Source organism: Nothobranchius furzeri, chromosome 5 (assembly GCF_043380555.1).
Source record: "Nothobranchius furzeri strain GRZ-AD chromosome 5, NfurGRZ-RIMD1, whole genome shotgun sequence".
In the NCBI taxonomy this organism is placed as follows: domain Eukaryota; kingdom Metazoa; phylum Chordata; class Actinopteri; order Cyprinodontiformes; family Nothobranchiidae; genus Nothobranchius; species Nothobranchius furzeri.
This window is the reverse complement of record NC_091745.1, coordinates 65,029,803-65,173,981: the sequence shown is the minus strand read 5'-3', so window position 1 is coordinate 65,173,981 and position 144,179 is coordinate 65,029,803. Positions and strand designations below refer to the sequence as shown.

The following is a 144,179-nucleotide window of genomic DNA, read 5'->3' as shown; positions in this document are numbered from 1 at the left end:
CGCTCAAGGAGCATTAAAAGGTTCGCTGTCGCATCCAGACAAGATGTCAAGGGCGCAGCAAAAATCAATAAAAATGTCACCCATGAGCGGTTCCAGGCGTGGGCGGCCCCTGGCGGACTTTCCCGCCAGCCACGGGTCGTCCCCGTAAGCCTGGGCCGTCAAAGCACAAAGCCCCCGCGCATGCGCAGTGGCTGCCACGAGCACCGCTGCCCCACAACCTCTGGAGGGAGCTGCTGCTCCGTGTGTCACGGCTGTGTCACCGCTCTCCACTCACATGGAGGAATGGACAGCGGTTTCTGCTTCACGTTGGGTGCTGAGAACTATTTCGAGGGGTTACAGGCTCCAATTCGCTTCTGTTCCTCCTCGATTCTCCGGCGTAGTGTTCTCCCACGCCCAGGGGACGTCAGCTCACATCCTTCAGGGAGAAATCTCCTCCCTGCTGGAGAAGGGAGCGATATGCATTGTGCCTCCCGATCGGTCTCAGAGCGGTTTCTACTCCAGGTACTTCCTGGTCCCGAAGCGGGGAGGGACCGGGATTTGCCCGATCCTGGATCTGAGGGCCCTGAACCGATGCCTCAGAAAGTACAGATTCAAAATGCTCACGCTCTCATCCCTTTTGCGTCTGATTCACCAGAGCAACTGGTTCACCTCAATCGACCTGAGGGACGCATACTTTCATGTTCCCGTGTACCCTCCACACAGGAAATTTCTGAGGTTTGCCTTTCAGGGAGTGTGTTACGAATACACCGTGCTCCCATTCGGCCTCTCGCTGAGCCCGAGGGTGTTTGTCAGGTGTACGGAGGCAGCGATCGCCCCTCTGAGAGGGAGGGGCATTCGGCTGGCCACGTATTTAGACGACTGGCTCCTGCTGGCACGGTCCAGAGAGGAGACAGCGTCAAACACGCTGGTTGTGATCCATCACTTGTGTGGTCTGGGTTTCAGAATAAACTGGCAGAAAAGCGCTTTACTCCCCTCCCAGAAAATAACCTTTCTAGGTCTGAATCTGGACTCAGGGGCGTTCATGGCCCGTCTCTCGGCACCGCGCGTAAACGCGCTCTCGTTCTGCCTGGCGCGCTTCCGCCTACACAGTTCGGTGCGGTTTGCGTTATGCCTCAGGCTTTTGGGTCTCATGGCGTCGGCTATTTCAGTGGTACCACTCGGCCGTCTACACATGAGAGATTTTCAACGCTGGGTGGCTTCTCTGGGTCTCTCTCCAGTGCGCCATAGAGCGCGCAGGGTGACGGTCTCTGCAGCGTGCGTCGCGGCGCTCCGCTGTTGGCGTCACCCCTCCCTCTTGGCACAGGGGGTGCCTTTGGGGTTGGTTCTCGTGAGGAAAGTGGTCACGACAGATGCGAGCCTGTCAGGTTGGGGGGGGGGCTCCTGGAGGGTCGCTCTGTCAGGGGTGTGTGGAGCAGAGAGCTCTGGGGGACACACATAAATTATCTGGAACTCCTCACGGTCTTTCTAGCCCTGAGGCGCTTCCTGCCTTTTCTCTCCGGCCATCATGTCCTAGTGAGAACAGACAACACCACGACTGTGGCTTATATAAACCACCAGGAGGGGCTGCGCTCCATGCGGTTACACACGCTGGCACGCAGACTGATCCTATGGTGCAGCAGGCATCTCCTCTCAATCAGAGCCACCCATGTCCTGGGTGTTCTGAATCGGGGGGCGTATCTGTTGTCCAGAAAGACACCCCTGTACGGGGATTGGAGCCTGCATCCAGCAGTGTTGGAACAGATTTGGATCCGGTTCGGCACAGCCGTAGTGGATCTTTTTGCCTCCAAGGAGAATGCTCACTGTCCTCTGCGCGACCGAGACGCTCCACTCGGCGTGGACGCGCTGGCGCACGACTGGCCACGGGGACTGCTTTACGCTTTTCCCCCAGTGGCCCTGATACCACCCACCTTGCTGAGGGTACGAACCCAGCTCCACACTCTCATTCTGGTGGCCCCATACTGGCCAGCCATGCATTGGGTGGCGGACATTTTCCAGCTCCTGGAGGGCCAACCTTTGAAACTGCCGCTTCGCAGGGACCTGATGTACCAAGCGGGAGGCTCGATCTTCCACCCTCATCCAGAACGGCTGGCCCTGTGGGCCTGGCCCCTGAGGGGTGTGGGCTAGTGTCAGCAGAGCTGCCCCAGGCAGTCATTCGAACCATTCAGAATGCTAGGGCCCCCTCCACTAGGTCCCCATATGACTGTAAATGGAGGGTGTTTGAAGCCTGGTGTCAGGGCAGGGAGGTCTCACCCTTCCAATGCCCGGTGAACGTCATTCTGTCTTTCCTGCAAGACTTGTTGGATGGGAAGAAGGCTTTCTCCACCATTAAAGTGTACCTAGCAGCCATTTCCGCCCGACACTTGGGTTTTGGGAAGAAACTGGCAGGTCAACACCCCCTGGTGTGTAGCTTCATGAGGGGCGCGCGCAGGCTTCTCCCTGTGTCCCGACCCCTGGTGCCCTCATGGGATCTGTCCTTGGTGCTGTCGGCCCTCTCCGGGCCTCCATTTGAATCTATGGACGGCCTGGACCTTAAGATCCTGTCTCTTAAGGTGGTGCTACTCCTGGCTTTGGTATCTGCAAAGCGAATTAGTGACTTACAGGCACTCTCTGTGCACCCATCCTGCACCCAGTTTGCACCAGGTGACATGAAGGTATCCCTGAAGCCCAACCCTGCCTTTGTGCCTAAGGTGGTGGGCTCCTTTTCTCCTATTATCCTCACAGCTTTCTACCCGCCACCCTTCTCCTCTCCTGAGGAGGCGCGGTGGCACAAGCTGTGTCCGATTCGCGCGCTCAAGGAGTATGTGAATCGGACGGAGAACCTTCGCAGGGGGACCAGCTTTTTGTGTCATGGGGTGGGCCTCGTAAGGGGAAACCCGTCACAAAGCAGCGGCTTTCCCACTGGATTGTGGAGGCTATTTCTATGGCTTACTCCTGTCAGGGCATTCAGGCTCCTGTTGGGCTCAGGGCCCATTCTACTAGGGGCCTGTCTGCTTCTTGGGCCCTTTTTCGGGGGCTGTCAATCCAGGAGATTTGTGCTGCAGCAAGTTGGGCTTCTCCACTTGCATTTGCACGCTTCTATAAGCTTGATGTTTCGATCCCTGCAATGACTCACACGATTCTGGGTGTGGGGTCTTTGGCGGGCCAAGACGTATCCCTGTAGGTTGGTGATCGCTGGATAAGCTGTCTGGCAATACGGGAGTCTCCATATCCCATAGTGAGACATCGAAACGAATGTTAAGAAAGAGAACTTTAGGTTACTGTCGTAACCCCGGTTCTCTGAGTAACATGAGTGAGATGTCTCACCAGACAACCCTTCTTGCTGGGCGAAGCGAGAAGAGGTGTTTATCTTGAATAGTGCGTGCGTGGGGACGCTTGCTACTTATAGTAGCAGGTGACGCGTACGTCACGGTCACTGGCCAATCAGGATTGGCGTATTGAGATAAGTGCTTCTGAGGAATCCGCGGAGGGGCGTATCCCATAGTGAGACATCTCACTCATGTTACTCAGAGAACCGGGGTTACGACAGTAACCTAAAGTTTTCACATGGCTGGGTGCATGAACCTCACCTCTGTGCAGGAGTCCTAAAGGTTTGTTGATCTCCACGTTGAAGAAATCTAGAGACCCGTTAAGCCGGGCCGCCACGATTCTAAGGAGAAAAACACTCAAGTTCAGAGGCTGACGTCTTATTCTTAATAAAAGATGTCAAGGGAATTAGTTAAAATGTATGAGAACTATTTAAAAATAACAATTTATCAAGAAAAACATGAACATAAAATCTAAGACAAATGAACCTGAAGACAAGAAAAGCTGGTTTTAGATTTTTCTTTAACCTGTTGCTGAGGAAGGCCAGAGCGGTGATCCCAGAGACGCTGTCCTCGTTGCTGCAGCGCAGGGATCCTTCTACTGCATCCCACAGCTGCACAGGTGGAATATCAGCATTATCTTCACCATTATTTTAGCTTTTATTTTACCATTAGGTCAAAGTCTCATTTAGGTGGACGTGACACACCTCCAGTTTGCCGCTGCTCCTCCCAGCAGCTATCAGGTTTCCTCTCAGCTCCAAGGCCCAGACGGAGCTCACGTCTCCGGACCCTTGTGTCCCTACTGCAGAGTCTTGGGTTGAGGGCCCAGTCGAGTCTCCTAAACTTGGACTCCTCTGGAGCAGAGTGCAGGAATGAGGTGAAGAGGAGGCAGAGGAAGGAGAGGGGTAGGTGGAGGGGGGCTCGTGCTCGGTGTAGGCACGCTCCACCAGGCCTCCGAAGTCAAACCCCACCCTGGGTGGAGTGGAGACGTTGGAGGGTGGCAGTGAGGCGAAGTTGGTGTCAATGAGCGGAGTCAGATCGGGCTGATTGGTGAAAAGTGGCGGCCGGCTGGGTGCGCTGCGGCGTCTGAGAGGATAACACTCATCCTCCAGGGCGCCGTCGCAGCCGTTGGAGGGGTCTGCACATTCCGACTCCGCAGCTCCACTCAGGCTGTCCCAGGCGTCCCTCTGCTCCCAGCAGCCACTGCTGCTGATGCTCCGTCCAAGTCTGGAGGCAAAGAGGAGCGTGCGTAAAACAGATTAATTATGTTCCTTTTCTCTACACGTTTTCATTCCAGTCGGGCGATCTTTATATATCCGTCGGTTATTTATCCAAAGAGTTGCTTCTGAGTGTGATTAGAATATTCTAGGAGATTTTTTTTTTTGCAGCTCTTAAATACTTTGGGTGCTTTCAGCAACAACTGTGATTTTTCTGGCAGAAATTGCAATTTCTATTTGATCCATGATTTATTTCAAATCAAATGACACTGTACCATTAAGACATCTAAAGCTAATACTCAAATGATGCAAAGATAAAATTTAATAGTAAGAACGGTTTGTGAATGTATACATTAACATGCAGGCTGGGTTTCCGCTGCATTGTCTAATTTCTCACAAACACACAGATGCATCTTACATGCTTGCTTTGATTACCAAAACGCTGCAACGGTTTGTGTGCCACTGGAAAATTTTGAACTGTTTATAAAGAAAAGAAGTTGTGCTTGAGTCCACTTAGTGTTATTACGGTAAATCTCTTTCCGCTGTTGCACGTGGGAGAATCTGACTCAAATGGTGCTGAGTGATGGACAGAAAATGAGCGACAGACGACTAAAGCAGATCGTAAAAGCGCCACGAAAACAAACAAAAAACTCCTGGAATCACTGCGAAGTGCACCAACGTGCTGCTCCATCAACTCAAGCACAAACCCGGGAAAATCCCAGATGTGTAAAATAGTTAACACAACAGATCCTAGGTCAGCCGGAGCGCTGCAAAAAAATAACTAATAAATAAATATATATATATATATATATATATATATATATATATATATATATATATATATATATATATATATATATGTATATATAACTTTCATCAGAGTAACTAAAAATATGTTTGACAATAGAAGAGATAATAATAATAATAATAATTATATATATATATATATATATATATATATATATATATATATATAAAACGCAGTTTGGACGAACATGTGACCACACTTTTGAAATCGTAATTTCCATCAGAAAACAACAGATCGATTAGCCCTACCATAAAATATAAGCAATATTAATAATAATAATTAAAGCTGCTAGCAGTCGTTCGGCCCTCACTCTGCGCCACTTCGGCAAAGTGCCACAACCGCTGCCAGTGAGTCGGATTAGGGACACTCACATGAATATTTTTGCTGATAAGAATTGAGAAAATGAGAGGCAAACGTAATTCCATGGCAGGTCATCATTTTGCCATGCCCCCAAAGCCCCGCCCTTCTTGTGACGCTGCCATTGACCCCAACATGTCTACTACTATTAGCAAGACATTCACGCTGATAAAGTGAAAGGGGTCAAATTGGGACAGTAGAGCATGGTGTGGCGACAGGTTTGAGGCTTAGGCACACCCACACCGTCCAACGTTTGAATAATTTGGAGGTTGAAATTTTCCCCTACGTCTTATATACAGTGGACATTTTAGGTCGATAGGTGAAAAGGTCAAGGGGACTTAGCCCCCCTATGACGTGTGATAAAAAAAATGTTGTACTTTGACCAAAACGGTTGCCTTCCTGTGGCATATTTTTGTAGGTACTGAGACACGACATAAGTCTACAAAATTTCTAAATCCTCAGTCAAAGCATGGCTTGGGGCTGACATAACTTTTTTAAATCTCCCAGAAAGCAACCCCAACTCATCTTCAGTTACTTGCTAGTGGATTGTGCTGATTGCATAAATTGGGAATAATTGGGACCTTTCAGAATAAAACATGACCTTTTCAGTCCTGAGGGGGCGGAACTTGAGTGACGTCATCATCCGACATTTTTCTTCGAAGGCGGATGAGGAATGACCATAGAAAATTAGTAATTTTGTAAGGAAATTAAAGCCTTTTTTTTTAAATATTTTTTGGTGAGTAGTTGAACTTCGAGGCCTGGCTCCGCCCCTTCAACATATAGGAAAAGTCAGTTTTTTTCTTATCTCGTTTCGATCGCCCGTCTCTTCTGAGCAATCGCACACATTTTTAAGGCGATCGTGCAAAACATGACCGAGTAGTTCAATCATATGCGGACCCTACAAACAACCAAAACGGGGTCAAAATCTCCACTTCAATCCACAATGGCCGACTTCCCATTTGATATTGACCATGGAGGCTTTTCTGTGTGGCTTGGTGAGTTCTACAAGTGTGCATCATTTCATAACTCTACTATAAAAATAAAGTCAACAGCGGGGCTGATTTTCCCACTTACTAGGGGGCGCTATCAAGCCTATTTTACTGCATTTTTTAAAATCCTTTAATATACGAAATTTTCCACCATGACTGACATGCGTGCAATAAACTGAGTTTTTGTGTATGTTAAGGCTTCCAAAGAGCCAATTCATTTGCAAGAAGGAGAATAAACAAAGCCATTACAATGGGCCTTCGCAGTGCTTTTGCTGCTAGGGGCTAATAATAATAATAATAATAATAATAATAATAATAATAATAATAATACAAAAAGAACAATAATGGAATGAAAAAGTAATTTTTCCTTAAAAATCTCGACTAAAACGAGCTCTACTGAACAGCTGATCTGGCACTTCAAAGGTTAAGAAATACTTATGAGCATAACTTTCATCAGAGTAACTAATAATACGTGTGACAATAGAAGAGATAATAATAATAATAATAATAATAATAATAAAAGTTTAACGTGACCCCACCCTGGCTTTGGAATGACGGTCAAACAGTCACCCGTCTGGGCGTCCCAAACACGAATTTGTCCAGCCAGACAACAGCTAGCCAGCAGCATCCCATCACTGGCCAAACACTCGATGTCCTGCAGGACAGAAGAAAACACCACAACCTCAGGTTTGTGTTTTCTGGATTTTTACGTGTTCTAATGCCTCTTCTAGAATCTACCCTCACCATACTGTGGCCTCTGAGCAGCAGCGGTGAGATCTCACTGACAGGTGGCGAGTAACCATAATCATCGCAGGGCAGGTCACCTCGTCGCCGGCGCCCGTGAGCGACGCCGTTCTGGCCGTAGTTCCGAGGACACAGAACCCGGTAAAGACAGAAGAGGAGAAGGACCAGCAGAACACCTGCAGCCAGGCCAAGAGCAGCGACTCTGGAAGGAAACAAGTGAAGAAGGTGAGCAGGGCTCTGGTTTTTATTACAGCAACTGGTCTGGATTCTCATTTTGACAGGAAAAATACAGGAAATACTAGAAATCTGTAAAGAGGACACAACAGCGGAGGCTAGTTTCCAACGACTGGCAATGTAATCGCTCAAAGTTTTGTGTTTGTCTTGAAAATATTCTGTCTGCTGTCGACCATCTGAGGAATGTCGAGTTAATGTGACGAAGAAACCCTCTGGAGGACTGCAAAAGACTCAATAATAGCTCTGGACTCATGGGACTCTAACCCTAAACTTAACAAAATAAAACATTTTTTATTATTAGATTTTAAGACAGAAAAGATGAAGGCGAGTTTCTCCCCTTTATACCAACATGGTGAATATTTATAGAAACATTTAGTTTTCCTTACCTGGAGTCTGTGTTTGTGCTTTAGTTTGATTATGTGCTTTCAGCCAAAAACAACCTGATGACATGTGTCAAAAGACATTAGAAAGGTTTTAAACCCAACGTTGTCTCAGCTAACGTTAAGGTACTGTACACGCAGCCATCCACCAATCACAATCATTCCTACTCCGCTTGAGGAAGCAAACATGAGGGGTTGGTTATGTGAAATGTTGTTAATACATAATACAACAGTAAACAAGGCCACATTTAGTTCAAGCTACGCATGTGAGAATTGAGGGAATGACCTTTGACCTATTAGCCAATAACTTTGCCTCAGTGGGGCGTGGGATCGATCAAAGGTCTGAAGCTAACATAATGCAAACGGAGGTCACGTTGATGCATTTGATCAGCGGTTTACTTTGTTGGATTGTGGACATGAGACTTGTGGATTATTTTATTGGTGGACATTAATTAGATCCACGAGGATGTAAAAAGGCTATCTTTGTTCTAGAGAGCTGTAACCCTTATTGCCCAATCAGGAAGATCCCACTGAGATTCTGGGCAAGAATGGCATGATCAAGTTTCAAAACCGGATTACACAAAAACAGAGATTACATAAAAAATAAATAGCTTTCAACAGTTTACACAAAACAGCAGCGCAGGCTTTTAGTTTAGATTTAAAAGCAGTCGGTGACACTTTTCCTGTCATTCTTCAGTTATTCTGCAGCTTGATACACACAAACACACACGGTTTGAAAGCCACAATGCAGATTTTTTTCCAATATCCAGGAGCCCTAGAACGGCAGCATCAAGATATTGTTAAAAAAAAACACTTTTGTCTTAACGTTTAAAAATCTAGATAGACTCAAAGGAAAAAAGCTATTCATAAAGAATTACTGACAATTCAAACACAGCAAATCATGATAAACTTTAACCACACACCAACTGTGTGGAAAACAAGTCTTTAACACACCATCTTAGCACCAGCATGCTAACAAATCCAGTTCAGGTTCATCTAAACCCAGTTACCTCCTCCCAACTGTGAAGGTCACGACCTCGACCCAATTACATTAAAATCCCTCCCATCCAAAACTGAAAGGAAGAACTTCCACTTGAGTGGGTTGGAGTCACGGGAACAGGAATAACACACGTCCTTATATAACACAAGTTTAGCCTCATCTCCAGTTGGTGGGATGTTAATGTTACTGTTTAAGTTCATACAGATTATCAAAACATGCGGATCATAAAAAAGATTTCTTTAAAATTCTGGTTAAAATGTGACTTGATACCAGTCAGAAAAGAAGCTTCATTCCTCTGTACAGTGAAGGTTTCTCAGGAGGATTAGTCACCTTTACCCACACCTAAAGTTCTCAGCTGGAGAGCTTGTGATCCACCAGCTTGATGGACTTGTCCAGTCAGGGAGGAAAAACTGGTTTAAGGCAGAGATAAAGACTGACCTCACTTTTAATTGTTTTGTTTTCAGTAAAAGCACGATAAGATAAGAAAATCTGCAAAACAGGACTAAGTAAAGTCAAAGAAAAGGCAATACTTCCTTCCTAAAGTTGTCCCTACATCTGAAGGACATGAATGTAAAAGCTGTAAATGGCCTTGATGAAACGTGACCTTGGACTCTATCCCAGGTCAAGGCCACACGAGGGCTGCTTACGCTTTTATCTCGACAGGAATCATTCCAACGAGTAGTTTTGCATAACAAATCCCCTACAAGAGAAAAGTAACAGCTAAAAACGAAAGCAGCACCATGTTTATGTAGCAAACCAATAAAGAGAAGCCTCAGAGAGGTCAAATGGGGTAAAATAAGGGAATGATGTTACAGTTGTATTACACATGATAGTCATGTTAATTAAAATACTTTTTGATGCCATAAAAATAAAAAATTCCTGGAGTTGCCTAGCCAGTCTCCAGACCTCAACCTCATAGAAAATCTGTGGAGGGAGTTGAAAGTCTGTGTTGTTCGGCGACAGCCCCAAAACATCACTGCTCTCGAGAAGATCTGCATGGAGGAATGGGCCAAAATACCAGCTACTGTGTGTGCAAACCTGGTAAAGACCTATAGTAATCATTTGACCTCTGTTATTGCCAACAAAGGTTATGTTACAAAGTATTGAGTTGAATTTTTGTTATTGACCAAATACTTATTGTCCACCCTGATTTACAAATAAATTCTTTAAAAATCCTGCCATGTGAATTCATGGATTTTTTTACACATTCTCTCTCTCACAGTTGAAGTGTACCTATGATGAAAATTACTGACCTCTGTCATTATTTTAAGTGGGAGAACTTGCACAATCGGTGGCTGACTAAATACTTTTTTGCCCCACTGTATATACATACATACACATATATATATATACATACATACATACATACATACATACATATATATATATACATACATACATACATACATACATATATATATATATATATATATATATATATATATATATATATGTATATATATATATATATATATACACATACATACATATATACATATATATATATACACATACATACATATATACATATATATATATTATATATATATATATATACACACACATACATACATATATATATATATATACACACATATGTGTATATATATATATATATATACACACATATGTGTATATATATATACACACATATGTGTATATATATATATATATATATATGTATATATATATATATATATATGTATATATATATATATATATATACACACATATGTGTATATATATATATATATATATATATATATATATATATATATATATATATGTGTATATATATATATATGTGTATATATATATATATATATGTGTATATATATATATATATATATATATATATATATATATATATATATATATATATATACATACACATATATATATATATATACACATATGTGTATATATATATATATATATATATATATATACACATATGTGTATATATATATATATATATATATATATATATATATATATATATATATATATATATATATATATATATAGCCATGCCCTGATGTGGGGCTGGGGGGTGCGTCGACATGTTTGGGACATAGAAGGGGGTGCGCGGCTAAATAAGTTTGGGAACCACTGTGATAGAACATCAAGACCTCACAATAAACTTGGGTGTGTCTTAAAAGTGTCTGGCCTGAGTTCTCCGATTTAATTCATTCTTAAAAGTGGCAATTATCATCTGGCTTTTCGTATCGCAATATAACGTATCGTTCTTCCTGTGTTGTGATATATATCGTATCGCCAGATTCATGCCAATACACACCACTAATACATATTACAATACACGGAAGGTGGCACAGTACATTATGATACCAAAAGCCAGACGATGTTTGAAATGTTTTATTTAATCGGAAAACTCTGGTCAAACGATTTCAAGAAACATGGTGTTATTGTATCTCATTCCATCAGAATGAAGGCGGGACAAAAACGCTGACACCAGATGAAGTTTGAACTGCATCACACAAAAGAAATACAGAAAATGTTTGCACATAAAGTGTTAATAGAAAATAATCAATACACTGCTTTAAAGCATGGATTTAGTGTCATAACACAAAACATTGCGATATTTAGCGTACGGGTGACCTGACCAGAGCAGACTCCAGAGATCAGTCAGCTGTAGGTGTGTCTAATGGTTACTCTGGTAGTTTATAAAAACCCACCCATGAGATATTTTCAGATTAATAATCTTTAACGGTCATTAAAATCAGGTTTTCACGTGTAGAACAGGCATGAAGATGCAATGGTGTCGTTTCTTTGCAAGTGTAAAAACTTCAACTGTTTGATTATGTAATAAAATTAAGGTTACTTTATAACAGCGGGACTCAATGGGGAGCCTGTCGGGCCAGGTCCTTCTATGTGGCCCCCGAACCGCACGCACCCCCGTACATTTTGTTAAACGGCCCTCGCACCGTTACATCTGAGTACCGCTTGCTTTAGATAGAGAGTTTTGTTTTTCATTTAGACGTTTAGGGATTTGTGTGCTTCAGGGAACTCACTTGTAGAGCGTCAGGTCCGTCTGGAAATCTGCAGAAACTTTGGGAATGGAGGGTGGGGGGTGTCTGGTGTCCTGAGGGTGCCGCATGTCGATAGCCTCCTGGGGGTTCAGGTGAATGGTGACGGGAATGACGGGTAAGATGCTGATGTACCTAAAACACAACAGATGAACTTTACACGAATGACACAAAAACACCCAGTCGACTGATGTTGCGACTGGGCGGAAGCAAAACGGTCAAAAGTGCAACAAAAACCTCATTTTGCATTCATAAAACAAACTTTTGGATATTTCTTTTATTCTGACATTACAGAATCATCAAGCTTAAAACATAACTAAAAGATAAAAGTGTATTATTATTGCTAGAGTTGATTCTGATTTCTCCTTCAGAATGAAATAAATTAGAGAGATAAATTTAGTTCTCTGTTGTTTTCTAAGGCACAAAAAAAATAAATGCAAATAAATAAATAAAGGAACTTGAGGCTACTTCAGCCATCTTTTTGACTCCAAATTTGCTATAAAATCTAAAATCCAGGCGTGACACTCACTTCTTAGCTAAAGTGATGTTATAATAGCTGAAGAGTGACGGCCAGTGCCTGAAAGACAACCTCCTCCATCCCTCCTCATCATCCGCACCCCAGGTGATCTGAGGCCCTGCGGGTGGAGCGTGAGGAAGGCGTCCTGCCCTGGCTGGGCCAAGGTGGCCCTGTGATTGGTTCTCAGGTAAGGTGGTTGGATCGGGGGCAGGGTGGATACTCAGAGTGCTGGTAGGATCCCCGCCACGAAAAACAGGCGCTACCGGCAGGTGAGGAGGCAGGACGCCTCCTCCGTGATCACCCAGAGGGCTTTGCTCAGACACCTGAGCGGCCAGGTAGGTGCGGATTCCGGCTGGGTCGGTGTAGACAAGGATCCCAATCCAGATCACAGTGCCCACCTGGGGATGGAGGGAGAAAGGAGGAATTTATCAAACGTTACAGAAAAGAGTAAAGAAGATCTGCAGCCCCGGGGCCCAGTTCACAAAGCAGGATTTTAAATTTGTCAGAATTTTCAAATACAAGAAACTTCCCAAGTGGTGACAAAAAACCCTCAAATTTAACATATTTGGTTCCACAGTCTGTGGCGCGCAGCTGCATGGCAAAAACCACACACTAAATCATTTCACACACAGACATTACCTCTCGCGCTCATGAAGTTGAAGTAAAAAAAAAACATGGCGGAGGCAGAGTATACAGCGTGCTTCCGTCACCTCGCTTTCTGATTGGCTTCATGTCACATTCAACAGGCAGCACATTAATTTGTCAGAGGAAATCGGAAAAAGACAATCCAATACGTTTGAAAGCCCAGATTTATGACTAGAGCATTCTCAACATGCTTCCGAGCAGTCCAGAGCGTTCCTAACACACCCACACATGGTAAGAATATCTGATAAGATTGTCTTTAGAGCCGTTAAGAGTAATCTGGGGCATCCTTATGATCATCCTGCCGTGTGAGCCAGGCCTTACCATGATGATACGCTGAGCCAGGCGAGTGCGGGCCAGGAAGTACACGACACGCAGTCTTTTGGGGAGCCTCAGGTTCCTGAAGGCTGGGGTCTGTAGGGTGATGGTGTGTGGGGAGGGTCGTGGTGGAGGGGGGACCTCACGGGTTCTCAAGGGGACCGGCTTTTGTGGAAGGAGACCAGCTTCAGCTGGAAGGCGACGGTTCAGGTCGGCCAGCTGGACAGAGAAAGTAAAGTTTTATTCATCTTTTTAGTAATTAACTTAAAGAAATACACAAGAAGTACTTTTACTGTTTCCTGTCATTTTATAATCAAACGCCAGTTAATTATACTTTATACTGTTCTGGTTAATAAAAGTTTATTAGAGCGTTATCTTTTAATGGTTAAAACAAGAAGATTATCTAGAAGAAGCTTAATATGACCTAAATGCTTTAGTGAGAAAGATTTAGGAAAAGTGACCTCCATCTGAACTCTGCCACATCTAGGGTTGGGCATCGCTTGATTTTGAACTATTCCGATTCCAGTTTCTCATTTCGATTCCGGTTCCTATCAATATCTGATTCCGATTCTTTCAAGACATGACGTGCTTTACATGAGCCAGCTAACATCAGGTCCTACTTGATGGAATAATCTTAACTTCAACATGAATTTTAATTCTATGAGCAATAACATCACCTTCATTTAGACAAAAACATGTTTTGGAGAAAAAAAAAAAGACTTGCAGTACAACCAGTGTGTTTGTTTCTGACCACAACCAAAGTCTGGAAGAAGCCTCTGGGCTGAGAGGCTAAATGTCTCCAACATATCCAGAAACGTCCAGCTGTTTTCAGCTAAAACTCTCAGGATGATCATGTCCAGATGACTGAGAAGTACACCTCCATGCTGCAGCAGCATTCAGTCAGAACAGAAACTTAAACGTAGCTGCTGTCAGTAACAATCTAACAGATTTTAAACATTAAAACTCTCAACAGAAATAGTTCAGAAAGGAAATTTAAATGTTCACAACTTTGTGTGATTTATTATTATTATTATTATTATTATTTATTGTGGCAGAAGCTGGTGTTGTCCACCACAGAGAAGCTTCTCTAGCATGATGACTTTAATTATTCTACAGGTTATTGTTCAGCCTTCTGACGCTTATGCTCACACACACACACACACACACACACACACACACACACACACACACACACACACACACACACACACACACACACACACACACACACACACACACACACACACACACACACACACACACACACACACACACACACACACACACACACACACACACACACACACACACACACACACACGAGTGTTGGTGAGCGGCTGCGTCTGACTGCTGATGCTCCGCGTGTTTTTATTTCTGCAGTGAGACAAACTCACCTCACATCGTCCAGAGTTTGTTCTTTAACCCTCCCACTGTCCTAATGGGTGTGACCCGGTGAGGAAAGTTGACCATTGAGCAGGATTGATGGTTTATCCCTTGAGGTCCGCGTGGCAGGGGTGAGGTGGTGCTCACTCCTCACCCCTGCCACGCGGACCTCAAGGGATGAACCATCAATCCTGCTCAATGGTCAACTTTCCTCACCGGGTCACACCCATTAGGACAGTGGGAGGGTTATAGCTTCTATTAAATCCACCGTGTTGACGTATTTTAACAAGTTTCCTCTATGCTGCAGGAGTTAAAGTTTACATTAGAGTAAAAGTTCGGCAGACGCATTTGTTTATATGTGGCAGCTGCGCGCCCGGTGTGGGTAGGGGGGGACTCGGTGCTGCACACACAGATGGTGTGATCAGCTCTGAAAAGCGTTGATCACAATTTGCAGATCACGTTTATTTTTCAAGGAGATCGGCCTCGGATTCGTCTTCCGGTTGGCATACTAGGAATCGAAACTAAGAATCGAAATAAAAATCTTTGAACGATTACAGAAAAAACTAACAGTTGGTCCCGGTTCTGATCGATGCTCGATGCCCAACCCGAGCCACATTCTAATGCTTTTTAGCAAGAAGGAAGTTGTAATAAACCTCATGAGTTTCATATCAATAGTGAGTTTTTAAGCTAACGACTTCTCCGCCTCACATCAACAAACTGTTACAGCTCAGGCCGTACAACCTCAGAAATCTCATCTTTTGAAAAGAGGACTGTTTATTCCATTGCAGAGTACAGCCGTAGTTTAAAAGCTTCACCTCCATGCGGCGGATGTCTATAGACAGAACCGTAGTAAAGAAGAACATCTGCAGGAAGAAGTCAGAAACGAGACCCACAACAGCAAAAAGACAGAATTCCTGCAAAACACAGAAACCACATTAAATCAGCTTCTAACCAACACTTCCTGCTGCACATCTAAACATACGGGTTTACCTGGATAGCTGGAACCAGGGTGAAATATCCAATCAGGATGATGCAAAGCTCAGTGGCCATGTTCTTCATGATAGACCAGCTCTCATTACTAAGGCCTGGTGAAGCCAGGAGGGGGGGGGGGGGGGGGGGAGGAGACAAATGTTCATTATGAACTTTAACTTGGAGAAAATTCCTTGAAAAGAAAGGAACGCTCACCCTGAGCGATGCGGAGCTTGACCTCCAGGTCAACCGGAGTGGAAACGACTGACTTGGTGAGAACCAACACGTTTTCGAGGCCGATCACCACCACCAGGTAAGGGAAGATTTCACTGTGGAGAGAAGACAATAAAACCTGTTAAATCTCCTTACAGTGGTGATCCTTTACACCGGTAAATGCACAGAACAATTACTTTTGTTAATCTATTTCAGTTTCAAGTAGAGATTGACAGATGTAGGTTTTTCAACTGATGATGCAGATATGTGCTAGCCTAGAAACCTAGTCCAAATGTAGCTAAAGATTTTGCTCAGCAGGTCAGTCTAGCCACGATCCATTGTAGCCCCAGCAGGTCGACCATCGCACTGCTCTCTGTTTGATTGGCGGGCTAAGCACCAGGGGTCTCATTTATCAAACATTGCATAGAATCCTTACTAAAACCGAAATCAAGCTCAGCAAAAAAATGCACTTACGCCAAGTAGGTTTGTGATCTATCAAACATGGAGTACACACAGCTGCACTCAATCTCCGCTTCATAAATCAGAAACTATCTAGAAAGGTTGTCAGCTGCATTTTAGTCACATACCGCCCTCACCACGCCCACTTACTGCCATAAATAGTCAAAGCAAAGTGCCTTGTGGATCTCATGCATACACATAAGCCGGCTTGTTGCAGCGCTTCGCCAATGACGATGGCGACCGTAGATCAAGGCAGATCAAAGAAGCTCAATTTCACAACCAGAAGTTGAGGTAATGTTGAGTTCTTCAGAGAGATCTGTGGCAGATATAAAAAAAAAATGGCTCGATCAGGATTCGATCCCCAGACTCCCGGGTGAAAGTCACGCGCACTAACCAGTCAGCCAAACGGAGATCTCCCTTGTCCAAGTAGCCAGGGCGCTTGATCAATCGAGTCATAGTGACAGGACACACACACTGTCACAGACGCATGACATTCTGTCTCGATCTGTCCCCCTGCTGATATTCTGCATTCCATATTCTGCGCTTCGGTGTGTGTGTGTGCGTGCGTGCGTGCATGAACGAGGTGGCTTGTTCTGTGTGCACACGAAGCGGTACAAGTGATAATGCTGCTGATTTCATAATTTTACCCTTCTCAGCAGCAGCACTGCAGGTGCTCTCCATGTCCAAAATGTGCATAAGACAGGTCCCTAGTCAACTTAAAGTTGCGCACATTTTCCCGCTAAGTTTTCTTTCATAAATCCCAAAATTTGCGTGGAAAGTTGCTTACGCAGTTTTCCGACTCCGTTTTGTGTGTAAGCAAGCTTGATAAATGAAGAAAAATAGCTAAGATAGCGTCGACATAGAACAGTGCTTGTTTGAAACAGATTTGGCCTCGGGCTTTTCTTTGAGACATGAGCAGATAGAGGTACTCAAAGAGACAATGTGTTGTTTTTACCATTAATGTCTGGAAACATCCATCGAAATGTTGTTGAAAATGATTTAAATCGTGTCCAGTTCTTTAAAAATATTGGCGGCTTCGTAACATACAACCATAAAAATCGGGTATAAAATACATGGGAGTGGGTCTAAGTCTTTGGGCGATGTTTTCTTCTACATGAGCCCCTGAGGACAAAAAGCATTTACTGATTTGGCAAATGGTTACAAAACTTTCACCATTTGTAAACATCGTTTTACACACTTACCTCTTGGCTTGTTGCCAGTGATGAAAGAGTCTGATGTGCTTGTCATTTTACTGATGGTTGAATGATCTGACAAAGCACTCGTTTGAAAAATGCACTCCCAGGGATTTTTGACCTTAACTCATTCACTGCCAATGACGACTAAAGTCGTCATTTGCATTTTTTTACTGTTTGAGCATCGGAACGAGCCCCTGCGCTGAGAGAACAAACATCTCAGCCCTGAAGTCGATCTTCATCCGTATACGTCACATGTCATGTGATCAGGAAGCAGACCATCCATGTGTTAGGAGATCGTTTTGGGCCGTTCCTGTAAAGAAAGTGAGGCGCGAACCGGAAAAGCGTCTGCCAATCACAATTCAACTACGGATTATGAAAGAACGGATACCGCTCGAAACACGCGGATTATTCCTGATGTAAGAGGTGAGTCTCCGCTTTGTTTTGGTTGTTTTGGCAACGACATCATCCTAGCGCGCAACGTTCTGTGACTCTTAAAAAAACAGTAAAAACGGTGAGAAACGCTGGCAGCGAAGGCCGTTAGCTATCAGGAAATGGCTGGCAGTGAACGAGTTAACGGCCATACATTGGTACGGTCTTACTCAAACACAAAAATACCACTTGCTTGCATTGATTTAGGCATGTACTGCCCCCTATCGCCAGGGAAAATACACATCATCACTTTTAGTAATTTATTTCGGAAAAAAATGCTATTTGCTTCTTCTTCTTCTACGACGGCGTATGGCGGAATGCCCCGCTGATTGACCTCCGTAGAAGTGAGTATGTCGCCTTGTTCGTTGTCCAATGGCATATGGAGACAGTTTAAAAGACAACTGTAGATTCTGCCCCATGACTAAACTCCGTCTAGGGGTTGTGGACAAACCAGGCTAGATAAGCGCTCATAACGGCTGATATCTAGACGTTTTCTGCCTCATCTGCATAGTAAAATATTACCAATAACAGCTGATGCACAACATTACTGAACCTAAATCCATTTTAGAACATTGCTTGATCTTAGCTCAGTATTGAAACCATTTAACCAAAGTGAATCAAACAAACTACCAAGTACTAAATCTACAAAACAGGTAAATAACAATAAAATTCAGTTAGCAATGTTAACTGGTGTTTTTCTGGAACATAAGTAAATAAAAACAAATGCAAGTGAAAATGAAAAAATCAAAAAACATAAAACTAAAGAAGTGCTGAAAAAAAATCCTGTTTTTACAGATAATTAAGAAAATCTTAATATAAACTATTTAGTGCTCTTGACTTAGCAGCAGCATCATTGCAAAAAACTCCTCGTTCTAGACTTCCTGTCTGGATATCCGCAGATGTACCTGACTTTAAATCGGTTCTAGTGAAGAAGAAAAAAAAAAGGTAAATATTTTGGCCCAATATTTCAGTCTATCCCTAGTTTAAATACTGGACTAAAGACATTTTAAAGATTACATGCACCTATAAGCATCCTGTCCAAATAACATAATAAAAGCAGAAAAAAAGGAAAAATCTATGTATTAAATAGATAAAAAAACTAGTTTTGTGGAAATCCATTCAGTGTTTGGGGAGATGACATGTTAAACACACTGATCAGCTAATCTGAAATTATTTGTTTTTGTCAGATTTCTTGTGGGAAATTCCTCCGCTCACAGCATGTGAATTAGATTAGATGACTCTGGGAGTACAGATAAGCTTCAGAGGTAAGTGTATAACTAGGTCACAGAGGAGTCAGCAGCTCTACGGATTACATGATTATACACACACTCTCAATAACACAAGCACACTCATTCACCCTAGTGCCACTAACTCAACGTGGAGCCATTCATGACCAAGCATAAATGCAATTTTTTTAAAAGCTATGTAGGTGTAGCTGTTTTGCTTTAAAAGTGATGCAGGAAATAAGTAGGAAATAAGTGTTTTGCATCACCTGAATTGTTTATTTTCCAAAGATGAGATATTTAGCCTTGATAGGCTGCTTCCTAAAAGGCATTCTGCTATTTGGTTAAGTTGACCTTGATTTGTCGTGTTTGCACAAGTTCTTGCAGCGCAGGCACAGCCCACAGCAGACCTGCGTGCATCTTATTCAGTGGTTGGACAGCAGGGTGCCATTGTCACGCCATTATGCCGGCTCTCCAAACATCCTCAATCCATTGGATTTTCGGTGAATGTCAGGAACACGAAATCTCCTCCCCTAGAAGCGATCCAGCCCATCTCCACACCTAGTGCTCCCACTGCTATCAGCACTCATACACTGCTGTAAACATTAACTCAAATCGACGCAAAATCAACAACGAGGAAGTGGGAAGTCAGATGTGTGTGTGTGTGTGTGTGTGTGTGTGTGTGTGTGTGTGTGTGTGTGTGTGTGTGTGTTAGTAGAACTGCTCTGCGTTTCAGTGAAGATCAAAGATAATCGCTTGCTGTGGAGGTAATATTAATTGCCCAATGAACAGACTTGGGACCCCGTAGCAGCTGCAGACATTGTTCTGAAGTTTTAAAGCCTCCTAAAGTCATTAGCTTTAATGGATACGAACCATAAATCAATGAAAATGTAACGTACTAGCAAAGTGATGTCAGGTCTTTTCTAAATGAAATAAAAAGGACAAAAAGTCATAAACTTTATGCTAATCCCTCTATACAGATTCAAATTTTAAGTTTTGCCGTCAATAAATTAATGAAGTAGTTTTAAAAAGTTGAAAACTTTCATTGATTTATCAAGCTGAACGTAAGTTACAATTTTTCATTATTGTATTATTAATAGTTGTTTGTTTTTACCTTTTTATATTTTCTGTGGTCTCCAGTAAGAACAAATGCCTTGAAAGTCGTTTTCTTTGGGTAAAAAAGCCCCAGTGCTCCAATTTCACCTTTCCCCGACACCCACCGATTACTGATTTATGATTAAAAACCATCAAAAAATGAGAAAAATAAGAAACTAACTATGAAAATGTGAGGAAAGGAGAAAAATGTTTATCTTTGTATTTTTGTTCTTTTGAAGCATCTTGAGATTTTAACTTGAGAGGCACTAGGGCTGGGCGATAAGGCATAAAATCAATATCATGAAATATCGAGGATTTCACCTTGATTACGATAAATTTTCTATTTATTGCCCAGCCCTAAGAGGCACTATATAAAAGATTGTTTCTTCTTCTTCTGTTTTGGGGTTTGAAGTTTGGCAGAGAAGTGTGAGGGGATTCTTGTTTATTAATATTCATGATATGCAAACATCTTGTCCCCGTTTGGCTAACAGCAATACAACTCTTCCACTGCCTTCACTCTTTCTTTCTTGGGTACAAAATCCAACATTGATGTTTTATCTCCACAAATAAAAGTTGTGGAATTGCCAATGCTAATGGTTGGCTTCTACTAGCCGAGACATGCTCTGATCCCAAGCCAAAGTGGGCGGGGCCATGAATAAAATTTTTGTATGGGGGTTGGAGAACATTTTCATGTTCAGCACCCAAATGAATTTCAAAAAGACCACCAGTATTTCAGAAAGAAAAAGCATTTCTCAGTTCCTATGGGAAGATGAGATTTTAAAGATAATTTGACACATGAAGGAAAATGTCTCCAATGATGTCTGCAAGTGACAACAAACCACCAATTGTCCAGACCAAACCCTTGTAATCATTTTAACTGAAGTATGTAGAAAATGTTGGCACTCCTACCCTCCATTGAGCGTCGGTGTCAGTCCAAACAGAGTGCAGAGTCCCACAGACATGAGCAGGGAGCTCAGCACTGTCACCACGGCAGCCAGAGCCAGGCCCCACTTGGATTTCACCATGTCAATCTTACCTAAAAGGACAGAAGATGTGATGGGTTGAGAACGCTCTTCGTTAACGCACAAACTATAATCAGTGTACCCAACGACCGTAATAACAGGAGAAAGGTCAATTCTATCAAAACAAGGTAAATAGAGGTAAGATACAATTATTCAGGATAATCCAGATCAATTTGTTTTTTTTCCACAGCTTAAAAATCCAGTACATTTAATGGAGTGCCACAGAAACACGACAAATTGTTCATGTGATTCAAGTTTAACATCTAAGGCAAAAATAAATGCAGCTGCATCCTTTGCTTCATTTTCAAGAGTTTAGTCAACCGAACACGCTGCAACTAAGGAAAACATAAAAGATAAAAAGATGTCACACAAGTAATTATCCATAGATTCTGCAATTTCAAGGGATATTATGCAGTATTGGCTTGCTTTTAGCACCCCCTAGTGTTCTGTTAGTGAAACCTAAAGCAAAAGTTATCTCCTCGCTATGCGCTCGTCTTTTTAACACCTTAATCCAACAGCTGAAATGTCCCCCAGTCTTCATTAATGTCTACAGGAGCGGTTCATCACTAAATCAGACAAATCAGTTGTGTTCATGATCTAAAACATGCAGGAAATGTGCTGGAAGCAGACTGCAGCACTGGCATGTCAGCTCCACTTTACTAAGTCCAACAGGGATTGACCTGGCAACTCTGAAGTTGCAAGTGTGGTATTCTGGCCGCAGGGAATGGTAGGGACTGAGTGACTTTTCATTAATCCTGTTAAGGGTCAGTTTAGTACATACTGGCTCAAGGGAGCGATTTAAAAAAATGGAAAATGTGCATAGTATGCTTTTAAACATCAAACACAACCTTTAGTTTTGATTTTCTAATGTTAAAAAATTAGAAAGTCTTTCGGAATTTGATTATTTAAACGAGCACAAAAAATCTCTTAAATTCTCCTTTATGCCTAAAAGTAGCTGAATGAAGCATTTGAAATGTTTTTTTGTCTTTATATGGTTCTATTAAGATGCAGAAGACTGATTATAGGGAGTAGAAAGAGAGAGGTAAGGTAAATAGTAGGGATGAGCGAGTGCACCACTATCTGTATCTGTTCAACCATCTAAATGATCTGTATATGTACTCGGAATGGGCGTGGCATAACTCGGAAGTGGGTGTGGCTTACATCAATACATTATTTTAAATCTGAAATTGATAAGGATTGATCAAAAGTTGCTATGTGTATTGTCTATTTGAAAACTATTTACAGAGCAGCCTCAGAATTGAGATCAAATATTTTTGATCATTATAGTAAAGGAACCATTACAGAACAGGTTTTTCAATAAAATCAGAACATTATTATTTAAGTGCATGAATTAATACATCTGAACTCATGCAGTAGGAACTAGGAAATATGAAATACTAGAACCAGACACAACTTTTTTTTATTTTAATTTGATCAAACTGATTTTTTCTTAACGTTGTTGGCATTTTTCCCACACACAGTTAAACAAAACAATGTTGATTAAGGTGTGTGTGTGTGAGTGAGTGAGTGAGTGAGTGAGTGTTAAAATTTTTTTTTTTTAAACCCAACCGTAGTGGAGGCAGTGACCGACGCATGCACGAGCCGTTTTCAGCTGTCTTGTCAAATGCACCACGTAAGTTACAAAAAAAAGTAACTTTAATTAAAGCTGCAAGCAGCGTCGTTCGGCCCTCGCAGCGAAGCTGCTCGCCCTCCTTCCGCACCCCCTCCGCTCCATCCCCGACGCTCTCCAAACCCAGCTCCGCGCTTGTCCATCCTGGACGGCAGCCGGGGGCACCAGGGCACGTCTGGCAGAACAGAAAGTCAACCACCCCGACACCAGAAACCGTGAACGGCCTCCTCGTCCACACCTCACCCTGATTCAGCATCCCCTCTGAGCCCAGCATTACACGTCTCACCACTAGGAGATACTCTATCTTTACCACACTGGTGATGTGATGTTCAGTCTCTGGCAAATCGGAGGCTGTTTGTGGAAGTTACAGTCAAACGTAAGGTCACAGCGTCACGCCAGAAATCGCCATGGCATCAAAGCTCCTCCCTTTCTGAAAAGCTATCAGATCTGAATAGTCATTAGAACATCATGAAGACAGTGCATGACCTTAGTGTCATGTTGACTAAATTAGAGGGGACAAATATGGGCATTTCACCATAAAACAGAAGACTTCCTGTAGTCAGGGGGCGGGGCTTAGGTGATGCCAGCTGTCCACATTGTCACTGTCTTCAGATGTGGTCAGTGATCACACGGACAAAGTTTGAAATTGATCTGATCATGCACAAGGGAGTTATTGAGTCAAGTAACGTAATGGCGACTGGTCAAAGTTTGAGGCTTAGCCACGCCCACAACTTTATACTTATTTAAAATCCGACGGTTGAATCTTTTCCTCTATGTCTTAAGAGTATATAGCAAGAGTTTGAAGGTGATCGGTGGAAAGGGCGACGAGACATCATTCTCCTAATAACGTGTGCGAAAACCACTAAATCGAGTACTTGGACCAAAATGGCCGACCTCCTGTGCGACATTGCGCTTGGCTCCAAGAGACTTTTTTGTAGGTCCTGAGACACTACATTAGTGTGCCAAATTTCGTGATCCTCAGTCAAAGCACGGCTTGGGGCTGACAGTTTTAATGGTCCTAGGGGGCGCTATTTCAGAAAATAGGCCACGCCCACAAACTTCAGCTGTCCAATTCTATTAGGGGTCAGAGTAGGATCACTCATCAGAAATTGTGTGGCGATGTCACAATGATTGAAGAAATGAGAGACAAACGTATTTCCATGGCGTGATGGCGAATTTCGCCATGCTCCCAAAGCCCCGCCTTTATTCGAAAGCTGCCAGTACTATAGACCAAGTGACCTCAACTTGTCTGCTGCTATTTGCCAGTGATTGCTGGTGATTGGTTAAAAGGAGTCCAATAGGGAGCTGTGAAAAAAAGAGTGGCGTGGCGACAGGTCAAAGTTTGAGGCTTAGCCACGCCCACACCTTTATACTTATTTAAAATCCGTAGGTTGAATTTTTTCCCCTTTGTCTTAAGAGTCTATAGCAGAAGTTTGAAGGTGATTGGTGAAAAGGGCAATGGTGTAACACTCTCCAAACAACGTGTGCGAAAACCACTAAATCGACTACTTGGACCAAAATGGCCGACTTCCTGTGCGACTTTGCACTTGGCTCCAAGAGACTTTTTTGTAGGACCGGAGACACCACATTAGTGTACCAGATTTCGTACTCCTCAGTCAAAGCATGGCTAGGGGCTGACAGTTTTAATGGTCCTAGAGGGCGCCATTTCAGAAAATAGGCCACGCCCACAAACTACAGCTGTCCAAATCTATTGGGGGTCAGACTAGGATCACTCACCAGACATTTTGTGGTGATGGCACGATAATTGAAGAAATGAGAGGCAAACGTATTGCCATGGCGTGATGGTGAATTTTGCCATGCTCCCAAAGCCCCGCCTTTTTTCAAAACCTGCCAGTACTGGAGACTAAGTGACCTCAACTTGTCAGCTGCTATTCGCCAGAGATTGCTGGCGATTGGGTAAAAGGAGTCCAATAGGTAGCTGTGAAAAAAAGAGTGGCGTGGTGACAGGTCAAAGTTTGAGGCTTAGCCACGCCCACACCTTTATACTTATTTAAAATCCGACGGTTGAATTTTTTCCTTTATGTCTTAAGAGTCTATAGCAGAAGTTTGAAGGCGATTGGTGAAAAGGGCGATGGAGCATCACTCTCCAAACAACGTGTGCGAAAACCACTAAATCGAGTACTTGGACCAAAATGGCCGACTTCCTGTGCGACTTTGCACTTGGCTCCAAGAGACTTTTTTGTAGGTCCTGAGACACCACATTAGTGTGCCAAATTTCATAATCCTCAGTCAAAGCATGACTTGGGGCTGACAGTTTTAATGGTCCTAGGGGGCGCTATTTCAGAAAATAGGCCACGCCCACCGGATGTTCACATCACATTTTGTGGGGGGCTGAACTAGGATCACTCCCAAGAGGTTTTGTGGCGATATCTCTAGAAATGACGAAATGGGAGGCAAACGTAAGGCCTAAGCGGTACGCCTGACTTCGCCGCGCCGCCACAGCCCCGCCTTCTGGAGAAAACTCCCATAAAGTGACGCCAAGCAACCCCAACTTGTCTTCAGTTACCCGCTACAAATTTGGGGTGGTTATTGGAAAGGGCGAATTTTGGAAAATTTCCCAGTAAATCTTGACCTTTTAAGTCCTGAGGGGGCGGGGCTTATGTGACATCATCAATCGACCATTCATTTGTCTTCGGAGGTCGACGACGATTGTCCTTAGAACATTTCTTTAACTGTAATTCTTTCATTTATGAATCTATAGCAATTTGAATTTTTTTGGCGAGTGCTCGAACTTTGAGGCCTGGTCCCGCCCCTTCAGTATTTACGAAAAGTCAATTTTATTGTCTCATTTTAATCGTCCATCGCTTCTGTTCGATCGCACACTATTTTTGAGACGATCGTGCGAAAAATGACCAAACTGTTAAACCAAATATAGACCCTAGAAATGGCCAAAACGGGGTCAAAATGGCCACTTTAGTCCAAAATGGCCGACTTCCTGTTTGATATTGACCATGGGTGCAAGAGGCTTTTCTGTGCGTATTGTTGAGTTCAACAAGTGTACCAAATTTCATCACTCTACTATGAAAAAAGGTCAAAGCGGAGGGGTATTTTTAATTTTCCAGGGGGCGCTGTTGAAACATTTTTTTACCAACTTTCACGTTGCCAGTGAAATACGTAAATTTCACGCACTTTCTATATTGGGCCAGAATTTGGTGACTTTTTGGATATGCTAAGACCCCCTAAAGGCCATCCAAAGACGCGGAAGAAAAAAAAAGAAAAAAAAAAAAAAAAATAATAAACGGAGCAGATACAATAGGCCTTCGCAGCTTCACTGCTCGGGCCTAATAATTAAAGCTGCAAGCAGCGTCGTTCGGCCCTCGCAGCTCCGCGCCGCTCCGGTCTGCCGTCGCACCAGTGCACGTCTGACAGAACAGAAACGTCAACCACCCCGACACCAGAAACCGCGAATGGCCTCCTAGTCTGCACCTCACCCTGACTCAGCATCCCCTCTGAGCTCACCATTAAATTGAATATTAAGATTACGGCGTTACGCCAGAATTCGCCATGGCATCAAAGCCCCTCCCTTTCTGGAAAGCTATCAGATCTGAATGGTCATTACAGCATCATGAAGACAGTGCATGACCTTAGGGTCATGTTGACTAAATTAGAGGGGACAAATATGGGCATTTCAGCATAAAAAATAAATTCCTGTAGTCAGGGGGCGGGGCTTAGGTGATGTCAGCTGTCCACATTGTCATTGTTTACAGATATGGTCAATGATCACACAGACAAAGTTCGAAAAAGATCTGATCATGCACATGGGAGTTATTAAGTCAAGTAAAGTAATGGCGAAAGGTCAACGTTTGAGGCTTAGCCACGCCCACACCTTTCAACTTTTGAAAAATCCGACGGTTGAATTTTTTCCCCTATGTCTTAAGAGTGTATTGCAGAAGTTTGAAGGTGATTGGTGAAAAGGGCGACGGAGCATCACTCTCCAAACAATGTGTGCGAAAACCACTAAATCACGTACTTGCACCAAAATGGCCGACTTCCTGTGCGACTTTACGCTTGGCTCCAAGAGACTTTTTTGTAGGTCCTGAGACCCCACATTAGTGTACCAAATTTCGTAATCCTCAGTCAAAGCATGGCTTGGGGCTGAAAGTTTTAATGGCTCTAGGGGGCGCTATTTAAGAATATAGGCCACGCCCACAAACTTCAGCTGTCTATTTCTCTTGGAGCTCAGACTAGGATCACTCACCAGAAGTTTCGTAGCAATATCACGATAACTGAAGAAATGAGACAAACGTATTTCCATGGCGTGATGGCGATTTTCGCCATGGTCCCAAAGCCCCGCCTTTTTTCAAAACCTGCCAGTACTGGAGACCAAGTAACCTCAACTTGTCTACTGCTGTTTGCCACAGAATCCTGGTGATTGGGTAAAAGGAGTCCAGTAGGGAGCTGTGAAAAAAAGAGTAGCGTGGCGACAGGTCAAAGTTTGAGGCTTAGCCACGCCCACACCTTTCAACTTTTGAAAAATCCGACGGTTAAATTTTTTCCCCTATGTCTTAAGGGTATATAGCAGAAGTTTGAAGGAGATTGGTGAAAAGGGCGACGGAGCATCACTCTCCAAACAACGTGTGCGAAAACCACTAAATCGCGTACTTGATCCAAAATGGCCGACTTCCTGTGCGACTTTGAACTTGACTCCAAGAGACTTTTTTGTAGGTCCTGAGACACCACATTAGTGTACCAAATTTCGTAATCCTCAGTCAAAGCATGGCTTGGGGCTAATAGTTTAAATGGTCCTAGGGGGCGCTATTTCAAAACATAGGCCACGCCCACAAAATTCAGCTGTCTATTTCTCTTGGAGCTCAGACTAGGATCACTCACCAGAAGTTTCGTAGCAATATCACGATAACTGAAGAAATGAGAGACAAACGTATTTCCATGGCGTGATGGCGATTTTCGCCATGGTCCCAAAGCCCCGCCTTTTTTCAAAACCTGCCAGTACTGGAGACCAAGTAACCTCAACTTGTCTACTGCTGTTTGCCACAGAATCCTGGTGATTGGGTAAAAGGAGTCCAGTAGGGAGCTGTGAAAAAAAGAGTAGCGTGGCGACAGGTCAAAGTTTGAGGCTTAGCCACGCCCACACCTTTCAACTTTTGAAAAATCCGACGGTTGAATTTTTTCCCCTATGTCTTAAGGGTATATAGCAGAAGTTTGAAGGAGATTGGTGAAAAGGGCGACGGAGCATCACTCTCCAAACAACGTGTGCGAAAACCACTAAATCGCGTACTTGATCCAAAATGGCCGACTTCCTGTGCGACTTTGAACTTGACTCCAAGAGACTTTTTTGTAGGTCCTGAGACACCACATTAGTGTACCAAATTTCGTAATCCTCAGTCAAAGCATGGCTTGGGGCTAATAGTTTTAATGGTCCTAGGGGGCGCTATTTCAGAAAATAGGCCACGCCCACCAGATGTTCACATCAGATCTTTTGGGGGGCCGGACTAGGATCACTCACAAGAAGTTTCGTGACGATATCTTTGGAAATGACGAAATGGGAGGCAAACGTAAGGCCAAGGCGGTACGCCTGAATTCGCCGCGCCACCACAGCCCCGCCCTCTGCCGAAAACTCCCATAAAGTGACGCCAAGCAACCCCCACTTGTCTTGAGTTACCAGCTACAAATTTGTGGTGATTAAGTGAAATGGGGCAATTTGGGACCTTTCACAGTAAAACTTGATCTTTTTGGTCCTGAGGGGGCGGGGCTTGTGTGATGTCATCATCCGACCTTTCAATTTACTTTGTGGGTGGATGACGAATGACCACAGAAAGTTTGGTAACTCTATTCCATTCAGTTATGAAGTTATAGCAATTTAAATATTTTTGGCGAGTAGTCAAACTTCGAGGCCTGGCTCCGCCCCTTCAACATATACGAAAACTCAGAATCCTTATCTCATTTTGTTCGCCCATCCCTTCTGAGCAATTTTACACAATTTTTGAGACGATCGTGCGAAAAATGATCGAGCAATCCAATCAGAAACGGACCCTAAAAACGGCAAAAACGGCAAAAAATCGCCATTTCAACCCAAAATGGCCGACTTCCTGTTTGATATTGACCATGGTTGCAAGAGACTTTTCTGTGCGGACTGTTGAGTACTACAAGTGTACCAAATTTCATAACTGTACGATAAACTAAGCTTTATGGAGAGGGGTTTTTTTCACTTTGTAGGGGGCGCTGTTCAGCCATTTTCTTTGCGATTTTTTTGGGACCTTTAAAATATCAAATTTTTCACCAGGCCTGACAAGTGTGCAAAATATTGTGAGTTTTGGGGTATGTTAAGGTCCCCAAAAAGCTGTTCAAAGGGGGCACGGAATAACAAAAAATAATAATAATCAGAGCAAAAACAAGAGGCCTTCGCAGCGCTTTCGCTGCTCGGGCCTAAATATTCAACCGAAAAAGGCGAGCTGGAGAAAACCTAGGGAGCACTGAAGAAACGTGAGCAACAGTGAAGCAAGCACAGAGAGATCCGTTACTGTCTGTGTGTGCGTGGATGTGCCGGATGGACTGAGCTCCCGGCTGCAGAGTTTTGTGTGTAGGGAGGGGCGGGAGCTTTATGTGACTGGCCAATCACAGAGTGTGAAGACAGTCAGTTACCCAGTGAGGATTTTCCTTCAGGACGATTACAGATATTTACGAGTTTTACTCGTTTTATGCTCGTATTCGTCAAAAATGCATTATCCGTACCGAGTATCCGGCTCATCCCTAGTAAATAGCTGTGTGGTCAGACATGGACCTGAACTGAAACAAAAACATCCCCCTTTTAGTCCAAATAATCATGAATTTAAGACTACAGTTGTAATAACTTCAATTAAAAGCAAGTTACTTTTATTTTTGTAAATTCAATGAAGGAAATTATTTTTCAAAAGTAGCCAAATGTGAGTCCGCTAAATGATTTATAGGTGGAACTTTTATTTTATTTGTGTACATCGAGTATCTGTTTGTCCACTCAAGTGAATGTTTGAGCTGGCGAGTGGCTGAGGGTTTGCTAGCTGCATTCTTACACAGGTGTGCAATGTTCCAGAGAGGCTAATCCCGTCGCCAGACGGGAACAACCTTGGCACAAAAACACACGTACACACACACACACACACAGAGGCGTAGTGAACGCTGGTCTGACATATGACTATAAAAATTTACAGAGCTGAGCCAAACAGGAAGAAAAGATTAATTTAACATAGAAAGTTGGTGGAACACAAAAGGCAGAAGAAGCTGGACTCACGGGTGGAGAAGTAGATGTAGGCGAAGAGGATGATGTACGTGGTGACGAGGGGGATGAGTTCAGCTATGCCAATCTCCTCCTTGAAGTGGACGTGAACCATGTGGTCGTCTCTCAGGCTGCAGTTAGCTGACGGGTGAAGCTGCTTCAGGCGGTTCCGCAAACTGTTAAGAAAACTGGACACACACACACACAAATTATAACAAAATGAAAAACTTTGTAGAGTTTCTAAATTCTTCAATAAAGTCTTTAAAGCTCTGGTTTCCATTGGAACTGTTTAATACTTGTTCTTTCTGAAATACAGTCGGCTACATGAATGAATGAAATAGCACAGAATAGAGTTCATTGATCACACAGTGGAGAAATTCACTTACAGCATTCAAACAAAAATAATGATGATAAAAGTACAAGTATATACACACAAGCAGTAAGCCATTATTGTAACCTTGGACCACCAAAAACCATAAATAAAAATTAAACTTGGGTTCTGAATGTGAAATGTTCTCCAACCCTCGTCAACTGCAGAAAGATGGATGAGAAAATGATTTTGTCAAAAAAAAAAGTCTCTTCTACATCACAAGGAACATTAGCATTTGTGGCCCCGCCCATCTTGGATTGGGATCGCCCACAGCAAGAAGAGAGAAGAAGCTAAACCTTAGAAACATGGCAGAACACATTCAGGCTTGAGTCATTTGTGTATTTGTTTATCTTCGAGTCCAGAGTGAAGCCAGACTCTACTGACCAGACCAATCAATAAAAAGAACAATGTAAGTTATAACGTATTACTGAATGACAGAATTTTTTTTTTACAATATTGTCCTCTTCATCCAGACAGCCAAGTATACAGCTGACACATTTTTACCATTTTGGTACCCAATGTCAAGGTTTTTTTGTTTTTATCTGCTATGAATTTACTACAACATATTCCATGACAGCTGCAGTAAAATAAACTGGACTCAGCATGAATGTGTTACACTCATTAGCCAGGCAACAGATGAGCAATAATCCTAACAAGTATGACATCATACTACAGCAACTGCTGTTTAGTAGCCTGGTGCGTGAACGTTAATGGAAAACAGTAATCAGAGGACAAACCCACCAGGCAGAGACATGTTAGGACATTATAAAATTGAATTATCCTACAAAAGGATTAATTCACAACATAACCGATCATTCCAATCAATTGGATTTTTTTAAGCTAACGCTAACAGTTATAAATAAAAGCGCAATTTTTAAGGGGCGCACGCGTACAGTGCTAAACATAAATGAGTACACCCCCTTTAAAAAGTACAAATGTAATCAGAAGCTCAATGAACTAAAGAACAATTTCCAGATTTTTCACAAGGCTGGGTTTTATTGAACTCTTTTTTTAACTTCATAACATGAAATTAAGGTTAATAATATAACTTAGATGACTAAATATTCAGTTTTACTAAAATTGGTTGAAGCAAAAATGAATACACCCTGCAACAAAAAATACTAAATCTTCTATTTTGTATGACCACTGTGATTTTCAAGGACTTCTAGGCATGGAATGAACAAGTTGGCGACATATTGCAGCATTTATCTGTTTCCATTCTTCAACAATAACCTCTTTTAGAGAGTGGATGCTGGATGGAGAGTGACGCTCAACTTGCTGCTTCAGAATTCCTCACAAGTGTTGGATTGGGTTCAGATCAGGAGACAAGACTTGGTCATTCAATCACCTTCACCCTGTTCTTCTTCAGAACTGCAACAGTAGCTTTAGATGTGTGTTTTGGATCACTGTCGTGTTGGAAAAGTGCACAACGACCAAGTGCACGGAGTGATGGCTGCATCTTCTCCTTCAGTATAGAGCAGTACATTGTTGAGTTCATGATTGCATCGATGAAATGCAGCTCACCAACACCAGCAGCACTCATGCAGCCCCGCATAAGGACACTGCCACCACCGTGTTTCACTGTAGGCACCATGCATGTCTCCTTGAAATCCTCATCTTTACAATGCTATACAGTTTTGAAACCATTAGGTAGAAAATCAGTGATCTTTGTCTCATCACTCCAGAGTCTAGAGTCCCAGTGGTTCTAATCTCTTTCAGCATGGGCCCTAGCAAATCCTAGTCATGCTTTTTTGTGCATGGGCTTTATGAGAGGCTTCCTTCGTAGACAATACCCATGTATGCCATTTCTCTGCAGTGTACGTTGTATGGTGTCATGGCTTTCTACTGTAATCCATCTGCTTCTTAAACAAACGAGTCTTGACGCCTTTCTCCATAGCAGCTTCAGACCAATCTCTAAACTTCCATTCATCTCCAAGATCTTGGAAAAGGTTGTGGCTAAACAGCTCACAGCTGCTCTTGATGAACATAACATCTATGATTGCTTCCAGTCAGGTTTTCGTAGAGCTCATTCTACTGAAACAGCTCTTCTTAGGGTCTCTAATGACCTTCTGACTCACAGTGATGCAGGGGACTGTTCTGTTCTGGTCCTTCTGGACCTGAATGCAGCCTTTGACACTGTTGACCATCACCTGCTACTGGAGAGGCTGAGAGACTGGGTAGGCCTATCAGGATCTGCTCTGGAGTGGTCCTCCTCTTATCTTTCTGAGCGCTCCGTTTCTGTGGCCGTCTCCAAGTTTAGGTCCTCCACCACCTCCCTTACCCATGGTGTCCCACAAGGTTCTGTGCTGGGGCCTCTGCTCTTCCTCCTCTATCTGCTTCCTCTTCAGCACATCCTGAGCTCCTTCAAAGGAATCTCCTACCATCTTTATGCAGATGACATCCAACTATGCATCTCCTTTGAGCCCCATGAGATGTCTAAGCTGCAGCTGTTACACACCTGCTTAGACTCTATCAAAACCTGGATGGCTGGGAGCTTTCTACAGCTGAATGAAGATAAGACTGAGATCCTCATCTGTGCCCCAGACAAGCTGGTTCCCAAAGTCAGAGACTCTCTTGGTCAGCTTGCTTCTCACACCAAACCTTCTGTCAGGAATCTTGGTGTGACCTTTGACCCAGCTCTCACCCTGGATTCTCATATCAGTTCTCTTGTTCGCTCTTCCTTCTTCCATCTCAGGAACATTGCAAAGCTGAGTTCCATTCTGTCCCGCTCTGAACTTGAGACAGTTATCCACACCTTCATCTCCTCACGCTTAGACTACTGTAACTCTCTTTTCACGTGTCTGAGCAGAACCTCCCTGAACCGTCTACAGGTGGTTCAGAATGCCTGTGCTCGGCTTCTGACCAAGTCCTCTAAACACACCCACATCACCCCGCTTCTCCTCCAGCTTCACTGGCTGCCAGTCAACTTCAGGGTTCATTTCAAGATCCTGGTCCTGGTCTATAGGGCCTTACATGGACAAGCACCATCTTACATTGGTGATCTTCTTAGTCCCCACACCGCCAGCAAGTCTCTGAGGTCCAGTGATCAAAGCCTACTGGTTGTGCAGCGCACCAGGCTAAAGACCAAAGGTGACAGATCATTTGAAGAAGAAGAAAATATCATTTCTATAGCACCTCTCAAGATAAAAATCACGAGGTGCTTATGGCTGCTGTGGCCCCCAGACTCTGGAACTCTCTCCCCCTGAGCCTGAGATCAGTGGACTCCTTTAAAAAGCAGCTGAAAACGTTCCTGTTCAAGCTGGCTTGTGTATGACCTTCTTCACCACTCTCTCTTTATTCTGCTCTCCCCACCAATTCTACCTTCCTCAGGATCCACTGATTTCCCTCTTTCCTATTCACTCTCTCTCTCTCTCTCTCTCTTTACATTTTTAATCACAATTGTCTATTTTTTGCTCATTTTAAATTTATTTTTAACCATTTTCTAAATTCTTTTTATATTTTTACATTTTTTGTTTTTGTGAAGCACCTCGTGATTTTTATCTTGAGAGGCGCTATAGAAATTATATTTTCTTCTTCTTCTGCTGCTGCTGCTTTAGCTAACTGCAGTGAACTTGCATGGCAATTTTCTTCAACGCTTCTGTCGAGATGTTAACTTCCGTGAACGGCCTGGACGTCTCTGTGAGATGGTTGCACTTTGATCTTTCTTAAATTTGTGGATCACTTTTGCTGCAGTATTTGAGTGATCGTCTTGTAGCCCTCCCCTCTTAAGTGAACAATTAGACTCACCTGTGGTTGAATGCCTGTTATTTAGAAATTTGTAGTCATAAGTGTGGCTTTTCTCTTAAGACTATAATTGTTTTTACAACATGGGCTTAAATGGATTTGGTAGCAAAATCTCTTTTTGTGTGCAAAGGAACACATCTTGTTCAATCAATGGCCTACGTTTGTGGGAGTATTTTATAGTATGGTATCTCATAGATAATGCTGAATCTGAAATAAACCTAAAGATTTTCTCTGACAAATGTAGTGAGGTGCACTCATTTGGGCTGAGCAATGTATAAAGATTCGGCCTGATACAGATCTTTTAGAAACCTGTAAAACTGATAGTCTTACAGCATAACGCGTGTTGCTAAGCGTTAGCCAATTGCATTAGAGATCTGCCTACGTACAGAAGTCAATCACAGAGCGGACGTGCGCGTTTGTGGAAGTACCTAGACTGATGCAAAGTTTCTATAAATATATAAACACAGCATAACGTGAGAATAAAAATTGTAAAACAATGCAATTCTGCTCTGTTGGTCGACTAGTGATGTGCGTTCACAAACGAGTAGCGTCGACTTGAGCTGTAATCATGGAAGTAGAGAGAGGAGCTTAAAGTTGCAGAACATGTTTTCCATCTCTAAATGGTGCCATATGAGAAAATATATTTTCCTACACCAGGAGTAGGCAATCCTGATTCTAGAGTGCCGCTATCCAGCATGTTTTAGTAGTTTTCCTGCTCCAACATACCTGATATTAATCAGTAGATCATTAACAGGCTTCTGTAAAGCACGATGACCTGATAAACAAGTGATTCAACCATAGAGAGTTTAATGTAGAACTCTAGAAGGCGGTAAATTAACACAGGCCATTTACTTATAAGCATTGGTCGTTATCAATCCACTTTTACTTATGGGACCAATACTGATGACTAACACCAGCTGATGTTGAGATTGACGCCGATATGTTGTTCATCCCTAATCTTCATTTCCTACTGAATGAACTCACCTTGCATCATAGTGGGACAGAACCACTGTGATGGTGTATGTCACCACCCTCTTCCTGTTGTAGTGACTGACTCCAGTGAACTTTCCAGGGACACCAAACAGCAGGTCTGAAAAGGGCATTATGGTGAAGTTCAAAACACAACACACAGCATATTAACTTCAACAACAGTAGGACGTTGTAGTTATGTAATTACAGCCTATGTGCCTGACAAATGACTCCAATGTGACCAACGGCCATCTGTCAGGTATTAGAGACACACAAGAGTGTTTGTTATGCATAAGGAGGAAAAAAAACCTCCCTGACCATCATAGCCTGAACAAAACTCTCGAAAACTCACTTTATCTGAAGGAGAAGTCTGGTTCTAGAGGAAGAACGCAACACTCAAGGTGGAGGGTGAGGCAAAAACGCAGAGCTGGCTTTGAGCGGCCAGGGAGAATGGTTCACTGTGTCAGTGGGGAACGTTTTACAAATCAGTAAATGAATGAAAATGCTAGTGATACGTCAGCTCTAGGTTCACTAATACGACTAATCCCTGCTTACTACCTCCATACGGTTATGAATAGTGAATCAGGGTTTTCCCCAGCGCTTTATAAGCCTGGCGGCCCGCCAGGCTTTGCTTGCCCACCCGCCAGGCTAAGCGTCATGCCCCGCCCCCCTCCCCGACCCTAACGTGTCCACTGACACAAACGGCGCAACGAAACTAGAGCCCTCCATCACCTGATACTGGTGAGAAACAGCAGCGGAACGTTTGCAACCCCCCACCCCCACCCTCATGGAGGAGTGCTGCGGGACGGAGCGTGCGATCCCACCCCCCGACGGCTGAAGCCGCCAGGCTTAACTCATTATCTGGGGGAAACCCTGGTGAATTAGGCAAGATTACTTTTAACAAAGCATTTCATTTTCACCTCCACGTTTGGTCTTGTGCTACATTTTGCTGGAACAAATGAAATTTTAAGCTATTGCTTTTAAATTGGTTTCTGTGGTTCTTCAGCCATAAACTTCAGTTATCAGTGCGGATCGTTTTACTTTGTGGCTTATTTGTGCTCAGTGACCTAGTGGTATGAGTGTCCACCCTGAGACGGGGAGATTGTGGGTTTAAATCCACGGTCGGATCATACCAAAGACTTTAAAAATGGGACCCATAGCCTTCCCGCTTGACACTCAGCATTAAGGGGTTGGATTGAGGGGGTTAAACCATCAATAATAACATAATAACAAAACTTTTTTTTCATTGTCCATTATTGCAGCAGAGCTAATTCATGCCAACATTAACAAGTTTGTTATGTAAACATTTTTCTTCCAACTTAACTTTGAAGGTAATTGGATATTTAGAAATTCATTTATTCAGGCTCAGCGGGCTGATGGGATTCTGTTTTGGCCATACTCTGATCAATTCCTGAGATTCATACTTAACAGTATAAAGTCTTATTTTAAATCAAATGTATTTTTGAACAAATAAAAGGCACATGTTTGTGAGCTACTTTTGTGTAGCGGCAAAAATAATCCGTGCATGGCCTGACTTTGACCTCCCCTAACTCACAAAGAGCCGGGAGTCGTTTCTGCTCTTTACCTCTCAGCGTTGCTGAGGTGTGTAGTCCTTTGGGTTCGTGTTTCTGGATGGTTCTGAGGAGATCAGGGTCCGAGTCGAACAGCTCCCTCTGGTTCTGCCAGTAGTTACCAGGAGAGACGAGCAGACACCCGTGTTCTGGCAGCACCGACTGCATTCGCCGTAACCCTGGAAACAGGCCAGTCACCTGGAGACACAGAGCCTCCAGGCTGCGAATGCCGGAGCTGAAGACAGAAAATGTGCAGATGGTAAATCAGTACTTCAGTTGCGATTTACAGATCAACACTGATGTGTAAACATGACAGGCAAACAAAAATGTGACCTACAAATCAGCACTCATATCAGTCCTTGTACAGTTCAGCTGACAGACCCTGTCGTTACAAAAGGTCGAGTACTCACACAGAGGTCATGGATGTTTTTTATTTTTCTTAAAAAAGGCACAAATACAGGTTAGAGTTCAAGATTTACTTTTAACGACAACAAGAAGTTGCTACACCTTAAAACCAAACTGTTGCATTCTGCTGTTTCTGGAAACAATGACTCGTACATTTGTGCCTTTTTTAATATATTTTTAGTTTTACTGAACTTCAAACTCCTTCACCTATAATTAGGGTTGTCACGGTGTGAAAATTTAACCTCGCGGTTATTGTGACCAAAATTACCACGGTTTTCGGTATTATCGACGTATTTTTTTAAACGTGTTACATTTTCAGACAACTGAATAAACCCTGTATATCAGGAAAATATTGTCCTCAGTTTGTGTCTAAATTTTGCCTAAAAATTGTTATTTTGTAATTATGTTGTTTGTTTACATTTTTCCCCTTTAGTCTTTAAAATACCAATATTTGCCCATAACTTCTTGTTTGATGTCATCATTTCAAAAATATTAGATCAGTTGATACTCAGTACTCAAGTAGCCTTCTAATCAGATACTTTTTTACCCTTACTTGAGTAATAAACCCTATATCAGGAAAATATCATCCTCGGTTTGTGTCCTTCCAGTGAGCTTTGCAGATGTGGGAAAATGTCATCAGGCAGTAATCATTGTTAAATTCATAATTATTCTCGGAGAGAGACCAACTCTTATCTGCCCCTGGGAGCCCCGTAATGCATAGCGTCATTTCAACATGGGGGTGTCCGCGACATGGTTTATATGCAGGTAGCGGCGCTGCGGCTGCTTTATATAGCAACTCGTTGCATTCTCCCTCAACCCAAATCCTAGGATCACGCATTTTAGCTAAAACGTTAACGTTAGCTTGCCTTGCGTTGACTGTAGAGTTGTGGGTGATGGTCACGCAGATGTGTCATGAGATTTGAAGCGTTGCTGCCTTTCACAGACACTTTTTCTGCTCATGCTGCAAACAGGATAGCCGTCTTCTATCAACTGTCCCTCGGCATTCTTCAAATATCCAAAATATGCCCGTACTTCCCACTTTGTCTTCTTTGAGGGATGATAAATGTCCTGAGCGCTGCCGTCTCCTCCTTTGGCCATTATTTCAGCTTTAGCTTCAAGAAAGTTTTGGTTGTAAACAACAAAGTGCGCATGTGCCGCCGGCAACTTCAGCAGATGATACGGTGGCTGGTAAGGGTCACCGCGCCTACACCGCAGCCACGGTAATCCACCGAGATAATATATATATTTTTTTTTAAACAAGACGGTTATTATTATTATTGTCAACTTTTTTACCGGGGTTTACCGCAACATCAGTTACCGTGACAACCCTACCTATAATCTATCGGAGGGGCGGCTCACCTGTCAGTGTGGACGTGGTTGCGAATCTCCTCCAGCAAGCTGAAAACTTTCCCCAGAGGTGAGCGAAACACATCCACCGGCACCAGGCTGCTGTCCCATGGAGACACCGCCGCCTTCACCAACACCTGCTGGATGTACGCCACCGGAGGTCCGTGGTACTACAACACACCACACCAACATCCACAGAGGTCATGTGGGTCTGGAGGCACTGAGACAGGACAAAGTCTTTTCTACATCTGACAAGTTAAGAAATCTTCTCCTTTCCCAGCAGAACTCTATTAGAACTAGTCTGAGTTTATTAGTTTAAAGAGGTCAAAACGGTTAACTGTGTGTTTAATGGGCCCTCTCTCCTCCTACCCAGTCAGGCCGTTCTCCTAGGTCTCCCTGAGGCTCATGGAAGGGAACGTTATAGTCTCGCACTCCTGTGGTGAACTCCACAGGACCGGTCCCAGGCAAGGGAAGCCTCAGTAACGGATAGCTGGAAAAGAAACATGGGAAGTGAAAAATATCAGTACTGATAGGGATTTAACAATGTTTCAAACAAACTGCAGCCCTTTGTCCACATAATTAATCAACCAACAAAGCAGTTCACATCACCAACCCCCACATGAATGCATACAAAGAGCGCTAGACAGCGCCAGTAAACTGGGTGTTTCATTTTGTGTTGCAACATTTATGTGAAGATGAAACCAGCAGCTCTGGCTTTTCTTGCTACATCCAGTCAAACGTGCCTCTAGAAAAAAGGACGGCTCCCTCTTTCTCCTAGAAATGGGTTGGTCTGTTTGAACGGGGCAGCAAAGGCAGAATGAGTCACTTGTCTGTGCATGCGTAGGGGGCACAGGTTACTGTGAACGTGGAACATCAGCTGAGCAAAACCGGGAGGGAAGAAGATGAAAATGTAAGGCTGCAGTAGACATGGGTGGGTCGGATACCACTGAGGGGAATGTTTTAAGGCTAAAAGACCCAAAAATGACAAATAAAGGCAATAATCGATGAAAGACAGCTTTCTGTCTCAGATTTTAATTTTACCATGAGATTAATAACTGTAAAATATTGTTTCAGCTCTGTTGGTCAGCTACAGGCACACATTCACGAACAATAAGTGTTAATTAAAACATTCTAAGCAGCTTGTTAAGTGTTTGCTGAACCTTTCATTTATTTATATTAACCTATTTTTAATCAGATGAGTCGATTGAGAACTCATTCTCATTTGCAACAATGACCTGGCCAAGAGGCAGCAGCAACAGACACATAATTAACTTATACTAAAGAAAAACAGATGAGATAAACAATAAAGACAAAGGACTGTTCTCATATTTAATATGTACAAGCAACCAAAACAGACTTAAGTCTAAGTCAGGGCTATTCACTTCCGGGCCTCGAGGGCCGGTATCCAGCACGTTTTGGTTTTAACCCTGCTTCAACTCGTCTAATTTCAATTAGTAGGTGATTATCAAGCTTTTGTAGAGCCTGATGAGCTGCTGCACATGTGATTCAACCACTTAATCTAGTGTGTTGGACAAGAGAAGCCACTCAAATGTGCAGGATACCGCCTCTCAAGGTCCGGAAATGAATAGCCCTAGTCTACGTACTCAGAAGCAGGCACAATGAACATAAACTAGTGATTGCAATGACTTATTGAAGGTAGATAATGGACTGTAGGTAGTGAGCTTTAGAGATTTTTGCAGCTCATTCTAGTCGTTTGAAGCAGCAAACTGGGATGAGGAGCTGCCAAAGAGCTTCGGAAATAACCATAAAAATTAATTTACTGGAACGTAAATTGCGCAAGTTGTTGGAAGTGATGAGTAATGAGCGAAGATATGACGAGGCTCTACCAACGATTGTTTAGTATATAAATTTATACCAATGGAACATACTGAAGGAATGGAGTGATGGCCAGTTAATGAGTGGGTACAGATTACAATGATGAGTAGTGAAAGGAGCACCAGTGACAAAACAGATTGATGAGTGATAAATGGCATTGAGTTTATGAAGAAGTTTTTTGGAAGCGGTCCTATAAATGATGTCACCATAATCTAAGATGGGAAAGGATGTCATTTTGACCAAGGTTTGCTTTGCAGAACGAGTAAAGGATGACTTGTTCTGGTGTAGAAACCCAATTCTTGATTTGATTTAAGAAAGTAATGAATTAATGTGAATGTCAAATGAAAGTGTGCCGTCAAGCCAGATACCCAAATACTAATAGGGCTGCAACGATCCGTCGACGTTGTCGACAAATATCGACAACAGAAATGGTCAACAATGAATTTCATTGCCGACGTTGTCGCCAGACGTGTTTTTTCCGACCGAGTGAGGCATCTCAATTCATTACAATCTCTGCTGAGAGTCGCACACACTCAATAGCTTCTCTGCTGAGCGCCAACTACAGAAATGGCGGCGTCCGACACAGCAGCTACGCGTACCAAAACATCTCAAATTTGGGAGCATTCTAGCCTGGATTCGGCGAATAAAACGATGACCTGCATTATTTGCAAAGCAGTCGTTGCGTATCACAGCAGCACCTCGGTGATGCATGAACACTTAACGAGAAAGCACGCCGGACAGTTGAATGAAACAGAGTCTGACTCACCTCGGTAAGATTTAAATAACACGAAAGCCAACACGTTTTGTTTTGGATGTACATTGTACCACATCTCACCTATTCTTAAAACTCTTCACTGGTTGCCCGTTAAATTCAGGATCAATTATAAAATTTTACTTTTCACGTTCAAATCCTTGAACGGTCAAGCGCCTCCCTATCTGTGTCATCTCCTTCATTACTACCACCCTCCTCGAGCTCTTAGGTCTGAAGATCAACTCCTCTTAACTGTCCCTAATAAGGCACATTTGAAGACTCGTGGGGAAAGGGCTTTTTCAGTCTGTGCCCCAAAGTTATGGAACTCATTACCACTGCAGGTTAGGCAAGCTTCCTCTATCGCCGTCTTTAAATCTCGTCTGAAGACCCTCTACTTCACTTACGCATTCGATCCCTAATTCCATAACTCCTTAGCTCATCCATTGTCCCACCTACACAATTCAATTTTAATTCTGTGTTTTTATATTCTGGTTTTATTTACTTTTACTGTTAATAGTCTGTTGTTTTTATTTCTTTTGCTCCTTTTTACATTTTCCATCTACCTGACTATTTTAACTTGTGTTTTCTTGCTTGTTTTTTGTGCAGCGCTTTGTATGGTTGTAATGCCGTGTTGAAAGCGCTATATAAATAAAGTGGTATGGTATGGTACATTTTTTAAACGTATTTTCGCTTTTTTTTAAAAAAAGAGAGATTTAATGTTATGCCCGACTGTGCCTGACAAAAGTATTTTAATTTAATTTATGCATTTATGTCTATACTTACTGAGCACTGTGCCTAATTGGTGTTAGACAGGGCATTTTTATTTATTTTAAGTACAAACTGGCCTATCAGCAGCAAAGTTCAATAAAATAAGCATTTTCCATTGAAGTACCCATCTTTCTTGCGTTTATTATCATTTTTCACATAATTAAAGCAATCTCATGCTAAATTTAAGAAAAATTTAATAATTATCCGATTAGTCAACTAATCGTTTCAATAGTCGGTGACTAATCGACTATTAAAATAGTCGTTAGTTGCAGCCCTAAATACTAATAGGAACTGACAAGCTGTAGGTCTGTACCATCCAGGGAAACAATACTAGGGTGGGCTGTTGATTGCGGTAAGCTACGATTCAAGATCACGAACTTTGTTTTACTTGTATTTAAATGAAGATGAATGTTGGAGAAAGAATGTTGAAGACAGTTAAAAGTTGTGCTGCAAGGAGGACAAAGCTGTGTTCAAGGAAGGACTGCATAAATATAAAATAGTGTCGTCCGCATATAAATGTATGAGAACTGTCAATAGTTATCAATATAGATTTTGAATAAGGTAGGGCCCAGTATCGACCCTTGAAGAACGCCCATAGATGGAGGTAGAGGAGCAGATTGGTAACCCTCAGTTCTCACTGCGTACGGCTTAAGGCAACTTCTAAACCATGCCATGGAGGCCTGAGACAGTCCTTTTATGTTTGAGCCTGCTAAGGTGTTATGGTCCACAGAGTCAAAGGCTTTAGCCAAGTCAACAAATACAGCCACACAATATTCCTTATTGTGAATGGCCCATACGATGAATCAGTGTTGTTAATTATCGGCTAAATATTCATTTGTACTCATGTACAAATATTTCTCCCCCGTTTAACGTGTGCTTGTCTATTGAATAGAAACCTCTACCCCCTTCCTCCCTCTCTCTCTCGCTCTCTCTCTCTCTCGCTCTCTCTCTCTCTCTCTCTCTCTCTCTCTCTCTCTCTCTCTCTCTCTCTCTCGCTCTCTCTCTCTCTCTCTCCCTCTCTCTCTCTCTCTCTCTCTCTCTCTCTCTCTCCATGCTTTCCCCAGCCTCCTCCGCTCTCCTAGGTCACTGTACCTCCACAAAAGCTTCTTTTGTTTTCACCAGCCCCCCTCCTGACAAGCAGATGAAGAGACAGGCATCCCATTCTCACAGGGCCACTTTCTCACAGCCCTGTGCCCCGGTCCTGCCTTTAACCAACCCGCAGACAGTCCCCCACGGGTGGTCAGTCGTCCATTCGGCCATCACCCCAGCTGTAATGAGCTTACAGGACAGCACACAGCAGGTGTACATGTGTGTTTCAGATCTGAGATTGTTGCTGATTGTTGCCCAGCCAAGTCTCTGACCTATGCCCCCCTCTGTAGACTAGTGACTTAGCAAATTCAACAAGAGCAGAGACTGTGTGTGCACATGTTAAGTGAGCGTTTGTGTGGCGGTGTCAGCAGGGAACTGTTTTGTGAGTGTGTGTGTGTGTGTTTGCGTGCAGATGGCCTTGAACTGAACCCGTTTTTTCATTAATTCTGTGAAGCTCAGTGTGCCTGAACTGGATGACCTGAGTCGACTTGATTTTACAGTTTATTTAGTAAGATGGAACAAATGAGGGTATGCTTTTGTTGGAACAGAACTAATTTGACCAGAATGACAAAATCCTACTGCAGGGAATGAAACATTATTTGACTCCTTAAAAATCCAACGTGGATGGAAGAAACAAATCCACCAGTAGAGACTAACCAGCAGGTGAGGATGCTGGCGGAGGTGAAGAGGATGATGGGTACTGGGTAGGAGGCACACAGCAGCCCGTGGCGGTAGAAGGCCGCCGAGATCTTCTTTCTCAGCTGCTCGCGCAGCGTCATCCTTGTGGGCGTGGTCAACTCCCGGCCATTGGGAAGAACTGGGCGGCCGAGGACGGAGCGCCGCAGAGCATCCAGGGACCTTGAGACAAAAATTATGGAAATCATTTTAATGACCTCACAGAATTATAGCCATAAACAAAAGCAGATGTTTTAACCCTTTAAGTGCCTGATCAACCGTCTGGTCAATAATGTTTGTGTCTCTGATTCTCTGTTGTTTTGTAGGAAACTAGGGAAAAAAATCTAAAAATATGAAGATATTCTATGAAAAACAATGATAATTCTATGCCGTTATTTTTATGTTAGTATTAACACTTTATTTTTATATTATTTATGCATTATTATTCTTAACATGTTAGATCCTTTGCACAAAACCCTAGACATGGGACAGCATTTCAACACCAGTCTGTCATGTACCTTCAGTGCAACTTACCATGACTGTGCTGGCTACAAAATGCCTTTCCCACTCATCTAACCCCTATTTCACACGGGAAGCATCAGCGGCCCATAACAGCTTACTCGCGAGTTTCAATGCGGTCCAGTACACACCGAGAGTCTTGGCTACAGAACAGCTTCCTCGCTGGACTTGTGAGATCCCAAAATCCCTCTAGACTTCAAAGGTCAATGGTTTGTTTGTTATCCGCTCTTAAACCAAAAAATAAAAAAAAGAAATCACATTTGATATCGCTGTTTGATATATTATGTTCCTCTCCACTGCCACGATTAATGCCATGAAAGACACACCGCTGCATTTCTCGAACGATGCAGGGAGTTAATAAGTTGTTGGGTCACATGGAAGCTATATATATATATATATATATATAATTGCATCGCTGCAGTACATTTATTTTGAAAATTAGCAGGGATTTTACACCAAAACTGTGTGATTTCCTATCTACCTATGTTAACTGCAGAATTTGAAGGTGTCCCAGAAGCGGCTCGTGGCAAAAATTGAACCCAATCCTATCTTTAGCAATGCGTGGGGCTTCTGGACGCGCCTGAAAGTTGCCGGTTTGAATCACCCCATAAACTAAAATGGACTCAATTTGAAGCAGCGAAGTTCCGTCGCCATTCATACTTCTGATGGTTCCAGCGTGAAATAGAGGGGTAACTCTGAGCAATGTGGCCACAAACTAAATTTCACTCAGGAGTGGAATATCCCTTCAAAAACTATCAAGACTGCGTATTGAACCCAGAAAGTTTTGAAAGATTTAATCTAAAAGCTCCACAGCTTTTAAATAAAATAAAACAATACATTTGAGTTGTGGACATCCTGTCAAATTATAAAGTTTTTTATGCGACACGAATCAGAGATAAGCTTCATGGAGCCTCTTGTCAAAGTAAATATAGTACTAAATCTCTAAAGCTAAGACTTATCTTTATTTACTAAAATGCAGCAGCACGCCTATTGACGGGTTCGAGAAAGAGGGAGCACATCACCCCAATTTTAGCTTCGCTGCACTGGCTGCCTGTGGTTTATAGGGTCCAGTACAAGGTTCTTTTATTGGCTTTTAGAGCTGTACATGGCCTTGCTCCGCAGTATCTGTGTGAGCTTTTAGTAACTTTCTCCCCGTCTCGGTCACTGAGGTCAGCCGACCAGTTTCTCCTGGAGGTGCCGAGAACAAAGAGAAAGCTCAGGGGTGATAGAGCTTTCTCAGTAGCAGCTCCAAGGTTGTGGAATGCACTCCCGATTCAGATTAGGATGGTTTCATCACTGTCGGGTTTTAAATCCCTCTTAAAGACTCATCTGTTCTCAGTTGCTTTTAATTCAGTTTGAGAATGCATCTGTTTTTAGTAGCTTTTATGTCAGTTTGATATGTTTGTTTTATCATGATTTTACCTTGTGATTAACTTTTTATCTTGTTTTTAGAATTTTTGAGGAAATTCTGTTCATTTTGTCTTGTTAAGCACTTTGGTCAGCTTTTATGCTGTTATAAAGTGCTATATAAATAAAGATGACTTGACTTACTCCATCCACCACACACACCATGAATAAAGACATGCTGCATTTTTCCTCCAGAGTGGTTTCTACTGCCATTGCATGCTACACACCACTTAAGACACACAGCTCTTTCAGAGATCCAAAAGGTGTGGGCACATTCCCGCTAAAGGAAATATCCAAATTTAACTGATCACGCCTGGGGGGAAAAAACCAGCTTTCATGCTGCTTCCTTTCAAAGAAGACAGGGGTTATTTACATGAAGGTGAAAAAGCACGGAGGCAGAGGTTTTGCATACATGCCGACTCGGGCATTTGATCACTTGGTAATTTCTGTTTCTCACAGAGAAACAATTTTAATACAATTCACAAACAAAAAAAAAAAAAGATTTTTAAGGTCTGCTTCCCCAAGAAACTGTTTAAAATTGTTCTTTCAGAAAGGCGATTGGTCACTCATGCATGCTGAATGTGAAAATGTTCTCCAATCCCCATCATCTGCATTTGTCACAGAAAAGAAAGAGACATGAAATGATCTGATAGGAAAAGGCAGATTGCTTCTATGTCACAGAGAAAATTAGTGTTTGTGACCCGGCCCACATTGGCTTACACAAGAAGGAAACAGCGGACAGCATCTCGCCTAGTATAAGCTAACCACTAGCAACTCAACATGGGAGAACACAATCAGGTGTGTGTTATTTGTGGAGATAAAACACCAATGTTGCTTTTTTTTTACCCAAGAAAGAAAAAGCGAACAAAGGCAGAAGAAAAGCTGTGGTGCCGTTAGCCAATCAGAGGCGAGATGTTCGCATATCATGAATAATAATGAACAAGACCCTCTCGTCCCACTCTTCTGCCAAACTTCCAACCCCAAAACAGGAACACCAAAACCTCTCTCCACAGAAAACGACTTGCAAGGCATGTTGGAAAATCACTCCTCCGACAAACTTCTACTTCCTGTAACAGGAGCGTCAGATCATTTCCATAGAAAACGACTCACTAAGATTTATTAATAGAAACCACGGCAGATTAATAGAAAAAAATGAATGGATGAGACCTTTAAAGGAATATTTTTGCGCAAAAGCTTTGAATCAAGCATCAATCTGTCTGTCTCTGTTGTTTCTCCATTAGCTATGCTAATGGGCAGCTTTGATCAACCCTGATTGAAGAGCTCCGTCTGGAGCTACGGCAGGCCTGCACTTTTTCAACTGTTGCCACGTTTTCAGCATTTCTGATCTTTGAGATTCTCTAAATCAACTACTCATAAATGATGCTTGTTTGGAAAGAGCATCATACCGCCTAAAAACATGTGACAACTGATAACTCGATGTCACTTGTGGAAATCACCCTTTCCACAAACATCCCTCCCTGCTTGAGAACAAACTGAACACTGATATCTATACATGAGCTCCGACGTTGTTTGAAATCTGTGCCTTGAGGGCAGTTCGCCTCACATCAAACACAAATGTCCGTTCCGCTTCCCCACGCCAACTCAATCTCAGCTCGTCTCACGTCCGCTGAGCTAACAGACGGAGTTGCTGCTGCAGCGTTTGCTGCTGTTGCATGGCATTAGTAGTGTTTTATTCATGATCCTACTTAATCATTTTCCTGTCTGTGATGTCACTAAGCTGTACAAGCCAACATGTCAAGCATGCCCCAACACAGCAGCCCCCGTGTCAGTCACAACACCACTGTACCTGCTGATGGGAGACCAGGTTGTCTCTCGGGATGCCACCTGTTTACGTCCTCTGAAGGCAGCAGTGCAGGGGTTTTTTAGCCTAACTTGTGCATTACAGTTGACATAGTGTTCCCTTCTTGGCTCAGGCAGAGTGCACGACTGCTTGGCTTGTCCTCCCGGGAGCGACGGAAACATTCCCTGGGAGGAACTCTCCTCAGGAGTCTCTTGATCTGCTGTTATAAATATGCTTTACAGTAAACAAAGCTACAACAAGCGTCCACAAAGACTTCACAAAGGTTGTTTGAAGTCAAGCCTTTTCAGTGCCGGCGCCTCTGACCCAGGTTCTTGCCTCGCTCACGGTTTAGCCGAGCATTCGTTTAAAAAACTCTGGATGAAAGTCTCCATCTCTGGTCTGTTTGTCCAGTTTGCTGTACTCTCCAGGGTTATGTGGGTGCAGCTGGAAGGCCTGATTTGGCAAAGGATCAGCAGCATCTCCGTCAGTAAACTAATCTGGGATTGAACTGATCGGAAACTCAACGAACAGGATAGAGGTCTTGAGGCCACCTCCCATTGATTCCCTCCTCCTCCCGTGGTCACACACTTCAGTCTTTCATGCATTAAAAGCATAGCAAGGTTGGAGGAGTCTTACAGCACTTCTCAATCGGAGCGGAAAATGAACAGCAGCCAAGAATTTAGTGTTTGTACGCAGCAGCCACAGTGCGGTGAATCTGAGCTCCTTTCAGCCATTCTGGCAGGTGATCAGTGACCATTCGGGAAAATCTATTCTTGTGGGATTTGTTGGCCCACTGTGGATGAGGGCGAAAAAAAGAGCAGTCCCATAGAAACCTAGCTTACTTAAAAATACATTTTCAAGATAGCAAGAATGATATAAGATAAATAAGAAAGCAAGAATGAGAAATTTGGAGCAAAAAAGAAATACAACCCCAAAAGCAAAAGGCTTACCTCTTTTCAGTTTTTGCTAAAATACCAAACTTGAAAGCCTCTCCAGGCTTCACAGATCCCAGAGACATTATCAGCGTAGCGGAGCCAAAAACCACTATCTCAAAACATTCCACAGATCTTTAGACTGCATCCATTCTTCTTAGTGTAACTGCTTCAAAACCCAGCGACACAGTTACATAACGATGAAGCACGTGCTGCTAATCTGTAGATATTAGTACAGTTGTAAAAGCAGCACCAACCTCACTTTGAATGAACTTGTAACTGTCATTTACAACCAGAGCCAATGACAGAACAGAGAAAACTTCTGTTAATCAGTAACCGTGTTGTAATAACTAAAGATGGCTGGCTCTTTCCACAAGACTTCCTCCTTTCTGACCAAATATTTCAATGAGACAGAAAAAGCCACAGTTTATGCCTATCACAGTGAGTGTGCAGATGCAAGGAAGTACATAGTCTTTTGCTATTCATAAATGTCACCCCCCTGTGCATTTACGATCTAAACCATAAAATAGATTTTCCCAAGATGCAAAGCACAAATAGGGATGGTGGGGCTGATGCAACCATGTTGCAACATCACCTCTCAAGTAACAAACAACGGTAAGCATGACAGACATGCCCAGATCAAAACCATCAAGAGCCACTTTTATTCACACATGCGAAATCGATCATAACAGAGCATCCCAACGGTTTCTACATTTTTCCTCTATTTTGTGGTAAAAATCCAACAGTTAAACTTTTAAAATGAGGGAAACGATCTATCTAGAGAATATAAATCAATTAAATGTTTAATTTATAGCACTTAGTTTCTGCAGTTTAGCAAATAGTTAGCAACAAAAGAGAATGTTATACAACACAGGTTTTTTTGACTCGAGCACATAAATGGGAGAAAATTCGTTGTCTGTATGGCAACACGAACAATGTACGTCATATATTATTCATGTCACTACTAATACGACAAAAAATAAAGTTTTTATCCCGTGTTTTACCTTCTTAGAAGTACAATTTAGCCTTTTAGTACGCCTAGCTAAAAGCTAACACTAAAAGCAAACAAGGCTAGCTTTGTTAGCTTCTTGGCGAACATGTGATCCATTTAATAGGCATTTAACTTAAATATATGTTAGTGAAATGGAAAGTAATAACATAGAAGAGCCTAGCTGCCAAAGCTGCAATAGAAAATATTTTTTAAAAGACTTCTGACAATAGATGAAAATTAAAAAAAATAACAATTGCGCCTTCGTTAGCCAAGTAAGAGTTAATGTGACAAAGTTAAAAATATCAGGGAAGTTTGGAATTTGTGTGAACCGTAACTAAAAAAGAACAGGAACCTAATAAAAGCAACGAAAATCAGAAGCTGTAGTTTAAAAATGGATTAATACATCACCAACCATCATGCTTCCCACTACGCTAAAGCAGCTAATGCTAGCAGGAGAATAGCCTTTCTGTAGACACTTACCAGGACGAACTTCAGGATTCCTCAAAATTTTAAAATCACTGTGATCTTCTCGGGTGAACTGATGGTCACCAGCTTTATTTGTGCTTATTAAATAAAAACTGTGCAGGTGAAATCCTCAGGTCAGACGGTGACAGGCAGAAACAAAACTACTACAGCTTGAGGTTGTCAAATCAGACTTCTTCGCTTCGACCTCTCACACCTCCAACGTAGAGAAGAGAGAATAAGTGACCCCTGCTGGACGCAAACTGTTACAACATGTTTAGTTTTCCATTATGCCTCCATTCTATTCATCTCTCCCAAAGATAATTTGAAGTGAGTTATTAAATCTTCTCAACCTTTAAAACAGATTTATATTTTTATTCTATAACAAACAAACTCACTCCAGTGTTTGGCAAAAACGAAATGCCTAAATTGTTTTATTCAAGGTATTCTTTAGGACTTTGTAGAGCTGTTTTAAATTCAAACTATGTTACTGGTACTAAAATTACAGTATTTATTATTTAGTAGAAAAAAACAGAGCCCAACAGGCAACAGTCAGATGCATGAATTCCATGCATGCATTGCAAACAAGTGTATTGAAGAACTGCTAAAGCTAACCTGTCCCAGCAAACCTAAATATAATTGTACCAGTTAATGTCATCCTTGGTCAACGTTGCAAAAAGCCACTATGGAGCAGCTATAGGCCCTCACTGGGTTCCAGACCTGCAGCTACAGACTTTTAGTAAAATAAAGTTGCACTTCACAGATTGAGCCTAAAATTTGCCTCAGAAATCTTTATTTTCTTACTTTTTTACAACACCGTCCAAGTCTCAAACCACCTCTCAGTTTGTTATTTTTTGCTTTTACAAAAACCAGCTGTGTAATTAAAGCACTTTATTTATCAGCTTGCTGCAAAGACAATTATGTTGCATCTAGAAAAAAATGCATCCTCTGTCAAAACAAGCAAAAAGCAGAAATCAACACCAGAGTAAGTAAAAAGTCCTTTTTAATTATAAGGAATGGAGTGATTCAGTCGTCTGGATGCTAACAGTTTCACTGAGTGAACAGGGAACATGGGTTTGCTGAATGGTCTCCATCGGGACATCAAACCAACCACCATCACACTAAAACAGCTGCTACCATGTATGTGTACACATGAAGATGTTAAACATGAAACTAGAGAACAGCACTGGATGTCCCACGAGCAAAGAAAGAGGCCCCTTTATCGTGGACTTTGTACTGAAATAGCTTGTTCTGATTGTGCTGCAAATCCCCTCTTCTCCTCCTCCTACAGACTTCCACCTGGAAAACAAATATTGCCATTTTTCTGATTCACTTGTTATGAATATGAACAGATTCGTTCACAGCTAAATCTACTAATTTTCTTTAATCATAGCATATATTATTATTGTTGCCATAAAATCAATGCTAGGGAAAAGATTTGTCTCTTACCTGTCCATGTATGTCTTTGCAAAAACCAGTGGGGAGACCCTGTACATGAAGAGTGAGGGTACACTGGTGGGTCAGGCCTTTTAGAAGCCTCTCTGAGCCTTCGTCTCCATCTTCCTCCTCTTCTTCTCCACTGCAGCGCACCAGCATCACCATATTCCCCTACAGTCAGTCAGAGTCATAATGACGGAAACAACTAGGGTGGTTTTAATCAGAAATGGTCTAACCTGTAGCTGAGAACAGATCGTTGCTCTGCAGTAGTGGCTGAAGTCCAATACAGCCCCAGCGCTGACCCCCAGACTCAGCAGCACACTGAGGTCATCCACCAGCAACACAGGCGGCCCCCAGTCCTCGCTGCTGCCTGATCCAGTCACGCTGGACTGAACAAACTCGTACAGGCTCCGCAATCCGGCAGCAGGATCCCTTAGGGTCAAAGGAGATCAAAACAACGTTTTAAAAAAATCTAAATGTACACTGATCTGGACGCATTATCTGGACGCACTGGAGGAAGTCCATAGCTTGACTTTCTGCGTTGCGTTCTTGGGGAATCAGAATGGAGAGAGAGTCCTTCAGTCCCTCCAGAAAAACCAGCTGACCTCTCTCCTTTGCTTGTGTTAAACTGAGTCCCTGAAACCAGAGAAATGATGGAAAACACCAGTTTCTGCCAGATTAAAGTTCAAGCCTGCCGATGCCAAATACTCACCAGTCTTTGGCTGACTGCACTGTAGTGGCAAAAGGACTGCACCAGACCCAGAAAACACACTTTGCATCGGGCTACAACAGGAAACAGACGCACTGGCTGCTTAACAGAACAAATAAATACCATTTCTTCTGACTCTTGACCGATATTACTACTCACCTCGTAGGTAGAATGAGAGAAAGTGGTGTACGAGGAAAGATGCATCACTCTGCCTGTCCGAAACCACGATCAGCTCTCCCTGTAATTAACAACTGATGTCTAAAGGCTAAAGATGCACGAACCCATAGCTGTAGCTAAATGTCAACTGCTAGGATGTAAGACACAATCTAGTTAATTGTAATTAAGCAGACACGATGCTTTAGGTCAAATCTGAGTAACAAATGATGGAATCTCACCGGTGTTATGCTGTCAGGAGAGGCGTTCAGGATGCTGTTCAGCTCTGTAAACATTATTAAACTCCTACAGCAAACTACTTTTACATCACTAACACATTTACTGAATTAAATTACAGATGAAATTGCATTTGCAGAGGCAAAAAGAAACAACTGTTTGGTACGCGCATTCGTTTAAACGCTCGAATACTAGCATTTATGTGAAACTACAAAATATATCGTTGCTAATCGCTAACACACAAGCTAAGGCTAACGAATAAAGATGAGTTTAAACTCGACAGGAGGTCGCACTCCAAATAATTTTCTTTCTGTCTAGAAACATGAGTTAAAGTGTGTTTTGAATTATAACCTTACATTCTGATATTTAACACTTTAAGCACGTGGTCACAGACTTGGAGAAGTTTGAATTCACATATTCAGCACATTACTTGAAAATAAATACGCGTTTTAAAAGATTTCAACACGTCCCCTCAACTTAGCACATGTAATTTTGAATGAATGTGAACTTTTTTTGTTACATATTGTAAGGTAATGTTGCACTTGGTTGCGGAATACTTTTTTCAAATTTAAATTTTGTTTTATTTGTGGAAATGTTCACGTATCTCCAAACATCAACAGAGTGCTTGCATCAAACGAAAAAGTGTAATAGACGATCTCTGCCAACACATGGCAGCTTTTTTGTTTCCTCCCTGTTGTTTCGCTTGCATGCACTGCCCCCTGCTGGCCTTAACGAAGCAATACTTTCCAGCCAGCAGATAGCGGTGTTTAGCTATCAATCAGGTCAAAGAGCAGTCGTAAACGTTTGTTTCTCTGACGTCACAGAAAAAATTAAGATTATAGTTAAAAAAGAAAAAACTGAGAAAAAGTAAAGTGTAAATAACGTGTTGTTTTATTGCTGAAGCAAAAATATATTGAATAGTCCATTGTTTAAAAATCACAGTTTAGAAGCACCACCCAGACTCACACACACACACACACACACACACACACACACACACACACACACACACACACACACACACACACACACACACACACACACACACACACACACACACACACACACACACACACACACAAAGCGCCGTTTGCTGCCTGTAGCTGAAGCTCTTAACAAGATGCCTGCTTTTGTATGAATGCATGAATTCTGAGATTCATTAGGGAGACAAAAACCAACCACTCTCACCCTTTATTACATATTTACGTGTTCACCATGGCAGTGTTGACCTTCCTTCTCATAAACTCCAACAGAATAAAACAAACACAATCAGAGAACCAGGAACGAGGACATGTCCATATGTCAGAGGTCGTAGGGCTGTATTGTCCAGGATTTAGGCTGCTGAAACTCACTGATCACAGAGACAGGCAACGAGCGACAACTTACTGGGCTGCAGATGGAACAAGGTGGAGAAGGAAGGTACGAGTCATCTTGCCACCTTAAAACCCGGCCCTTGCTTCTGCTTGGCCCATTCCGAGTTCTGGCACTTGGCCCGTTTGGGGCTCGGCTTTTGATTTGGGGCGTCCCGTAGAGGTAGATGTCATATTTTGCAACATGTCTTTTGGAAGATTTCAATTGTGACTTCTTGTTGAGGTGGAACTCCAAGTCAATGGTCACCTTGCAGCACAGAAATAAAATGATCATTAATGCAATTGTGAACGGACAAAAGTATCTGAACATACATGACTGGAGGATCCATGATGTAAGATAATAATGTCTGACAACAATCAGCTCCTCCTTGTTCTTTGTGTCTGTGACGCTAAAGGCTTACTGACCATTCTGACCTTTAGAGGCAGGTGATCATGACAACATGCCTTCTTCTTGCCTGAGCAAAAACACCCGCAGAAAATATTAACTACATATTCAATCAGCCACTGCTGACAGCTTCGGCCTAACAGGTGTTTATTTCTGGACGGGACATATAGAGAATAATGGCTGCCAGCAACAGAACCCAAAGTTATTCTACAAGACGCTCTGAATGAGGCAGAGGTGGTGGTGGGTGGTGCACGGGTGGTGTTTCACCATATCTGCATCAGAAAAGATGCCAGTGGGTTCTGTTCTGATCACGAGCATTCCTCAGAGCCTCATTAGTAAACCAGACGGTGCCAAACCAGTTCATTAGAAATATGCGGCAGTGTGTGTGTCTGTATGTGAGTGTGTGTGTGTGTGGGGTCGGGTGTGGGGTGGGGGGGGGGGTTGGAGAATAAAATAAAACCTCCCCATCCCCCTTCCCCACTCAGATGTCCCAGTTTTCCTATTTAATTTTTTATCTTTGCTTTTAAAGACGGTTGTCAAAATGTGTGTGTTTCTGCTCATGTGTGTGTGTGTGTGTGTGTGTGTGTGTGTGTGTGTGTGTGTGTGTGTGTGTGTGTGTGTGTGTGTGTGTGTGTGTGTGTGTGTGCCTACTGCATGGACTTGTCCATCAGCCAATCACAACGGCTACTTCAGGATCCCAGCACCATCATTCCACCAGGCCATCAGCCAATCGCTGGCTGCTGATGATTCTCAGGTCCCAACTGACTCGACTCAGAGACTCACAGAAATAATCTGATCTACATCGCTTGAACATTTTTTAAAAATTCCTACTCATCTTCATCCTCAGTTAACCATCAGTACATTATAACTTGTAAAAGCTGGTTGTTTTCAGGATTTTAATCATGTAAAGACCAACTATATTTAATTTGGATGAAAATTAGTCACTGAGATTTGAAATAAAATATGACTAGAGGCATGATGAGGGCAGCTCCGATTGATAAGCCAGATTATGATCTACAAAGTGCACACAGGGTACCTCTGAACCTAAAGTGAAGTCAAGACTAGTTTTTAGTTCCCTGATAGTTTGCAGTAAATCGCTTGACAATAGTAAAGCTGCAGCAGTGTTTTAATCTGGTGTGTGTGCATGTGTGTTTGCATGTGTGTAGGAGTCTGAATGCGACAGAAGCTGAAAAAGGGTCACAGAGTTAGGAATTAAAACTGAAGCATCGGACTGGGTCTCCATGGTAACGATGCCCTCTGTCTGAGGATGCATAAAATCGCTGCCAGCAGCAGATAAGTGAAAGTGAAAACAAGGGATGAGATGAAGAGGGAGAGGCACAGCTAAAAACAAACTACCGGTATGTGTTCTTATTTTTGTTTGTTTGTTTTGAGTTTGGATCGATGCTTTTCCACCATCAGTCAGAGGGCGGGTGTTAGCATGTTGGTTTTAGCTAATGATTTATGCAGACCCTCATAAATATCTACGAAACAATAAATATAAAAATGATTCCTCTAAAACAACACGGCAGCATCCTTTCCATTTGTACCAGCAGATGCAGAACCACAGCACAAAGCACAACTGGGCAGCAGTAGCTCAACAGGTTGAGCGGGTTGTCTAGTAATCGGAAGGTTGCAGGTTCGATCCTGGCTGAGGACAGAGAATTCTGCTGGCAAGACACTTAACCCACCTTGCCTACTGGTGGTGGTTGGAGGGACCGGTGGCGCCTGTGCTCGGCAGCCTCGCCTCTGTCAGTGCACCCCAAGGCAGCTGTGGCTATATCGTAGCTCATCCCCACCAGTGTATGAATGTGTGTGTGAATGGATGAATAATACACTGTAGTGTAAAGCGCTTTGGAGTCCTTACTCTGAGAGGCGCTATACAAGTGCGGATCATTTATCATTTAACTGTTCACCCTCTTTCCTTCAGGCAGAAGGATGAGCAGCCTCAGCATCTTCTTCCCATGAGGCTTACCACTGTCTGTGCTTTATTTTAAGATTCTAAATGTCTTGACTGTCTTTAAAGGTGTTGGAAACTTGTTTAATAAATACATTTGCAGTAGTCTCTGGTAGGAAGGAATGCCTTGCAAGTCATATTCGGGGCAAAAAAAGCCCATAGGTGCCTGTATCAGCAGGGACTAGCTTGCCACATAGAGGAGAGCTTTAGCCTAGTGAACTAGACCAAATTCTTGCTTTGCAAAGAAGATAAATAAGTTAAATAATACATTTATTTAGTCTGGCTTGCCAGGCTAGGAGAGCTTAACATTTTGGGGTGTTTCTCAATGTCAAGGATCCTTGCCTTGATGTCTTGGTCCTGCCCCAGTTGCCTAGGAGATACGTTATTTGGAAAGGCCGAGGCGTGTTCCAATGTTCATGTTCTACCGAGGCCTCTGTTCTTCGTTTGTTAGCCGTTTAGCTAGCTGAGCAAGGATACATGGGAGGTGTCTTGCAGCCTAGCCTTGGTCAAAAATTTCCCAGAATACAGCGCAGGATTTTCAAAAGGATGGTGGATCAGGAACCGGCAGCTACTTCAGGGGCAAATATCCAGTTTAAATATCAGTCAACTAATTGTAACTATCAGGCTGATATCGAAAATGTTTTCTTTTAATATCCAAAGAAGTTATCTATAGTTGGTTAGTTGTTTAGTAGTTGCAGCTTCGGTGGCTAGCAGGTAGCAACTTGCTTATTTAATTTAACCAATTTATACACAATAAAAAAGTAAAAAGCTTGTTACACATTTATATAGATACTTATACTTATAAAATATAACGTTACCTCACGTGTCACATGACATGACTGCTGCAAAAGCCACCTTGACATTGAGAAACTCCCTTGGAGTCTTACGCCCCGATATTTTGGACATCTTGCCTCGGACTGGATGACAGCAGCACAACTCTACCATTGACTCTATTTGCTCTGTAGCACTGATGTTTTATCTCCACAAGCAACACAAGTCTGAAGGAGCTTCTGCCATGTGGCTGGGCTGCTAATGCTAACGGTTAGCTTCTGCTAGCCGACTCGTCTGCTGGTGATTCTGGACACTAAAACAACAACAGCCTTCTCGTCGCGAGCCAGTATGGGTGAGTCCGAGCGACCGCTTGACGTAGGTCCGTCAGGCTTTTCAAATCTTCACTTTCTATCAGAAGCTAATACAGGGGATTGGTATGGGAAATTATTTTCATGTTTAGCCTGTAAGAAAAACTCGAGGGACTGATTATAATCAGAAATAGTCATTAAAAATGTTTTTCACTAAATCACACCTTTAAGCTTTTCTCTATCTTAACCCTTGTAAGAAAGAAGTAAAAGTAGAAAATAATGAAGTATTAATAAAATAACCCATCATAAATAGAATTGTAACCGTTTTTGTTGCCTTTATGTGTTAAATTTTGATTTCCTCCCATAAAAAAACTTGTTTCAGTGTCACGTTTGCCTTCCTCGTTTTATTATACTTCTCTGATCAGATATGTAATGCCCACTTGTTGCCATGGTATCCTCTGGTAGTTTTAGATTCACTTGTTTTAACTGGATGGGCCCTCAATCAGTGTTTTAATGTGTTCAGTAATGTGCCAGATTCACAAACATATTTGTGTGTGAGAGAGAGTTACAGGACAGGAATGAAGAAAGGAAGAATTGCTGCTGTTGCTGTTTCTGTAGAAAGCCTACTGCTGTTTTCCATTTTGCATTCATAAAACGTCTTTTATTTCACCTTTTGGAAGGGGGGGCTACAAGCTCTCAGTCCTCTGAAGAAGGAGAAGGCCGGGTGTCCAGACCTTCCCCCACCCTCCATCCATCACCCCTCCACCATGGGAAGGATCCTCCACAATGCTGTTGTTGCTTTTCTAGTGAACCAAAGGAGAAACCCGACAAAAGGCTGCCAGCAACAAGGCCTCGTCGCCTGAGACACATGCACGGTTGTTTATCAGCTCTCAGAGAACAAGTGTGTCTGTGGGAACCAATTTTAAACTTCTGGAATTCAAAATGTGCTTTCAGATAAAATCCACAATGTTTGTCTGTTGGGGTTTAAAGAAGACTTGAGGTCTGGCGTTAGGATGGAGCACAAAAGACAGTTTGACCCACCAAAGATCCGACCCTGAGATGGTTTTTAGACAGTGATTCATGTCATCGTATTATGATTTTATAGTTTTTATTGTTGTGTTTTATCTTCTTATTGTTTTTTTCTTTTTTGTTTTAAATTGATCCTGCCTGTTCAGCAGTTTGGTCAGCTCTCACACTGTGTCTTAAATTGTGCTATAGAAATAAAGTGTGTATGGTTTACTGTGGTGTGATTGGGTAGTAAAAATACATTAAGTTTTGTAAATCCTAACCTAAAGAAAACTGATGGGCCTTAATACTGGGATGTCTGAGAAATTTACAAAGGGCACTTTTTCTATTTTTATCACATGACTTAAAACTTAACTTTAGTCATTACTAAACTGTTAAACTGTTTTGGTAAATTTGTTTATGCTAGAAGACTAAAAATGGATCTTTATGTTCCTCGAGTAATTATTAAAGGTGCGTCATATAAGAATGAATTAAGGAAGACATCCTGTGGTCAAGTTTGGTTTATGCAGCCCATTTTCAAAACACATTCATCAACACTCATTTGATGACTGTTGCCTTTTACAGCTCTGCACCAGTAGGTTCTAAGTGACGAGTGAAGACGATTATTTCACTGTAATATTGAGTTGTTGATAAATGAAAAAGCAGCTTGGGATTTATTTAGAGCCGACTATTTGCTTATAAGTTGCCATTATTAGCTCAATGTAAACCTTGCTAGCTCAATGTTAGCCTTTAGCGTTTTTTACCTGATATTAAAGTAAAACAAAAAGATGCCACTGTAAAACTGTTAAAAAACTTAAAACTTTAGATTGGATACAAGTCACATCAGGACAAACTCAGCAATGATAATTTAAGATGCGTTCTTTGGGTAAAGCTAATGCATGATTTATTTAAATCTAAATTATTTTTAATTCAACTTATTTTTTGTTGATTAAATATATTATTAATTATTATTAATTAGTAACATATCACTGCTTAATTTAATTCTGCATTCAAACTATCTGTCTTTTCTATTTTTACTTGATGTATTTTATGCCAAATCATTACCTAGACAAAAACATGAACACATGGGGGCTTGTCCGGGATCCAAGGAGACATTAGGATTTAGAAAAAACAGGTTTCTCTCTTTGTTTGGCATTTTTATGTAGAAGTTTGTTTTTTGGTTGAGTAAATGAAGTTCATAATAGTAACATTTCATTTTGTGTGCTTTAAAACTTTTTTTAACACAGTTTTAGCTAATTCTTTTTTAGCTAACCCTGCTAATACACTGTTTGTGAACCCAACAGTGATTTTCTTTGCAGGTATAAGCATGTCAGTGAGTATGTGTCTAGCTGGAAACAGGGCAAGCATCTCTGGAGGAAGGAAACATGCAGAAGCAGCAGACAGGTTCCTGGTGCAGGTCGTCATGATTAATGAGCGGTGTGGGCCATTTAACAGTGGAGCTACTGCAACTGGAAAACCTCAAAGTCACATAATCAACTTGCTGATTGTTTAGTTTTAATGCAAGTTTCTGGAGTATATGAGCATATTTTTAAAATTGAATGTATATGAAAAGAAACATTTATTAAATTTTCTCAGAGATTGAATTCAAACATAGCTTTGAGGCATTTGTGGGAGACAGCTTATCAAGTTAGAAGCATACAAGAAGCAATTATAAAATTGGGCAGAAAACTGAAAAATAGAACTCACAAACTATTTTAATATCTGTATAAAATCTACATCTGAATGTAAACTTTTTGTATGAATTATGCTACTTTATTGACCCTTTGTGCATGACGTCACACCACTCATGGGACTGCCCCTTTAGACATTACGGACAGCAGACTGTCGAAACTCCATTGAAGCTAGTCAAGACAAACCAGTTTGTAGCCTTTTGTTACTTTTGATTTCACAGTAAAATGGTAATAATTTGCCGCGCGGTTGGCTGCACTGACAGACAAGAGTGTAAATTCAACTTCTTTTTTTTTTATAACTTTGCTGAAGACAGAAAACGAGAACAAACCGCAGTGGTCAATCTGCGTCCCCCTGGTCTCTATGAGATCCACCTAGGTGTGCTAAGCCTTCCCACAAGTGAACTGGGCTTGAACTAGTAGAAACCAGGCTGTACTGGGAAAACTCCCCCCAAAAAATCCTCTGTTGCCACTTTTCCTTTCTGTTTAACACTCCCATAATTCACTGTTGCTACACCAGGTGTGCTACTTCTTTCAATAACTGAACTGGGCTTGAACTACTTGAAGCCATGCTAAGCATCACAAAAAATGACAAAAAGAAAATTCCAGGTGCTACTTCTTCCTTTGTTCAATAATCTTTTCACTCACTGTTTACTATGCGTTTGCCCTCCAATATGGTGGACCCATGTAATCATGTGAGGTAGATGCTAAGGGTCAATAGAGCAAAATTAGCAGTTGTTACCCATATGTCCTTGCCTGGTAAGTGTACTAATGTGTCTAAAAGTCACTTGCAACCCAAAACACTCTAAAGAAAACACAACCCCATCTCTTTGTTACCATGTTTGTCTGAATTTAATTGAATTTTATATCCAGACTTAGATGGTAAGTAATTATTATGGATTCAACCCAGAATAGAAATGTCCTGCACACATATCCTCACTTTCCGTTAACATCTAATCAACCTGTATTTGACGTCTTAAGAAGTAAAAAGTCGTTTTTATTATTGAACGTTTAACAGTAAATAGCAGCCTTTCTGTTTTAGGAGCTCAGTTGTGCTACTATGAGCTCTAAACTCATGAAGCAGAACATGTTTCTAGAGTAATTTGAGAATTTGTGCCGTTGTTCAAAGCTGAAGGATCAAACTGAAAAGATGCACACCTGCACATTAGAGAAGAGTCTGCCTCCATAAAACCAGCTGCCTTGAAGAGAGAAATTCTAAAGGATCTTTCTGTAGACATTAGTTTTGATTAGTACGGAAGAGGATTAGGGCCACTAAAAAAAACAATCTGACTTTAATATCAGAATTCTGACATTTTTTTCAGAAGTAAAAAAAAATCTGAATTCCAAGAATAAAGTCAGAATTCTGAGAACAACAGTCAGCATTGTGAGACTACCGTCAGAATTCTGATAAAAATTCTGACATTAAAGTCAGAATGTGAAAGTAAGAATTTTGAGATTAAAAGTCGGAATTCTCTGAATAAAGTAAGAATTCTCAAATAAAAGTAAAAATTCTGAAATTAAACTCAGAATTCTGAGTAAAAAAGTCAGACTTGTAAGATTAAAGTCAGGATTTAGAGGTTAAAGTCAGAATTCTGAAATAGAACCCAGCTAAAAATAACTGCATATGTTGTGTTTTGGAGAATCCAAAACACAACATATGCAGTTATTTTTAGCTGGGTCAGAATTCTGAGAAAAAAAAACAGTTAAAAAAGTCTGAATTATATTTCTTTTCTTTCTTTTTTTCTTCTCAGTGGCCCCAATCCTCTTGCGTAGGCCTTAGATGACCTGGAGTCAGTCAAAGTTGAAAACATTAACTTGGTGAATGACCTGGAAATATAGAAGATATATTTATAAAGAAACCAGAATGCATTTAACCCCGGCTGCGACTTCGTTTCAGCATGAGAGCGAACTTATGACGAGGACTGAAGAAGCTACATTCAAAGCCATGCGGAGAGCGTTGGATCTTAGGGGAGGACAAAGCAGGAAACCACACAGAGGAACACAGGATCCACAGAGCTCATGTTAAAAAGGTTTATTTCAACAACTGTCTATCATTTGTTTATTTTTTGTTTGAAGTCCCAAAAAAGTACAAAAAAAAAAACAAGTACATCAAAGGATTAGAAACCACATCAATGAAAACCAAGACACATCGTGTTGCTTCTTTTAAATCAATCCAAGCAGAAAATGTTTCCAATATTTATACAGACTCACTGGATTAGTCAGACAAACATCAAAACCTCTCAGTAGCTTTCTGGGTTACTTATTTTTTTTCGTTTACAACACTTTTTTACGTACATTTTAAATTTCTGTATGACTTTTTTTTCTTCTTTTTACAAAATACACCAATGCAGGCTGGGGAGGTGGAAGGGGGGTGTCAGGGTGTTTGTTTACACATAAGCGTGTCTCATGTATGTGTGTGTGTGTGTGTGTGTGTGTGTGAGAAGTGAAAAAGATAAGGGAAAGTTGAGTAACTGCAACGGAGAGGGGGCGGGGCTGCAAGAAAAGGGGCATGGCAGGACATACGGAGGTGTGGCCAGGAGGCTGCAGGGTGAAGCTGTTTGGGGGGGCGGGGTTAGTTTCATCTGGGGCAGCCACAACAGTGATGATGGTCTATATATATATTTTTTGCAGCGACTTGGGGTCGCTTGTGGCAGTGGTGCCGTGTCGGAGGTGGTTGCAGACTGAGTTGGTTGGCTGGTTTGTTGTCAGGCTGGTTGGTTGTTTGACTGGTTAGACGCACTCGGCAAGGGATGACGAGAGTGGTGGGAGGGATTTGTAGGGGTTGCCGTCGCCGGTGCACCGTGGCGTTTTCTGTGTGCTGTTGCCGGGTCGTTTTGTTTTGAATCACATCATGTTGTTCTGCAGTGAGTTTACCTCCGAGGAGTTCTCCTCGCCCAGGACCTTGTGGTTCTCGTGTTTGGGGGTCAGTGAGTTGTGGATGTTGAGGGCGTCGTCCTCCTTGGGAGGAGCCTTCACCGGGTCCTCCAGCTTGTTTTGGGAATTCGGATCATCCTACAGGAAAAACGGGTGGAAGTGGAGGGGTGGGGATGGTGGGAGGCATAAGGCAGAGTTAGAACCTCAGCAAAGGTTGTCCCATTCATCTTCTGCTGCAACTCTGACCTTGCAGATGAGTAGAAAAACGCTGCTTTCAGACTATTTTACACCCTCTGTAAAGCAGAAGTTGATTCTCTTAAAGACAACATTCGTTACTGTTAAAGATCAGAGCTTGTAGAAAACAATCCTGCCACTTGCAATGTTTATTCTCTTGGAAATAAAACCCATTGTTTCATTGTTTTGTATCATAAAAACAGCCAAAATTAAACATTAAATAAGAGATATGTCATGATCATAATTTTTGGAACTATTTTGTTTTGAAATCCTTAGACTTTTTTGCACCAAAACTGATTTTTTATTATCTATCATCATGCTTTAAGGAACCTAACCAAAGTAATATAACCTGTTTGTGCTTTTTGGACAGTTTTATTTAAGAATTAGCAAAATACTCACTGACTTCCGTTCACTCTTGTATAAATTTCAAATAGAAGGTGTGATTAATTGATGAGTAATATTATAAAACTGACGTAACCCTTTGTCTGTGTTGCATTTCCTTTTAGTACAGGTGACATTTTGGAAGCTCTAGACAGTGAATAGTAAAATATTTATGAGCTAATAAACATGGGAACCTGGGTTCTCTCTGGTGTGAAAACTGAGAATGTGTGTTCATTAAAACATATAATCTATAAAGAGTTGTCCAGTAGATTTGCTAATAATTAGGAAAGGAAGTCAGTCAAATGCATGATCTCCTAAATTTCCTTTAACCTCCTGGATTCAGCATCAATAAGCAATATTAATTATAATATCTCCCATCAGATCATCTATCAGATAAAAGTAAATAGAACAAATTTTTATAATTATGCTTTTCTTCAGGAGTTAAAGTACAGTATTAATGCATTTGTTTTGCTAATTCACAACACACTACTAAGATTAAAGTCACTGAATATGGCAAACAAACAGAATCATTCAATAGCAGCCATTTTTTTTGTCTAATTTGCTTCACTGTAAATAATCGTGCCCAGCTGGGAAGCTGTGTGAGGAGACACAGAGGTGAGCTGCATGAGTGACAGTTACCCGCCCTTCATAAAGCACATGCACATCCACATGCAAAACCCAAACGATGCACCCACTAACAGAGACGATCACTCGTGCAGCACACCTCCCATCTCCATCGTCCTTTTTTAAGAGCTAAAACAAAATGAAAAGCTCTGCCTGGTTTAGAATCTGTGCGTACCACCGTCATACATACCCACGCAGCTGCTGGAGGTAAAATGGGATTAAAAAAACTTGTGTTTAGGTTTAATTTCTATTCCTCTGCATTTGATCAAGGGCAGAGGGGGAAAATTGACTGCAGAGTCTCGTTTTCCAGCCTCTTAGCCCTGTTAATTGTGCATCATCGACTTGGCTGCATTCAGGACTCCTGGGGTGTCCGTCTGCAAGTGTCACAATCACAGTCCCACTGGAGAGTGCCCACCCAAACACACACACAAACACACACGCTATGGTGAGATAGAGATGTTCTCATTCACACGCGCATTAAAGCCCACACCCTGAGGCCTGTGCCATTAGCAGATACTCCCTAACTGAATGTTTGCATCTGAAGTCAAAGGGCACTTTTAGAGAGGAAGAGCAGTGAGAGGATTTACCCGATGGCTGCTGGCCTAGATAGTAACTTCAGGCAGGACGTGTGGGTATGTCACTTCCATGGTTACGGGATAGGGGCCCTCCGTCCTCCCGTCAGCATGAAACTGGAAAATGTTTGTGTTTGTTGGGTTTTATTGCCGTTGTGCTTGGGTGGAGGGGTGCAGGCAGTGGGTGGGGGCACAGAGTCACGAGGACTTTTGTGTGGGAGTAACTTTTGGGGGAAGAGGGAACAGAGATAAACAAGGTTCTGATGATGGAGATGATGATGATGAAGGCACATGGACCGTCCCTAATGTTCTATTTTGTCATGTGGTGGATTTAACTTGGTTGCAGTGTGATGCAACAAAAGACTTTGGAGTTTTTTTTTCATGTATGTTGAATTTCTGCGCAGTCTTTTCTGATATGTTGAATTTCTGCGCAGTCTTTTCTGAGTTAGCAAAAAGACACAAAACGGCAAGAAAGTGCACACATTTTCACTTGAAATCAAAGAGTTGGTACTGCAACTGCAAATAAAGGGTGGTATTTGTGGAAAATTAGTGAAAATGTGTATTTTTTCACACTTTAGTTGCGGGTCAGCTCCTGATGTGTTTGTAATTGCTCAGTCGTCACAGTCAGAACTGATTTTCTGACATCCTCAACCCCATCTCCCCTAAAGTCGTCTCACTTTTCTTACCCATTATAACCACTGGAGACTAAATCGAGGACACCTGTGAAGACTCAAGTTGAGAGAAAAATAGTTCTGCTAGAATTGAGAAACCTGGAGAACAATTTGAGACATTTTTAAAACTATATAATTTCAGAATCTGTCACCAAAAATCGTACCATACGGGCTAGATGATGGGAGTTTGCAGACAAACTAAGACATTTCAGCATCTTATAAAATCAAATCCTCCTCCTACAAATGTGTTTATGATTCTTGAAGGCCCCTCTTCTACAGATCTCTGAAAATAATAAGAACAGAGATTTTGAGCTCAAGAGTGAAAAGATTTTTCTGTTTGAAGCTTATGGAATAAATACAGTCTCACTAGAATAAGCTGTTTTAGACATTTGATTTATGACATTGAATTTGTAGTCTGTGAAATTATGTATTTGAATTTTTTTACTTAAAATAGTCCAGCAAAAACAATATCCATAAAAATTCAACAGTAAAAATTCAACAACAACTCAATCAAGTTAACGCCTCACTGGTGTCACAGGTTCAGAGACGTGTAATTTGATACGACTCCATCGAGTGACGATTACTTAGGCTTGGGTCACCAGGAGGTCACCTCAGTTGTTGAATTTTTGCTGATGTATTTTATGCAAAAAAAAACAAATTATCCATCCATTTTCAGCCTCTCATCCAGAGTGGGTCGCAGGGGCAGCAGCCGAAGCAGAGAGGCGCCGACTTGCGCAGCAGGCAAGTGTTCGATCTACTCCGAGCCCTTCCCGGATGACAGAGCTTATATCTAGCATCCTACCTCTAAGGGAGAGCCCATCCACCCTGCGCAGAAAACTCATTTTGGCCACTTTCTTTCTTTTGGTCACTACCCAAAACTCATGACCATAGATGAGGGGAGGAACATAGATCGACCTGTAAATCGAGAGCTTCACCTTCTGGCTCAGCTCTCTCTTCACCACGAGATACCGGTACAACGCCCGCATCACTGCAGACGTAGCAACAATCCGCCTATCGATCTCACGCTCCATCTTTCCCCCACTCATGAACTAGACCCAGAGATACTTAAAACTACATCCCTGATCCAGAAAAAAATTCAAATCCATTATTTCAAAGAATAAAATTCAATGTCTAAAAAAATCTTACTCTGGTGAGTCTATTTGTTCCATAGAAGCTGTCAGTCTTTTTGTTTTTCATCTGCTCCAAAGTGCTCTGTAGACTCTGTGGCTCCACTCCTTCCTCAGTTTGAATTTGATGTAAAAACAATCAGAATGTATTTCAGTTTTACAAAATCGGAAGACAAAGAAAGTTAAAGGCTTCGAGTGAAGCCAGCTTTTTTTTTTTTTTACTGTACTTTCTTAAAAAGCAGGAACTGTGTTTCTGATTTTGAGTATAAGCTGTATCTGGATCAGCTCTTTTACTAATGCTAATTAATCCTTGTTTGACCGTGCTAAAGCATCAGTGGCAATAGGGTCAGGGTTAGGACGGAGTTTGGTACCTAACAGGCTCTAAGGATCGTGGCGATGATAAAACCTTTACAAAGAGGTTGTTTATTCTCCTTTTATGAGCATCATTTTACTACATATCTGCATCCTTTTGACTTTGGGTGAAATCAGCTCGGACAAGTCAAAGAGTATGGAGCTAGGATTGGGAAAATATTCCATGTGACTTGTACCAAGTTTTGTAACCTGTAACATGTTTTGTAACATGTAATTCACATTTTGTAACACATAACATTCATTTTGTAACAACATGTAATTCTTGTTTTGTAACACGTAACTTTCATTACAAGAGTTGTGAGTTGAAACTTGTACATTGATTTTTTCCCCCTGCCAGTTACAAAGTAAAAGTTTCATGTTACTTACTGAAAGTTACATGTCATAAAATGAGACTTACGTGCTACAAAACAAGTTATGTGTCACAAAACAAGAATTGTGTTACAAAATGAAAGTTGCACGTTACAAAATGTGAATTACATGCTACAAAATGAAAATTAAAGTTACAAAACATGTTTAAGTTACATGCAATGTTGTACCAATCCTAGCTCCATAATAGAGCCGATTCAGACAGTGAAAGTAAAATCCTCCTAAAAATTACAGTTAGCGTTGCCCGCTCAATCTGTTTTCAGTGTTGAATTTATTTCCTACTGACAGAAAACAATTACATGCCGCGTTCTGGAAGGATCTGGCCGCACTTGGACGGATTTCTCTGAGAGAAAGATTGGGAACAAACATTTCTATTACAGCAGAGAAATGACGGTTGTTCAATCATGTCAGCGTGCAGAAGAACCGGGCTTCGTGTTTAAATCCATCCTTTTTCTCAAGGGCTGTCATCTTTTAAAAAACCCAATGTGTGTGTGTGTGTGTGTGTGTGTGTGTGTGTGTGTGTGTGTGTGTGTGTTGTGGGAGTGACATCAGAAACAAATACAAAATAATACGTTTTTATAAAATTATCTAACTTTTGTCTTTGTCTAATGAATTCATGATTAATGTTGAGTTTTAGAAACAATTTAATCAAAATAAAACTTTTAACAAAACCCTACTAAAGATCTTTTTCAAACTTCCTCATTTTATCATCTGAAGTTGATGCTAGCAGTTTGAGTTGCCAAAATAGCGCTCACAATAAACAAATAAAAAAAAAGTCTGCATTAATTGAAAAATCTTTATTTCTTCTCATGTTCAACAGACATGAATGGGTGCAGAGAGGAAGGAGAAAGCAAGCTTTTGTCCCTGCAGACTTTGTCTGTCCCATCGGAGTTTTTTATTCTCAGGTCTCTTTCCCTGGAACATTATTCTTCCAACTTTGCAAATCAAACAAACCTGTGCTCCATCATGCAGGAAAAATTACCTATAAAAACATGATGTTCGATATTTTACCTTAACTACAGCTTAGTTTACACTAGACTATTTTAAAAAAGCACACAGTTTGTTTATTTGCACTGGTTTGGTTTTTAGGTACCACTTCAGGAAAAGACTCCTTTTATTAACATTACTTAGTTCATTGTTGAGCATTAATAAACTATTAAATAAAGTATTAGCAACGGCATATTATGTAACGCATTACTAAGCAGACACCCCCTCCATAGCAACAAAGTGTAGTTTTACTATTAATCTCTGGAAACATCCATTGAAATATTGTTGAAAAAGAGTTAAATGATGCCCAGTGTTTGAAAATTATTGGCAGCTCATAATCAGGTCTAGAATAGGTAACATGAGCACGGGTCTAAGTTTCTAGGCGACGTCATATTAGACGCCATGTTTCCTTCTACGGGAGCCCGTGAGGACAAAATGCATTTATTCATTTGTAACAAGATTTTACAAAACTTTCACCATTCATAAACGTTGTTGTTTTACACATTTAACTCTTCAACCGTTGCCAGTGATGAAAGGGAGTCTGATGTTCTTGTCATTTTGCTGGAGGTTGAACGATTTGACGGAGTACTCATTCGAAATGTGCGCTCCTGGGGATTTTTGGCCCTAATAGCCTTCTGTTGGTAAGGTCTTACTCGGACACAAGAATACAGTTTGCTTGCAATGATTTAGATATGTACTGCCCCCTATCGACAGGGAAAATACACACTGTCACTTTAAGGACACTTTATAGCAGGGCTATTCAGCTCCAGGCCAGCATGTTTTAGTGGTTTCTCTGGTCCAACACATTTGATTGCATGGATGAATCACCTGTGCAGCAGCTCATCAGGTTCTGTTAATCACCTGCTGATTGAAATCAGGTGTGTTGAAGCAGGGTTAAAACCAAAATGTGTTGGATACCGGCTCTCAAGACCCAGAATTGAAAGTCCTGCTTTATAGTAAATAAATAACGGTAACGTTAATAAAAGGATCCTTTGTTTATTAATGCTTAATAATGCACTAAGTAACGTTAAAGGGTCCCTTTCTGTAAAGTATTACTGATTTTTATAACACAATAGAAGGGTTGCTCTAATGTTATTTTTGTGTCATTAACAGACATTTTAAGCACATATACACAGCAGTTCAGTGTTTCTATGATGAATTTCCTCATGTGGTTATTATCTGTTTGTACTCCGCTTTCAGAAGGTCCCATATAGTTAAATCTGACTTTTGAATATGTTGCTTATTTAGGAATTTGAATCATGAAGAAAAAAAGTCTGCTAATTCTAAGTCATACGGGTTTGTTTTGTAATCTCAGCAGAAACTTTAAGTTTGTTTATTTAAATTTGTCAGAGAGAGCTTTCAGCTTTATGTGTTTTCGTTTTCCTGCATTTTTCAGCTCATTTATGCATTTATTCACTCAGGAAGTTGGAGTGAGGCTTGGATCGATCCACTGATACTTGAGAGGGGTGACTGACAGGGCCACAGGAACAATGAGAGAGCTGTTTGGGAGGGTGACAAGGGGTCGGGACTATCTGACATTTGAAATTTGGTCTTACCTCGCAGTCGGACTCCTCTTTGGTCTTACACTCCCAGGTGTATCTGCTCATGGTTTTCTGAGGGGAGGGGGATGGGGCACAAGGGTTATACTCCTCAAAAACCACACAAGACATCCTCAGAGAAAGACAGATATGGATAGCAAGAGAAAGAGAGAGAGAGAGAGAGAGAGAGAGAGAGAGAGAGAGAGAGAGAGAGAGAGAGAGAGAGAGAGAGAGAAGAGCACAAAGTGGACGAAGAGAAAGATCAGAGGTGATACAAAGAGACTGAGAGGCAAACAGGAAGAGACAGTGATAAAACAGACAGAGAGACGGAGTTTTGGAGACAGAAACCAATAGTCGGAGGGACTCCACTTCCTTTTGGATGTCATCAGATATTCCCAGCTGGTTACAGACTGTTTAACCAGAGTCTTTGCTGCTGTTTGCTTCACAGCTCAGGTTTGGATGATCCTGAGGAGAACCTCAGCCATAGCTGCTCAGGTCTGTTAGTTTAGAAATGAGTTGAGGCTTTTAGTCTCATTAACTGTGTAATCAGGGATTAATGATGTAGTTAATTCTAGTGTAAGGATGTCTCTTGTGAGTTTGGGATTAATCTGGATTGAATAGCTAGCTGATGCTAAATTCACAGAGAGAATATTAAACAACAACGCTGAGAAAAGTCTTCAATTTAAGGATTTAACTTTGAAATCCAGTTTTCATCCAGTCTGCAAAAATCATGAAAAAAGTATAAAATTAGAACTTTGTTTTAGTTTTTTAAAGAATATTAGATTTTAAAGGTGCAGAGTTTTTTTTTGTTTGTAGATTTTGTCATAAATTCACATCAAACCACTTCTGACCTTAAATCATCGCACCAGGATTAGTACCTTCATTAGAAACCTACCATATCCAGTCCCATACATGTCTGTTGCCCCCTGGTGAAGAATCTACAGATGATGAGCAACCAGTGAGTAAATCCTGCATTAGGTGATTTTCTGGCACATACAATTTTAGGGCCATTATAACTAACTGTTAGTGTGAAAACTGGTACCAAAAATACTTAATTTTGTGCAATGCTGGGTCAAAAGCTTCTGCACAATGTTCATCCACCAGAAAAATAAATAAAACACAATTTAGCAGCAGATATTTCTTAATCACTTGGAATTTTATCACATACTATTCAATCAAGTGTTAGATATTTTACAGATGTTTTTAAGTAATGATGACTTGATTTCATGTTTTTTGAGGGTTTTATGCATGTCAGGATGAAAATGGCTTGTAATGAATTGGTGGGACTTGTTTGCATGTAAACAAAGGGTGTTTCTCAATGCCAAGGAACCTGCCCTTAATGTCTTGGCCCCGCCCCGATTGCCTAGGAGATACGTCATCAGGAGCCCCCGAGACGTTTTCCAGTGTTCATGTTCTACCGAGGCGTCAGTTCTCCGTTTATTAGCCGTTTAGCTAGCTGAGCAAGGATACACGGGAGGTGTCTTGTAGCCTAGCCTTGGTCAAAAATTACCCAGAACACACCGCGGTATATTCAAAAGGATGGTGGATCAGAAGCTGGCCGCTACTTCGGGGACAATTTTCAAATTTAAAAGTAAGTCAACTAATTTAAATTTTTTTTTTATCCAAACAAGTTATCTATTGTTGGTTAGTTGCTTAGTAGTTGTAGCTTGTAGGTGGCTAGCGGGATGTAACTTGCTTATATATTTTATTTAACAAATATGTACAGAATTTAAAAAGTAAAAGTCTTGTTTTATATTTATATTGAAACGTAAACATATAAAATATAATGTTGTCTCCCGTGTCATGTGATGTTGAGTGACCACCGTGGAAACCACAGTCATGTGATGCACATCTGTTCCATTTAACTATGTTCTTTGACCAAGGAAGGACAGTGTCCTCGTAAGTCAGGCGCCTGGCCTCGCAAGACATCACCTCGCAGGGCCAGGTGCCTTGACACTGAGAAACACCCAAAGTAAATGTTAAATTGGTTAACAGAAAAAAACAATTTCTTCTTTTAGTTTAAAAGGTGAACAAAACTACTGATGGAGTTGTTAGAGGGTGGTACTGCACCTTAAAAATAGTTCAAATTAAACAGAAAAGTTCTGGCTGTAGCACTACGGTAACACATGCTGCTACAACCTTGGTGTTAGCGCTACCAGCTACCCATGCTTTGGTTAGTGAGGCACCCATCTGCTCTCTGCTGCCACCTTTAGGCTGCAGCATCACATTGCATCTCAGATGTTTATCCTGATAACAGCTTGCTGCAGAACAGTTCAACAGAACAGAACATAACAGTTTAAGCTTACCTGTTGTGACATCAGTCACACCTTTATTGTTTTTCATTTTCCCAACTTTTTTCAGGATAAACAAGTCGTCAAGACGTAAAAAAGTAAAGAAACAAACATTAAAGCCAAGCCGCAGCAGCTCACACAGCCACCAGGGGGCTTGTACTAGCAGGAGACGTACAGATGCAAAGAGGTGATCAGAGAGAGCAGGTTAGGAGAGTGGGTGGGTGGAGGGGTCACAGCGAGGTGTTTTCTCTTAAAACGATCAGATTGAAGCGACACTAAATACTTTCCCACTTCTCCCTCCTACTGGTTGAAAGCAGAATTAAAACTGTTGTAAACAAACCGCAGACCAGGGAAGCTGGGTTCTGGGTCGGAACCAGCTCAGAACCACCTGTCCCAACCTCCAAAAGGGGATGGCAGGGTTTTAAAAATTCCTATAGTGGGCCAGGGAAGCTGGTTTCTGGGTTGGGTCCAAGTCCAAACTTCCTGCCCTGAATAGGATGACAGGCTTCTCTCTCTCTCTCCAAAATGCTAAGCTACATTACGTGAATGGATTTAACTAGTATGAAACAGCCGACAAACACTTATTATAATTTCTTATTGTCAAGAATCAATATATTACCTGATCAATAATATTTTAATTGTCTGGTATATGACAGTAATCTGCACAATATTGTGATGTTAGCACACGAGTTTAAGCTAGCTAGCATTGTTTACTCACCGAGACACCACAGCTCATTCTGTCTCCTTTGGCCATTGTTTCTCCCTCTTGCTTGTCTCTTCTCTCCGGGGTGTACATCAGGCTCATAACAGTATGGTTGTGGTCCACCATAATTTTATTTAGTTTTCCCTCTTTCAGAGCCGGCATTAAAATCCATATTTTTCTTTAGACTCTCTTTGCCTACATCACTTCTGCTTTGGCAGAAAAATATTTTTCTCACAAAAATGACTCTCAAAGCCTAAATAATTTATGTATGTGTACAATGTTATTTAGAATGAGTTCCTGTTGTTTCTCTGTGTATTTGTTCAAAGGAGGTTCAAACCTGCAATACGCTCCTTTAACTTATACTTTCATGTAAAAAAAACTGCAAAAACATCATGTTTTGATATATTTCTTCATGTTTAAAGACAGTTAACATCAGATTGTATTTGAGCTGTTCAGATCTTAAAATCTGAAGGTGATTTGTTGACCTTTATTTGTTTTATTTATCTCTGAGGAACTGATATTGATGAAAATGTTAGCTTTTCTCACTAAGGATGCTTTAAATAAAGTTAGTTTGGGCATCTAAATTATATTTTTCTAGACAGATTTCTAATAAAGACATTTTAAATACGCAGTCACAACCAAGATGGTAGCTTTAGTAGCTCATTAAGGCTTTTTAGTGAACCAAGTAAAAATATGTATTTAAAAAAGGATGTAAAAGCACATCTTTGTCCAACTAAATACCCTTAATTTTTATTACTTATCTAAAATACAAATTGTCATATAAAAAGATAGATTTGTCAGGAATCAGGAAACATAACAAGGCATGTCACACTTCCACATAAATCTAGAGACAGAATTGTTTGAGAATTAACTCATAGTTCATAGATTTTAAATATCAGTAAAGCTCGTGCCCACTTGAATTTGGAGTTTCACTTTTGAGCAAACCTTTTATCCATCCTCGCTCCTGGACCCCGCCCACCCCCTCCTTCAGCGTTTACCAACTCAGAGCATCAGAATACTCATGCCCATGCATTTGGAGGGGAGTCGAGGGCCCGGGCAGGATTTGGGGTGGGGGGGGGGGGGGGGGGGGGGGGGGGGATGCAGAAAAGGGGTGAGAGAGAGAGGCGAGAACCACGTTACCTGACAGATAATGTTATCATAGTAAGCCAATGCACGGGCATGAGGGACGTTAGGAGGGGTGTCGCACAGTTTCCTTACATTTGGGTGGGAGCCCTCAGCGATGGTGGACAGCGAGAAATTATCATTGTGCTGCTCCGATGAAGGCCGGTACTTACTGCTGGGCATCGTGGGATGGACGGGGTGGGAAAGGGGGGAGGGAGAAGAAAGGAGAAGAAAGAGAGGAAGATTTAGAGAGCAGATCAGTGAAGATGAAATGATGAAAATACAGGGAGGTTGGAAAAGAGGTTCACTCATAAAAGTGAAGGAGGAAGGAATGAACGAGAGGGGAAAGAAGGGGAAGGAAATAAATAGTAGGGATGAAATGATAGAAAATTGGAGCAATTGAGAAATTGAAGATGATCAGAAGAGTAAATGTTTGTCATGAAGAGAGAAGAAATAATTTAGCAAAAGGTCACAAAAGAAGGAGGGATCCTCAGAGAAAAACAAAAGGGGGGAGAAAAGCAAGAGCAGCATTAGTTAGACAGCAGGACAGAATAAATAAACATTTATCTGTGATGCAAAAACAAAAATGAAACCTGGTTTTTAATGTTTAAGCAGCGTTTTATTTCTATTCCCATCAGAAACTCGGAAGATGTTCAAACAGGTGCAGAAGAAGAAAGTTTCCTTTGATCTCGTCTGAGGAAACACATTTCAGGAGTTCTTTTCTGAAATGTGTCCTCCTAGTGTCCAAGTAATGTCCCCCTAGTGTCCTCTTAACATCCCAATAGTGTCCTCCTATAGTTTCTCCTTAATAAACTCTTAATGTCACATGAGTTTCTTCTTAGTGTCCCCCTGGTGTCATCCTAGTGTCCCCTTAGTGTCCTCTTTGTGTCCCCTTAGTTTCCTAACATCCTCCTTGTGTCCTTCTGTTTGTCTCACCCCAGCTTTCCACTGGCTGTGTAAGCGGTACATAACGTAAGCGGTGCGTAACATAATACACGCATTTCAGCCACGAGCCCACCAAAAGTGTTTGAGTGAAAAAACGGCAGGAAAAGTGTTCTGTGGGTTAGCGTTAGGTGGTCCGGTGAGGTCACAGAATGACCAGAAAATTGCAAAACCCAGCGTGACTTCAGCAGTTCACGTGATAACAAGCAAGGAGAAAGACAACATCATGTATCCAAGAAGATCTCTGGTTGATTTTCTGTTCTGTTTACCTCAATGACAAAGGGTTCACGGATAATGTTGTACTATAGCTAGTTAAGCAGGTGGATTTCTGATTGTGACTTTTATTTTGAAAGTTTTCTGAAGTTTTACTCTGCTTTCTTGTTTGACTTCCTGTCTGGCCCGATCTAAACTGCTGAACTTGACATGTTTTGGAAGCATGGTGTGTAAAAATAGATTTGGCGTGTAACCAAAGTGTCCCTGTACTTCTGGGAAGCTTTGCGGACGGTGGAAACGCACACATTAACTGTAACAGCGACTAATTGCTGTGTACTACAATTCACGGCCGTTACGCTATGCTTATGTGTCCAGTAGAAAGGCATGGTCTGAGCACAAAACAGACAACAACTTGGGTTATCCTGTATCTCATCTTTCATCATTTGCACTACTCATGTTCTCCACTAGGGGTAGTATGCAGGTTTTTGAGGAACGTACGAATCCTCTCACAGAGGTAGAAGTCTTATCCTATGAACAGATCTAAATGTGTTGGTGTGAACGAGTCAAGCGTTTTATTTACACGAGTCTTCATTCAGTCTAAAACTGGTCCAAAATCATCATCTTGTTGGATTTTAGTCAGAAGATAACGTTTCTACTTTGAGGTCAGTAGTTAGTTAACCCAACAGAAGCTCCTGAGAAGCTTTGAACATCAGATTAATTACTCTCTGGGCCGTGTTTAGTAACAGAGATATCAGGTTTGATTTGTTTTTGTTTCATTTCTGGTCGATTAGCCTTTGACCAGAATGGATCCAGCAGGGCCAACAGCAGCAATCACTCACACACTCACTGATGCTAAAAACTGGGGATTCATTCTGAATAAATGAACCAGCATTGGATCAGAAGGATCACATCCTCCACAGCTCCGCTTCCTTTCCATCTTTGACCAGGATGCTGTCTGATCCCGACGGCGGTGCAGAAACTCACAGCAGATGGGGAGTGTGGGAGTCATTTTCAGCACCATGCACACTTCTCTAAATGTGTCATGCTGAGTTTTTTTCTCTCTGAAGCCAAAAATCTGCACAATTTTACTCATCTTTCTCTTTCTTTATCACTCCCAAATCCTCTCCTGTTTCATCCCGTTCTCCTTTTCCTAATCTGCCGTGCTCCATTTCCTCCTCCTTCTCGCTCCTCATCGATTTCTTTAAGCCGACCACTTGATGAGGCAGTGTTTACTCATTTATGCTGCACCCCGCTGCTCACACCCCTCAGGTTGCACAGCTGTATGTAGGTCAACCCCACCTCCGCCCATTTCTCGCTCCCCCCCCCCCCCCCCTCCTGTTCAGACTGCCCTACTTTCAGCTGGATCCAGAGCCCTGATGACATCACCCTTTTCTCTGCTTTGAATTTTTTTTTCTGCAAGCCAGCATTCCAGCTGCTGTTCACTGCACCACATATTTCCTCCTGAACATCATCTCTAATCTCCACCATGACTAGCATCACATCCCTCCCCGTGGAGCTAAAAATAAATCCTGCAGCGTGGGAGCTGGTGATGAGGTCTCGGTCCTCAGGTTCACATTTGCATCCAAGGTGCTCCATCGCCGCGTGCTGCTCATCTACAACAGCTTTGTTGCTATGGAGATCGCCCTAAAAACGTGGGCACTGGCAAAGCAAAACCCCCACCCACACACTCCTATTTTATATTCAATCCTGCCCTTCACTCAGTCACTCTCCTTCACTTTCTGCTCCATCCACCTCCCTCTGACAGTGCTTTTCTTTGTGAGGTATTTAGCATAAAGATGTGGATGATTCCTGCAAAGCTTCTGTGGTGACAGAACAATAGCACTGTTTTTGAAGTTGTTGCAAACTAACCTGACTGAACAAATAAATAATAAATATATTTTCTGTTTCCTTTTTGTAAAACATTAACCTGCAGCATGTTGGATTTAAATGGGAAAAAGTAAGCAAAGAAACTTTTTGGCGCCTCAAGATTGCAAATATTTTCAATATGAAGCTATTTAAAGCTCTCATTCATGCATTATTTCATGACATCTGCTCTCTCCAGTTCAATTCAATGCATTGTGAGTCAATTTCTGTGGTGACTAATGGCACTCCTGTTTCAGGAATTGGAAGTTAGTTAGATGAGAGAAAAGCTGAAGACGGCAGGATTTGGAGACTTGTTTCATGAAATTTGGGCATCTCACCTTTGATTGGCTAACAGCAACATGACTCTGTTTGCTTTGCAACATTGATGTTTCATCTTCACAAATAACACAAGCCTGGTGGAGTTTTGCTGTGTGGTGGAGTCGCTAATGCTAACATTTAGCCTCTACTAGCCAAGACGTGCTCTGCTCTCTCCTGGAGGCTAAATCAACAACAGCCTTCCCTGTTGCGAGCCAAGATGGGTGAGTCCATGAATGCTAATTTAAGTGTGTCAAATAGTTCTGACTGTCTGTTCTAAGTGTTTCCCAGTCTATTTTCTATCAGTACTGAGCCAGGATCCTCTGGAGGTTTCTTCCTGTTAAAAGGGAGTTTTCCTCTCCGCTGTCGCTGCATGCTTGCTTAGTATGGGGATTGCTGTAAAGTCACTGACACTAGTCAGTGATTTGATGCAATCTGCTGGGTTCCTTATATAGGAAACATTTTACTGATTGGCTTAATGAACTGACCTGCATTGGAATGTTTACTATGTGATGTGTCTTGAGACGACTCTTGTCGTGATTTGGCGCTAAATAAATAAACTTGAATTGAATTGAATCAGTGGCTATTGCAGAAAATAGGGGTAGAAGACCATTTTCATGTTCAGCCTGCATGTAAAACTGCAAAAAATAACAAGTAAAAGACTTTTTCTCAGTTAACTTGCTTTATAAACTTTAACTTATTAGATTGTTTGGTAAATTTAGTAGAAATATACACTGTAAAGCGCTTTGGAGTCCTTACTCTGAGAGGCGCTATACAAGTGCGGGTCACTTATCATTTATCATTAAGAAACACCAGGATATGTGATTTAGGACTTCCTTTTATGTGCTTTTGGGTCACCTGTTAGGAATCTCTGAGTGTTATAGTTTAAGATGAGGGTTTTCAGCAGGTTTTTTGCTCTGTATAATGTGTCTACTGTGGCTATCAGCATCATTATGTGTAATATTATGGTTGCAAAGGATCAGGAAATATCTAAAACTATTAAACTGCTGTTCAAATGAGATCATTTGTAAATCAAAAGTGTACTTTTCTTCAAAAACCCCAACAACCAATAGAGCAATTTCATGTTTTTAAAGAAACGCCGCTGATCCTCGCCAGTGCCTCACCTGCGCTTGCGTAACTTTTTGTTCTCCGTCTTGAGCACGTGGAGCTTCTTGGCGAAGCAGACAATGATCATGAAGAGCAGCAAGAGCACCAGCGCCGAGGCACCAATGGCCAGACACATCACCTGGAACTCGGTCACCACGGACTCACAGCGAGCGCCCTTGTGCCAGATGTAATCCTGGATGTTGCACCTGAGAGAAGGGAGATTGTTGAAATGTGGCAGATCAAAGTCTATCCTGAATGCAACCAGCTGAGTAATGAGGTCCACCCTGAGACGACCACTGCAGAATGGTCTGGAACTCAAATTGAAGATGCTAAGCTAACTAAAGTGCATAATCCCTTGAGCCGCCTTTAGAGGAGATCAGCAATCAAAACCCAAAACATATGCAAAATAAAAATAAAACTTTATAGAACGAGAACAAAAGTAAAAAAAAAAGTTTTGCTGTAAAGTTTGATATGACTTTGAGTTTTGTTTAATTAGTTCCCAAGAATTACATTTTCCATCACTGCATAATAAAAAAAAATCTAATTGCAGACATGTCAATGCAATAGCTCCCTATTTTATTAATTAAAATTTAAATCTTCATTTGAGTAACATGTTTTGGTAACACTTTACAATAAGGGTCCCTTTATTAATGTGACATTTTAAGCATTATTATACTATTAAATAAAGTATTAAAAACTGCTTAACCGTATTAAGTAATGCATTACTAAGCAGGCCCCGCCCCCCTGTCCTAAACTCAGAGGCAGTTTTGTTTGCTTTTAGCACCCCCTAGTGTCTGTTTGTAGAAAAGAAAACAAAAACTATCTCCTCGCTGTGCGTTCATCGTTTTAACAGCTTAATCTAACAGCTGAAATGTTTCCCAGCATTCATTAGTTTCTACAGGAGTGAATCATCACTAAATTAAACAAATCAGCTGTGTTCATGATCTAAAACATGCAGGAAACGTGCTGGAAGCAGAATGCAGCACCAGGTATGTCAGTCCAACAGACCGAACCGGTGTCTCGGTACAGGATCTGCTCGGGTACATGATCTGCTTGGGATCCTTCGACTGCTGATGACGTCACATTACTGCAAATCTACTCGGCTTTCACACATACGTTTTGGAAAGACATCAGCAGTTTTGTTAATAAATTCTTGTTTGTAAACACCTAAATGTTTTCTTTATAATTGTAATTTGTCAATAAAACACCATATTATCTTGTTTTGTAAAGAATGTGAAACTGCATAAAACCAACATCGGACTGACAAAACATAGCACAGTTCTTATATGTGAAGCCACATCTGTTTGTATTAATGTGGAGTTCGTTTGTATTTCCTTAGTTGTTCTCTAAATACATTCTTTGACTCAAAATATTGCTTGGTGTCTTTCAATAAAGTTCTTATATTTCATTTTGCCCCATTTCATCAACATCAAGAGCTTTTGAGGGTCACCGTTTATCATTTGCTTATATTTTACATTTCCTTTAGAAATTCAAACATATTTTCTCCAAAAAGTGTTGAAATTTGTTCTGACCAATCAAAATCATAACGTGATAACGTAACTTCCGTAAGCTGCATGTTCAGCCAATCAACTACTTTGACATCATCGGCAGTCGAAGGACCCCGAGCCGATCCTATACCTGAGCAGATCCTGTACCGACACCGGTTCGGTCTGTTGGACTGACATACCTGGTGCTGCTGACACCGGCAACTCTGAAGTTGCAAGTGGAACCTTCTGGCCACAGGGGGCCACAGGTGGCTTTTCATTAACCCTGTAATGGTTCATTTTAGTACATTCTGGCTCAAGAACATGATTTAAAAATATAAAAAAGTTGCAAAGTATCTTTTTAAATGCACTTAATAGTTAACAATATTGATCATGTTAATAAAGAGACCCTTTGTTTGTTAATGATTAATAATGCACTAACATTAATAAAGGGAGCCATTTTAGTAAATTGTTATCCAGGTTTTAAATGCAACGTGCTTTGCATTATATAAAATGCAATAATAAGGGCAGAACATGAAAACATCCAATAACAACAAGCAATGCAAAAACATTAAAACTATGTAAATGTATGTGGGGTTTTCAGTTGTGGTTTAAATTAAATGTTTTTCTTGCTTTTTTTATAAAAATCTTTAACTGCTTTGATGTGAAATTTTAAAAAGATGTTTAACAAAAACGTTACATAAATCCTGCTGGGAGGTTAATTGCTGCAGGAGCATCAGTTTCTAGCTTCTGAGTGAAACTTTGTTCAGAAAATATGACGTCTGAAAAAGAGAAACAGCCTGGGGTGAATTCTCCCGTCTGTCCACGCTGGACCCAAATGGACATACAGTCTTTCACAGTCAGAAGAGACTCTTTGAAGAAGATTTAACGCATTGCTTATGTGGAAACACACACACACACACACACGCACACATAGAGCCACCATCTGAGTCCCATGCTTCTTTTATAATCGTCTGGCAGAATACAGACAGAGCCCGCCTGGGGACAGAAACCACACAGGCAGATGGGTTTGTCTACAAACTGTTTGGAGTGTAAAATGGAACATTTCTCTCGGGCCCTAATGAGACGATAGAGCTGCAGAGTGACTCAACCAGACTGGAACATGAGCTGGAGCATGTGAGTTTAGTCATGGAGCATCGCGAACTGACACCCCTAACAGGACAGGATCGAACCGTTGAGATCATCATGAGAAGATCAGAATAAATAAAACCGAAGCATCTCAACTAAACTTCCATTAATTTGGAGACTTTCTATGAACATTTACATTAAACCTACCAGAAGCACTAAAAACATCATATTTCTTCCCTCAGAAAATGGTTTTGTTGAAAACTACATGCTATAATTATTCATAGATACGATGAGGTTTAAGTATGAGGTTGCCACGGCAATCAGCAGAGATGCTGAACAGAAGTGCTGAGTAGACAGAGGCACTCATTAAGAGGTATTATCGGCCTGAAACAAGTGGTGCAAAATGTGTATTTGCAGGCTAATTAGAAGATATGATGATTAAAATCATGAAGACTAATTTTCCCCTGCTTCCGGTCATTATGATAAACTAAGCTGAATCTTGCAGTTTCAACCTTGTGCACTGTATAGAGTTGAGAAATATCTAGAAAAAGGCAATAAAGTATAATTTAATCCACTTCTAGTTATATTATTCTTAACAAAACCTTTAAATCAACATTAGCAGGATCACATGCAGGGTTTTCTGCACATTAGGATTAAACATGGGTGATAATATCTGGAGGTTGTAGGACAATTTCATATCCATAAAGAAACAGTTTTTCAGATTTTAATATCTATGATAACTTTTGAATGAAAGTTGACTAAAATCGGCACAGAGAAAAAACATCTTAGAGGTTTATTTTTAGGGTTAATCTAAAAATTTTTGTAAGACACTGAAAGAGCAGAGGCGGAATTCTACTGTTTCTTTAAGAATTTCCTAAATATGCCATCTGAGATTAAATTAAGTGTCGAACAAAAACCACTGAATATTTTTTAAAAGCTCAAATTTTTCTGAATTTAAACAAAAAATTTACAGTCACAAAACCAGCAAGTCAATCAGGTAGCAAAAAAAGACTTTTCTCTCTGCTCTTGAACAAAACTTAACTAGACTTATATGAAAAAAAAGGCTAATTCAACTTTAATTTAATGCGAACAAATTTCATGCAGACAGAACGGCAGTGAGATTCACTGATGTGTTAAAAGATGGGCATTTAGGCAGATTTGTGCAGGAATAACAATTAAGAACCAACAGCGTTTTGTGGGAGAAAATGGGATTCTAATTGTTCTGGAAATGAAACTGTTTTAATCGCACAACAAAAGGACAATTCCAGGCTGTTGCTGCAGTGATGTCACAGCAAAATGATAATAGAAAACAAGTGAAAGTCTGAGCAATTCATTTCATGTTCACACGCACTTATGTGAGGTGAACAGGGTTGCGGCTGTGCGGACGCTGCTGGCTCTTTGCTCTCCATGCTAAGCAGGTTTCCTTTCAAAGGTTGATTTTCTGAGTTCTGCCTGAAACCGTTTTAATTTGCCAGCTGAGAGGAAGAGCTGGCGGCCAGCCAGGAGACGTTTTGAGCGTGGGCTTGTGTGAGAAGGAGAGAAAAACTGATGAAGCCTGATATCACATTTTGAAGGAGACATCGGCGCACTCAACCTCTGAGTGACTCTAGGTTTGTACAAAGGAGAGGTTTATGTAAGTCAGAGGGAGATGGAGGGGGAGGCGAGGGAGAGAGAGAGGAGGGGGAGGGATGGAAGTGAAAGGATGCAGAAAAGGAAGGAGATGAACGAGGATGTGCTGGTCGCCATGGCAACGTTTAGCTGAGCCACAAACGCAGCAGAAGCAGAGTAGGCATGTCGTGCCATCAGAGGCTAGACAAAACACACACACACACACACACACACACACACACACACACACACACACACACACACACACACACACACACACACACACACACACACACACACACCATCTCTAACATCCTCCCTTTTCACGTGGAGCAGGTCCAGCTGAATCATGTCTCGCTTTTATGTCCTTCTTGTAAATAAAGAGAATTAAACGTCCGTACTAGCGGGTCATCCACGAGCTGGAGCACTTTTTAGACCCTAGCGGGCACTGATCCTCTCGCCTACTGTCAAAGTTTTGTTTTATTTTGTTTTATTTTGATCAACTGCTCGTCTGACGTTTCCTTGATTATCCACGTTTTACTGATTTCCTGCTATATGAGCATCCACGTGTTGTTTTTCATTAAGGTCTCTCAGTTGTTTTTGTGGGATCAAATAGAAACAGGACGACTCCGTTCGTTAGGATTGTCGTAACCGGCGTGGAAAGTTGTGAAAACACTTTGGATGCTGATCTAATTTTAGCTGAGAACAGTCTTCAGGAACCCCCCCGAACTCAGCCGTATTTAGTGAAAATTAAATTAGAAGCAACTTCTCATTACAGATGGAAAAAATGTAAACCAGCACAAAGGCTTCAGATTCTTCTGTGGGTGAGATGAGACAGCCATCACCACTCTGTCCCAGTTATAAACGTCCCATCAAAACCCAAACCCATCATTTCTTCTGTTACTGTGGTTCGCTGCAGCCACATGTGGAGAAACATCACAGCCTGTCAGAAATGAGTTCTGGGACAACACAAGTTAACAAATCCTGCAGCATTAAAACAAATAATAACCTGGCTAGGTTGAGGTAAGGCTAAAAGACAGGGAGGATGAGCTGTGCAGAGAGCCTAAAACACTTCCTGTTGGTGTTTTTGAGGAGAAACGAAGGATGAGGACGAGGGAGATGATGAGAATCCAGAGGTGGGGTGGATTTAGAGTTTATAAATAAATCAAACGCAGATGTTAAATCTGCAGCTGTACAACAAAATCAACAGATTTAGGAAGATTTCACTCAAATATTTGGTTCAGATCAGATCAAACGCCTGAAGGCCTCAGACAGAGATGTTAAAGATCTAGAAATCACTTTTGTGGTTGCAAAAGGCGAGGGAAGAAGAGGAAGGGAGCGGGTTTGAAAAGAATGGAGGACGAGATGGCCCGGCCTGAAACGAGGCTGGGGCCATCAGGAGAAGGGCGGTGGACATCTCAACTTAACAGATCTGGTCTATTTTTAAAAGTTCTACGCTCAAGGCAAAACATATTTTCTTCTAGTGTCAGAGAAGGAAGGAAAAACTGTGTGGAGCATCCAGAAGGAGCTGTGTGTGTGTGTGGATGAAAGGCCAGAAGAGGACTGGAGAGAGAAACTACACCGGTGCTGCTGCACAGAAACAAAACTCTGAGCTCCTCTTTAAAAAAGGAGGAAACTGTTTTACTAAGAGCTTTGGGAGGAGAGGAGAAACCACGGGTCACGCTGAGGGCAGGATTAAACAAACTGGAACAGATTTTACAAGGCTGACAGCGAGAAGGAGAAACCTTAAAGAACTCAGGAAATACAAGTTTTAGGTTTCTTTGTTTTATTTTAACAGGGAAGGAATGACTGAGTGAGGATCAGGTAAAGGGAGTGAAAAACGGCTGTGGAACTTGATTTATGACCAACTTGGAGACAACAGCAGTGCTTGTGTTGGTTTTTCATCACTGGGTGGAGGTTCGTGATGGCCGAGGCTCATGATGAAATCAAAGGAATGGACAGATGCTTTCAAGCAGGCTGAACGTGAGCGTGCAGAGGCTGCTCTGGGATTAAACTTTTAAAAAGTTAAACGGAGTCACTTTATGTTAGTTAGCTTGTTTTAGAGCTGCTTTGTGACCGTTTTTACTTTCATCGTGGGACTTAAAGGATGTTTTTCAGCGTGTGGAAAAAACAAAACATAACATTCAGCTGCTGACCTTTAAAGACCAAGTTCACTCATTTAACCAATACATTTGCAGTGGTTTCTAACATAAATGAATGTCTTGTGAGTTGATCCCTGTGGGAAAAAAAGCTCTGCCGCTCCTGTTTCAGGGAGGAAACGTGAGCAGAACAAGGCAGGAGTCTCAGGGGTATTTTTTTTTCCTGATTGTCAAAAATCTTTCCTCTGATTGGCTAAAAGCAACGCTACTCCACCACTGACTCTGTTTGCCTCGCTGATGTTTTTATCTCCATAATTAACACAAGGCTGAAGGAGTTCTGCCATGTCGTGGAGTTGCTAATGCTAATGGTTAGCTTCTACTAGCCAAGACGAAGTGTTCTTCAGACCTGCTGCAACACAGACAGAATAATCTAGAACTCACACAGAACTCACCCCTCCCGTCTGCCATCATCCCTGGGCCACGCCCCCCTGCTACGGCTACAGGCATTGCCACGGTAAACAAGGAGCGCTAAACACCAAGCGTCTTTGGGACTCTGGTAGTTTGTTTTTTTGTAGTTTAACTAAAATCTGTCCTCATAGAGGCCCTGGTTCCCCAATGAGAGTCACAACATCATAAGCTCAGACTAACCATCGACTCAAGTGTCCCATGTCAGTCTACACCTCGACCGTTTATTGAAAATGGAAGTTTTTATTCAAACTGCTGAGGAGAAAGACGAAGGCACTGATGTGTGAAGAAACAAACAAACAGATGACAGCTGCAGGATCTTTGTTTATTTTACAACCACTAATAGATGAGGTTTGGTAGAGTCATCAGCCTCAGTTAGGATTTATAATGACTATAATCAGCACATTTAATTACACAGAGTTCAGTGAATTTTTAATTACAGATGAGCGATTATAAGCTATCTGTGCTGACTGACATGAACTCCATAGATATGAGATTACTCATAAATATTATTTATGTTTTCACTTAATAAAACCAAACTGTCCCTTTAAGAAACTCCAGTTCTGGCTTCACTTCCTACAGAAAGACTGTGAATCACATCAGCACATCTGTTTACATCATATGATGCAGCTTTGCTGTGTTAATAACCTGAAACTTGATATCATTTCAGTGCATCACATATTAAATCTAATAAATTCCACCCACAGCTGGTTTTACTTTGCAGGAATAATGCAACTTATTAGGCCAGTAACTCGACTGGAGAGGACTTCCGTTTTGTTATTCTTTCAAAATAAGAGCTTAAAATATACAGCTGTGAAGCTGGCGTGCCTCACTGAAGATTAGGTGCATAAAAACTATTAAAAAAAGGATGTTTTTGCTTGTGAAAATCTGCTTTCAAATTCAAACAGGTGAATCTAAAAGTGAAAATTTAACTGTACAGCAAAAATGCACAACGCCAAGAACTCATTTGGGACTGATTAAATATTCCCATCACATCTCGTTTGGCAAAAACAAATTGTGATTTGCACGTGTGTGTGTGTGTGTGTGTGTGTGTGTGTGTGTGTGTTCTGGTCTCCAAAGTAGCTGTAAATCTCCCGTGTTTAACCTCTATAACACGTGTCCGCCTCTCCTTTACCTTTGACCTTGGGGTGACCCCTAAAACATCCACAATCCCAAGTGTGGGTTGTGAACTTGGGCACAAAATCTGAAATGGATAGAGTCAGCCGTTCGTGTTCAAAGCTAGTTTTAACTACATCAAGCTGCAGCACACACACACACACACACACACAAACACACACACAGGCGCGCGCACACACGCACACACACTCCAGTAAATTCTACCTGGCTTGCCGTGTCGTTTCCATATTGGCAGGCGTTTCAACATTCTGACTCATGCTCTCTCTCCGTTTCTCCTCCACATCTCTCTCTGCTTTGGTTTACCTCTCCTTCTCTTATCGTTAACAGATTCCTGCTCTTGTTTCTGATAAAAACTCTGTCTGACTCATTTTACTGCTCCTCCTCTCTACCTTTTTTCTTTTTCATCTTCCCATCCCTTCCTTCAAAACAAAAAGAACATCAACACTTTGTCTCTCCATATTTCCTTACACTCCCTCCCTCCATCACTCCTTCCCTCCTTTTTCTCATCTCTTTCTCCGAATATGGTCCACGGCTCTGCAGCTCCAGAAAAGGAAGTGGTTTATGACACAAACACTGTCAGATCCCATCTGTCAGAGGGACAGAGGAGCCAGAGCCGGAGATGCCACAGATACCTAAAAGAAAGCGATCACATCATAGTGTTGCTGCAGAGACTAACTCGGTTTAAAGTTGGTGAATTTACTACTGATCCTTGTGACTTTGGTTAACAAAGGTAGTGAGAGATTATAATATGTCATTAGGGTCAGATTTAACCAATCTGACAGCTAAATCAGCATATTGAGTAATTTTTGTTTGTATCCTAAAATGCGACATTTCTTTGATTCTTTTCAAGGTAAGTGTTGTTTCCTTTTACTGCAATTTTAGCAATATTAACTAACTTTACATTTTAGACACAAAAATGCTGCACATATGTAAAGTATGAGGAAAAGGACACTTAAAGGAAGCCGAGTGTTCTGATTTAACGGCTCTGGTCTTAAGAGTTCTTGTTCTGACCAGTTGATACCAATTTTTTCCTAATCCTAATTATTTCTAAGCACCATAGTTAAAATATTACATTTTTCTAATTGTTTCTAATATTGTGGCATCAAAAGTGTTTATGGTCTAAGAAAGCATCGTTTAAAGCAACAATTACATAACGTGATTTTTTCAGAATTTGTTTTAATCCAGACCAGGGAGACCAGACCAGAGCTGTGCAAGAATCAGAAATCCGTCCCGGGCCTCCAAACCAGAACCAGCACGAGTCAAATTCCAGTTTAACTTGGAATATTGTGATTCTGGAAGTACAAACATCCAGATGTGTTAGTATGAATGACGAGTCCGCAAACCCAAAAGTTCACAATCACTGATTCATCACGCTGATTCACTAGCAGGTTTATAGATGCACCTTTTCTTTGTTCTGTACATCCAATCCAGCCAGCATGCCTAGGTGGGCTCCATATGGGAATATGTGGGCAAACCGTGTGGGTGCCAACAGGGTCTTTCCATGGTTTCCATGGTGGCCCCACAGGGATTTGCCCACATAGATTTTAACAAGCCCATGTATGACTCAAACTATCTGGGTCGCTCTGAAGACCCATGTAGGGTCTGTTAAAATACATATGGGCTAACCCATGTGAGACTGTCATGGAAACCATGGACAAGCCCACATACATCCATATGGAGTCCACCTATGCGTACTGGCTAGGTAAGTATTGTAAAGAAACTAAACCTAACTAATTTCTACTCTTATCTAGTTCTTGTTCTTCATCTGAAATGAACAGTTTCGTTTCCTGTTTTTCAAGGCTTCCATGGTCCACTCTGATTGGTCGACCTTCTTATAAAATATATACCAGTGGTTTAAAATGGATTCAATCAAAATGAAGAATTCCTGCAGCTGCCTCTGCTTCCCAAAGCACCGCTGTTGCTTCAGTGGAATTTTATGCATCGGTTAGAACGGGCTTCCACAGCTTGGTGCAAATTGCTAATACAGTTGGCTGTGATCTGAAACCGGTTAGCCGGAGATATATGAGCACCACGGCTCACCACACTGTGAGTTATGGTGGGCTGGTCATAGGTCAATAAGCAGAGCTTCAAAGGGTTGTGTGTTTTACAGCAAAGGGCTCAAGGTCCAAACATCCATCACTGCAGCTGATTTGTCTTCATGTATGAAGCAGCGGCAGCTCGGCTGCACACGCACAAATAAAATTAAAACATTTTCACGTATAAACTCGACCACACATGCAGTGATTCGCACAGTTATGCCTTCACACACAGTTGGGCCCCATCTGGGCCAGCGCTCCATTGACCCACATTGTGATTTAACCCAGCTGTCAAACACCATTTAGTGTCTTTTTGATTCACTCTCAGGAGGTTCATCACTGCTACCATCTGCTGACGGAGACCAAAATCCCGCCCCCAAATATCGGATCACACTTTCTGCAATCTTAAGGACACACCCGAATATCGTAACAGCTCTGGAGATGATTTTATCAGAAATTCCTGCTTTGTGTGGTGTGTTAAGAGTGCTTTAGTCGGCTCAGAAACACATCAGGATCTCTCCGATCAGAAATCTGTGTTATTAAAGGTGTGGGTCACTCATTTAACCATTACATTTGCAAGGGTCTCTGGTAGGAATGAATGCCTTATAAGTTTTACTCAGCTCAGATGCACCTGTTTCAGGAACTAGCAGAATGCTGCATAAGAGGAGAGCTTAACACGACGGGATTTGGAGTTTTATTTCCTGCTATTTGGATATCTCTCCTCTGATTGGCTAACAGCACTCTACCACTGACTCCGTTTGCTCTGCTACGTTAATGTTTTATCTCCAGAAATGACTCCAGCCTGGAGGAGTTCTGCTGTGGGGTGGAGTTGCTAATGCTAACAGTTAGCTTCTGCTAGCCGAGACGTTTTCTCTCCTGTTTCCTGGACACTGAAACAACAACAGCCTTTCCGGTTTAGAGCCAATATGGGTGAGTCAATGAATGTTAAAGGACAGTGTGACATAGATCTGTCAGGATTTTCAAATCCTAGAGTTTCATCATCTGTTTTCTATCAGAAGCTAACGCAGTAGACAGGAGTAGGAGACTATTTTCATGTTCAGCCTGCATGAAAAACTCGACTGATTATAATCAGAAATAATCAAAAAAAAGATTTTTCAGTGTTCCACACTTTTTAACAAGTTGGATTTCGAGGACAAACAACGTGTTGCTTGTTAAATGGGACATGTAGCCAGTCAGAAAGCAAGGTGACAGAAGCACATTGTACGCTCCTCCTCCGCCATGCTTGTTCACTCCAAAGTCACATTTCGAGTTTTCCCATCTGAGTGGGAAATGTCTGTTTTTAATGTGTCACTGCACAGCGCACACTGTAGGACAACAACTGTTCATCATTTGTGAGCTCTCTCACGAAAGTTGTCCAACATTTTAAAAATCCTACTGAGCCTAAATGTGCCCTACACCAACGACTTAATAAGTTATTCAGATTTTATTTGAAGTCAATTCCTGCACAAACAACACCTGATTATGGGTCCTACACAGGCAGGTTTACTGCAAAGAAAATAAATGCATGAGTCTTGATGGCTTCAATTATTAATTAATTATTTTGAAATCCACAAAAGAACAGATATAAATCATTTCCAGTCATTTATCAGACCAGTTGTGGACGTTAATATGCTCTATTCAAACATCAGGGCATTTTATATGTGTGTTAAACTCAAGAATTGGTAGATATGTGAAGATGTCTGCTGCTTTAAACGCACAAATGTGAAAACTAATGCAGGGGTGGGGGCTGGAGGGCTAGCTAAGATCAGGGCCATGGCCTCAACAAAGGTTAAAAGTAAAGTCCACACAGAGCAGAGGCGAGGGGGTGTTTGAGGACATAAATCATAAAACGACCTGACATCTCTGGGCTTCTTTTACCCGATAGATAAAACATTGTAATTATTTCAAGTTCAGACACAAATGTGTTTTTTGCCATAGGAATAAATATAAAGGGTAAATCCTTGTCTTTTTTTAAATCATCTCCACTGATAAGGTTGATTGCTGCGAAGCATAAATCTGCATGTTAATCTTCTCAGCAGATCCTAATTGGATGTTTCTCCCATCAGTGATTGGTTGCTTCAGTCGTTTAATGATTATAGGGAATGTCTGCTAAATCAGCTGTAGAACTGACACCATTCTGTCTTAAAATCTGTCCCGTTTACATTTTACAGTGTCTTCAGCTCAATTTTGCATCGCAATCAGATGATTCACCACTAAACTAATGTTTTATTTGTTTATTTTTTTGGTGTAAAATGCCCCATACAAAAAGTCTGACATTACAGATTTCTTTAAGAAAATCTTGTTTCCTGTTTTTGCTTTTTTTGATTTACTTCAGTTTGCTGAATATATTTAAATTGGAGATAATTTTAAGATTTACAGCACATGACTCGCAAACTGAACGTACAAAAGAAGAAAAATAACAACTGCATCGGCTCTAATCTTGATTAAATCACGTGCACGAGAAGACCGACTACGGATTGGGACGTTTGCATCCACAGAAATGCTGTCATTGCACTGGGTAAAGGGTCACATAGAGCTGGAACGACTGGATTACGCCATATTTGCAGAACTGATTTCGTTAATCTGTTTGACTTTTGACCTCCACCTAGATTTAGCACCACAGCATCCCTATTGGCTCGAGTCCTGAGGAAAGGCTTTGCTATGATTCGTTGTGTTTAGGGTTGGGCATCGAACATCAAGAATTGATTGGGACCGGGACCAGTTTTCATAGTCTCTCAGAATCATTCAGTTTATTTTAATTCTGAGTCCTGGTTTTGATAACCTGTCCGCTGACCTAAAGAAGATGCTTTTTTTCTGGTTCTTCACTATTCACACACAAATAACAAAAAAAAAAAGGGTCTAAGGTACATAGGGTGCGGAACTAGCATCTTTGGGGGACGCCATATTAAACTCCTTGGGATCCTGCGCCTGCCGCCACACTAAATGACTGGCTGGATGTACGACTTACAGAAGTTTCATTACCACTTTCAAAAACATTTAGGTAGTAAGAAACATGACTTTAATAACAAAACTACTAAACTCTTTCCAAAACATATGTGAAAGAATAGAATTGAAAAAGAGAACCAATATATTTTGGCTATGTGGTATTGCCGTAGTATGATGACGGCATCGGCAGGCGCAGGATCCAGAGCAGATCCAGAAAGTACAGCGTCAGAAAACTAGCCTGGCAAGTCAGACTAAATAAATGTATTATTTAGTCTGGCAACGCTCCATATCCATTGACGGCTCTTGGTCGAGGGGCGGGTTCTACCGTTGTCTTTCAAACGATCTCCGCATGCTACTGGACAATGAACAACGTGATGTACTCACCGCAACGGATGTCGTAAACAAGGCGGTCCTCTGTTGAGGAAGGCAAAAATACATCCTTTTTTCTAAAAAAAAAAAGAACTTAACATTGCATTCTCTTGATGGAATTAACTGAAGGACCATCAAAGTCTGAGGAGTCACATCGAGGTCGCATGCTAACATAATTTACCGTAATGTTTTTTTAAACTACCAACAGTCACGACGATATGCTGTAAAACTACCCTGAAATGTATGTATGTACTGCTCCCTAGCGGCAGGAAACTACACACTGCCACTTTAAGGTTGCTGGCTCGTTTAAAACTTGTAACGTTTTTTGACTTTGCCTTTTGAAATTATCGGAATCGAATTCTAGGAAACAACATCAAAACCAGGATCTGGAATCCAAACCAGAATCGTTTGTTTGTGGTGCGTCTAAAGCAGCAGTAACAGTAATGGGACAGTTTAATATTTCTTTGATAATCCTTAAAACCTTTTGTTTCAAAATCCAGAGAATTTGTTGAGTGACACTAGAATAAAGTGTCCATTTTATGTCTAAGTTTTATTTGTGTGTGCAGAGTCCATTATTCGATGTCATACAAATCAGGTGATGCTTGATTTTTACCTGCAGAAGATTTCGTCTCCATCCAGCTGGTAACACTGCCCTCCATTCAGGCAGTAGTTGGGCTGCAGATCGCAGGCTGAGCGGCAACTTCCGTTCACCAGCTGGTATCCCACTCGGCATTTGTTGCGTGACAGACCTGTGTTTGCCACCCCAGGATTGTTGGGCATTGGAGCGCTCATGCCGGGGATGAAGGGACCAGATCCTGGAATCCGGGGCCTGGAACGAGCGGGAGACCCAACGGCCTCTCTGAGGTCTTCATCGCTCTCATAAGCATCAGTGGTGGTGCTGTAGGTGTACTCGTCTACGGTGGGGGACACTCCGTCCTCATAGGGCGTAAGGTAGTCGTAGTTTTCAGGCATCGCCCAGGAAGTTGCGTCTCCACCTTGGAGCTCATGGGCCACAGATGAAGGGGAGGGTGGGGCTAGATCGAGGTTACGCCCACGAGAGGAGGGGTCAAAGAAGTCCACATGGAGGACATCTGGGTTGGAGGGGTTGGTGGCAGCTGATGTCGGGGCAGAGGTGGTGGTGGTGGTAAGGCGGTCCAAGTCAAACATGGCTGTGCCCTTGGCATGAATCCAAGGGGGGTCAGTGTGTGGCAGATGCTCCTCCTCTTCATCCCCCTCCTCCTCTCCTTCCATGACCTCCTTTACTTGTGGGTTGCTAGGCAACAGATGCTCCGTCTCAGCTGAGTCAGGGCTGATCTGAGGCGGTGCTGTGACGCTCACCTCCTCCACCGTAGGAGCCAACGTTTCACCAAACATGCCGCTGCTCTGATCGTCCTCGTTGTCCCCACGCGGGGTCTGCATTGCCCTCGGGGTCACGGCGATGGTTGGGTCATGACTAACAGAGCTGCTTGTCCCAGTTGCCGTGGTGATAACTGCGTTTAGCTTTTCCGGCCCATCCTCCTCAACAAGCGGGGAGGTGATATTGACTTTGTTGTCCCACTCAGTAGCATTGATCCAGACGAGGTTTCCTTCAAACAAAGAAAAACAGTTTTTAATTCACAGGTAATAAAATTTTTGTAAATTTTCCACAAAACATAAATCAAAAACATTTTTTTATTTGTTTAACCATTTTGAGCAGAAAGAATTGGTTTCTGTGTTTTGAAATCCAAAGAAAATGACCAAAGATTTATTGTCCTCTCTATTTGAACAGAAAAGCAGCAAGTTTATTTTTGTCTCACATCTCCATTTTAATGAAATGTTTTAATTAACTGAGTCTGAGTCTTTTGTTGCTGAATCCATGGATCTCAGCTGCTCAACAGGTCACTTCCTGGTTTTCCGGGACCAATTTGGACTGCAGGCGGAGAACTCACAAACACACGACTGAAGAAACAAGCTGCTGCAATCCTTTAGAAAGATATTTGGCATTATCCAGCTCAAAGAACCACAAACCTCCTTCCTTTATTAGAACATCAGCACCATCTTGCATCCATCTTGACTTTGAACTCAGAACCCTCTCACTCCCAAAGCAAACAGAAACATCAGCTTCCCTGACCACTGAACAGGCTCCATGTTCCTCTCCAACAGACACAAAAATTGACCGCTGTATTTTCACCATCAGTCTTGTAAAAATTTGAGACAAAAAAAGGAGAGCTGCTGGTTGTTGGGATCACTAAAGCAAACAGTTCAGGGGGGAAAAGGCTTCTGACTAGACAAAGCTGATTTGTGCACTAAGCTAGAACCGTTACCATGAAATATTTTTTAAAGCAGCCTTAAATGAACCGGTCAGCAGTGACCAGGTAAAAAAAAAAAACACCATCATGTTGGAAGTTCATTCAAATGAATCCCAGGAAAACAGGCAGGTGTTTCCTAGATAGGCATCAAAGTATTGGGTGGGTATTGGAATCTGCAAAAGGTTAGCATGGTTTGGGTGATCGTGATCAGCTGATCTGAAACTCTAAAGATGGATTTTTGGGGGGGTTATGAATGCATCTTTGCCAAGCAGGCAAACAGTTTGATGTTTTTCCAGTTTGTGAACTTCTCGCCACTAAGTCGTGGATGATCAGAATAACAGACCTTTTGTGTCAGTGTGCAATGCTGGTCATGGGGGCTCCTATCCAGCATGTTTTAATTGTTTCTCTGTGCCCACACACTGGATACAATGGTTGAATCACCTGTTCAAACTCTGCAGAAGCCTGCTAATCACCTGCTCTTTAAAATCAGGTGTGTTGAAGCACAGAAGCCTCTGGAACATGCAAGATGGCTGCCCTCAAGGACCAGGATTGGGCACAATCCACCCATTTACTAAACACTCTATGCTTGCAGGGTAGAGGGGGGAGGGGGTGCAGCAGACTTCAGGGCAAACAGTAGGGGTTCAACAACGCGCGCACACACACACACATACACCTAAGGAAAAGTTAGCAGAATTCACCAGTCAACCTGACAGTCATATTTTTGGGCTGTCGGAGGAAGCCGGAGTACCCGGAGAACCCGCATGTGCCCATCGGACAAAACCGTTAGAGTCACAATCTTCAGAACAGTTAAGTTTAAAAAATGAAATTTTGTGTTTTGAAAATAATCGGCACTGGCCAAATCTGGTACCAGCAGGTCAGAGAAGCACAAAAACAATCCATATCAGTGTTGGCCCTCGAAACCAGAATCCGTCTAATCCCGGCCCCCTGTAGTCTTGCCTGTCCTCCATGTTTTAGATGTTTCCTGGCTTCTTGATCTTGGTGAAAAAATGATAAAAACTTGTGTTTTGGAAAGTTTGTGAAACACAGAATTCAATTACAAACCACAAGGTGAATAACGTCTGTTTTAGTGGTTGGACCAAATTAAAGAGACGTGATTGACTGAATTCTACAGTTGATTACTTCACCTAAAGGCGGCACGACGAGTAATGTCAAAAAGCTGCTTTGGGGTGCTCCTTCTTTTGGATTAGAGGAATAATTCACTAATGTACTTGAATGAGGGGTAGTTGGGATTATGGATTACAGAGGGAAGGGATTTGGGGGTGCACTGCAGGGGGAAGGTGATGATCCTGATGAGACTCAGACAAAACAAAGTCTGAACAGATGTAAAACAAATAAAAGCTGTAACCTACACAAGAGCAGATGACCATAAAGGAACTGATCATCTAAATAAATGTTAAGACATTTATTGTTAATTTCTTGTTTTCAAACAGTCTCACTTCCTTGTTTTTATTTAAAATATACTGCAGTTTTTGTGGGTGGTTTCTTTTTTGGACTTTGGCTGCATTTTTCACTCATTTCCTGTCTTGTACCAGATGATGACAGCTAATGAAACAGTTTTTACTTTAAAAATAGAAGTGGAACTCAGCAGATGTGTCTGTTCCAATCTCTCTGTCCAACAGGTGAGCTGCACCTAAACATCTTTAAGAACAAAAATCCAGATCCATCTGATCATCAGGCTTCAGGATCGTTTTTTGTTGTTGTTGTTGTTTAACAAGGACGTTTTTGGTCCTTAAGTCGGAAAAGAGTGAAATGCCCTCTCCAGGTCAGGGATGAGGTCCTGCCCCAAGTGGAGGAGTTTAAATATCTTGGGTCTCGTTCACAAGTGACAGAAAGATGGATTGGGAGACCGACTGGTGGATTGGTGCTGCATCTGCAGTGATGCGGGTGTTGTACTGGTCTGCCGTGGTGAAATGAGAGCTGAGCTGGAAGGCAAAGCAGTTGATTTACTGGTCGATCTACATTCCTACCTTCATTTATGGTCACAAGATTTTGGTAGTGACCATATAAATGAGACTGCAGATATAAGTGGCCGAAATTAGTTTTCTCCGCAGGGTGGCTGGGCGCTCCCTTAGAGAAAGGGTGAGAAGCTCGGTCATCCGGGAGGGACTCGGAGTAGACCCACTGCTACTCCTCATCGAGAGGAGCCAGTTGGTGTGGCTCGGACATCTAATTAGGAAGCCTCCCAGGTGAGGTTTTCTGGCCACTTCCACCCAAGAGGAGACCTAAAGGAAGACCCAGGACACGGCTGGCCAGGGAACGCCTAGGATTCCCCTGGAATTGCTGGTCCAAGTGGCTGAGGAGAAGGAAGTCTGGGCCTCTTGGCTTAGGCTTCTGCCCCCCCCCCCCCCCCCCCCCGGCAACCTGACTCCAAATCAGCAAGAGAAAATGGATGGATGGATGGATGGATGGATGTTTTTTTTTTAAATTAAATTAAGCTGCAGGTAACACAAAGCCTAAAAACTCAATGCTGGGGTTTTTTTTTTTTTTTTTTGCCTTATTGTCTGTTGAATCTTTGGACACAAAAATGAGAATTAGTGTGAAAAGTGGCCATTTCTAAAGAAATGTTGCTTAAAATAAAGTCTGGCTTCGTGGAAAATATAAATCAATTTAACACTATTACACCTGCAAGCCCCTCAGAGCTACGCCTGGGTACAGGTTTTTACAAAACAAGTTATTTATGTTTTGAAAACTTCCTTTAGAGCTTACATGTTTAACCCTAACAGTCAATAAATGTAATATAACATGGAGCAGGGTGAATGTAGCTAATATTAAAAAGAAAATTAGTCACAATTCATATTATCCAGCTGGATCTTTTACATGTTTAGATACCAAACATCATAATTTATCAGTTACGTTTTTTAATAAACTTTAAAAGAAGTCAACGTAGGAGGAAAAGATAAAAATGCCTATTTATGATCGCATGACTGATCTGTCTTCAAGCGCAAAAACACATTTTCCTTTAATTCTAAGCTAACAAAAAGTCACATCATAGGTTGTGGGTTTGATTCCCATCACGGTCCCCTGTAGTGATTAATATGCACTCTTGGTTCACTAAGGAGCTTTGCTTGAGAGTCTCTTCCCGATGGCATCTGTGAGGATCTTCTTTTACTGTCGTTAAGCTCTGATCATGAGCCTCAGAGTTTAATATTTAAAATGTCTTGTTGGCCGATTATTTATAACATCAATAAAAGTCTCAAAATAATACAAAAATCAGATTCTAAAACAGAAAAAGCCTCAATATCATTTTGATTTAAAGAACAAGTCACCCCCAAATCAACTTTTTTTGCTGATATACTAAATAAAGAGTGTCTGATTGTGCTGTAGAAATGTGTAATCAAACATTTGGCACTTAAGCGCATTTTAGTTACAATTTAAATATTCTGCCTTAAACTGTAATAACTCTGCACTGCATTTGAATTTAAATCTGCCATTGCTATTGGCTAAGAGGTACACTATGACGTTAGCTGGTACATTATGATGTCACAATGTCCTTGTCAGCCTGTGTATGTGTGTGTGTGTGTGTGTGTGTGTGTGTGTATTTGTTAGCGACTCTCAGTCTGTCTGGCAACAACATTTGTTGCACTTGTCAAACATGAAGTGGGAGTGGAGTAAGACTCTTGTAGGGGGTGACTTGCTCTTTAACAATATTTTGGATGATTATTTACAGTCTCTCTCTAGGTAAATAAACAAAAGCTTTAATTAATAAAATCATGTCCGTTGTTTAAATATTCATAGTAATGAAAAAAAAACAAGGCCTTTGACTAAAAAGTTTGTATTTTTTCAAAATTTTCATTGTAGTTCCTTGAACCAAACGTTCAAATCTCTGAACGGATTGAAATTCAGTAAAATCTTTTCTATTTTATTGTTTGTTTCATAATTTATTGTAACTTTTTCTTTATTTTCTATTGCTGCTATTAGTGTTGGTCAAATGTTGGCGTGTTATTCACGGGGTCTGTCGAATGGGCCGGAGTACCTGATCAGGGGTACTCGGAATGGCCTGGTGGAGTAGATGATGATGGTTAACTGACACTGATAGGGTGTAACTCAGTCGGAAATTACATTAGCAGACATTGTCGAAAACAACCGGCAGTAGTAAAGTTAGAAGAGTCACCGACCAAGCTGCTTTAAAATCGTCATTACAAAACTCCCAACACTGAAAAACATGGCGGAATTCCCCCACAATGACGTAACTCGTGGGGCATCTGTAGAGCAGTGTAAAAAACTGAACTTCGTCCACTCTTTGAACGTCACGTTTCACATCACACAGCTGCTCCCACCCTCTGAATGGATTATGCAGTAGTTCTATATAATAAAAAGAGGTGTGGACTCGAGTCACGTCTTGGACTCGAGTCAGACTTGCGTCATTATTGACTTCTGACTTGACTCGACAAAATCTTTAAAGACTTACAACTTGAACGCCAATGACTTGCAACTTGAATCGACTTGCATCTGTTGACTTGATGATGACTTGAGCATATTTGATATTTTAGCACAAAAGTGGTACGACATGGACAAAAATCATAAATCATTCTTCGTTCTGGGTTTGATCTTGTTCTGCTAAATGCAGCAGCACTTTGTTTATAACCAGTTTCAGTCGCACTTCTGCTTGTTTGAGCAAATAAATGAAGCTTTAAGAATTTTTATTTCTGGAATTTATTTATTATCATCGCCATTAAATTGAAGTTGGACAGAAGATTTGATTATGACTTGAAAATTCAAAGTTAAGGACTTGGACTTGACTTGGACTTCCACATCATTGACTTTGGATTCGACTTGGACTCGGTTGTCTTTGACTTGGACTTGACTCAAGACTTATCTGGAAAGACTTATGACTTGCAAAGCAGCGAATTGGTCACAACTCTGGTAGGTAGTAAGTATAGGAACACACACACACACACACACACACACACACACACACACACACACACACCCAAGGTCAATTACACACAACCCTTCAAATCCCTCCATGTAACTCATCAATCTAAGTCTAATGAGTGAGGTTTGGGGAGGATGGATAACCTTCATGTTACACTTTTGCTCCTTCTATGCATAGCAAGTCACTACAAGGCATAACAAGTCGAAGATCAAAATTTTCCTATTTCAAATGCCTCACCTCTTCATGTTTTATGTCTGCTGTTGGAAAGGTGGCACTAGAACAAACGTTTTAGTGACAAAAATCATAAATCATTCTTTGTTTTGGATTTGATTTTGTACCGCTAAATGCAGCAGCACTTTGTTTATAACCAGTTTCAGTCGCACTTCTGCTTGTTTGAGCAAATAAATGAAGCTTTAAGAAGCTTTATTTCTGGAATTTATTTATTATCATTGTTATTAAATTGAATCTTAACAGATGACTTGATTATGACTTGAAAATTCAAAATTAAGGACTTGGACTTGACTTGGACTTCCACATCATTGACTTTGGGCTCGACTTGGGCCCTGTCCACACGTAGCCGGGGATCTGCCAAAACGTAGATATTTTTCTACGTTTTGGCCTGTCATCCACACGAAAACGGAGTTTTTTCACACGAAAACGGATCTTTTTAAAAACTCCGGCCAAAGTGAAGATCTGCGTTTTCTCCGTTTTGGGTGTCTGCGTGTGGACGGACAAAACCGGAGTTTTAAGGTCCGTAACGTCACTTTCCGCGACAAAAAAACACTTCCTGTGTGTGTGTGCGACCTGTGTTTACACTAGCCGACAGCATGGAAGCCCTCAGAGCTGCGCTCTGTCACTACCCGATCCATCAATTGTCCAAGCGCTTTTTGCTTGTTTGTTTTTGCAAGCAGAACTACTGCTCCTTGCGGAAGACCACAGACGAAGGACGAGGTTAAGAACGGGGGAAGTACTGCCGCCTACAGGTCTGGCATGTCCTTAACAACGAATTTATCCGGGTACGTGTGGACAGAGTTTTTTTTAAACGTGGTGGTGTGGATGCAAGTTTTTGGAGGGGCGGATATTCGTTTTTAAAAAACCCCGGCTACGTGTGGACTTGGCCTTGGACTTGGTTGTTTTTGACTTGGACATGACTCGAGACTTGACTGGAAAGACTTGTGACTTAGTTGTGACTTGCAAAGCAGTGACTTGGTCACACCTCTGATAATAAAACTGATTGTGATTAATGTAACTTTGTTTGCTGTTTGGAGCTGATCAGTGACATCACTCACTGTCGAAGCTGCCGCGATATGCTGACGTCTGTGCAAAGTCCTGAAAGAACTTTATTTGTAGAGAAACAGCTGAGAGGACCGGGCCATCCAATCTCTAAATCTAAATTTCCCCATCCCAGAATTTACCCTGAGGCTCCGACAATAGAAACACACTTCATGACCACGTCCATCTGTAGCCCCCCCCCCCCCCCCCCACACACACACACACCTGGCTGAGACGGAAATGTATTTCAACGTAACCTTCCTTCTAACATGATTGCGATGTTAAACTGTTTTGTGATTAGTTCACTGTAAAATTCTTACATATTGTACCTTTAACAAAGAACTCTAACAATTTGATAAGACCTTTCTGATGTCTGTTCCTGGAAGATCAGTCTTGGACTCACCTCTGTTTCACATGGAAAACAGAACAATAAGGTCACAGATGTGTGTTCAGATCATCAAAAATGAGCATTTAACTGTTACCTTCTGTCACCATTAGCTATGGGGATCACCTCAGTAATAAATCATCTGACAAGTGGAAACCTCGAGTTTATTGAAGATTTTGTTTAGCAAAACAAGCAGCTTTTTTAAGGTCGTCCCGGGGCCAATCCTTCCAGCAGCAGACCCACAATCTGCTGCTGTTTAACCCATCAACCGAGCAGCCAGGAGATAATATGCTCAAATAAAGACTCATTCTTGCTCTGATATGCACAAATAAAAAATAAGCTCTGATTTAACTGAACAAAAGCTGCCCAGTCTGCTTTCAGCTTCCAAGAAACTAAAATTGACTGATGTAGCCCTGAAGTGCCACCTAACACACCCAAAGGTTGATGTGCTCTGTCCTAAATGTAACAAACACACCTGAAAAGATGACAGACAGGAGAGGATGACACACACCTGACAGTTCCAACAGGAGCTGATGGGTGGAGGCGGAGTTGCAGAGCAGTGACGGGGGAGGAGGAGAAGGAGAACACAGCAACAGAAAGAAAACAAGAGCAGGACAGAAAGTTTAAAAGTGTAGGAGGTGACATCTAACATGAGTGATGGGGAAAGATGGTGAAGGAGACAGACTGACACAGAGACTTTCATGGTCTGTGATAGACTTTGACTTCTACTCTGTCTGTACCGATCAGTCAGTTACCCAAGAGGAATCAGACTCCAAAGATCAAGCATCAGTCACCAATTATCCCAGAGGTGCCGCGTGCCGAAAGGCGGGGCAGACAATCGCCCCAAACCAAAAGGGGGTGAAAGATGGCTGTCAGACTTTGGAGTTGGAACCGCAACAGCGCTGATGGAGAAATGGCAGCACACTTCCTGGTCTGCAGCAGGTGGTTTTAGCCTAGAAACCTAAACCAACCATAGCAGTAGCAAAGATTTTCCTCTGCGGCTCAGTCTAGCAATACTCCATTGTAGCCTCAGCAGGCCTACCATTTGCCCAGATACTTCTGTGTCTGGCCAATCACAACGCCAGAGCTGCAATAAAGAAAAACTACAAATATGGCGTCAGCTCAGGAATGGCGTCAACTCTGGAAAATTCAGACTTTGGATTTTCTTTGAGACATGAGCAGATAGAGGTGTACTTTATTTATTTAGAAAATGAATGTATTTGCTTCATCTTCTTCGACGATTTATGGCAAACTACCCCGTTGACTGATTTCAGTAGTGATGAGAATGTCACATTGTTCTTTGCTCTGATTGGTCCTACCACTGTCCAATAGCCTGGGGAGAAAGTTTGTAGGACAGCTGTAGATTACGCCCAACAACTAGGCTCTTTCGATGGGGCGTGGCCAGACTATATATTTACAAACATGGGAAAACTTACCAGGCTAGGCGGTTTTGCTTGGTGCCACAAGATTATGCTACAGTATCATGTAGATTCACCAGGTCATTATTAAATATCCTGAATGTTAACAGGCATGCACCTGGACTTCTGCAACTTGTGTACAAATTTGATGCAAGCGTCTAAAAATAAAAACTTCAAAACTGGCTGCAAAATAAAGGTTTTCTTTATATTTGAAGCGTTTTTGGACTTCGTAGAAAAAGGCAAAAATTTCTTGCTAATTAAAAGACAGCTAAGACGTTCCTGTAAAACTTTTCATAAAACACATCCACAAGCCAAAGATTCAGTACTTCCTACCAAACCTCCTGGCAGCAACTCAAACGTGTTTACTGCCATCAGCGCTCAGGTAGACCCTTTGAGACCATGGTGGTGTCATCCTGCCAGAATCCTCACACTGCACAGCTGGACCCAGCTCCAATTAAGTGGAGCCGTCTCCCTTTTAGCGCCTTGTTAGCCTAATGGGATTAACTAAGAGAAACATTTTTGATGGATGGCTCACTCTGGAGCAGCCAAAGACAGAAGCTTTACTTTCCTGTTCTGATGCACCACAGCTGTAGAATTACAATGGTGGTTTTCACAGGTGCCGTAGGTCCAGAAGACAACTGAAACAACTCAAGATTCTTTGACAAGACTGGCATTTCACCACTGCTTTATAGAATAATAATCTGATTTTTCCTCACTCATAATATGAATTTGATTAGACATTTAAAAAGCGTGACTCGGAGTTGGGAATGAACTTTGAAATTTGGTTAATTTACCTTCGTTTGGATATCATTTTTTGCTGGTTTGTTTCTTGGAGGAGTTAATAGAAAGTTTAGTTCAAAGCTGAACTAACAATGGACTGTGTTTTGTTCCCAATTAGAGCCAGAGAACTGGCAGACCGGACCTGTGCTGGCAGAGTCCAGGGCTTCAGAACCAGTCTGAGTCCGTGAGAGACCAGCTCAGGTCCAAACGGGACAAAGAAAAGAGTCTTTGTTTGATCTCCTACCGTTTACGATGAGACAACCCGACATCATCACAACAGGAAGATTCCACCCACAGTTTGTCTGGGAACTTTAGTGTGTGTATGTGTGTGTGTGTGTGTGTGCGCGCGCGCGTGCGTGTGTCTTTCTCTGAGTATTACCTACTGGTAACTGGGGACCTGTCCAGCTACCCCAATAAAGGTTGTGGATCACCATAATGCCAAATTGTTTGTGTGTGTGTGTGTGTGTGTGTGTGTGTGTGTGTGTGTGTGTGTGTGTGTGTGTGTGTGTGTGTGTGTGTGTGTGTGTGTGTGTGTGTGTGTGTGTGTGTGTGTGTGTGTGTGTGGTGGGTGGGTGTGGGTGCCTCAAGGCCAAGAGCTGTTAGTCAGTGGTGGCGGACCTCCGGCCATCAGACCTCGTCTTTTGTTAAACCCAAATCATTTTGGGAGGGAACCCACTAAACCACCCACAGACCTGTGGCATACTGATTGGCTATGACAAACTGTAAATTGGAAGCTGATTGGTTGTGACAGTCAGAGTCCTCTAGCCAGTTTGGCGACCCAGACTGGGTGGGGGGGTTAGCCAGTGGACAGAAAACAAACAAAAGCTCACCAAGAAACAAAAAGACAAAGATGTTGACAGCATCAGAATTCTTTATCAGAGACTGGTGTCGTGGGGGTGAGGACCCAAGCACAGATAAAGGGTTGGGTTAGATTGCTCTAGAGCAAAGATACATGCAACGACAAACAAACCACACGGAAATGGTAACGAGTCATAAACTGAAGCGGGTTTGAATAGAACTGGGAGGTGAAGGGCCAGAACAGGTGTGCTTGCTGACAGGTGTAACTAGTAAGCTGGGAACAGAGAGATGCAGACATTGACCATGTTCAAACGTAGCCAGGACGGATGAATGGATGGAAGATATTTTTCCTGTCATCCACATGAAGTGAAAACAAACAGCACCAAAAACAATTCTTTCACAGACCCCAACCTATATGGAGATTTGCCATTCCTCGTTGTCAGCACTTGCTTGTGGACATGAATAACCGGCAGTATTTTAGGTTTAGTAACATCACTGCTCGTGACAGAAATGCTCTGACATCACACGTGTGACCTGTTTTTACTCGCTTTCTTGTTTTTACAGCTGAATTACTGCTCTATAGAAGACAGCAGGTGAAGAACAACAGTGAGGACAAATGTTTTTTGCAAAGACACAGAAGATTCGGGGAACTACTGCCACCTACAGGCTTGGTGTGCCTATGAATGTAAAGCAAGGTGGTGTGAGTTATTTTCCTAGAAGGGCGTGGGGGTTAGGCATTCAGTTTTACGAAACCCTGCTCACGTGTGTACACGACCTCATACATAGGCAGGCCAATGAGAGGAAACCAAGCCCCCACAATGCAGCTCTAAAATTGAGGCAAACCCGGAAATGGAATAAATTGCAGTTCCACCCTCATCCGCTGGCGGCTGGTGTCAGAAGCGAGCAAATCCTCATTGACTCCCATGTTAAAAATACCAATTTCACAGCAGAAATAAACATGTTTACAGCCTGGTACCAAAACATGTTTTTTGTTTAAATGATCTAGTTTACACTCATGACAACTCTGAGGGGGGTGAATTTTTTTCTCACCCTTCTGTTTAAGTGTATTAAAAGCCTAAAATTCAGTATAATTAATGAGCATCAGACCCACGTGACCACAGAGCTAGCTCCGTGGAAAGGCCTCAGAAGAGCCTCGGTCTGGCTTGAAAACTGCTTCGGCATTTTGAGTCTCTGTGTTTGTGTATTCTTTTTTGGATATTTTCTGTGCAATTGTTGGACAAAATGACTTGCTGTGGCATTAATTGCACTAATAGAGCGTCCAAGGACTCTCCACTTAATTTTTTTCAGTAAGTAAAATTATATTTATGTATTTTAGGTCACTGCCGAGCTGAGCTTAGATTTTAACATGTACTGTTTAACCATGAAATTTAAATGCAGTAGGGTAAAACCCAGTGCATTTAACATAATGCTGCACTTTAGAAAATGGGTTGAAATATAACATGTTGGTGGAGCTGGGTTCCGACTATCGGCTTGTGGAGCTCTCGGGAGACCGATGTTTTCCACCCGGTTCTCCCCTGGCTTCGTGGCTTCTGTTTGCTGCGCGGAATGCCAGCTGTTTCTCCCCGCAGCTCGGCACATCTCTGTCTGATCGCGGCTTCTGTTTGATGCGCGGGCTGCCGGCTTGTGGGGCTCTGGGATGGAAACCTTTCCACCCGGTTCTCCCCAGCGGCAGCTCTGCGCATCTTAGATCGCAGCGGCGCTTGTCTTCTGTGCGGCTGCCGGCTTGTGGAGCTCTCGGAGACCTCTGTGTTCCACTCGGAACACCCAGCGGTCAGCCCGGCGTATCTCTGACTCAGAAGCTCTGGTGTTGTGCACAGTTAACTCCAGTTGTAGCTAGGTTGCTACCTCCATTAGCTTAGCTCCCACCTCCGCGTTAGCTTTGGGTTAGCCAGGGTTAGCTTCAGGTTAGCTTGTAGCTAGTTCGACCGGGTGTCATCAGTTGATCCCAGCCTTACAGCCCCACCCTCAGCTCCTCCTCTCTTCCCTTTTGTGTAATTGTCTGGGCTTGACAAAACCTGTGACACGGTCAAAATGGCGGTGGTGGCCACCTCCCATTTGGCCTCAAAAATGTGATATTGGAGCCTATGGAAAGGAGATGTCAAGTATATTTATGTCGATGGAGGAAACTGAAACACAAAACTAAGGAGCTGAGAGACATAATGAGGAGAATATATACAAACTTCATATCATCAAACAGTCACTTGATAAAAGTGCTTTGTTTCTGCACCACTCAGCCATCCAGTCCAATAAACAACACCAAACAAGAATCAGTAACAGAATAAGATGTTTGGCAGGTGTTTTTTATGAGCGAAACCAAAACCTCAGCTGTAATGCTTAAACCCACAAATGCATTTTCCTTACAAACGTGGCTCTGTTAATGGGAAAATAAACAGGAGTTCATCACCCAAACACACATCATCTTTCCAGAAATGTAATCCAGTTTTCAAGGTTAATCTATACATTTTGAAGGAAAGATAATTTTTTTACATTAATCAAAGAAAATTTGATTTTTGCAAGAAATTTTTTTAATGAATAAATTTAATGAATTTAGGTTAAAAAGTGTAACATTTGTATGAATTACAACAGTTTTACTGTAATTCATTCCTAAAATCTGATTTTTGTAGCTTTGCAGAAGTTAAAACGTAGAATTTCTACGCATATAAAATGTTTGAAATTAGGAATACTCTCATTTTTGCCATTTCTGCTCTCTTTATTATTTCCACACCCTTTTTAAAAAGTTTTATGAATATATATGAAAAATTCTGGGGTTAGATTAGGGTTAGAGATGGAATACATTATGCTAAATTTACACTGCTGGCCTCTTTTAATCTGAACGGGTTTTAGCTTCAAACACTAAGCCTCAAGAGAACCACAGAACCTCGATTTGTTCTTTTCCCTTTGTTCCTATGCTTGCCTTAACGAACAGGAAATAAAGCACATTTATCCTCTCCATCTTTAACTCAATGCTGCTCATTAACAAACACCATAAAGTGAAAATACTGGTGGCAGCAACCACATTTCCCCCTCTCGTATACTCTTTTTATTCTCATCTTTTCCTTTTTCTGCAGGTAAAAATTTCATTGACACATTTATTCCAACTTTTGTCTGAAATCCTCATTCTGTCTTTTTGTCTTTAGCTCTTTTTTTCTGTGTTCTCTGCATTTCCCGCTGTCACACAAATCCATTCATTTCTGACTTCACATGTGGTGGGATGCAGAGGGGATGTGTTGCCATAGAAACCATGTTGGTCTCACTAGAGTTGATGCCATCATCAGATAGTGCTCTCAAAAAAACTCACACATGCATCCAACAATGCTACATTCACCTTATGAGAAGTGTGTTTGTGTGTTATTTTGTGTATATCTGCATCTTTAATAAAATCTTCTTTACTTAAACAAAACTGACATTTAAAAGATGACAACAAAACTGGGTTACTTTATTATGGTGGACGTGTTTGACATCTGTCAGTCAGCTGTGAGATTTCCATCCAGATGTTGAAACTTTATTTTCTTTCTCATTTAATCTCCTTAGTTGGGCCAGAACGGAGATTCAGAACCATCCCATAATCATTAACCACCGGTAATGTACATTTGTATCTTTAAACGTTGAACAAAGCCACAGCATTTGTCTCTGAAAGCACAGGACTTATTGCTTCAAGCAGATTAGGTGGAGCCTGAGAATTATCCTGGGTTTGTTTATTTACTTTATTTACTTGTTTATAACTTTACTATATCAGGATTCAGCTGTCCAGCCAGACACATTAGTAGAAGGATTGTGATTTTATTCTAGTTAAAAAAGCTTGAACCAAAAGAAATGTTTACATTTTAAACAATATTTGAAGCCAATGGATTATTCCTAATCTCTTGACTATATTTACCGGTGACCTAAATGTAATTTTTCACCCCCTCAGAATAAAAACTTCCACAGCTGCTGTGTCAGTTTTCGTTGTGGAGAAAACAGCAAAGCATCAAACAAACCAAGCATATCAAGCTGTCTAATTAGCTGATCCATGTAAGGTGTGTGTGCATGTGTGCATGTGTGTGTGTGTTCATAGGGAGAAGTGATGGGCGGACTGAATGCTAATGTGACAGTCTGCTGTGGGGAAAAGAGCGTGCACAGCCAGACAAGAGGAGAGCATGAGCATGAACTCAATGACTTGCTGCAACAAGGACACACTGACATGTAAGCACACAAACACACACTTTTCTTTTTCAAGATTTTAGAAAAGAGCCATTTTAAAGCATAACAACCTTAAGAAACAACAATTTAAACATTTATGTCACCTCTTGTTCCACATCGACGCATGCACTCTCCTCCAATGTGAACGCAGAAACATGTAAATCACCGCTCAAGGGCACCAAGAATTTGAGAACAATGCCAATGCAGCACTGCTAAAAACACACACATACTAGATCATTTCTTAGATGTGCAGATGCTAAAGCACCACATCGTCCTCAAGCAGCTTGTGAAACTTCGTCATGACCTTCTCCAGCTGCAACAAGAAAAGTTTTGGAGGACCACCACCAAGGACGATCAACACAAGCAAAAGTTACACCTGTAAGTCAGAGGCTGGCAAGGACAACATGATGGAGGAGAAAGAGAGACGTATGTTCACTAAGAGAGTGCCATGGTTTAAGATGATCGCATTTCTCATATTAACTAGAGCATTGCAGCAATCTGATTATTTAATGAAGATGTGAATCAGCCTTACAAAAAAAGCCGAAACATCCTTCAATGAACACCACCGGCTTACATCACGGGAGAAACGTCAGACATGGGAGGTAATTTATAGGTGTGGGACCAGGAGCAGCCAGTGTAGGGGGTATCTGATAATACAGCAGGAGTCGCTCAATCCGCGTCGGGTGGTTTGAGAGGATCTCAGCTCTGAAACAGAGCCAAATGTGGAAGGTCCACTCAAATAAGACAACTGGAGTAAACTGGGAGAAATGTACGGCATGGCACAGATCTGATAAAACCTCACAAACAACTACAAACTGATAAATGTACAGAAAATATCAATTAAATTGGTTAACTTTATCTCTTTCTTAGATATATAAACATGTCAACATTTAGTGAATACATATGGTTACAGCTGCAGGTAAATATGCTCCATGTTTTCTCAGCCACAGCTGACAGACAAGAGGAGTTGAACAATTATCTCATGAACTATTTCACAGATTTTAATGAAATTCTTTAAAACTGATTCAAATTTGGGGTTAATTTGATTCTCCGAACCAACACACAAAAACCAGCTGAGTCTGTTTTGCAGGTATTGAGCTTTAATATCATTAAATAATCACTGAGTCATTTACAACATAATACGATACTTTCACGTCTTTCCTGGATGTGAAAGCGTAGCAAAAACATACTACGCAACGATTAGCCACCGTTATAGTGGACGTTGTGTAGTGTAACGTTCTGGACGCATCCCAGAAGCGAAGGCACGCTATAATTATGTTTTGAGTCAATTTTTTACACGCCACACTTCCAAAGCAAGTCAACTCTACAGTTCAGATGGTGTCAGACAAGAAGTCAAACGCAAAAGCAGCGTAAAACAAACGGAAACATTAAAAGTAAAAGTAGCGTGCAGTATGTAATTTCCTGTGAAACCCTAGTTAGCTGATGTAAACAGAACAGAAAATAAACCACAACCTTTTTGGATGCTGTCTTTCTCTTTGCTTTTAATTATGTGGACTTCTGAAATCATACGTGGTGTTGCAGTTCCCCCGTGATTTTTTGAGCTCACGGGATCAGCTGTGTGGAACGCTTTTGCTCCCGTTTTGCGTCAGAATCACTCCCAGTTGGAAGGGGGCTTACGGAGTAAAAGGCCTCTAGTTTATTACATGCCGCTTTCGCATCTGGTGGAAAGAAGGAGTTGTATAGCACTTAAAGTCTCTTTCCGAAGTATTTCTCTTATCCAATGGCACCGTATAGTGGCTGACAGGCATATCACACAAATAGTCTCTCGCTCCGTTCTTTTAAGATGGCAACTTCACATTCCTAGTTCATTAATGTGCTTCTGTGGCCGACAAACAGAGCTAAAACATGTTGTTTTACAAGTGTTATTCTCATGTCATGTTGTATTTTCAATGGTCTCATCATACTTAAATTATTGTGTGGAGATTTGGGGAAACACAAATGTACTTTACAGCCACTTTACATATTACACAAAAAGAGCAGTAAGGATAACTCAGGGTGGGACATATGGAACGCACAAATTCATTGTTTTTAAATTCAAACATACTAAAATGAACAATGATACAACAATGAGGAAAATGTGCACAGCTGTATGTGGAGTGACTCTGTGGAACAGTATGGATGAGGACTTGAAACGCTGTATGAATATTAGGCATTTAAAAAAATAGACAAAAAATCTCTATTGCAAGGGTACATGGATGTAACCATGTCTTAAGAAGACAGTGAAAATATATTATCAAATTGCTGGGTTATGTGACAGTTGGAGAACAAATTATAAAGGGCAAGGGGAAATTTTATTACTACTAATTTCGTTTATTTTTTCAAATTTATTACTTAACCTTATCATTCAATATTTTTTTATTTATGTTTCACATAAATACATAATTTTTTTTACTATACATATATATTTTTTTCATTTGTTTAGCACATTAGTTCACTGTATTATGTTAATGTCTACAATGACCTTATTATTACTATTTTTATATATTATTATTACTATTATTATTATTATTACTATTATTATTATATAAGAATTATTATTATTATTATTATTATTATTATTTTATAACAAGAAGAAGAAGAAGAAGAATTATTATTATTATTATTATTATTATTATTATTATTATTGTTATGTTCGAAATAAAGATTTCATTCATTCGTTTATTCATTCATTCATTCACATTTATATTGTCCATCAACTCTGCATCAGCTGAGGTACTCCTTAACCTTGAAGCATGTAAGCGGCAGTCTAACTCTATCGGTTATTTCTGGTCGGCGCTCAGTTTCCTGTTGCACGAAGCTCTGTGGGGCGGGGGGCATGCTCAACAAAAACAAACAAGATGTATTGCTCACATTATATCACAGTGCATGATAAGACACTGCACTTTTACGGATTTCTGAAAAACCATACATCATTTCTGAAAGGGAAAAACTCCGGAAAAATACTTCAAAGCTACTTTCAAGATTTGACCAAAACTCAAGAAAAACTTTTTAAAATGTATTGTTTATAGAATGTTTTAGCTCTAATAGACAAATGTTAAAGCTGAGAAAAATATCCATAAATGGACATAATCAGTGCATTACAAGTTTGCATTGTGTTCTTGTTTATTTTGCTTGTTACATTTTTGTATAGTTCAAGCAGTAACATGCCTGGTCGTGAGTCTTTACTATTGAAATTTTGTGGGTCAGAAACCAAAAAGTTGTTGAGTCAGTGCTGTAGAGCCACGGGTTGCACACTGTGTTAACCTTGCTTAAGTAAAAGGGGAAACCCTGAAATTTAAAATAATGAAATCCACACCTCAATGTGTGATTTAGCTCGTAACAGGAAAGCAGTCCTCTAAAACTGAGAACCATTCAACAACAAAAGCGTTTCTATTTGATGGTTTTGCTAATTAAGCTCACACACCTGCTTCTTTTCAGCTTTTCCACAAACTCACAGCAACACAGAAGAGCCAGCAGCTGATCGGGTCAAGCCTGTGTTCACCTACGAATGCTAATGCTGGCCTGCAGGCAGAGCCAGGTGGGAGGATTTTAGAAAATGAGATTAGGATCGCTACATTTCCTCACAAACAGATTGTTTGGGATGAGAAACATTATAGCTCCAACTGATCCGAACAAACACTTTGGTTCTGCTTCATTCCGATATGTGTTTGGGCTGCTTTCAGCTGCTTTTGGGTTTAGGAATCTGGACAAGTGGCGAGTCCATCACAGGAACACACACAAAGCCAAATATGCATTCACATAGGACAACTTAAGCTAACATGGATGTTTTTGGTTTCTATGTTGAGACTCATTGCAGAAAGGCCCAGGCTAGGTGTTGAACATGCAACTTCAACTGGTGCAAGGCTATCCAGCTGCGCCGCTGTGAAGCCCCTCGATCAGGCACACGGTGCTGTGAAAACATAGTTACAGATTTCTTATTTTTGCATAAGATCCAGGACTCCCTCCGAAAGCGATTTTATCTTGAGGGATTTCCTGGTAAAATTAAGGCTAAGTCATACTTTAATGTGTCAGATCAGAGAACAAATTTCCATATCAGAGAAAGAAACTTGAGAAAAAACAAGTCACTTCTTAAGAGGAAAAGCTCGTTTAAAAGTCAAGTTGCAATACAACCCACTCATGTTTGTTATAAAAAAATTCAGGGTCACCAGAATTATTTCATAAAATGTTAATTTACTCTGATCAGAAACAAACCCGTTGTACTAGATATGCCAGTGATTGCCTAGAAATCTAGAGAGAAAGCAAAATTATTTGGCATTGCAGGTCGGTCTAGCCATTCTCTATAAGAGCCTCAGCAGGCCTACCATTGGCCTGATCGATCTTGTGCCTTGCCAATCACAGCCCTCCATTGGTTTGGTGGGTGGGATGATGCAATGGAGTGGAACAACAAAGATGGCTGCAGCTCATTTGGGCTTTTGTTTGAGTCAAGAGCAGATAGAGGTACTCAAGTTTATTTAGAAAAAGGATGCATCTGCAGCTTCAGCGGTGTATGGAGGACTGCCTTGTTGACTGACATGCGTAACAGTGAATAGGTCACGTTGTTCGTTGTTCAATAGCGTGCAGAGATGGTTCGAAAGTAATCGTAGATTCCGCCTCACTACTGAGCTTTGTTTATGAGTTGTGGCCAGACTAGATATTCACATGCGGCTTGGCAGACTATGTGATACAAAATCAATGGCAAAGCGTGCAAAATTCTTGCAAAACATCTATGATTCCCAGAGCACTAAAGTCGTCATTTGCATATTTTCACTGTGTGGGCGTCGGAACGAGCTCCCGCACCGTAAGAACAAACATCCCAGCTCTAAAACCGATCTTTCATCCACGTACGTCACACGTCATGTGATCAGGAAGCAGAAAATCCATGTGTTAGGAGATGGTTTTGGGCCACTGCTGTTAAAAAAAAGTGAGGCACGAACCGGAAAAGCTTCTGCCGATCGCAATTCAACTACGGTTTATGAAAGAATGGATAACGCTCGAAACGCGCAGATTCTTCCTGATGTAAGAGGTGAGTCTAATCTTTGTTTTGGTTGTTTTGGCGTTGACATCATCCTAACGCGCAACATTCTGTGACTCTTAACAAAACTGTGAAAACATTGAAAAACGCTGGCAGCAAAGGGCTTTTCTGATCAGGAAACAGCTGGCAATATCTAGGGATGCACCGATCAGGTTTTTTGCTGCCGATTACCGATACCGATATCAAAGAATGCTGATCATCGATACTGATCACGTGGATTGGCCAGAAATTTTCTACAACATTATAATGAGTGCTACAAACTACATAATCTGGGAATAAAGGAAATGTAACCTAATCTAAAATGGTCTGTATTAAGGTTGTCACCAGTGGCGGAGCTTTATATGTGCAACATGTGCGGCCGAACAGGGCGGCAGTCTGGAGGGGGCGGCATTTAATTTATTTTATTTTTTATTTATTTATTTATTTATTTAATTTTTTTCTTCCATCAACCGATACATCAACAAAACATAGAAATCACATGTTCTTCATAATAATAATAGTGATGAGTGATGATAATAATAATATTTCTGTAATAAAAGCACAACAAAGTCATTGTTTGCGTTTATATTGGGATTTTATTGCGCCCCCTTGTGTCCGCCGCGCCTCTGTAGTGCGCTCTATAGCGCCCTTCTTCAGGTGGGGGGCGGAGGGATCTCGGAGAGTGATGATGGAGGGATACAGGTACCGTTTCACATATCACCGCTCACAAACATAATGGAGAAGAAGCGGTCCAAGCCATCTGGTGCCCAATTTCGGAAAAAAAGAAAAGACGAGGAGGAGAAACGAGGAAAAGATGCAGGTATGCATCTCTTTATTATTTAGTTGGTATTTTTCCCGCCTGTCCCCCAACTTATTGATTAACTAACCTCTCTAATCTGTACGTTTTGCATGGTGCTATGATGATCCCTTCAAATGTCTTTTGCTAGCTTCTTACGTTGCATGTATTTAGAACTACTTCCAACCGCTAGCTTTTTCTTTGTCAAATGAGCTTTTATGAAAAGCTAAGATTGGGAAAACCGAAAGGCTGATAACCAAACGCTATCAAATTAAAATGAGTCTTTGAGAATTTTGCTGAAATACATTGATGGCGTGCGGCAGGTCTCGCGCATTTTGCCTTTCTTTTTGGACTCGGGAAATGAGCTGCGTATTATTTACCCCACGAAAAACGGAGCGGCAGCGGGCCACTGGAGATGCCCTGCTAGTAAGATCCCGTGTATACTGTAAACTGCCATAACATAAAAACTATAATAGCTAGAGCGGTCTTTTTTTAGCTGAAAGTTGAGACTGTCTCGCCTTTCAGCACTGTACAAGTCGATGATGTCATCGTGTTGCGTTAAGTGTGCTGCACAGCACACCGCGGCTATGTTAACTCACAGTGACCTTGAAGCAGCGTGGGAGAGTTGAAGAATTTAACCAGTTAAAATGGATTCATGGATATTTAATCAATAGTTGTGGCTCCTCTGGTCATTTAGTTCTTTGTGTGCCGGAGACATTTGCTGAATAAGGAAATAAAAACTTAAAATGACAAAAAAAATTAGGGGAAAACACTTGTTTTGTGTCTTATTAATTATTAATGATTCATTGATTGTTGGTATTTTAACTTTTGGTAAAGGAAAACACACAATTTCCAGGCAGCCCCAGTCTGGAGAAGTGATGGTGACATCAGCCGTTAAAAATAAATAATACTCTGAGGTTTTTATGAATAATTTGTACTTTTACTTGAGTATTTCTCTAACACCAGTACTTTTACTTGTAAATGAGTAATATTTTAGCAATGTAACAGTACTTGTACTTGAGTACAGATTTTCAGAATTCTTTCCACCACTGCTGAAAACTGTAAATGCTCATTGTAACATGTTAATTAAAATGCTTAAGCAACAGACGTGACATGAAGATTGTATTGTTTATTTTATGCATCAGGAGTCCTACACAGATAGTTTGGGATGACATCAGCTGACACTGAGGAACAGCCATCTACCTCCACTGCTCATACCAGTAGGCCAGTATTTGAACTCGAGGAGGGACAGTCTGCTGGCACCACATCTCCCCAGGAAGATACTTTAGGTGGGTTTTGCACACGTGTGTGCGTCCAGTAAACATTTAGCTATAGACATTTAAATAGTATTTTCACAGAATATGGGAATTGTTCCATATAGCAATGTGGTGAGTTATGCTTCCATTTTCTGTCAATAGAGAGACCTACCAGTATATGTGAACTTGATGAGGGACAGCCAGCTGCCACGTCTCCCCAACAAGATATGTCAGGTAAGTTTTGCACAAGTGTGTGTGTGTGTGTGTGTGTGTGTGTGTGTGTGTGTGTGTGTGTGTGTGTGTGTGTGTGTGTGTGTGTGTGTGTGTGTGTGTGTGTGTGTCCTGCAAACATTAGAGAAATTTGAATGTCACATATTGTATTTTAATAGAATATGTGAAATGGTCCACATAGCAATGTGTTGAGTTACGCTTCTGTTTTCTGTCAATAGAGAAGCCTGAACGATCAACCAATGAGTCCAATTGAAGGTGATGATGAGCCTCTTTCTTCAGACCCAGCCAAGTGGCCATCACCAATTACCGACAGCATACGCACAGAGCTAGTTCGAAGAGGACCTACCAAGGTGCCAACTACTTTCATATTTCCCAGGAATGAAGGCGATGGCAGATGTTGTCATCATCACTATTTCAGTAGAACTTTGACAAGTGGAGAGAAGGTGGCCAGGAGCTGGATGTTGTATTCGGTTAGCAAACGTTGTTATATATAATACAATCCACGCAATTTGAAACAAAGTTGTAGGTGTAATTTTTTTTCTTGTGTGTGTTTGTGTGTGTGTGTGTGGGGGGGGGGGGGGGGGGAGTCACGGGGGATCTCGCACAGGGCGCCATTTAGACCAGCTCCGCCTCTGGTTGTCACGGTGTGAAAATTTAACCTCGTCACGGTTATTTTGGTTATTGTGACCAAAATAACCAAGGTTTTTGGTATTATCGCGGTATATTTTTTTTAAACGTGCTACATTTTCACACAATTAAATAAACCCTATATGTCAGGAAATATTGTCCTCAGTTTGTGTCTAAATTTTGCCTAAAATGTGTTATTTTGTAATTATGTTGTTTATTTGTTTACATTTTTTCTCTTTAGTCTGTAAAATACCAATATTTGCCCATAACGTCTTATTTTTTGTCTGTTTGATGTCATCATTTTAAAAATATTAGATCAGATGATACTCAGTACTCAAGTAGCCTTCTAATCAGATACTTTTTTTTACCCTTACTTGAGTAACAAACCCTATATCAGGAAAATATCATCCTCGGTTTGTGTCCTTCCAGTGAGCTTTGCAGATTTGGGAAAATGTCATCAGGCAGTAATCATTGTTAAATTCATAATTATTCTCGGAGAGAGACCAACTCTTATCTGCCCCTGGGAGCCCCGTAATGCATAGCGTCATTTCAACATGGGGGTGTCCGCGACATGGTTTATATGCAGGTAGCGGCGCTGCGGCTGCTTTATATAGCGACTCGTTGCATTCTCCCTCAACCCAAATCCTCGGATCATGCATTTTAGCTAAAATGCTAACGTTAGCTTGCCTTGCATTGACTGTAGAGTTGTGGGTGATGGTCACGCAGATGTGTCATGAGATTTGAAGCGTTGCTGCCTTTCACAGACACTTTTCCTGCACGTGCTGCAAACAGGATAGCCGTCTTCTATCAACTGTCCCTCTGCATTCTTCAAATATCCAAAATATGCCCGTACTTCCCACTTTGTCTTCTTTGAGGGATAAAAAATGTCCTCTCGAGCACTGCTGTCTCCTCCTTTGGCCATTATTTCAGCTTTAGCTTCAAGAAAGTTTTGGTTGTAAACAACAACGTGCGCATGTGCCACCGGCAACTTCAGCAGATGATACGGTGGCTGGTAAGGGTCACCGCGCCTACACCGCAGCCACGGTAAACCCACCGAGATGATATAGTTTTTTGAAAAACAAGATGGTTATTATTATTGTCAACTTTTTTTTTACCGGGGTTTACCGCTACACCGGTTACCGTGACAACCCTACCTGATCGGTCTGCTTTGATCTATTTTGAAAACTCCGATCAAAACCAATAGGGGCGCTATCGGCCGATTACAATCAAATGCCGATCCATCGGTGCATCCCTAACAATATCGCGATATTGGTAAAAATATCAATGTAATTTCTCAGGGTGTAGTTTTGGGGGTTGGGATTCATCCAGCCCATCAAAGCCCCCTCTTCCCATTTTTAACTCTGATTAAACCAGGCAATTCCCATTACTGTGCTATGATTCTTCCTGTTGAACCCCTCTCTAACAATGTAACATTTACCTGGCATTCTGGTGTCCACGGGTCATGTATGCAAACCCAATACACCTGACTCACACACCCAACACACACCTGACTCACACACCCAATGCTGATAATGAAATCATTATGCAAAAAAGATTAATACAGCTGTATGAATAAGTACACCATCTTCGAATTAGAGCACCCACTCTTGTTGGTTTTAAACACACACACACCACACACACACACACACACGCGCGCGTGTTCAATATCCCCGTAGTCACCCAGTTTGGCAAGAAAAGTGGGCATGTGCCAAAACCTGAACAACATTTAGAGCTTAATGAAATTCATACCACGCTATGGCAGCGATATGGACACGCTGTTCTACTGGCCACCATCAGGGGATGTGCATGGTTTCCATGGAGACAAAGAGAAGGAGGGTGAGTGAGTGCAAAGCTATTCTTCACCAATAACCAGAGTTGCACCGGGAGAGTATAACTCCTGCCAAAAATTAAACTTTATTTGCCTTTTACTAGAAAAAGGCAGGAGTGGGTTAGTCGTATCACTGAGGGCGGATTAGGATTACAGATTACACAGCTGCACATTTAAAAATACTTGTCAGACAACAGATAGATGTGTCAGATGGCCAAAGGAGAACAGACACAGAGAGGATGAGGTGGGAGGACATCCATGAGTTTGTGAGCTTAACCGAGCTGTGGACGGCATTACTCCATCCATCACCCATACCTTATCTGTTGTTGGGGGAGGGGAGGAGGTGAAGACGGCTGCATGTCTTCAGTATTAAACAGAGAGGAGAGGAGGATTATAAACTCCAAAAGAAGGGAGCCTGCACTGATTGAGGAAATGGCCGAGGGTACTTTGGTCATCCTCCGCCGGCTTCAGGGCAGCTGGATTTATTCGCCCGAGCATCGTTCACCGGTTGAGAGAAGGCAATGTGTGTGTGTGTGTGTGTGTGGGGGGGGGGGGGGGGGGGGTTAGCCCAAGGCTGTAGTCTGCACCAGATCTGCCAACCTCTTTTTGTTTCATCATAAATTCATCATAAATGCACCTGAGCTGAAACTGACAAAGTGACTCAAATTGACATAAAATCACTGTGTTGAATTTCATTATTTTAATATTCTGACCTGATCGAGAGAGAGAGAGAGAAATGGAGGGATGTTTCTTGTCTGCCTGTCCATCCTTTAGCTTTTATCTCCACACAAGAGTTACAGAAACTGCCCATTTTTTGTCAGATATTGAGGTAAATATAAAAGATGTTGTAAAGTGACACTCCCACTTCAGCCTTCAGCCTCTCAGGGTTAAATATTATCATTTCCAGCACTCAAAACACAAGTTCAACCATCAATGATGAATTTGCACCTGCAGTTTGGTTCATACTTTTATTCATTTGCAGGGTTTTCCTGCATTTTGGTTTCTTTTCACACAGAAAACTGCAGACAAAGAACAACACATCTCCACAAATCAGGTGCAAATGCTGATTGGTCCGATTGTCAAGGGGCGGCGCTACCTGAGGTAAATACCAGTAAAAGGTGGGGTTTTCTGATCCTGAGCTAGCTGTCAGCACACTCTAACGCCCCTCCCTGAGCTGCGACGAGCTCCTCAGTATTTTTATGCATCAGAGTTTATAAATCTGTCCAAATATCAGTCAGGTCAGGTGATCGTCCAGGTGAGTCCTTGCTGCACTTTCAGCTAGCTATAGGAAGGCCCTCCTGCATCTCAGAATGCTATACAAACCTACAGGAAGGTGTCTGGGTCACACTTCTGGGGTTGTGTCAAACAATCCAGGTGTAAATACAGCATCTGCTCATTTTTAAGGGTGACTTCAACCATCAGAGACTGTAAAACTAACCTCCAGTTCCATAAATAATCTTGTTGAGTTCTATAGCGGGAGGACATGGGGGAGAGAAAAGCTTCCTGTAAGGAAATCAAATATTATATTATATTATATATTTTATAATATTATATTATGAAATTCACTTCAGGTTCATTTTTTATCACTTTGCAGCAAAATCGTTGTCATTTCTTGGTATTTGGCATAAAGTTGGTGAGATTTAATGTTGCTTTGATGTGAAAAATAAAACTTCTTAATAAACTTAACACAAAAAGTAAGGAAATCATGCATTAAGAATTATTTGCTGTAACTCGTAAACGTTGGTAGAGGTTGTCCAGGACCTGCCAATCAGGAGTCACCTGACTGAAACACACCTGGAAGCACCTGAAGCTGAAATCTACATTAAATATCAACACCCATATGTTTGGCTGTTCATAGTAAAGGTGACTAGTCCGGTTTTTCAGTAAAATAACATTTTTTTCCCCAAACATCTTGTTAACATAAATAATTAAACAGCCCAACATACATTTCTTTATGTTGCATGGTGAGTTGTAGGATTTATTGCTACATTTGGTGCCATCTTTTGTATGAAGGGGTGATTAGTTACAGAAGACAGTAATAAAAGGCCATGATTGACAGAAACACATAAAACCAGTGCAGAAATGCAGAAATTAGTGCAGCTAATTACTTCTGCTAGCTTGTTTTAGAGGGATTTCTTTACAAGTAAACAAAAATTAGATTAGTTTTAGTCAAACCTTTCCAATGATGTAACCTGAAACACCGAATTGGTGCTAAATGAGACACAAAACATAAAAATCAAATATGAATGCTGGACAGAGACAAATCAGACAGATTAAATCTGATTATCACAGCGGACTGATTTCACCCTCGTGTGCAATAAATCTCAGACAAAGAGCCGTGGGGCTTTCCTTCAGTGTTTAGGTTTTTTTTCTGCTTTTCTCCTCTGTATCAGAATGTCCCTCAGACCCCTCCATGAATTATTCATCAGCCCCTCCCCTCTCACCCTAATCCTGCCTTTGTGATGTGGTGCCTCCGTGTGCCTCTGGGACCCAGTTTACTGCATCAACTGGACGCTGTCACAAATCTGAAGTTGTCCAATGATGCTCCTGCAGCAGATGAAGGTGTGTGGTGCTCTGAGGGTTAATACAGTGACCTGATTCTGCTGTGGCTGCTTTATAAAATACTGTTATCGTAATGCATCCCATCATTACGTGTGTTCTCTGAGCATCACATTGAGAACCACTGGGATATTGGGATTCATTTTTACATCTTTATCCACCAAAATCAGCCTTTATTCTCTTAAAACTGATGTATTATACATAATCATTCTCCTTTACCTCCTCTGATGAATTCATAAAGACCCACTTGTGTCTTCTACCCTCATCTAATTTAGCTTTATGCATTTTTTTTGTTATCAGTGAAATCAAATAAAGCTCTGCAGGTATAGTTTTCCCATCAGTCATCTTCCATCTGTCTCTTTTTGATCACTAATAAAAAGGTCCTTAGGATTTATAAAACTGGTATTTGCACCAATATAAATGTTTGAAGTTCATGCTGTTCTTTTCACCGACTATAAAATGTTAGATTATGAGTAATTTAGCAGATTTTAGCAGCCAGTGCTCATTAATATCTGATGAAGCTTCCTAACCTATAATCAGAGCCTCACTGACCTCCTTTCTGCTGCGCTCTGGGAGCATGCTATGGTGCTCCGAGAGGATGTTCTGCAGCAGCAGACCCAAATAAAAGCAATTACCGGGAAGCTTTGGCGTGATTTCGGTCTAGTTTCTTACCGTGCACGGACAGAGGGATCAGGTGCAGAGCCAGGACGCACGACAGCAGCGTTTGTCTCCAGCATCCCGAGCGTTCGCTCGCCTTCTTCTTCTCTCGCATCCTTATGGTGCAGCGGTGGTCTGACAGTCCGACGGGAGGGATCAAACCTTGGTGCTGGTGGCAGAGTTCGCAGATCGTGTAGAAGTATTCCGGGATGGTGATCTGTTGGTGCGCGTGCAGTCTAGACTCCAGGCTCTGCGCGCTTCTCCTCCATAGCCGCTCGGTGTCTGCGTCTCCGCGCTCTGCAACAGTTCGGATCGCTGAGGCGGGTTTTAGGGATCCATGGCCCCCAGAACGGCGAAGAGAGGATCGGGTGGAGGTGGCGGGGGCTCGGTTCGGTCTGGATCGGTGCTTTTGGGCACTTTGTGGCTGAGAGGGAGTCACGCACGGCCGTGTGGAGCGCGCTCGGCAGCCTTCTCATCTGATGACAAAAATGTTGATGCCCCCTCCCCATCCCACCTCCCCCTTTTCTTCCCTCCCCAATTCTCCCAAGACACTTCCTCTTCCTCTCTCCATCTTCTCATAAACTACTCTCACACCTCTTGCCCATGTTTCCATTCCTCATTTTCTCTTCCACTTTTACTTCTTTTTTAAACCACTTCGTTCTGGTCCTCCTTAGTTTTACAAATTCCCCGATTTATTCCCCTCGGGCTTTTTTCAGTTATTTTAAGAATGAATTTTAAGTAATAATTCGTTTTCCTTCATCCCGTTCACTTTTCCTTCCCTGGATCTTATTTCAGCCTAAACCTCATTTTTGAAGGTTTCCCCTAACTTTTTTCTCCTAAATTTCCATCCACCTTCGGACTATTCTCTCTCTCACAGAAACTTTTAGTGCACATTCCCCTTTGGATAACTGTTCGTCCATTATCTGTCCAGATCGTTATTAAACTTTCCGTCTAATCCTAGAAAGTTCTCATCCACAAAGGGACACATCCCTGCTCTTCAAACTTGTCCAGCTCTGATCAGCTTCCTCCCCCTTCGCAGAGGTTTCTGGTCATGTATTCCAACAGGAGTTCACACTAAACTCGTTTTATGACATCAGAAGCACCATCAGCGTTGATGGTGACAGAGGTAGGCCAACAAAGGGGAGGAGAAGATGGAGGGAGGGGGGTCACCAGGGTGGGGGGTCTGCTCACATGGTGATGAATGTCTATAGAGCCCTGGGGGTAATGATGGGGAGTGGGGGGGGGGGGGGGGGTCGTGGGCATTCTTCCACACAACCCAAAAACAGCATGAATGAAGAAAGATGGGCTGAACAAAAGAGAGGGAGTGAGAGACTGGCAGCAAGAGAGAGACAGACAACGGGAGAGCGAGAGAGACAGAGAGACAGAGAGAGAGAGAGAGAGAGAGAGAGAGAGAGAGAGAGAGAGAGAGAGAGACAGAGAGAGAGAGAAACAGAGAGAGAGAGAGAAACAGAGGGGGAGAGAGAGAGAAAGAGATAGAGAGGGATATGGAGATGGAGAGAGAGAGCGAGACAGGCAGACAGACAAAGAGAGAGAGAGAGGGGGAGACAGAGAGAGAGAGAGAGAGAGAGAGAAACAGAGGGGGGGAGAGAGAGAGATAGAGAGGGATATGGAGATGGAGAGAGAGAGCGAGACAGGCAGACAGACAAAGAGAGAGAGAGGGGGAGAGAGAGAGAGAGAGAGAGAGAGAGAGAGAGAGAGAGAGAGAGAGAGAGAGAGAGAGAGTGTGTGTGTTCTGGAGTGTGTGTGCAGCAGCTGGAAGCAGCAGTAATACCAGATTTGTTTGGTTCCTCTGATAAAATGTTTGCTGTAATAAAAACACGTTCACTGAATTGTGAAAAGTGGGTCAAGAGGACGTTTGATGCGCTTCCATATTAAAAAATACACACTGCGGCTTTAAGAAATCATTCATGGATCCATAAAATTCCACAAAGTTATGCCGAAAAATCTGGAAAAGCTTGAAGAAAAGTGACCTCTGTGTGTGTTTTAAGTGTTTCTCTCTGTGAGATGAGCTGATGGCATCACTGGCAAGAACAACGATAAGTAATGTGTTAAAATCTTCATCATGTTTTATTCTAGACTCTCAAGTCGGGTTAAATCTATGATGATCTTCAGTGATAGACTGACAAAAAACTACTTAAAACTAATATTGTACAAATTACATAATCATGACATCATTGTTAGATGTGTGTGTGTATGTACACACACACACACACACACACATTTAGTTTTACGAAGACACACATGCCCGCACACACCCTGATCAGACATCTCTTCTGTCTGGAAATGTTATTTTCAGATTAATTCCTCAGATTTTTAGGATTAATGTCTCTTATGGTTGTGCTGTTTGGGGTCACGTGATGTTGTGATCATCCAGATGCTCCAGTAATACTAAACAGAGGTCAGAGGTCATCAACCCAAGCATTACAGCCATCTAATCCCTGCTGTGTAACCCACCTAACACATAGACACATATTAAAGGGAATCATAAACAAGACCATCAGTTGTTTAAGTATCATTAAACTCAACAGATAATCAGATTCAACTCAATTAGACACAATTTTGAACCATAAATCTGACAAAAACATCCCTAAAATCTCTTTGACATGTACAAACGTGAAACTGAAACCATTTCCAGTACATTTCTGGAGTAAAATTTAACATTTATTCTTTTTTTTTATTATTCTGGCTGCATATTTTATCTACAAACTCACATCAAACCACCGCTGTCCTCAAATCCTCCAGATTGAGCATCAGGATTAGTATCTTCATCAGAAACCTGCCATATCCAGTCCTGTACACATCTACTGCCCCCTGGTGGAGGATCTAGAGGTGGTGAGGACCAGTTTTATTGCTTTGTATGGTTTAGTTATGAAGTAAAACATCTTGTATGAAGACAAACACCTGCAGCAGGAGATTAGCGATGACTGATGAAAGACAAAATCCAGAAGGTTGGTCAACATCATGAATCAGCAGTCATCACAACACACAGCGACTGCTCGCTCACATTTAAACCCTCATAAGCAAACAGCAGCATGTCTGTGAAACACATGAGCAGCTGTTAATCTGAAAACAGAGAATATCTGTGTCACCGTGCTAAAATGGCATTTCTCACAGTCAGCTCAGTACACTCTGCTATACACAGCTGATGTGCCTTTAAGGGTATGTATGAATTATTAGTGCACATTCTGCAAGTATAGATGGATATTCTGGTCCTAAAACAACTTTGATGTAAAAAAAAAAGTTTCATATTTTACATTTATTTTTGGCAGAAATATAAACTTTTTAACAGAAATGTTGGAGGTAAAGCAGTGGTCCCTGAGGGCCTCCATCCCTGCTTCCACACATCAGACTCATCAGATTCCAGTCAGGCTCGTTGGAGCAGAAAAAACACGTTAAACATGCAGGATGGTGGCCCTCCAGGAGTAAGATTGGACATTGTTGTTGTATCACAAAAAAGTTACAGTTGGGATTACAAGTTTGTTTGTTTAGAGGCGGTTATCCTGTCAGTCAGGTAAGAATATTCACAGAGACGAACGACAAGTTAAGCAGAAAGGTGCTTAAAAAATCTGAGACTGATGTCAGTCCCCAAACACTGATCATCAGAAATGGACAATGAAGAATTGAAGGATGGTAAAATGTCCTGTGTGGAGCACCTTTTATTGTCCCAGAACTTCCGAGGATCTAACATGAGGATTATGTATTCATTGGGTCTGTTGGCTAGCATAGGACTGAGATAACAGATACATCAGGTGGATCAGAGCTTCACACCTCCTGACTGTTACGGGTGTTATGTAACCAAACAGACAATAACCGCTTGATCATTTCATTTGATTATGGAGGTGGATGCAGACAAAGACTGGGTGCCACATACTCTGTAACCATGGAGTCTGTGTTTCTACGGCAACAACCTCCTCCAACGAAAGAGAGAGGATATGTGGTGGTTTGTAAGCACACACGCAGGCAGATGTACTCGGACTAGTAAAAACTCATGGTGAAACAAACAGCACTTCCTTTTTGGATTTACTGCTTAATCTGCATCCCAACCCTCACCCAGAATTGCTGGACACACCTATAGACCAGGGATTCCCAAAGTGAGCTGCCACTAGGGGGTGCGCGAGGTGAAAAGTGTAATGGCTGCGGAGCTCAGAGAAGTCTGTCATATGTCACCATTAGCGTAGCCAGAAACTCATCTGTGGGTGGGCCAAAGAAAAAGTAAGTGGGCCCAATAAATGTAACTGAAAACAGGTATATTTTTGCGTGCGTGTCCTCCACATGTGCCCTAGCTTCATAATAACAATGTGCTGAGCTTCAGCATTCTGGCCTGCGCACGCCGATATGTTCCATATTTGATCATTTTTAACAGTGTTGGAGGAATCTGAAGGTGGTGAGTCATTCTGGCAGATTGTAATTAACACCCTGTCTCATGCAGGTGTTCTGACATTGTAAACCTCACACACAGAACATTGTGGATGTAACTAAATAAATCAACAAATTATTCCCATTCAGGCTATTAACGGCGCGCTGACGATCTGAAGTTCAGAGTGCGTCTGTCAGAGGTCAGACGCGTTCCAGCGGAACCACGGCTCACGGGTGCACAAGTGAGCACATCTGGGCTGGGCAGAAGTAATTTTACAACATTGGTTTAAATAGCGCCAGTAACGAGACGCGGTCACTTGAGCGGCTGTGCTGCGCACGCGCACACACACAGATTCAATAAGCGCGGACGCTGCGTAAACTCCAGCGCGCCGTCAGACTGCAGACAGAAATGAGCGCTGCCTCCTCCGTGATAAAAACTTTTAAGAGGTTTTATAACAACATTTCAGGTCAAATTAAGATATTAGCTTCTATTTTGGGATGACGTATTAAAGTCGGGTCCGCTCCAGCAGTGACTCCTCATGAACCTGACCACAAGTCCTGTTACTGCCGCATTCCTGTCCGCGTGGCAGTGGATCGCAGATTCAGCCACACCATAAAACAGCAATAAGTCTGTCTGAGGCAAAAGTGAACCTCATGGCGTTTCCATCTTTTCCCATAAAGACATTTGATTACGCACAAGTAGGTGGCCAGCTCAGGTTTACGCAGAGCAGAAGGAAGGAGAGCGCTCTGGCCGCACAGGTTAAACGTTCCTACTTTAAGAAAACCGTTAAATTGCATTGTTTATGTGCTACCTGGGCACTCTAAACATTTATTTAAAATTAAAGCAAAGGAAATTGTAATGGTATCGAATGTTTATTAATTACTATTTAAAAAATGAAAGTGATGGGGAAAAAGGTCGATCATATTTTTTTAACCCTGTCTGTTTAGCTTGACATCGGATATATATACATATATATATATATATATATATATATATATATATATATATATATATATATATATAGCCATGCCCTGATGTGGGGGCTGGGGGGGGGGGGGCTGCGTCGATATGGTTGGGACATAGAAGGGGGTGCGCGGCTAAATAAGTTTGGGAACCACTGCTCTAGACAGTGGTGTCCAACCCTGGTCTATGAAGGTATATTTGGGGCAATACCATTTGTGTTTTTGAGTGAAGTCACAGAGGAAAATTCAGAAAAATCCTATTTTTCCACAGGTACAAAACAATAGCTACACCTATTCAAAATCTTTGGTACGCAAACTGTATTTGTTGAGTCACATATCAGAAAGTATCTTACAGTTGCAGTTTTGCCCCACTTGATACAAAAAATGGTGCAAAACACATCCACATACTTGTGTATGAAAATAATAACTTGGGCCTTTTTTTTACTGTCACTCCCAAACACAAAACTACTGTTTTACTCCTTCATTGCAGGTACACAATATTTGTTACTGTAAGTTGCAGAACATGCAATTCCTGCTCTAATAATTTTGCTCCACTTATTCCAGCACATCTGGAGAATAACTAACTCAAACACTTGTATTAACATCTTCCCACAGACGTATGGTTTTGTCCATGATCACCAGCCTACATATTTCAGAGGTTTCTCTGCTTAGCACACCTGATATTAACCATCAATTGATTAACAGGCTTCAGCAGAGCTTGATTACCTGCTAAAAAGAAAAACCCAAAACATGCCAGATGGTTCCCCTTGAAAAGAAAAAAAAAGAAAAAGTAGTAGAAGTAGAAGTAGTAGTAGTAGTAGTAGTAGTAGTAGTAGAAGAAGAAGAAATCTTTTCTATAGCGCCTCTCAAGATAAAAATCACGAGGCTCTTCACAAAAACAAAAAATGTAAAAATATAAAAACTAGAATGTAGAAAATGATAAAAAAATATATTGAGGACCAGAAAAGGATACCCACGTCTTTGGGGTTGGAGAGAAGAACTCAGAGAAGAGTGACTAGCTCTTCACAACAAACTGAGTCAACTGAGGAGATTTTGGAATCTCCTGGATGCCTTCTGTGGTAGGTATTTCAGAAAAACCCCTCCAGGAGGAGAGCTCAGAACAGCCTCAGGACTAGGAGTCATATGGATGCGGTGGAGGAGGCAGATGGGGATAAGGAGGTCTGGGGTTCTCTGCTTAAGATGTTGGAGGATAGGTGGAATGGATAGTTGTTGTTCATTTGCATCTTTGGATGAACATGCAAGTGAAGATGATGGAGTGAAAATGAGGGTTGTTTCCCCACACTTGCACAGAAAAGATTTAGCCGCACTAAGCTCAGCTGGCTAAATCTTTTCTGTGCATCCCAGCCACTTCCACCCCATCCAAATAGATCTTCTCTGCAGCTGGGAACATCTGCTCTCAAAAGAGAGCAAGCATTTCTCCAGAAAGTCGCAATGCTAACTTTCCTGACTGTGAACAAGAGCCTTGTGTAGGAAAAATGACTATTTTAGCTGGATATGTTTGTTAGCACAAGTCATTTTTGTGTGCTATTTATTTTTGGTTTTAGGTGCCTACCTCCATCTGACTGTGTAGCATTTGTATTAACAGGTTACAAAAGTTGTTTGATAAGCTATCATCTTGACTTATTATTAGATGGCACTGACTTAACTGATCACACTTCAAACTAGAAGCTAGTGATGGGCATATTTGAGTACCCTGGTGCAATAAGCTATACTTTTATGCATGACACGATAATTAGACTAATCATCAACAAAACTGGCGATTAGTCGACTATTTAAATAGCTGTTTGTGACAGCCCTAGTTCCAACCCTCACTTATGGTCATGAGCTCTGGGTAGAGACCGAACGGGCAAGAAGGCAGATACACGCAGTCAAAATGAGTTTTCTTCGCAGGATATCTGGGCTCCCAGAGATAGGGTGAGAAGCTCGGTCATCCGGGAGGGGCTTGGAGTAGACCTGCTGCTCCCCCACATCGAGAAGAGCCAGTTGAGGTGGCTCGGGCATTTGATTACAATGCCTACTGGAGGCCTCCCTGGTGAGGATTTCCAGGCATGTCCAACTGGGAGGAGACCTAAAGGCAGACCCAGGACACTCTGTCTGGGCCTCTTGGCTTAGGCTACTGACCCCACGACCTGACTCCTGATAAGCGGAAGAAAATGGATGGGTGGATGGATACACTTCAACTGTGAGACAGCATGTAAAAAATCCAGGAAATCACACAGTATGGGTTTTAAAGGATATATTTTACAATGATGCAAAAATACAATTTAGCACTGTCAAGTTATTTGTGTGGTACACAATCCCCACTTGAAAGGGATCATCTAGCTGGACAAATGTGTGCAAGGTTCCACTCAGGACTTCATAACTTCACTTTTCGTTTTCCTTTATTTCATTCTAATTTCATATTATTTGAGATGGAAATAGGAGGTGGCGAAGCATGAAGCGAGGCAAAGCCTGCGAGCAGGTGAAAAACCTAAACAAAAACAGTGTGTGTACTAAGAAACAGTGTAATTGTGTACAATTTCATTATATCTATATAAGCTAACATTTATAAAATAGATAAATGCATGATTACAACATGATTAATTTAAGCTAACATTGATAAAATAAATTCATGATAAATTCATTGGAACCCAAACTCACTCAAACTCCTCATTGCAACTTTTTATGATTCAACTTTATATCAAAACCTTAAATAATTAGCAGATTTGAAATAACTTATTTAACAATCAACACCAAGTTGATTACTAAACACCCAACACAAACATTTATGACGCGCATCAGAGTCTACAGTGCCAGCTCCGAGCTGCGCTAAACAATCATCCATCAGCTGATCGGCATCACACACACATGCGTTACAAATCAGCGTCTTACCGGCTGCCTCTCCAGTCTTTTTGATGAATCTCATTAGCACCTCTCTGGAGGATCACCGCGTTGGTGCTTCCTCTAGGAACTTTCAACACAAGTTTTCTCCTCTGACATGTTCTACATAAAACATTTCAGGAATTGCGCAATGACACACTGAGACGTGGAGCGACACGTGCACTGACCTTAATTAGCCACTTACCCCGTGTTTCTTTTATTCCTTTTTATCTTCTATTTTATTTTATTTTTTCAACTTTTTATGTTTTTTTTGTTTGTTTGTTTGTTTGTTTGTTTTTATTTTAATTTAAAATACGAACGCTGTATAATCAAGATTTTGTCCACACAAGCACAAACAAGGAAGATTTGACAATCACAGACCTGGTATACTTCTTCCTCATAAGAAGCTCTGCTATCCTCCTCTTGTTATCTGTGTAAATGTCACCTGATTAAATTTGCTATATGTATAAAAGACACCTGTCCACACCTTCAGTCACATTTCAGTATCCACCATAGCCAAGACCAGAGAGCTGTATAAGGACACCAAAGACAAGATTGTACACAAGACTGGGATGAGCCAGTCTACAATAGACAAGCAGCCAGAGATCGACATTTAGAGGGATTATTAGAAAATGGAAAAAGTATAAGATCACTAACAATCTCCCTCGATCTGGGGCTCCATGCGAGATCTCACCTCGTACAAATGATCTCGGGAATAGGGGAACAGGTCAATGACTTGGAGAGAGCTGGGAACACGGTAACAAAGGTTAATATTACTGACACACTACATCGTAATGGGTTAAAAGCTGGTCCCCCTGCTTGAGCCAGCACATGTCCAGGCTACAGTTTGCCAAAGACCATCTGGATAATCCAGAAGTGGACTGGGAGAATGTCGTGTGGTGAGATGAGACCAAAAATAGAACTCTTTGGCATTCGCCACGTTTGGAGGGGGAATAAGGTTGAGTTGCATCCTAAGAACACCATACCCACTCTGAAACAGGGGTAGGGGGCAGGAAACAAAATGCATTGGGGCTGCTTTTCTGCAAAAGGGGTAGGACTGATCAAGGAATGGATGAATGGGGCCATGTATCATATGATTACATCAATGAGAGCATTGAAGAAAAAACGTGGCTGGATATTCCAGCATGAAAACGACCCCAAACACACCACCTGAGAAATGAAGGAGTCAACACGTAAAAAGCATTTTAAGGTTCTGGAGTGGCCTAGCCAGTCTCCAGACCTCAATCCAATAGAGCAGGGCTATTCAATTCCAGGCCTGGAGGGCTGGTATCTTGCATGTTTTAGTGGTTTCTCTGCTCCAACACACTTGATTCAGTGGTTGAATCACCTGTGCAGCAGCTCATCAGGCTCTGCAGAAGCCTGTTAATCACCTGCTGATTGAAATCAGGTGTGCTGAAACGGAGTTAAAACTAAAATGTGCTGGATACCAGCCCTGCAGGCCTGGAATTGAATACCCCTGGAATAGAGAATCTGTGGAGGGAGTTGAAAGTCTGTGTTGCCCAGCAACAGCCCCAAAACTTAGAGAAAATCTGCTTGGAAGAATGGGTCAAAATACCAGCTGAAAACCTGGTGAAGACCTAAAGGAGACATTTGACCTCTGTCATTGCCAACCAAGGTTGGCATTACAAAGTATTGAGATGAACTTTTGTTTTTGAGCAAATATTTATTTTCTGCACCAATATACGAATAAATCATTCAAAAATCATACAATGAGATTCCCTGGACTTTTTTTTTTTTTTTTTTTACATTCTGTCTCTCGCAGAGACAAAGTGTACTCGTGCTGACAATTACAGACATCTCCAATTCTTAGACGGGACAAGTTAAACAATTTGTGACTGCCCTGTTTTTCCGTACTCTTTTCTCAATGATAATTGAAAATTCAGTTTTGCCGAACTTTAAATATGATATTTTATTTTACAATTCTGAATTAGTTTCTTTAAATATTTTTTGAATTCATCTTCAAATGCTATGAACATTAGAAAAAGTAGTAACCTAACCGATTTTATCCATCTGTGGCATCATTTTATTAAGACAGACTCTTTACCTTTATGGAGCTAGGAATGGGACAATATTCCAACTGTAACTGTAACTGGTACCAAGTTTTTTAACCTGTAACATGTTTTGTAAGTGCAACTTTCATTTTGTAACACATAACATTCATTTTGAAACATGTCATTCTTGTTTTGTAACACGTAACTTTTGTTTTGTAACATGTAACTTTTGGTACAAGATTTGTGATTTGAAACTTGTACATTGATTTTTTTTCTGCAAATTACAAAATAAAAGTTTCATGTTACTTACCGAAAGTTACATGTTATAAAATGAGAATTACATGCTACAACGCAAAAGTCATGTGTTACAAAGCAAAAGTTACCATCCATCCATCCATTTTCTGAACCCGCTTGTCCATGCAGGGTCGTGGGGGGCTGGTGCCTATTTCCAGCTGTCAACGGGCAACCAGGCAGGGTACACCCTGGACAGAGAGCCAGTCCATCGCAGGGCAACACAGAGACACACAGGACAAACAATCATGCACACACACTCACACCTAGGGACAATTTAGACAGACCAGTCAACCTAACAGTCATGTTTTTGGACTGTGGGAGGAAGCCAGAGTACCCGGAGAGAACCCACGCATGCACAGGGAGAACATGCAAACTCCATGCAGAAAGATCCCAGGCCGGGAAGCGAACCCAGGACCTTCTTGCTGCAAGGTAACAGATCTAACCACTGCGCCACTGCGCAGGTTATAAAAAGTGAATTAAAGACTACGAAATAAAAATTTAAGTTACAAAACATGCTTCAAGTTATATGTAATATTGTCCCAATCCTTGCTCCATATAACTTATGAAATCATTTTTAATAACTTGTAGAGTCTCTCTTCACTCCACAAACACCTCCAGAAGCTTTGGAGGCAACTTAACTGATCAGATTTAAGCTTATGTTCATGCACACAATGTAAATTATTTAACATCCTCCAAAATGATTTATAATTAACTCAAACATCTGCACTGAATGTGCCACAACTGATGAGCTTCAGGTTATAGCTCAAGCGTTTCCTCTGCTTCGGTCTTTATCCGTCAGTTCCTGTTGTCTTTAAACATATCAGGGTTTTACATCTTTACAAATGATATTTATTCATTTGGCAATATTTAGTTTTTATTTGCTCACAATAAGTGCATTCTTACTCTTTAAATAGAAAAAAAAGCCTAAAAAACCCACTTTTGTGGCTTGATGTTCATAAACGGCTTGAATTCTGCTTTATCTTGTGTTTTTCTCAGTTAAGTAAACGATTGCGAACGAGGCTGTTTATTAATCCACGAATAGAAAACATGAACATAAATGCAGCAAATGCCACTCGTGTTACTGTTCTTTGACAGTTTCTTTCTGCTTGTTAAGAAAAGAGGAAAAACATTTCAAGTGAGAAATTCATGTTTTACAACATCAGCAGGATTCTGTCAGTGTGAGAACAGACCATCTTGTCCATGAAAGGTCAGTGTTTGTCCATGTGTCAAAATGTCCTCATAGAAAATCCTCAACCCCTTCTTCTAGTTGTTGTCAGAAATTCCCAGCAAGCATCAGCAAAATGCAAATTTGTTCATTGTTGTTGCTTCGTCATCAAACTGTAGTTTTCTTTTGTTTTATGGGTTATAAATCGGTTAAGGTTGCAGCAAATTTTCAGGTTTAAGACTCTGAATTATCACCAGAAGCTGCCAGGGATTTGAACTAATCATTTATTATTAATCAACTGTATTTATTCAATGTCTGTACAATTATTTGAATTTTCATTAGAAAACTTAATTTACTGACATTTTTTAAACTTTTTTTTTCTAAACTAATCTTCGATAATCAAGAACAAAGCAAAAAGCCTTTAGGAAATTGGAAAATCTGTAAATAACCAAAAATATTATATATTGTGTAACATATAAAAAGCATTTAAAAAAACAGAAAGGAAAATATCAAATCTGATTAGCGTTTTGTGACAGCAGAGTTTGACCGTTTTTGACGAAACTGTTCAGTCTCTTTCTAAACACCAGTTGTTTGTGATCAGTTACTAAAGAAAATGAGAATCTTTAAACAAAATAAACAAAAACTGTGAGCAGGAGATGTCCATTGTTCCCAGAATGCTCCACTCCCTCTTTTCCTGCACGTTTGGCACCAAATTTCTAAACCCCTCACCCCTCTGAACCATTAATCACTCTCTGACCTCTCATCCTGCTCAATAACATGCTCATGCTCAATCTGCCGGACACAGAAATCCCCCACTTCACCAGATTAAAGCACCAGGCAGTTGGGATTAGGTTTTAAAAGGCAACAGGACGTTTTTCCGCTCAATATTTCCTCGTTGTTTAGATGCTACAGAAAGAAAGGGCGGATTTATAAGCCACAGCCAGATTTTGAATAAAACAGTGACACATTCACTTGTGTGTCTGAAAATAATTTGTTTATGCAGAAGTTTTTCTAAAACTCTCTTTTCTAGTCACAATGTTTTACATTTATTTTCTTCAATATTATCAATTCTGAAAGAAATCCTGCAAGGAAATGCTGAATTTAGTTTGAACCAGTGTCCTGACAGATCATTTTAGAAGGTGACTGTTTTTAGGTCTCCACTGTTTTCACTAATTATCGTTAAAACATTTAATCGTTTGACATGTATGAATGTAAAGGGAAAACAGGATTCCAGACTGATGAACTGTTGAGAAATGACTGAAAAAACCATATCAGCTCGGCCTTAAGAGACCTGAGGTTATTTTGGTATTGGTCAGAATGCCTCCTGGATGCCTCCCAGGTGAGGTGTTTCAGGGATGTCCGGGGAACTGGAGGTCCCAGGACACGATGGAGGGATTACATCTGCCTTAGGGTACCACCGATGGAGTGGGTTGAAGTCAAGTAACTAAGTACAAATACTTTGTTAGCTTACTTAAGTAGAAATTTGGGCCATCTATAGTTCACTGGAGCATTCATCATTAGCAGAATATTTACTTCTTCTTCCAACATTTTACTAATAGCCTTGTTACTCCTGGTTTTTTTTTTTTTTTGGCTTATGGTTAAAAAAACAACAAAAATGCAAAAAACCCTGTGCGTTTAGATTGCCTCATCTCGACTGTCAGTTTCATTATGGTTGGATAATTATTATTTAAACATCTACAACACTATTGGTTTGTCCCCTGAACACAGTGTGCATGAAGCAAACTACGTCGTAGTCCAGCCAGGACATTCACTCATTCATTTGGGCTGAATTAATGTAAGCTGCCAATTTAGATGCGCTGTATAACATACGAAAGATCAGACCATACCTAACACAACATGCCACCCAGCTCCTGGTGCACTCTACTGTCATCTCCCGCCTCGATTACTGCAATGCCCTTCTAACTGGTCTTCCAGGCTGTACTGTGAGACCTCTTCAAATGCTCCAGAACGCAGCGGCGCATCTGGTCTTCGATCAGCCAAAAAGAGCACACGTCACCCCTCTGTTCATTTAGCTCCACTGGCTACCGCTAGCAGCACGCATCAAATTCAAATTGCTAACACTAGCATACAAAGTCTGAGATGGTACGGCTCCCATCTACCTGAATTTTTGGATGAACTCTTTACCAGACAGGCTCAGTACAGCTGGGATTCAGCGCAATTGGCAATCCACTAACATAGTTAAACAGTACATGAGTGATTATGGGCTTTGTGATGCATGGCGATCTCTTCATCCTAACCGTAGAGAGTATACTTTTTTCTCACACGTCCATCACTCTCATTCACGTTTGGATTATTTTCTAGTCAGCAGCTCATTGTTGGCTGACATTTCAGACACTGAGATACATCCTATTGTTGTCAGCGACCATGCTCCGGTCTCATTAACTCTGGTAAATAAGAAGACAATCCCACCAAGCAAAAACTGGAGGTTTAATATATCACTGCTCAAAGACGAAGGTTTTATAGATTTTTTTTTAAAAGGAGTGGGCTTTATATTTAGAACATAATGACCTGCCTGGAACATCAGGATCTGTTCTCTGGGAGGCAGGAAAGGCAGTGATGAGAGGTAAAATAATCTCTTTCTCATCACATAGGAAAAAACGGAAAACACACGTATTCAGGAGTTAGAAGAAATCATTAAGTCTTTAGAGGCACCCACAGAAGAAGAGTTACTGAGCAAATTAGATAAAGCTAAATTAGAACTTCTTGGAATTGTTGACAAAAAGACACAATTTTTAGCACAAAGACTACGAATAGAAAACTTTGAACATAGTAATAAATCGGGTAAATTTTTGCCTTGCCAGTTAAAAATTAATAAAGAAAAAACTACCATATCTGCTGTTAAAGACTCAACCGGGAATATAGTTTATGACCCTGAAAGCATAAATAACACTTTCAGAGACTTTTACCAAACTTTGTACTCACCACAGATAAACCCATCAGATATCGAGATCAATGAGTTCCTTGACAGGATAACACTTCCTAAATTATCAGACAGCCAAGTTACAGTCCTGGATTCGCCACTAACATCAGCGGAGCTCCAGGAAGCCCTTAAATCCATGACGAATAGGAAAGCTCCAGGTCCAGACGGGTTTCCAGCAGAGTTCTACAAAGAATTCTGGATCATTCTGGCTCCAATATTTTTCAGAATGGTGAGGGAAATCCAAGAGAGCAGCAGATTACAGCCAAACATGAACTCAGCCAATATTAGTCTCTTGTTAAAACCAGGCAAAGATCCTGCATTTCCTACCAGCTATCGCCCAATTTCCCTTATTAATGTTGATCTCAAAATAATTTGTAAAGCCCTGGCAAAAAGATTAGAGAAGGTAACCCCCTTCATAATACACCCTGAACAAACCGGTTTCATTAAGGGTAGACAGTCATCCACAAATTGACGTAGATTACTTAATTTGATAGATTTCTCTTACAGTAGAAACATAGAAACTAGTATATTATCTCTAGAAAAGACAGAAAAGGCTTTTGATAGAGTTAACTGGAAGTTCTTATTTGCAACTTTACATAAATTTGGTTTTGGGAACTTCTTCATAAACTGGCTACAAACATTATACAGTTCACCAACTGCACGTGTCAGGACAGACGACCAAATATCAGCTAGATTCTGTCTTCAGAGGGGGACCAGGCAGGGATGCCCACTCTCCCCCTCACTGTTTGCTATCTTTATCGAACCATTGGCGGCAGCAATTAGGCAAACAACAGATATTAAAGGGATAAAGTGTAAGAAAATAGAACATAAGATAAGTCTTAATGCAGATGATGTTTTACTCTTTCTCCGGAATTCTCAATCGTCTCTCTCTCATTCAATAGAACTGATAAACTCTTTTTCAAAAGTTTCAGATTGCTCTATAAACTGGTTAAAATCCACAGTTCCACCAAATAATTTCTCTTTTGTCAATTTACTTAATACACAATTGGAGTCAGGGAATATCACATACCTGGGAATTAATGTCTCTCCCAAGTTAGCAGATCTAACCAAACCAAACTACGTCCCACTTTTAAAGAAAGTGGAAGATGATCTTGCAAGATGGAAATCCTTACCAATATCACTCGTGGGGAGAGTTGCTACAATTAAAATGATGGTCTTACCCAGAATAAATTACTTATTTTCAATGATCCCAAACAAGCCACCAGCTGACTGGTTTAAATCTCTGGGCTCCTCAATTACCAAATTCCTTTGGCAGGATAAACCTCCACGAATTAGCTTAAAAACGCTTCAGAAGACCAAAGACAGAGGAGGACTGGATTTACCCAACTTTTATTATTATTTCTTAGCCAACAGGCTGCAATATATACCAAGATGGTTGCAAGATAACCCACTAGATGAGTCCTGGTTAGATATAGAACAGACACTTTGCAATACGATAGAGCTTTCAGACTTACCATTTATTAGCTCAAGCATAAGAAAACATGAAGGCTTCACAAGTATTAGTATCAGCACCTCTCTGACAGCATGGTGGGAGTATCTTAAAATGACAGTCTTCACTAGTACCATGCAGACGCACACCTATCTGGAATAATCCTGATATTTTGCAAAAGAATAAAATGATGAACCTTCCAGACTGGAAAAATAAAGGAATCCTATACCTGGAACACATATATGAAGGATTGGACTTCATCCCATTTCATAGAATAGTCTCCCAATTTGGAATAGATAAGAATAGCTTTTTAGAATATCACCAAATTAAATCTGTAGTAAAACAAAAATTTAAGCTCAATAAAATAGAATTACAAACACCACCAAGGGTATTAGACTTCTATAATCTCAAATCCCCCAAACTACTGTCTAAAGTATATAAGACACTGTCCAAAATAGACGATAGAATAGTAATCCCTATTGAAAAATGGGAGGTGGATCTATCAGTCAGCTTTGACCAGAACTTCTACACAGAGTACACTATACAGGTCATCGGATGTTCAAGATGGGGTTTGTGTCATCTGACACCTGTACACACTGCACAAACAACGTTCCTGACAATTACATTCATGCACTGTGGTCCTGTCCACCTGTCCAGGAATTTTGGGGTAGAGTGTGTGAAGACCTGTCAAAGTCTCTGAAATGTCATATCCCAACCACCCCCTCTCTTTGTTTACTGGGAAACCTGGACAATGTCCCAATTGAAACATCTGTGGTTCACGTGGTTCTGACTGCCATATGCATCGCTAAGAAAACTATCCTCTTGAATTGGAAAAATAGAGAAACTCTCTGCATTAACCAGTATAGAAATCTTTTGTTAGATCATATTGCACTTGGTTTAGCCTCTGCTTCCACTTCAGATCAATCTCTCTGGGCTCCTTTGATCGGTTCCATCACATAGCGAGGGTGGGGGGCCGTTGATTTTGTCCTGCGGGATGGTGTGGGTGGGGGGTCTGAGTCTGGAGTATCCGGATGTTCCCTGGAGGTGGGTTCACTGGGGGGTGTCTAGGACTGGGGGGCCGTTGCCCCCCTCTGGAGGTGCTTGGGTTGCCTCGGGGGGTGGACTGCTGGCAGTTGTGAGTGGGGCCCCTTGGGGATCTTGGCGGCAACCATGGGTCACTGCCTGGCAGCTGCATTGCCCCTGGGCGGGTCTGGGTGGGGGCCTGGGGGCTCGGGGTTTGGGGGTGGCCGGCCCCGTGTGGGGATCTGGGCGGGGCCTTGGGGGTCGGGTCCTGACATGTATGCTGCCGGGAAGAAGGCAGGAACATGCAGCAGTGCCTGGCCCGGGTTCAGGGGCCTCAGGTAGACCTTGGCTCCTCTGCTGTTCCATCACAGGGGAGGGGGAGGTCCAGGAGGAGGAGGACCCAACCTTACCTGGATGTCCCATGTCTTATATAGTCTGGAAGTTGTGCAAATGCAGGGATGGGCATACATATTCTGCTGGGGTGGGGCTGGGTTGGTGCCCTCGGACTCCGTGAGGCTCTGTAATGCTGCTTGCTGCTTTGGGCCCTGGCAGGATGGGCTGGGGTCTCCATGCCCTGGGTGGCAGTTTGACAACAGAGGTGCCTATTGGGGCCAGTAGGGGAGCTGGCTCCCTGGAGGGCTAAGCCCAACCAGCCATTCCTCCCCATCCCCACATATTTCTCTCCTCCTGCTCCCTCACATCATCACACAAACATACACATAGGACCTCGGGGGGTGGGCAAGTCAGGGAGTGCGGGTATGGACCCCATTTCCGCATTCCTGTGGCAACCTGCCCCCCAATTTTATTTGCACCTTATACACTTCCACTGATGACATTCCACACAAACACACACTTAGGGCCTTGGGAGTGAGCACATTCAACGTCATTTGGCAGGGGATATCTCAGCCTCCTCCCGGGTGCCGGTGCCCACTTCCAATTTTAAACCGCACTTAGACACCGAGGGCTGAGGGTGTAAGTGGGGTGGTGCGGTGGCATCAGCTGGCATAGGCCGGATGATGCCCACACTGCCCGCTCACCACAGCCATGGAATACACCTCATGATCACACAACACTATAAAGGAGCAGGCGGAGGGAGACTAGGGGTCTTAGCCACCTCTGTTGTTGCTTGGCTTCCTGGGGCTGGAGACTAGGGGGGAGATCTGGCCGTCTGGTTGGGGTCTGGGGTGGTAGGTTGCTGTGCTCAGCGTTGGGCGGGGGAGCCTTCTCATCAGCACCCCAGCAGAAAGGGTCAAACTCTGGTTACCGGTGATGGTTGTACCCCATGTGCAGCAGTACCGGGACCAGAGTGAATAGGGTGTGTATGGGGAGCATGAGTGGGTGTTCGGCGTGCATTTTTGTAAGTCTTGGGTTGTATGTGTATGTGTGAGCATGAGGGTGGGAGTGTGTGACTGTGTTTGTGTATGACTGTATATGTCAGGTGGGGCCTTTGACTCCTCTCTTCTCGTGGGACTTCTTTTTATGATCTAGATCTTCGTCTCCCCTTGCCCCTGCCACACCTGGTGTGGGGTGTGGTGCCTTGGTCTGCCTGAGTGTTCGTGGCTCCCGGGTCTGGTTTAAGATCTTTGGCGCCTGCCTGATTTGGTGGCTGCCTGGTGGGGTCTGGGTCCCTGGGCTCTGCTGGGTCCCCGGCGGGGGTGGTCGCCCCTGGGTCCCGGGTCGCTGGGCCCCGGGCTTGGCCGGCTAGGGGGTGGGAGGCTGCGGGCAGGCCTGTGGGCTTGCCGCTGATATCTCCAGGGGCTCTGCCGGCTGCTGGTTGTGGCCCCCGGGGCGATCCTCTGTGCCTCTCGAGGGGGGCGGAGGCCTTTCTGGTTGCAGTCTCCTTGGGGTTCCTGTGTTCTGGGGCAGCGCCTGGATCTCTGGGGCTTGGAGCTCCCCCCTGTCTCCTACACATCTTTGGGGGACGGATCTGTGGTTCATTCTTAAAGTAAGCAGGGACCTGACCAGAAACCAGAGAAGCATTAAGGGTAAGATGTCGAGGGGGCATGCAGAGGTCTTCATAGAGTTAACTAATTTGGTTAGCTCAGGCAAAGAAACAGCAAATCTATCTAGGATGATGGGCCTGGTTGGAGTCGGGAGAGGCAGCGATAAGGCTGAAGGAGAGATGCTGGATCTAACCTTATTGACTTTGTCCACAAAGAAAGACAGAACGTTCTCGCAGTCTGCAACAGAGTGGATGGAGGCTGTAGGAGAGGCAGAGGAGACAATGCTGCTGATGGTGTTAAACAGCACCTTGGGGTTCCCTTTGCTCTGGGACACCAGGTTGGAAAAATAGTAAACCCTAGCATCTCTGACTGCAGAGTTAAAGGATGTCAGAAGATCCTTTAGGTGCAGCAGATGGACGTGGAGATGGGTTTTCTTCCACAAGTGCTCAATTTTTCTGCATTGGCGCTTCAGGCTGCGAAGGTTGTCATTAAACCAGGGAGTAGGGTTCACTGCAGTAACCGATCTGGTTCTGACAGGACAGATGTTGTCCAGAATGGAGAGGCAGTGCTCATTAAACTGAGAAGTTAAGGAATCTGGGTCATTATCAGAACAGGGTGGATCAAAAGCAGCAGAAAAATCGCTAGCTGTGCTCTCATTAAGAAAACGAGAACTAACCATATGGCGAGCAGGAGGTGGGGACGCAGAAACTGACCAGTGTTGGGAGTAACGCCGTTTAAGTATAACGGCGTTTCTAACGGCGTTCTTTTATAGGTAACGGAATAATCTAATTAATTACTTTTCCCGCCGTTGCAACGCCGTTACCGTTACTGGGGACGGAAGGTTGTGCGTTACTATGCGCTTGTCGAACGTTGAGCAGCAGTGTGAGGCTTTCCGACCGCCACACTTCAGCTGCAGCCTGGGAGAGAGAGGTGTCGGTAACGCACTTACAAACACGATAATGATTGGCCGGGTGGGCGGAGACCCTCAGTGTTCTCACTGTCTCAGTCGCTGCATGCTGTAGTGTAGACACAGCAAGTGATGGTAATGACGCCGTTTAAAATAACCACGTTAATAAAAAATATTTCTTTCTGTAACGAGCAAACTAATTAATTACCTTCTTCTTTTAACAAAACGATCGTTTCTGTTACTGATAAGGAAATGCGTGCGTTAAGCTGCGCAGTGTGTTGAAGCTGTCATCAGCTGATCAGGAGCTAAAGAGGCAGATGTTTTCATCCAAGAGCATCACGACCCGTGAAGAATGAGGAAGACGTGATGAATATCTACGGCTGCAGACCCGCAGATTCGCTGCTGCAGGTGGGAATTTGCAGCAGCGAATCTGCGGGTCTGTAGCCGTGCCCTTCTTAGCGTGACAGCGGGACGTCCCGAAGGTCTGCTCACCTGTCCACCGCTCATACGTCCTGATCTTCTGCCTTCCTAGATCATCCAGCTGTAACCTGCTTCTGATCATGTCTTTAGTCCCGCTGTAACACTGATGCATCAGTCTCAGACGTCATGGAGCTCAGGTGTTATCAGAACTACCTGTGTGTGTTCACCACCCAGCTTCAGCTCTTCTGTGGTTGGGTCTGACCCATGTTAGTACATTTAAGTCCTCCATCAGATTTGTGCCTCTTCTAGTGTCATTTTAAAGGATATTGATTTATTTAACCATTACTAGATTAGCAGCAACAGAAATGCTGCTAAAAACACACAATTATGTGAAGCTGGAAAAATTAGAATACTGTGCAAAATTACATTTATTTCTGTAATTTAACTAGACCGAGTTACCATTTAAAGGCTCGGGAATCTTTACAGGTGTTTCTATTTGCAATTTTAAATGTTAGCTGATTGGGGTCTTGTTAAATATCACACAGTGACCTTTTAATAGTCTAGATAAGTGCAATGTTCCTGTTAGTAGTTCCTCCTGTTAAGTGCTTATTTATTTAAATTATTCAGGTTAATAAAAAACATTTGGACATACATTTTATTATGTTCCAGTCATTAGTCATTTATATTTTACTATTCTTGCATTCTTTAATGAAAAAAGTAACTAAGTAGTTATTTTTGTTGGTAATTAGTTACTTTTATGATCTTTTTGACAAAGTAATCAGTAACTATAACTAATTACTTTTTTAAAGTAACGTTCCCAACACTGAAACTGACAAGTTAAAGAAAATGCAGTGGTGATCTGAGATATCAACGTCCTCAGGACAAACACTGTCAGCATTTAGACCCAGGGTAAAATCAAGGTCCAGAGTGTGCCCCCTAGTGTGTGTGGGGCCAGAAACATGCTGGGTAAAGCCAAAGGTGTCCATAAGGCTGGAGAAATTCATGGCAAAATGGTCAGAGGGATCATCAACATGGATGTTAAAATCACCAACTATCACCAGTCTGGACAGCTTCACAGTGGAGGATAGAAAGTCACTGAACTCCTGAAGGAAAGAACTGTTTGGATCAGGTGGACGATAAACCACAGCACAGTAGAACGGGTCCTTACCCCCGACTTTAATCAGCTGCAGTTCAAAGGAAGCAAAGTGACCAGAGGTTGTAGAGCTACATGGAAGATGGTCACTGAAAACAACAGCTGGGCCTCCACCACGACCAGAACCCCGGGGCTGGCTAAGAAAAGAATAACCACTCGGGCAGAGTTCAATCAGATGTTTGCTGCCAAACTTCAGGTTTTTAAGAGAGAATTAAATCATTGAGCAGGAAGGACTTATTGTTAACAGAGTGGGTATTTAATAGAGCCATGCTGAGTGAGGTGGAGGAATCAAACTACAGAAACAGCTGGAGTTAGTTGACGTAAATTAGCAGGGTTAGATCCACGGTGTTTATGAAAACCACTTATGGAGGGAACAGGAGGAGAAACCACTGAAGAGTAAGGATAAACCGACCTTAAAAAACTTGGAAGGAGAGACCGTGCCGTAACGCGGCCTGGCGGGAATGCGGAAGTGGCGCTCAAGTCGCCAAACTAAGGAAAATAAACTAGAAGATCACGCCGATGTTTACTAGATAAACCACGCTTTAAGTCTTATTCTCACCTGGATTCCTGCTCGTTTACCTCTTTTCCTCCGACGTTTTCCCGGGACCGGATAAACGTAGCTGGAGGTGCCCTGGTTGGAATCGTCGTTTGGCTCCAGGCCAGTGTGCTACTCAGATAAACAAACAGGGAGATACGTCCTAGGTGCATCTTGGGCGATCGTGAACGAACAGAAGGACAAAAGAGTCTGGCGATCATAGGAGATGGTAGCAGGGACACTACTGAAGAGGATCGTAGACAGGAGCAAGGTGGAAAAGAGGTGGTTAGTGGAGAAAAGTTTGAAAAAGTGGCCGGTGACTGCAGCTAAGCCAACACACATATAACATTTAAGAACGATGAAAGTATTGTTAACATTATTTATAAATCAGTAAATGCATTTTGTCCTCATGGGCTCCCGTAGAAGGAAACATGGCATCTAATATGGCGTCGCCCAGAGACTTAAGACCTGCTCCCATGTATTTTAGACCTGATTTTTAAGGTTATATGTTATGAAGCCATCAATATTTTTCAACAACTGGGCATCATTTCATTCTTTTTCAACAACATTTTGATGAATATTTCCAGAAATTATTGGTAAAAATTACACATTGTCTCTTTAAATCCATATTATGCAACTTTATCAAATTTTAAATCATTTTCTTCAGCCATTATGTGCTAAAATGACCCTTTACAGGCTTAATGAAATGCCACTCTGACCCAAGCACCCTGTGGCTGGAATACCACACTTGCAACTTCAGAACAGCGGGCCGCCACCTGTGTGAACTTAAAAACATTTAGCTGACATACTGCTTCCAGCACGTTTCCTGCATGTTTTAGATCATGAACAAAGCCGATTTGTTTAGTGATGAACCGCTGCTCTAGACTAACAAAGGATGGGGATTCATTTCAGCTGTTAGTTTAAGGTGTTAAAAGACAAACACACAGCAATAAGACAAGATTAATTTTCACTTTAACCACAGGAAATTGATAATGGGACACTAGGGGGTACAAAAAGATTTCAAAACTTCCAAGTGTGCATTTAACAAAAACACATCAGAAACATAAACACAAAGCACAATATGACAAAGTAAAACATTCAAATAAAAGAAAATACCCTTTTCTACCCGAGTATAAAGCGTAATTACTTTTGTTACCTCTAGTGGAGGTTTCTGGGATTAGTCTCTGATGCTGCTACTGCCCGTCACCCACATACCAACGACAGTTACTTGGTTTGCATTTAATAAGTGTCTTATGTGTATGCATTAGGTGTAAATATTGTTTTATTGCTGTCCGACAGTCACGATGCCAAAAGACGAAACAAAAAAATTAAATTAGACATCACCATTTTAGAAAACTGTTTATTTGAAAGTGTCTAGGTCCAAGTACCAACAGACCCCATAATACAAAATAAAAAGAAAACAAATGCTACAAACAGAGAAAACTTCCATCTACATAAAACTTCTTAAAAATACATCACCATCAACACAAGAAAAAACAAAAACAATGTATCCATTAAA

General features: G+C 41.8%; 3 protein-coding genes across 19 annotated transcripts in view; all 3 read right to left on the bottom strand.

The window, feature by feature from the left end:
- Positions 1-50,206, bottom strand: part of scap (SREBF chaperone) — a 54,288-nt gene extending 4,082 nt beyond the window's left edge. The window contains exons 1-19 of one of the 2 annotated variants that reach the window (XM_015949869.3): positions 50,061-50,206; positions 43,913-44,113; positions 39,181-39,301; positions 38,824-38,981; positions 37,074-37,294; positions 35,504-35,609; positions 30,421-30,593; positions 21,432-21,558; positions 16,124-16,236; positions 15,929-16,023; positions 15,754-15,852; positions 13,562-13,774; positions 12,608-12,993; positions 12,064-12,213; positions 7,418-7,619; positions 7,213-7,328; positions 4,010-4,529; positions 3,831-3,916; positions 3,567-3,646 (exon numbers count right to left, since the gene is read on the bottom strand). In XM_015949869.3, coding sequence (XP_015805355.3) covers positions 3,567-3,646; positions 3,831-3,916; positions 4,010-4,529; positions 7,213-7,328; positions 7,418-7,619; positions 12,064-12,213; positions 12,608-12,993; positions 13,562-13,774; positions 15,754-15,852; positions 15,929-16,023; positions 16,124-16,236; positions 21,432-21,558; positions 30,421-30,593; positions 35,504-35,609; positions 37,074-37,294; positions 38,824-38,981; positions 39,181-39,301; positions 43,913-44,034 — 3,088 coding nt within the window. In that variant the 5' untranslated portion in view covers positions 44,035-44,113; positions 50,061-50,206. Of the gene's footprint in view, positions 1-3,566; positions 3,647-3,830; positions 3,917-4,009; positions 4,530-7,212; positions 7,329-7,417; positions 7,620-12,063; positions 12,214-12,607; positions 12,994-13,561; positions 13,775-15,753; positions 15,853-15,928; positions 16,024-16,123; positions 16,237-21,431; positions 21,559-30,420; positions 30,594-35,503; positions 35,610-37,073; positions 37,295-38,823; positions 38,982-39,180; positions 39,302-43,912; positions 44,114-47,663; positions 48,068-50,060 lie in introns of those variants that run through there. The other variant, XM_015949867.3, reaches the window with a different exon arrangement.
- Positions 50,207-51,028: 822 nt separating this feature from the next.
- elp6 (elongator acetyltransferase complex subunit 6) lies at positions 51,029-52,816 on the bottom strand. The gene is made up of 7 exons (XM_015949864.3): positions 52,584-52,816; positions 52,348-52,426; positions 52,192-52,262; positions 51,991-52,115; positions 51,716-51,911; positions 51,492-51,650; positions 51,029-51,341 (listed from the first exon to the last, which is right to left on the bottom strand). Exons 1-7 carry the CDS (start codon positions 52,635-52,637, stop codon positions 51,216-51,218), a joined length of 810 nt encoding a protein of 269 aa, XP_015805350.1. The 5' UTR covers positions 52,638-52,816; the 3' UTR covers positions 51,029-51,215.
- A 9,260-nt stretch (positions 52,817-62,076) lies between these two features.
- cspg5a (chondroitin sulfate proteoglycan 5a) lies at positions 62,077-121,586 on the bottom strand. Of its 16 annotated transcripts, XR_008563314.2 has the most exons (8): positions 120,613-121,586; positions 92,208-93,180; positions 78,379-78,567; positions 73,940-74,096; positions 69,824-69,880; positions 64,760-64,861; positions 63,180-63,226; positions 62,933-63,071 (listed from the first exon to the last, which is right to left on the bottom strand). XR_008563314.2 is itself a non-coding variant. In XM_015949854.3 (7 exons), the coding sequence occupies exons 1-6, from the start codon at positions 120,710-120,712 to the stop codon at positions 64,775-64,777; spliced, it is 1,563 nt and encodes a 520-aa protein (XP_015805340.1). In that variant the 5' UTR covers positions 120,713-121,586; the 3' UTR covers positions 62,933-63,071; positions 64,760-64,774. The 16 variants fall into 16 exon arrangements, 15 of the variants coding, with proteins under 15 accessions (XP_015805334.1, XP_015805338.1, XP_015805335.1 ...); XM_015949854.3 differs by lacking the exon at positions 63,180-63,226; XM_015949858.3 differs by lacking the exon at positions 64,760-64,861.
- Between the last annotated feature and the right edge of the window lie 22,593 nt (positions 121,587-144,179).

Coding starts and splice junctions, on each gene's coding strand:
- elp6 (XM_015949864.3), bottom strand. CDS start 52,637: ATGTTTACAGAGCTGAACAGCATCCTGAACGCCTCTCCTGACAGCATA. Junction 51,651..51,715: donor CGATCTGTTCTCAGCTACAG/GTTAGACCATTT, acceptor GACTGACTGTAG/GGGAATATGGTGATGCTGGT. Junction 51,342..51,491: donor GCAAAGACATACATGGACAG/GTAAGAGACAAA, acceptor TTTGTTTTCCAG/GTGGAAGTCTGTAGGAGGAG.
- cspg5a (XM_015949848.3), bottom strand. CDS start 120,712: ATGCGAGAGAAGAAGAAGGCGAGCGAACGCTCGGGATGCTGGAGACAA. Junction 74,097..78,378: donor AAAAAGTTACGCAAGCGCAG/GTGAGGCACTGG, acceptor CACGATGCCCAG/CAGTAAGTACCGGCCTTCAT. Junction 63,072..69,823: donor AAGAGGAGTCCGACTGCGAG/GTAAGACCAAAT, acceptor TTTTTCCTGTAG/GATGATCCGAATTCCCAAAA.